This window comes from Nerophis ophidion, linkage group LG01 (assembly GCF_033978795.1).
Source record: "Nerophis ophidion isolate RoL-2023_Sa linkage group LG01, RoL_Noph_v1.0, whole genome shotgun sequence".
Taxonomy (NCBI): domain Eukaryota; kingdom Metazoa; phylum Chordata; class Actinopteri; order Syngnathiformes; family Syngnathidae; genus Nerophis; species Nerophis ophidion.
In genome coordinates this window covers 87,504,498-87,637,542 of record NC_084611.1, presented here as the reverse complement: position 1 = coordinate 87,637,542, position 133,045 = coordinate 87,504,498, and the positions used below count along the sequence as shown (strand labels likewise).

The 133,045-nt window shown below is 41.1% G+C and overlaps 4 protein-coding genes across 8 annotated transcripts; 1 reads left to right on the top strand and 3 right to left on the bottom strand.

Annotated features, from left to right (window-relative positions):
* Positions 1–11,987: 11,987 nt before the first annotated feature.
* On the bottom strand, positions 11,988–21,003 carry LOC133561276 (rho-related GTP-binding protein RhoH-like). Of its 3 annotated transcripts, XM_061914647.1 has the most exons (3): positions 20,541–21,003; positions 14,044–14,164; positions 11,988–13,761 (listed from the first exon to the last, which is right to left on the bottom strand). In XM_061914647.1, exon 3 carries the CDS (start codon positions 13,648–13,650, stop codon positions 13,060–13,062), a length of 591 nt encoding a protein of 196 aa, XP_061770631.1. In that variant the 5' UTR covers positions 13,651–13,761; positions 14,044–14,164; positions 20,541–21,003; the 3' UTR covers positions 11,988–13,059. The 3 variants fall into 3 exon arrangements, with proteins under 3 accessions (XP_061770631.1, XP_061770638.1, XP_061770625.1); XM_061914654.1 differs by lacking the exon at positions 14,044–14,164 and having other exon boundaries at positions 20,659–20,800; XM_061914641.1 differs by lacking the exon at positions 14,044–14,164 and having other exon boundaries at positions 11,989–13,761; positions 20,541–21,000.
* A 3,553-nt stretch (positions 21,004–24,556) lies between these two features.
* Positions 24,557–57,242, bottom strand: LOC133561249 (NEDD4-binding protein 2-like). Its single transcript, XM_061914602.1, has 16 exons — positions 56,759–57,242; positions 46,456–47,287; positions 46,260–46,384; positions 44,220–44,308; positions 44,064–44,140; positions 43,852–43,992; positions 38,166–40,441; positions 38,007–38,092; positions 37,891–37,936; positions 29,133–29,305; positions 28,948–29,072; positions 28,750–28,876; positions 26,839–27,018; positions 25,376–25,544; positions 25,156–25,279; positions 24,557–25,084 (listed from the first exon to the last, which is right to left on the bottom strand). Exons 1-16 carry the CDS (start codon positions 56,979–56,981, stop codon positions 25,039–25,041), a joined length of 4,839 nt encoding a protein of 1,612 aa, XP_061770586.1. The 5' UTR covers positions 56,982–57,242; the 3' UTR covers positions 24,557–25,038.
* On the top strand, positions 56,816–116,079 carry LOC133561254 (sister chromatid cohesion protein PDS5 homolog A-like). 3 transcript variants are annotated; one of them, XM_061914629.1, is made up of 33 exons: positions 56,816–56,996; positions 64,108–64,260; positions 74,944–75,141; positions 75,220–75,312; positions 75,384–75,481; positions 77,452–77,578; positions 79,748–79,828; positions 79,947–80,087; positions 80,554–80,669; positions 81,991–82,085; positions 84,995–85,140; positions 85,258–85,409; positions 85,480–85,593; positions 89,023–89,104; positions 89,175–89,223; positions 89,284–89,423; positions 91,183–91,298; positions 93,821–93,926; positions 93,990–94,150; positions 96,367–96,490; positions 96,567–96,725; positions 96,830–96,898; positions 101,170–101,306; positions 102,871–102,994; positions 105,009–105,213; positions 105,281–105,395; positions 107,743–107,875; positions 107,941–108,060; positions 110,441–110,503; positions 114,002–114,144; positions 114,233–114,323; positions 114,387–114,634; positions 115,387–116,079. In XM_061914629.1, the coding sequence occupies exons 2-33, from the start codon at positions 64,147–64,149 to the stop codon at positions 115,388–115,390; spliced, it is 3,864 nt and encodes a 1,287-aa protein (XP_061770613.1). In that variant the 5' UTR covers positions 56,816–56,996; positions 64,108–64,146; the 3' UTR covers positions 115,391–116,079. The 3 variants fall into 3 exon arrangements, with proteins under 3 accessions (XP_061770613.1, XP_061770608.1, XP_061770599.1); XM_061914624.1 differs by lacking the exon at positions 56,816–56,996 and adding an exon at positions 61,754–61,900; XM_061914615.1 differs by lacking the exon at positions 56,816–56,996 and adding an exon at positions 61,908–62,030.
* A 4,575-nt stretch (positions 116,080–120,654) lies between these two features.
* On the bottom strand, positions 120,655–132,956 carry LOC133561245 (ubiquitin-conjugating enzyme E2 K-like). The gene is made up of 7 exons (XM_061914588.1): positions 132,794–132,956; positions 130,862–130,955; positions 128,136–128,194; positions 127,989–128,071; positions 127,823–127,922; positions 124,885–125,013; positions 120,655–121,096 (listed from the first exon to the last, which is right to left on the bottom strand). Exons 1-7 carry the CDS (start codon positions 132,854–132,856, stop codon positions 121,022–121,024), a joined length of 603 nt encoding a protein of 200 aa, XP_061770572.1. The 5' UTR covers positions 132,857–132,956; the 3' UTR covers positions 120,655–121,021.
* Positions 132,957–133,045: the final 89 nt, after the last annotated feature.

Sequence of the window (133,045 nt, the reverse complement as noted above, 5' to 3'; positions counted from 1 at the left end):
TGTATCTGACATCTATCTGACATGTATCTGACATGTGTCTGACGCGTATCTGACGCGTATCTGACATGTATCTGACATGTATCTGACATGTATCTGACATGTATCTGACATGTATCTGACATGTATCTGACATGTATCTGACGTGTATCTGACATGTATCTGACATGTATCTGACATGTATCTGACGTGTATCTGACGTGTATCTGACATGTATCTGACATGTATCTGACATGTATCTGACATGTATCTGACATGTATCTGACATGTATCTGACGCGTATCTGACGCGTATCTGACGCGTATCTGACGCGTATCTGACATGTATCTGACATGTATCTGACATGTATCTGACATGTATCTGACATCTATCTGACATGTATCTGACATGTATCTGACGCGTATCTGACATGTATCTGACATGTATCTGACGCGTATCTGACATGTATCTGACATGTATCTGACATGTATCTGACATGTATCTGACATGTATCTGACATGTATCTGACGCGTATCTGACGCGTATCTGACATGTATCTGACATGTATCTGACATGTATCTGACGCGTATCTGACATGTATCTGACATGTATCTGACGTGTATCTGACATGTATCTGACATGTATCTGACGTGTATCTGACATGTATCTGACATGTATCTGACATATATCTGACATATATCTGACATGTATCTGACATGTATCTGACATGTATCTGACGTGTATCTGACGTGTATCTGACGGGTATCTGACATGTATCTGACATGTATCTGACATGTATCTGTCGCGTATCTGACGCGTATCTGACGCGTATCTGACATGTATCTGACATGTATCTGACATGTATCTGACATGTATCTGACATCTATCTGACATGTATCTGACATGTGTCTGACGCGTATCTGACGCGTATCTGACATGTATCTGACATGTATCTGACATGTATCTGACATGTATCTGACATGTATCTGACATGTATCTGACGTGTATCTGACATGTATCTGACATGTATCTGACATGTATCTGACATGTATCTGACGTGTATCTGACATGTATCTGACATGTATCTGACATGTATCTGACATGTATCTGACATGTATCTGACATGTATCTGACGCGTATCTGACGCGTATCTGACGCGTATCTGACGCGTATCTGACATGTATCTGACATGTATCTGACATGTATCTGACATGTATCTGACATCTATCTGACATGTATCTGACATGTATCTGACATCTATCTGACATGTATCTGACATGTATCTGACGCGTATCTGACATGTATCTGACATGTATCTGACGCGTATCTGACATGTATCTGACATGTATCTGACATGTATCTGACATGTATCTGACATGTATCTGACATGTATCTGACGCGTATCTGACGCGTATCTGACATGTATCTGACATGTATCTGACATGTATCTGACGCGTATCTGACATGTATCTGACATGTATCTGACGTGTATCTGACATGTATCTGACATGTATCTGACGTGTATCTGACATGTATCTGACATGTATCTGACATGTATCTGACATATATCTGACATGTATCTGACATGTATCTGACATGTATCTGACATCTATCTGACATGTATCTGACGTGTATCTGACATGTATCTGACATGTATCCAACATGTATCTGACATCTATCTGACGCGTATCTGACATGTATCGGATTGTTTCCTGTCAGATATCAACTATTATTTTTAAATCCCACCCAGGCCTCTTCCACATGTGACTAAAACAGGAATATGTGATGACAACAACCGCGGTCATGTTCAGACGACCAATTCTTCATCGAAAAGCAACAAACGTCATAATAATTATTTGTCGAAATAAAAAAAATTAATAAAAAAAAAAAATTAATTTGAAAAATAGATGGTTGCAAGATAAATAAGCGGAAGATAATTGAAAATAATGCTTTAGGAACTCAAGTTAATGTTCCATCTTGGTATCGTGTTCTGTTATTTGACTACCTTAGTTCCTGGTGGCACTTCCTGTTTTGTTCCGTTGCCATAGTTACACATTAGTGTCACCTGCTTTTTGTTTTTCACGCGCACCTGCTCTGTGATGATCTCCTTTATTCAAGCCGGCCCTTTTTGTTCATTCGGTCTCGCAGTCTAGTTTGTATTCGATGCAACAGGTGACGCCGCTGACTCACGCTTTTTGTACGTGTTAGCTTACACGCTATTCCGTTGCTTGTCCCTAGCTCACATGCTAGCACTTTTTGTTCTTTCTAGCTCTCATGCTAGTCCTGTTCGTTTTGTCTCTACTGCCTTGTGCAAGTGTTTTTGTTCTTCGTTTGTTCTTTAGTATAAATAAATCCTCATTTCTTCACGCTGTGTCTCATCAGACTGCATCAACGAGAGAACGCTTGTCCCTTTTGCGGTCGCGGCAGAAAGCGGCGTACACCCTGGACAAGTCACCACCTCATCACAGATATATATATATATATATATATACACCGTATTGCTTTTGTACTATCTTGTTTAGCTCATTCATTGTTTATGTTCTTTGTTTGTTTTTTCTCTATGATTTTCAACCTGTAAAACACTTTGGTCCAATTTAAGAATCGTTGTAAACCTGCTATATAAATAAAGTTGCCTTGCCTTCCCTATTTATTTAATTATTTTACTGTTTATTTATTTATTTATACAATTATTTAATTCATTTATGTATTTGTATTCATTCAAAATGTATGTATTATCAATATTTATTTTTATTATATTATTGTTATTTTATATTGTTATTATTACTTTTATACTATCATACACACAAATGTACCAAAAATTGGCATCATTGAGCCGTTTGGGTTGAAAAGTGAAATGTGGCCGAATGAAGTACGTAATGAAGTTGTTAGTGAAGAAAAGAAGGTAAAAAAGAGACAAGTGAAGTACATAATTGAGTTATTAATGAAGAAAAGAAGGTAAAAAAAGAGACAAATGAAGTACATCATTGAGTTATTAGCGAAGAAAAGAAGGAAAAAAAGAGACAAATGAAGTACATAATTGAGCTATTAGCGAAGAAAAGAAGGTAAAAAAGAGACAAATTAAGTACATAATTGAGTTATTAGCGAAGAAAAGAAGGTAAAAAAGAGACAAATGAAGTACATAATTGAGTTATTAGTGAAGAAAAGAAGGTAAAAAAGAGACAAGTGAAGTACATAATTGAGTTGTTAGTGAAGAAAAGAAGGTAAAAAAGAGACAAATGAAGTACATCATTGAGTTATTAGCGAAGAAAAGAAGGAAAAAAAGAGACAAATGAAGTACATAATTGAGTTATTAGCGAAGAAAAGAAGGTAAAAAAGAGACAAATGAAGTACATAATTGAGTTATTAGTGAAGAAAAGAAGGTAAAAAAGAGACAAGTGAAGTACATAATTGAGTTGTTAGTGAAGAAAAGAAGGTAAAAAAGAGACAAATGAAGTACATCATTGAGTTATTAGCGAAGAAAAGAGAGTTTTACAGGCAGGTGTGCGGTGGGAAGTGGTTACCTGTTCACTTTTTGACAGGCGGGTCCTTGAAAAAAAGCGTCTGGTCGTCAACTTCTCGGTGGTTCTTCCACCCGGCAGACACTAGAAGTTTCTATCCTCCGCCTCCTGCGTCGGTGGTAGAAGTGATTAACCCGTCGCCATGGCAACAGAGGTCCCATCAACTTTAACACTGACCTTGTTTACGCAGGACAAAAATGTCCAACTACCTGTGTCCCGTTAGGAAGAGCTGGTTGTGGTTTCCATGGCGACGCCAGACAACGTTTCATAACAAGAACTGAAAGTCAATTTAAACCCAAATTAAAAAAAATAAATAAAGGTAAGATATCTCCACAAAAATGTTCAGTTTGTTTAGCAAACAGACCAAATGTGCACACAAATATGGAAATACATATTTGCTCAATTTGAGTCAGATTTAATGTGTTTTATGTTTAGAAGACTGAATAAGAACTTTTAGGAGAAAGGTTGTGAATTTGTTTTTTTTTTTATTATTATCATTTTAATATTATTATTATTATTGTAATACAGTATAAGGTATGTGCAAAAAACAATTGTGGGGAAAAACATTTTTTTTAGCATTATTTATAATTTTAATAATATTATTTTATAACAGTTTGTATTCCGTTTTATTTTATTGTGCTTTTTTATTCCAATTTCATCAAAACAAATTGTGATTAATTATTGAAATAATCATTTGAAAAAAGGTATTGATTTTTTTCTAATATGAAATAGTTTTAAAATCATATTTTGATATTTTCTGGTGTTGTTTCCTTAGCAGAAATCGACAAATACATCATTGTAGTTTCATAACAATAATTGAAAAAGACAAGATATCTCCACAAAAATGTTCACAGTTTGTTTAGCAAACAGACAAAATGTGCACACAAATATGGAAATACATATTTGCTCAATTTGAGTCAGATTTTATGTGTTTTATGTTTAGAAGACTGAATAAGAACTTTTAGGAGAAAGGTTGTGAATAATTTGGGCTTTTTTTTTTTTTTAGCAAAATGTGCAAAAAACAAGCATTTGATTTATTTTAATAATATTTAATATTTATTTTAACATACATATATATATATATATATATATATATATATATATATATATGTATATATATATATATATATATATATATATATATATATATATATATATATTCTTTGTGTTTCTTTTTGTTCACATATTTATGATCGTAATATAATATTTGTGAATATAATATAGTTTTTTTATATGCTGTTATGTGTTTTATGTTTAGAAGACTGAATAACAACTTTTTGGAGAAAGGTGGTGAATAATTTGGGCTTTTTTTTAGCAAAATGTGCGAAAAACAAACATTTTATTTTAGCATTATTATTTCTTATTTTCATAATAGTATTTAATATTTAATTAAATATCTATATTCCTTGTGTTTCTTTTTGTTCCAATTTCATTTAGAAAAAGTCTGAGTAATTATGGAAATAATAAATACATTAAAAAATCATTCTTGTGATCGTAATATAACATTTGTGAATATAATATAGTTTTGTTATATGTTTTATGTTTGGAAGACTGAATAACAACTTTTTTGGAGAAAGGTTGTGAATAATTTGGAATTTTTTAGCAAAATGTGTGAAAAACAATAGTGGAAAAAAACATTTTATTTTTTTATTATTATTATTATTATTTTTATATTATTATTATTGTTGTAATACAGTATATGTGCGAAAAACAATTGTTGGGAAAAGCATTTTATTTTAGTTGTATTATTTATATATTTTATTATTATTATTGTAATACAGTATATGTGCGAAAAGAATTGTGGGGAAAAAGTCATTTGTATTTTATCATTTTAATAATATTTTATAACAGTATATATACATATATATATATATATATGTATATATGTATATATATATATATATATATATATATATATATGTATATATATACATATATATATATATATATATATATATGTATGTATATATATATATATATACATATATATATATATATATATATGTATATATATACATATATACATATATATATATATATATATATATATACATATATATATATATATATATATATATATATGTATATATATATATCTCCTGATGATTGAGGGAACCCCTCATGAAACAGATCTGTAGAGATGAAGTAGTCTTGTGATTTTCCCACACCTACATATTGCGCTCTACCACGGTATCGAGCACTATTCTCTGGATAATCCAATCAAGACATATATATATATATATATATATATGTATATATATACACACACACACACACATTATATGTATTCCGTTGTATTGTATTGTGCTTTTTGTTCCAATTTCATCCAAACAAGTGTGATTCTTGAAATAATCATTTGAAAAAAATGACACGTTTTATATATATATATATATATATATATATATATTTATAAATATATATATATATATATATATATATATATATATATATTCTGTTTTATTGTACTATGCTTTTTTTTCCAATTTCATCAAATAAAAACAAATTGTGATTAATTATTGAAATCAGTGTTTTATGTTAAGAAGACTTAATAAGAACTTTTTGGAGAAAGGCTATGAATAATTTGGGCTTTTTTAGCAAAATGTGCGAAAAACAATAGTGGAAAAAAAGATCAACTCTCATTTTGATAATATTTTATCACAGCATATGTATACATTATATATACATATACAGTATATATATAAATATATATATATATATATTTGTGCATTTTTGTTCCAATTTCATCTAAACAAATTGTGATTAATTATTGAAATATTTTTTTTTTTTAAGTGCATTGATTTTTTAAATATAGTTTTAAAATTATATTTTCTTGTGTCATTTCCTTTTCAGAAATGGACAAATAGACTATTGAGGTCTCATAACAATAATTGAAAGTCAGTTTGCAGAGATGTGTTTAGCAAAAAGACAAAATATGTCATTATGGAAATACATAATTGTTGTGTTGTTGGCTTTCTTAAGTCTTTTTTTGTGGAAAAATGAAGATATAAAATGATTCTTTACACACTGAAAAAAATATGGGGACAATTTTGAGAAGAAATAGTTCATTCTGAAAGATTCTGGTCAATTTTAGTCGGACTTAAGAGAATTCTAAAGTGCTTGTGGATGGCGACCAAAAGCTCCTTATTGCAGTGAAACTTGCCAATATGAACATTGCTGTACGTATACTTTTGATTGGTCACGTTTTCAGTAGAGCCATAATAAATTCATAAAAGAAGAGAAACTTCATGTTTTCTGTGAGCAACAAGTATGTGCTGCAATCACTACATCACAACAAAAGCAGTTGTAGAAATGATTGGAAACTCAAGACAGCCATGACATCATCTTCTTTACGAGTGTACGCAAACTTTTGACCACCACTGTATATGTAGATGTAGATGTACATGTATATGTAGATGTAGATGTACATGTACATGTACATGTAGATGTAGATGTACATGTAGATCATAGGTGTCCAACTCTGGCCCGCCGTGTAATTGAATTTGGCCCTTGAGGCGATATCAATGTAGCATTAGAGCTAACCCGCCGGTGTTCTAACACCGCATTCACCGCTAATACTCATACTTGCCAACCCTCCTAATTTTCCCGGTAGACTCCCGAAGTTCAGGGCCCCTCCCGAAAATCTCCCGGGGCAACCATTCTCCCGAATTTCCACCTGGACAACAATATTGGGGGCGTGCCTTAAAGGTACTGCCTTTAGCGTTCTCTACAACCTGTCGTCACGTCCGCTTTTCCTCCATACTAACAGCGTGTCACATAATATTTGTGGCTTTTACACACACACACACACACACACACACAAAGTGAATGCAAGGCATACTTGGTCAACAGCCATACAGGTCACACCAAGGGTGGCCGTAAAAACAACTTTAGCACTGTTACAAATATGCGCCACACTGTGAACCCACACCAAACGAGGATGACAAACACATTTCGGGTGAACATCCGCACCGTAATACAACAGAACAAATACCCAGAACCCCTTGCAGCACTAACTCTCCCGGGAAACTGACCAATAATTAACGTTTTATTCATGCATTTTCTCTGGCTACTTCAAGGCCTGAATGTTTGGTTCATTCATTATTGTTATTTTATTTTCAAATGTATTATTAGCCTGTGGAAAAAAGTTGATATTTACCTCAGAAGATTGCAAATAGAAAAAAAAAGGCATAACATTTTTATTTACATTTTATTTGATAGGCCATTGATATTTTTTTAAATTATTATTATTTAAAACTGGATTTTGCATGTCACTAAAGTTACATAAGCCTTGCTTGTTCAATATTTAATGCAAAACTTGTTTGGTTCCCTAATAAAAGGTTCATTAGTTCAACCTTGGCCCGCGGCTTTGTTCTGTTTCAAATTTTGGCCCACTCTTTATTTGAGTTTGAGACCCCTGCTGTAGATGTTGGATCACAGGGGTGCCCATTACGTCGATCGCGAGCTACCAGTCAACCGCGGGGGGTGTGTCAGTCGATCTTTTAAAAAAAATAGACCTAAAAATGAGTGATCATCAATCTTCACCAAGACGTCACTTAAATGACATTCACGGTACCGGAGGGTCTTGTGAGATGACGCTGGCTGCTGCAAGATCATTATTATGAAAATATGACCGAGAGGAAGGCGAGAAACACTTTTTATTTCAACAGACTCTCGCGCCGTACCTTCCGTCAAAACTCTAAAGGCCGACTGCACATTTCCTATCTTCACAATAAAAGCCCTGCTTCATGCTGCCTGCGCTAACTAAATACAGAGTCTCGGAAAACTGGCGTGCACAAGCGATCCCTCAGAAAGCTGGCGTGCACATCACTTGTGCACGCCAGCTTTCTGAGACTTTTATTTTGTTAGCGCAGGCAGCATGAAGCAGGGCTTTTATTGTGAAGATAGGAAATGTGCAGTCGGCCTTTAGAGTTTTGACGGAAGGGACGGCGCGAAAGTCTGTTGAAATAAAAAGTGTTTCTCGCCTTCCTCTCTGTCATTTTTTCATAATAATGAACTGGCAGCAGCCAGCGTCATCTCACAAGACCCTCGGGTGCCGTGAATGTCAATCAAGCAAGCTACGGGATTTGCCGCCAATGTTTTTCTTGTAAAGTGTATGGAAGCTGGATGAATTAGATGCCAAAAAGCAACCACTTTCATGTGGTATTGTACAGAAAGGACAACTTTTTTTCTCCTCCATTTGAAAATGTGGGCGTTATCATCATTACTGTCTGATTCCAATCAATGCAAGTCATCAGAATCAGGTAATACACCAACTTATATTCTTGTCTTCGTGAAAGAAAGACATCTATATGTGTTACACATGCTTGTATTATCATTAAACACATTTAACTTGTTTACAAAAATGTCTCTTTCATAAATAAATAAATATAAATGATATATATAAATGAGGTAGATCCCCTCGAGTTGGTCAATTGAAAAGTAGCTCGCCTGCAGAAAAAGTGTGGGCACTCCTGTTGTATCAGGACAGATCCATTCAGAGTCTGAGCAGAAATATGTCGTATAAAACATGGACAAAATGGGTCACATGAATGTTTTTTTTTTTATGAAAAAAAAGTAATAAAAAAATATGGCGTTTACTTTTTGATATCAAAATAAAACACAAAGCAGTTTGGCTAATGAAGATGAGGTTTAACAAACAAGCTTTGTTCTTCTCCAACAACGACTCTTGTAGTGCAGTGCAACAGTTTGTCCAACAAAAATAAAAGAGTGACACCTCTCACATCGAATACACAATCTTCACCGCCTGCGTTCATGTTGGAGATGACAAAACATTTGAGCTGCTATTGATGTTATTTCAACACTGATACAATTAAATAAAGGAGTGAACATCCCAGCCAACAAAGTTAAGACTGCTGCATGTTTCCTCACATCGTGAACTCTCAGTCACAGCAGGACGCTGTTTTGAGAAATAAAAGCAACTTTAAAAAGTTTTCTGTATGCTTTTAGTGTGGGGACAATATTGTCCACACTTGTGTCCATCCAAACACAGCAAGATGCTCTTAAAACGCACGGCAGGAAACGAGAGAAAATGACAGTAGATCGTGGCTCCGTTTACTCCGAGAGGAAATCTACTGAGCAAAGTCCGTGTAGTTAGTCCGCCATTATTATTTTTTGTAATCAAAAAGTTAGACGGTGTTACAAACCGTCGGGAATGTTATCGCAAATTATCCTTAAAAGCTTTTATTGTTACATCCCTCGTCCGTTCCCAAGTAAAAAGTGAAGGGCGGTCACAGCATCTTCAATCAATCAATGTTTACTTATATAGCCCTAAATCACTCGTGTCTCAAAGGGCTGCACAAACCACTACCACATCCTCGGTAGGCCCACATAAGGGCAAGGAAAAACTCCCACCCAGTGGGACGTGGGTGACAACTACAGTAGTTTAAAACAAGTGAAGTGCACTTTTGTGCATGATGTCACACAAGATATTTCAATAACTGTCAAATAAAAATGAGGCAAAATAGGACATCAAATAGTGTGTGTCCTTCGCTATGTGGTAGTTTCCTGCGGAAGTTATCTCCTTCTGTTGTTGACTTTTTTTTTTCATGATCTGGAAATGGTTGCTTCGGCATTTTGTTGGCGTGGCACCGAACAGAGATGTTGACATGTAGAGTTTCAAGCACTCTTCTTCTTGCCATAGATGTTGGTACATTTTTTTAGGGCACGACGGAAAATGACGAGGGGGGTCTCGGCTTTTGCCGCAGTTAAATTCTAACCCTGCATTTAAACCCAAGAAACAAGGGATAATCATTCTTTCATTTAACATTTTTTGTGTTTATTTTTTTTAAATGATGCTTAAAATGATGTTTTTTGTTTTATATGCACTCTTAAAAATGTCAGAGTATTGTTTCACAGTAAAATACTGTCATCAAAATGTACTTTAACCCAACAACAAGCGACTGTACTCGATTTGAAATATTACTGGGGAAATAATGCACTTATTCATTTGTCTCTTTAGTGATTTACTTACACGTGTGTTTATATTTATTACAAATTGCTATGAAAGGAAAAGGGGTTGGGTGAAATAAGCTAAGACTTAAACAAACTGTTAAATTGTTCATAATATATGTATGTATACTGTATGTAACTTATGTATACTGTATGTAACTTATGAGAATCAAATATTGGACGTTCATAAGAAGCATGCAAGTGTAAGGAGTAAAATTACTGCCAAAACTCCACAAACACACAAAAATGTTTTTCGTCACACCCAACGATTCGCAAGTAAAATAAAAAACTATTTTTGTGTTAATTTAAAAAAACTTTTTCTGCAAATGAAAAAACGATTTATTTGTATAAAACATCAACTTTCTTCTGTTAAAAATATATTTGCAAGTAAAAAAAAACTAACATTTTGTGCGAGTAAAAATGTTATTTTCAAATAAACAATTTGTAAGTAAAAGAAGATTGTTTCATTAAAAAAACGATTTGCGTGTAAAACAAACCCAAAACCAACCACTTTCTTTTATTAAACGATTTGCAAGTAAAAAAAATGGTTTGAAAGTTAAAAAAAACTATTTTTCAAGTAAAAAAATGTATTTCTGCAATTAAATAACGATTTGCATGTAAAAAAAAACTATCACAAATTTCTTCTATTTAAAAAACGATTTGCAAGTTTTAAAAAAAAGACAAAAAATTCCGCAAGTAAAAAACTGATATGCAAGTATAAAAAAAAACAATTTTTTTCAATTAAAAAAACTATTTGAGAGTATAAAAACATGTTTCTTCATTTAACAAAAAACTTTAGCTAGTAAAAAAACAACAATTCCAATTAAAAAAACATTTGCAAACAACAAAAGTAAAAATATGATTTGCAAGTTAAAAAAAAACAATTGAGGGTAAAAAAAGAGTCTACTTTCAAATAAAATAAACTATTTTATCTCTTCTGTCCGCCATTTTACTCCCCACCCTGCTTTTATGCTTCTACTTCTTTATTTTTGGTGGATGGCACCATGCGCAAACAACATGTGGACTGTTGAGGATGAAATATTACTGCAAAAAGTTTGAACTTGCAGAAAAAAACAATACCAACAACTTTCTTCTATCAAAAAATGATTTGCATGTTAGAAAGCAAAAATCTTGGCAAGTAAAAAAACTATTCTCAAGTAAAATAAACAATTTCTGCAATTAACGATGCGTATGAAAAAAACAAATTTATTTCATTAAACAATTCATGAGTAAAAAAAAAGTATGACAACTTTCTTCTATTGCAAAACGATTTGATTAAAAAAAAAAAAATTTTACAATTAAATAATTTGCGTATAAAAAAAACAAATTTATTCGATTAAAAAACGATTTGCGTGTAAAAAAGACAACTCTCTTCTGTTACAAGAAGATTTTCAAATAAAAAAAAAGTTTGCAAGTAAAAAAAAAAATTCTGCAATCAAATAATTTGCGTATAAAAAAACAATAACAAATTTCTTCTATTAAACTTTTTTTGCAAGTTAAAAAATAAACTATTTTCTGCAGGTAAAAAAAAAAAGATTTTCAGGTACAAAAAACTTTCCTTTATTAAAATTTAAAAAGTATGAAACATTTTTCTTCAATCAAAAACATTCATCCATCCACCCATTAATTTTCTTCTATCAAAAAAACAAAGTGCGAGTATGAAAATTTTTTTCTTCAAATAAAAAAAACATTTGCAAACAAACAATTTCCTGCAAGTAAAAATATGGCTTGCAAGTTTAAAAAAAAACTTTTCTGAGGGTAAAAAATCAATTTGAGTAAAAAAAAACCACAATTGCATCTCTTCTGTCTGCCATTTTACTGCCCAGCCTTCTTTTTCTTTTGTACTTTTGGCGGACGGCACCATACGCAAATAACATGTGGATCATTCAGGGTGGAATATTACTGCAACAAATTGGAACTTGCAGAAAATTGTTTTTATACTTGCGAATCCATCCATCTTCTTCCACTTATCCGAGGTTGCGGGGGCAGCAGCCTAAGCAGGGAAGCCTAGACTTCCCTCTCCCCAGCCACTTTGTCCAGCTCCTGCCGGGGGATCCCGAGACTTTCCCAGGCCAGCCGGAAGACATAGTCTTCCCAACGTGTCCTGGGTCTTCCCCGTGGCCTCCTGCCGGTCTGATGTTCCGTAAAAACCTCCCTAGGGAGGCGTTCGCGACTTGCGAATCCTTTCATTTTTATTTTTTATCGAACAAAAAATAGTTTTTATACTTGCGAATCATTGGGCGTGACTAAAAATGCGAGTGCTGCTGTTGTTGCCGGGTTGAGGTCTAAGGCCAGTCGTTCAGGTCAAAAACAAAAAAAAAGACAGAATGCAACAGTTGTTGGAGCGATGCTCCACTGCCCGCGTGCTCATGAGCAGGGCCCTCTTTGTGTGTGTATACACAGCAGGTTGGCTCATGGCATAAACACTTGTATAAGGTTAAATGTGTTGTATAAGGTGAAATGCCCATCCATTTCCTTCGCTTATCCGAGGTCGGGTAGCGGGGGCAGCAGCCTAAGCAGGGTAGCCCAGACTTTCCTCTCCCCAGCCACTTGGTCCATCTCCCCCCGGGGGATCCCGAGGCGTTCCCAGGCCAGGTTAAAAGACTTTGCACTGGTTAAAGCTAAACATTCGCCGCCTGGCCTGCTTCCTGCCGTGGCTGATGGCGGTCCGCACGGCGCACTGGAAGACTTCAAGCACGCCTCGGTTGCTCAGAGACGAACACTCCAGGTAGCCTTTGGCGCGCAGGGTGTGAGCCACACGCTTGCCCTCGGCCGCCGACACGCAGCCGCCCCGGTGCGCCCCCGACTCCCGCAGGTCCGTCTGGTTGGCCACCACCAGCACGGGCACGTCCGGCAGGTGTTGGCGCACCTCCGCCATCCACTTGGTGCACACGCCGGCCAGGGAGGCGGGCTTGGCCACGGAGAAACACACCAGCACCACGTCGGCCTGCTGGTAGGACCTGGGCCGCACGGTTCTGAAGTTGTCGTGTCCCCCCGTGTCCCACAGGCCCAGTTGGACCAGAGCGCCGTCCACGTGGACCTCCAGCCCCGTGTTGTCAAAAACCGTGGGCCGGTACGCGTCCGGGAAGGCGCCCGAGGCGAACCTGACCAGGAGGGCCGTCTTTCCTACCGCGCTGTCGCCCACCAGGACGCACTTGATGGACGCTGGCCGGGCTCGACTCATCATGTCACAACACTTTCTGGCCGTGCTCGGCTCAGGCTTCTGGACACTTCAACTTCTGCTCACGTCTTCAAGGCCACGCTGCCGACACTCACTTCCTGTCGCCTTTGTTCCATCCTGCCGAGGAAGGAGGAGAAGGTGTTACTTGCAAACCTTCTTTAGAAACCAGGCTTCATGTCCGCATGAACACATTTCTAGTTGGCTGCTTTAGTTGAGGGCAAACTTTGTACTGTGAAGTCTGACAACGTGGGGACCGACAGGCAGGAACACTCCAGGACCGGGGGCCAAATCTAGCCCGCCACGTCGTTTACTGAAGAGCGCCACTTCCTTTTTGACGTGGCCCTGCACGACATTTTAATGTGACCCACCAAATCATTCTAATGTGGATTGCCACCATACTTGCCAACCCTGCCGGGAGACTCCCGAAATTCAGCGCCTCTCCCGAAAACCTCCTGGGACAAATTTTCTCCCGAAATTCAGGCAGACCTGGAGGCCACGCCCCCTCCAGCTCCATGCGGACCTGAGTGAGGACAGCCTGGTTTCATGTCCGCTTTCCCACAATATAATCCGACCGACCGACGGACCGACGGACCGACCGACCGACGGACGGACCGACCGACCGACCGACGGACAGACGGACCGACGGACCGACGGACCGACGGACCGACCGACGGACAGACGGACCGACGGACCGACCGACGGACCGACGGACCGACGGACCGACCGACCGACCGACCGACCGACGGACGGACGGACCGACCGACGGACCGACGGACCGACGGACCGACGGACCGACGGACCGACGGACCGACGGACCGACAGACCGACAGACCGAAATGAAGCCGAATAAAATTTAAACGCTTGGCCGAAGGCCGAATACCGAATAATGAATGTAGTTTTTCACCATTTTTTTTATATTGCATAAATAGCCTAGAATAAATATTTAGACATGTTTTTCAAATAAAGTAATTTTTTATTGAATATTGACATTTTTTTAATATTCCAGTAGCCTTTGCTTTTCAAAAGCACAAAGTTTTCATTTATATTAGGCCTTTAAAATAAAACATGCATTCCAAAATAGAAATAAAGTGCATTAAAGTGGATAAACCCACAACAAATGAATTATTGTCCTTTTGGCAAAAGTCTGCTTAGCCACAGTAGATATGCTAATAATGTAAACAGAAGGCTCAAGTAAATCTCAATTAAGTGTGTGCTTGTAACCTCATACACTTATACAGGTAGCCTACACAACAGGCTAATAATGTAAACAGAGGCCCCACTAAATCTCAATAAGTGTGTGCTTGTAACCTCATACACTTATACAGGTACACAACATATCCCAACGTCACTGCACCTTGGTTGATTGCGTCACCGCGTCAAAAAATTGCGTCACACGCCACTATTCGGCCTTGTTTTTAACTCATTCCACCGAAGGCCGAATGTGGCTTTTTTTGCCATATTCGGCCGAATATATTTGGTTACCGATTAATCGGTGCATCCCTAATAGATAGATAGATAGATAGATAGATAGATAGTACTTTATTGATTCCTTCAGGAAAATTAAAATTCCAGCAGCAGTGTACAGAGTTGAGATCAATTTAAAAAAAAAAAGTAAGAAGTAAATAATGGGTGCTTGAATGGAAACAAAATAGAGAAATATTACAATGAGAATAAAAAACAAAAAGCAACAATGTAAATACAAATATAACAGTAAAATAAGAATATAAGAAGAGAAACTAGGCAGTAGTGATCATGTTGTGAACAAGTATTTGTTTTGCATCTCCTGCCATGCTAGTACCCCCTGGCCCCCGCCCCAGAGAGGAGTTGTACAGTCTAATAATGTCGTCAGACTTAGCCCTGTCTTGGTTTAACTCTTATCTTACTGATAGGATGCAGTGTGTCTCCCATAACAATGTGACCTCGGACTACGTTAAGGTAACGTGTGGAGTTCCCCAGGGTTCGGTCCTTGGCCCTGCACTCTTCAGCATCTACATGCTGCCGCTAGGTGACATCATACGCAAATACGGTATTAGCTTTCACTGTTATGCTGATGACACCCAACTCTACATGCCCCTAAAGCTGACCAACACGCCGGATTGTAGTCAGCTGGAGGCATGTCTTAATGAAATTAAACAATGGATGTCCGCTAACTTTTTGCAACTCAACGCCAAAAAAACGGAAATGCTGATTATCGGTCCTGCTAGACACCGAACTCTATTTAATAATACAACTCTAACATTTGACAACCAAACAATTAAACAAGGCGACACGGTAAAGAATCTGGGTGTTATCTTCGACCCAACTCTCTCCTTTGAGGCACACATTAAAAGCGTTACTAAAACGGCCTTCTTTCATCTCCGTAATATCGCTAAAATTCGCTCCATTCTGTCCACTAAAGACGCTGAGATCATTATCCATGCGTTTGTTACGTCTCGCCTCGACTACTGTAACGTATTATTTTCGGGTCTCCCCATGTCTAGCATTAAAAGATTACAGTTGGTACAAAATGCGGCTGCTAGACTTTTGACAAGAACAAGAAAGTTTGATCACATTACGCCTGTACTGGCTCACCTGCACTGGCTTCCTGTGCACTTAAGATGTGACTTTAAGGTTTTACTACTTACGTATAAAATACTACACGGTCTAGCTCCATCCTATCTTGCCGATTGTATTGTACCATATGTCCTGGCAAGAAATCTGCGTTCAAAGGTCTCCGGCTTATTAGTGATTCCCAAAGCCCAAAAAAAGTCTGCGGGCTATAGAGCATTTTCCGTTCGGGCTCCAGTACTCTGGAATGCCCTCCCGGTAACAGTTCGCGATGCCACCTCAGTAGAAGCATTTAAGTCTCACCTTAAAACTCATTTGTATACTCTAGCCTTTAAATAGACTCCCTTTTTAGACCAGTTGATCTGCCGTTTCTTTTCTTTTTCTTCTATGTCCCACTCTCCCGTGTGGAGGGGGTCCGGTCCGATCCGGTGGCCATGTACTGCTCGCCTATGTATCGGCTGGGGACATCTCTGCGCTGCTGATCCGCCTACGCTTGGAATGGTTTCCTGCTGGCTCCGCTGTGAACGGGACTCTCGCTGCTGTGTCTTGGATCCTCTTTGGACTGGACTCTCGCGACTGTGTTGTATCCATTGTGGATTGAACTTTCAGTATCATGTTAGATCCGCTCGACATCCATTGCTTTCCTCCTCTCTAAGGTTCTCATAGTCATCATTGTCACCGACGTCCCACTGGGTGTGAGTTTTCCTACCGAGGATGTCGTGGTGGTTTGTGCAGCCCTTTGAGACACTAGTGATTTAGGGCTATATAAGTAAACATTGATTGATTGATTGATAATAATGGCGTGTGGGACAAAGGAGTTTTTTAGTCTATTAGTCCTGCACTTGGGATGAAGCAGTCTAGAACTGAACAGGCTCCTCTGGCTACTGATAACAAGAATGTTATACAACTGTAGAATGATCGAGGGAGAGTTCTTGGTTTCTTATGTGGGTTTATTTTTAGGCAGTTTCATTAACGTCCTCCCAACGCAGTGACAACATATATATATATATATATATATGTATATATATATATATATATATAGTGAAATACTTGAATTGGTGAATTCTAGCTGTGAATATACTCCTCCCCTCTTAACCACGCCCCAACCACCACCTCCCAAAATCGCAGGTCTCAAGGTTGGCAAGTATGCCCCCCACATAGTTGTAAAGTGGCCCGTCACATCATTTTATTATGTCCCACCAAATCATTTTATTATGTACTGCCACATCATTTAATTTTAAATATGTCACGCAACATAATGTAACACCTTTTTTTTTTGTGGTCCCGCATGTCATCTATGTGCCAAGCATTTCATTTCACTGTGGACTGACACTTCATTTGGATGTACCCCACCATATAAAGTATTATCATTTTAAGTGGCCTGCCATGTCCTTTTACTCTGGACCGCCACATAATGTGAGGTCATTTTTGTGGTCCCCCATTCCATTTATGTGGCCAGCCACTACATTTTATTGTGGCCCACCACATCATTTTATTGTGGACTTCATAAACTTATGCAAGCAAGTAATAATTGCGATTAATTCCAATTGAAAAGTGTGATAAATGTGATTAAAAAATGTACTTATATACATTTAAAGACAAAGCTTTTTGTTATAGGTAACATTTTAGTTTGTGTTTTTTAATGTTTGTTGTCTTTGTGCGATATATACATATATTATATATACATATACATATTACTGTATATATGTATATATATGTGTGTGTATGTATATATATATATATATATATATATATATATATATATATATATATATATATATATATATATATATATATATATATATATATACATATATATATATATATACATATTTGCTTTTTACTGTACTGTTCCAATGTGCAGCAAAGGTCCGAGGTCCGCAGTTTGGACAGGCCTGGTCCGGTCTATAGTAAGTGGTATTACAGCCTCATTATACTACAAGACTCAAGTTAAAATAAAGGAAACCAAAAAGAATAAAAACAGAATTTTGTAAGAAACCAAGTCAAATGGTTTTGTTCAATAGGACTTCTTTTCATTTATCTTCCCGATAATGTGACTTTAAAAAATGTTTTTAATTACTTCATCCTTCGAATAATGTAACTTTTATCATTTTATCCTCTAAATAATGTAACTTCTCATTTTTAAATTACTTTATTCTCTAAATAATGTGACTTTTTTAGTTTATAAATTACTTGATCCTACGAAAAGTGTAGTTATTTTTCTATTTAAAATGTATTTAATTGTATGAATAATGTGACTTTTAAAATTTTTTAAATTACTTTATTCTCCAAATAATGGGACTGTTTGTTTTTAAATTATTTTCTCCACCAAACAATGTGACTTTTTATCATTTTTAAATTACTTAATCCTGTAAATATTGTAACTTTTTTCATTTTTGAATTACTTTATTCCCCGAATGTGGCTTTTAAGAAATGTTTTACTTTATCCTCTGAATAATGTGACTTTTTCAGTTTATAAATTACTTGATCCTCCAAATAATGTGACTTTATTTATTTTTATTTTATTATTTTATCCACCGAATAATGTGACTTTTTAAAGTGTTTTAATTATTTTATCCACCAGATGTGACTTGTTTCATTTGAAATTACTTTATTCTCCGAATGTGACTTTTCAAAATTTTTAAATTACTTTATCTTCCGAATAATGTGACTTTTTTAGTTTATAAACTACGTGATCCTCCGAATAATGTGGCTTTTTGTCAATTTTTAAATCATTTTATCCACCGAATAATATGACTTTTTTTATCATTTATATATTACTTTATCCTCTAAATAACTTTTATATTTTTAAATTTCTTTATTCTCCGAATGTAATGTTTAAAATGTTTATATTACTTTATTCTATGAATAATGTGATTTTTTTTTTTTATATAATTTTATCCAACGAATTATGTGACTTTTTTCAATTTGAAATTACTTTATTCTCCGAATGTGACTTTCTAAAATGTTTAAATTACTTTATCTTCCAAATAATGTGACTTTTTAAATTTATACATTTTTTGATCCTCCGAATAATGTGGCTTTTTTTCTATTTTAAATTTTATCCACTGAACAATGTGACTTTTTTAATCATTTTTAAATGACTTTATCCTGTAAATAATGTAACTTTTATATTTTTAAATTACTTTATTCTCCAAATGTGACTTTTTTAAATGTGTTAAATTACTTGATCCTCCGAATAATGCGGCTTTTTGTCAATTTTAAATGATTTTATCCACCGAATAATATGACTTTTTTAATCATTTATAAATTACTTTATCCTCTTAATAAAGTAACTTTTATATTTTTAATTTCGTTATTTTATGAATGTAATGTTTAAAATGTTTATATTACTTTATTCTATGAATAATGTGATTTTTTTTAAAGTTTTTTTAATTATTTTATCCACCGAATAAAGTGACTTTTTTCATTTTGAAATTACTTTATTCTCCGAATGTGACTTTTTAAAATGTTTAAATTACTTTATCTTCCGAATAATGTGACTTTTTAAATTTATAAATTATTTGATCCTCCGAATAATGTGGCTTTTTTTCTATTTTAAATTTTATCCACTGAACAATGTGACTTTTTAAATAATTTTTTAATTACTTTATCCTGTAAATAATGCAACTTTTATATTTTTAAATTACTTCATTCTCCGAATGTGACTTTTTAAAATGTTTGTATTACTTTATTCTATGAATATGTGATAAATTTTTTAAAATAATTTTATCCACCGAATAATGTGACTTTTTCATCATTTTTTAATTACTTTATCCTGTAAATAATGTAATTTTTATATTTTTAAATTACCTTATTCTCCAAATGTGATTTTGTAAAATGTTTGTATTACTTTATTCTACAAATAATGTGATTTAAAAATAACGTAATTACCTTATCCTCCTAGTAATGTGACTTTTTCCTATTACTACTTTATTCATTGAATACAATGATTTGATCCTACAAATAAATAAATAAATGTTCTAATGTGCAAACACTCAATCCTCCAAATATTGTGTCATTTTCTTTTCATAATTCCACTTTTTCCAGTTTGGCCTCAATACGTCCTTGTCATTATTGTTGTGTTCATCCAGTTTTAGCTTTATATATATTTATTTTTCATACGAACATACACAATACATCACATGAAGATATTTTTTAAGAATAATCAAACCGTATTGTATCATCTGGCAAAGAAAGAAATGACTTATGTTTAAAGCCTGATATCAGTAGCAACTTTTATGTACTTTTCCACACACAAAAATACTTTTGAAAACGAAACTTACCAAAAACTACTCACTTGAATGATCTTACATATCACATATTTATAACAACATTGTAATAATCACCTCAGTTGTGTCGATGCCTTCTTTGCAGATAACCAGATGTCCTCAACTGCTCTTAACTGGTTTGTCTTCTACATATTTGAGTGATCTTCTGCATAGAATATTAAATTTCAGCACTCACCGAGTCCCAGACGGACACGCAGCTTCAGAAACAGAAGGCAAGGAGTGAAGTTGAGCACATCCGCTTGTTGAAAGAGGGTCACAGGTTCCTCCCCCAGAAGCCACAGCTCTGTACAGAACCTCCATTTGCGTCTGAAAACACAAAAACTGCAAACACCTTTTTTTGTACCGCAGGCTTACTGTAATGTTCTTAAAATGACGAATACTGTTTGCTAATTATGGGCCTGCTGCAATGCAAGCGGCCCATAACATTATTGCTCATACTTCAAACTTCATTGTTATAGTTCCGCACGTTTCTCTGACTCTTAATACGAGACGAACTGGCCAACGGAGCCCCACATATGTCATACCCTGGGAAAGGTCTCGTTGGCGCCGATGGGAGTACTTTGAGTTGGGAACATTTTGTGTTGCAGGCATGTGATTTGACCGCAATGAAAAAGACAGAAAAAAATTCAGTATTGTTTCAATAGACTACATAAGAAGTTAATATTACAAAATAGTATTATATGCAAAATTATTTCAAATAAATTAACTGGAATTAATAATGCGACTCTTGCTATTTCTGGAATTTCACAATATATTTTCACGTGGCTTTTTATTTTTAGAAAAAAACATTTATATTTCGCAAAGCAATAATTGGTTAATATTTAAAACAAACACGCGTATTTCGCAAGCAAATATTTTTTACTAAGGATGCACCGAAACGAAAATTTGTGGCCGAAGCCAAAGCCGAATAAAATTTAAACGCTTGGCCGAAGGCCGAATACCGAATAATGAATGCAGTTTTTCACAATTTTTTTTATATTGCATAAATAGCCTAGAATAAATATTTAGACATGATTTTCAAATAAAGTAATTTTTTATTGAATATTGACATTTTTTTAATATTCCAGTAGCCTTTGCTTTTCAAAAAAAGCACAAAGTTTTTCATTTATATTAGGCCTTTAAACAAAACATGAATTCCAAAAAAAGAAATAAAGTGCATTAAAGTGGATAAACCCACAACAAATGAATTATTGTCCTTTTGGCAAAAGTCTGCTTAGCCACAGTAGATATGCTAATAATGTAAACAGAAGGCTCAAGTAAATCTCAATAAGTGTGTGCTTGTAACCTCATACACTTATACAGGTAGCCTACACAACAGGCTAATAATGTAAACAGAGGCCCCACTAAATCTCAATAAGTGTGTGCTTGTAACCTCATACACTTATACAGGTACACAACATATCCCAACGTCACTGCACCTTGGTTGATTGCGTCACCGCGTCAAAAAATTGCGTCACACGCCACTATTCGGCCTTGTTCTTAACTCATTCCACTGAAGGCCGCTTTTTTTGCCATATTCGGCCGAATATATTCGGTTACCGATTAATCGGTGCATCCCTAGTTTTTATCTTACCTCATTATTAACTACCCTGTCTGCAACTGAAGTGGGTTGTTTGGGTGGATCTTTCCTCTCGATTTCTTCGGGAGTTGTCGATGTAAACAAAAGGATGAAGTCCGTAAGTTTTGCTCACTTTCGGTTGACATCCAAAAGTACCAGCTAGTGAAAAGTTTGTTTTCCTTGCTTCAAGTTGTTTCATATGTTTTTGCCGTTTGGCATGTACTTCCAAAGCCTTGAAACCTGGTGATCCATAGTCAATATTATCATGAAGTGAAGTGAATTATATTTATATAGCGCTTTTCTCGAGTGACTCAAAGCGCTTTTTACATAATGAAACCCAATATCTAAGTTACATTTAAAGCAGTGTGGGTGGCACTGGGAGCAGGTGGGTAAAGTGTCTTGCCCAAGGACACAACGGCAGTGACTAGGATGGCGGAAGCGGGAATTGAACCTGCAACCCTCGAGTTGCTGACACTGGGCCACTCTACCAACCGAGCTATGCCGCCCTATGACACCACCTGCACAAATCTTTTCCGGGACGATCGATTTTCCGAATAAAATCGCCGAACAAAGTCGTAACTTCCTTCTTCCCAACAGTATCAGTGATTTCCCTTTCCATCGAAACTTATTTTTGACATGATTATCAATTTCTTTTACTCGTGAAGCCTCCTTTCTCTCGAGAACCGACATCGTTTACATTTGGAAAATGGCCGTAATAACATCATCATTCATAACAGATGTCCTGATTGGTCAGAAGGAACATATCGACCAATCAACTACGGCGTAACATAAGCTACGTCTCGATTACAAAAGACGAATCGGCAAGTAAACGAATCTTGACTTAGGGTCGGAAAAAAAAAAACGGAAAAACGGAAGATAACCCCCCCCTCCCGAGATTAAAAGACGGAATTCCGACTTTAGACGGAAAAATCACATGCCTGGTGTTACCATGGCGACGCTACGCAACCGTTATAATGGCGAATATGACGTCACACATTGTAGAGGACATTTTGGTCCAGCCCCCATCCCAGCTGTAAGTCATCTGCTTTAATCGCTTAATTACACAGATTTTTGGACACCGGTGTTGCTGAATCTTTTGCAATTTGGTCAATTAATAATGGAGACGTCAAAGAAGAAAGACGTAGGTGGGAAGCGGTGTATTGCGGCCGCCTTTAGCAACACAAACACAGCCGGTGTTTCCTTGTTTACATTCCCGAAAGATGACGGTGAAGCTTTACTATGGAACAGAGATGTCAAGTGAACATGGTTCCCTACCACATGTCAACCGGCAGGTTTCGGTGGGAAAACTGTGGTAATAAGTCGGCTCTTACCGTAGACATGAGCGGAGGGCTTGCGTCGTTCTTCGTGCACCTGTCAGAGAGGCAGCTGCGACTCTCTTGGCTTCTCCGACCGGCCGCCCCTGAACGTGGGATGCTTCCAACGTGGAGGAAGCATCGGCTGCCTTCGCCTCGTCGAGAAACGTGGCTTCCCTCGGAGACACTGGCGGTCACCACACCCGTGGCCACACCCCTCCGACCTTCAGGTTGTACAGGTACGACCATATAATCTCACTAAAACACTAGTAACACAATAAGCAGATAAGGGATTTTCCAGAATTATCCTAGTAAATTTGGCTAATAATAATGATAATAATAATAATAATAATAATAATAATAATAATAATAATAATGGATTAGATTTGTATCGCGCTTTTCTATTGTTATATACTCAAAGCGCTCACAGAGAAGTGGGAACCCATCATTCATTCACACCTGGTGGTGGTGGTAAGCTACATCAGTAGCCACAGCTGCCCTGGGGTAGACTGACAGAAGCGTGGCAGCCAGTTTGCACCTACGGCCCCTCCGACCACCACCTATCATTCATTCATCATTCATTCACCGGTGTGAGCGGCACCGGGGGCAAAGGGTGAAGTGTCCTGCCCTAGGACACAACGGCAGCGACTTTGATGTCCATAGGTGGGAAGCGAACCTGCAACCATCAGGTTTCTGGTACGGCCGCTCTACCCACTAGTCTAGTCTTTTTCTCACTCTCACTTTCCTCATCCACGAATCTTTCATCCTCGCTCAAATTAATGGGGAAATCGTCGCTTTTTTGGTCCGAATCGCTCTCGCTGCTGGTGGCCATTATTGTAAACAATGTTGAGATGTGAGGAGCTCCACAACCCTTGACGTCACGCGCACATCGTCTGCTACTTCCGGTACAGGCAAGGCTTTTTTATTAGCGACCAAAAGTTGCAAACTTTATCGATGTTCTCTGCTAAATCCTTTCAGCTAAAATATGGCAATATGGCGAAATGATCAAGTATGACACAAAAAATGGACCTGCTATCCCCGTTTAAATTAGAAAATCTCTTTCAGTAGGCCTTCAAAAAAGTCAGCTCAATCTCTCAATGACTCCTATGTTAGATGTCGGCGCCAAAAAACACAAAAAATTCTTATTTTCCTGGTCCGGCGACCCCCGGCCAGAGGACCTGGGCACAGATAGCAGACCCATCAAAATTTCCGCAGGGATTTTCCCAATTTTTTTATTTGCCAGGGAAACATATTCAAAAATATTTTACTTATACAACCATCCAATTTCAACATTACAAAACATGAAGTACACATTGTATAAAAAAAATACAACTCTCAATTTATACAAAGTATTGCAAAGCATAACCTGTTGTACAAAATGAGTATTTCGATCATGACTTGGTCTTTAAAATGAGAGTACGTTAAGATTAGCTGGATGTCCCACCGAGATTAAATGTTAAAATTCAAATTAGACATGAAAAAGTAAAGAATCTTCTAAAACTCTGATTAACAGAAGCAACTTCCAGACTTGTGATTTTTAAATACCTTAAAAGCCAGCACACTGTAAAAACAAACATCTATTTACATGATAAAATATGTATCCATTCTGATCACCTGACTTAAGAAAAATACTCTTTTTTTAAGAAGAAAGGAACCTGAGTGTAGTGTACTGAAGAGTTCTTCGTCACTTCAAAGAAACCAACACCAGTCCCGGCTTGGGCTCAGTGAACCTGCAAGATCAGGACTTTAGATCGACTCGTGGAGCCGTCATGTGTGTGTGTGTGCGTGTGCACGTGCGTACCTGTAGTGTGTGTTGGCGAGGTAGTTTAAAACGGCTGGGCGGATGCGGGCCACGCCCCCCTGGCTGTGGTTGCCTCTTCCTGTGATGACGGAGAGCTGCGGTCGACACAGACCTTGTTCGCACTCTGTGTTCCAAAAGCGTCAAAAGAGAACGTCTGAGGAACAAACTTCAGACGCCTGCCGGCGTGTTGTGATCAGAGGGTAGGTGTCGTCACGAGTACCTGCTGTTTTGTCACGCAGGACGCGGCCCAGGTGCCTCAAGGCCTCGTCCACGTGCAGCCCGTGGAGGTCCAGGATGTTGTTGGGGAGGAGCGAGGAGTTGACTCTCTCGAAGATCTGGACTTCTGCGCGCTCGTTGGCCTCGCGCATCCGCTGCCCGTGTAATTGTCCCTGAAGACACCCATGAACCAATCACTTGTTGTCAGAGCCTGCCAAAAAAGTAGCCTATTTTCCCGACTGTAGAGCGCACAGGTGTATAAGCCACACCCACTAGATTTTAGAAGAAAAAATTTTTTTTTCCCGTATATAAGTCGCAGTGAAATGAGGTATTTACACAGAATCTTTATTTACAAGCCTTAATTTTTTCCAAACAATGTCTGTAACACGGCAGTAAAACGGCTGATCAAACAAAACAGAAGTCACGGTCATGGACTCTGGACTCTCCAATCAGCTAAACAGACTCAATAACCACACGCTGACATTTTGGTGAATTTACAAAACTGAAACCAAACAAAAAAGAACGCTATCGTAAGTTATTAATACTAACAGACGCTCGTAAACGTATTAGCATATTAGCTAAGGCCAACAACGGTATCTTCACACATGGGACGGTTTAGTAAGTAAGAATTGTTTGCTGTTTTAGTTAATTGGAAGTTTTTCACTTGTAAATGTTTTTTTTTAATATAAGAAAAAAAAAATTATATTTGGAAATTGTTTTTTTAATTAAAGAATTTTTTTTTACTTGCAAATCTTTTTTAATTGAAGAAAATTAATGGATGGATGAATGTTATTATTTAAAGAACATTTTTTTTATTATTAAGAACTTTTTTTTTTTTAATAGGAGAAATTTGTTGGGGGTTTTTTATACGCAAATCTTTAATTGCAGAATTTTTTTACTTGCAAATGTATTTTTTTTAACTTGCAAATTTTTAACCGAAGTTGTTGGCTTTGTTTTGTTTTTGACACGCGAATCGTTTTTTAATTCCACAATTTTCTTTTAATTGCAAACAGTTTTTTTAATAAAAAAAATTGTTTATTTGAAACTAAAAATTTGACTCGCAAAAAATGTTCCTATTTACTTGCAAATCGTTATTTAAAAGAAAAAAGTTGTTTTATACACAAATATTTTTTTCGCTAGCAGAAAAATATTTTTTTCACTTGCAGAATAATTGTTAATTTTTTTACTTTAATTTTTTTTTTTTAATTGAAAAAAATATTTATTTTTTTTACTTGCGAATTGTTGGGTTTGGCGACAAGACGGCACGGCACTTCTACTTCCGGTTTGAAGGACTACACAAAAGATGTTTAACCACAGCACCTGTAGTGAGCAAACTTGTCCAAAAGATGGCGCCAAAGCACAAATAACATTTAAGGGTATTTGCTAGTTTTTTATGAAAACTTAAGAGAAATCCATTGATTAGCCGCACCTTTTTTCAAAGCGAAAGGAAAAAGTAGCGGCCCTCACCTGCTGGGCATAAAAGGAAGCCACCTCTCTGCGTCCTTGCTTGTAAGCTTCAGCAGCCTTGGCAAAACTCTCAAGTTGTCGACTTCTTTGCAGACTGGCCTCAGCCCTGAAGTCCTCATACTGGGGGTCCTCTGTGTCCTGGTAGTTCTGGTAGAAGGGCAACGCAGAGTCCACGAGCTTCTGGCAAATTGAGAGTGAAATCAGCTGTTAGTGGAAATTGCCGACAAGTAGGACCAAGAAGACTCACTATGAGTCATACTGGAGAGAAAGTTGTACGTGCTGACGTTGTTTGAGACCAGACTACATAGAACTTCTCCCTAACGTTGGGATAAACCAGCGTTTCTTAACCATAGGGCCCATTCCTCAGCTGTGGTCCGTATGTTCTACTCAGCAGGAATACACTTTTCCACCCCTTGTGGGAGTAATGACACTGTCAAACACACAGAAGAAGTCTGGAGCTAAAGTCATAGTGAAGTTTAAGCGCAAAAATTATGACTTGGGTGGTGAGGCTGTATTTTCATTTGCACTTTCATTTTACTCACAGCTTATATATATATATATATATATATATATATATATATATATATATATATATATATATATATATATATATATATATATATATATATATATATATATATATATATATATATATATATATATATATATATATATATATATATATATATATAGAAATATATATATATATACAAATATATAACAGGCTTGTAGGGATGATATAGCCCAGGGGTGGCCAACCAGTCAGAGACTAAGAGCCACTTTTTTTTACTGTGTTACTTCAAAGAGCCACATCCTACACATGAACATCACCCAGACAGACAGAGAGAAGGACAGACAGACGGACAGACCTCTGCTCAGCCAGATTTACAGCATCACCCAGACAGACAGACAGACCTCTGCTCAGCCAGATTTACAGCATCACCCAGACAGACAGACAGACAGACAGACAGAGAGAAGGACAGACAGACAGACAGACAGACCTCTGCTCAGCCAGATTTACAGCATCACCCAGACAGACAGACAGACAGACAGACAGACAGAGAGAAGGACAGACAGACAGACAGACAGACAGACCTCTGCTCAGCCAGATTTACAGCATCACCCAGACAGACAGACAGACAGACAGAGAGAAGGACAGACAGACAGACAGACAGACCTCTGCTCAGCCAGATTTACAGCATCACCCAGACAGACAGACAGACAGACAGACAGACAGACAGAGAGAAGGACAGACAGACAGACAGACAGACAGACCTCTGCTCAGCCAGATTTACAGCATCACCCAGACAGACAGACAGACAGACCTAAGGACAGACAGACAGACAGACAGACAGACCTCTGCTCAGCCAGATTTACAGCATCACCCAGACAGACAGACAGACAGACCTCTGCTCAGCCAGATTTATTGTAAATGTCACACACCAACATGACTGCTACAGTACTAAGACCACAGGCCAGTTATTTTCAAGGGTGATGAGTCAAATGCAGAGAATAATATCGCCATACCTAGTGTGTGTGTGTGTGTGTGTGTGTGTGTGTGTGTGTGTGTGTGTGTGTGTGTGTGTGTGTGTGTGTGTGTGTGTGTTTGTGTGTGTGTGGCAATCATGGATACTTTAACTTTATTTACAATTGCAGCGACAAACTTTATCAAAGAGTTTAAAATATCATTTTGGTGGTTCCGAAGGATTTTGTAAAATGTTTATTTAAAGTACCAGAAAAAAAACCTGCCCTCACCAAGTTTTACTTTGATATGGTCACACATCACCTTGTAAGTGGATAGTAACAGTCAGCCAGACCCTCTTAGTGACCTCTGATCTCTGGTCCTGGCCATGCAGTTCTGATGGCCAGGTGTCCCAATACTTCTGTCCCTTTGTCGGCCTGGGTTTTTACCTTTTCTCTCTCTTTGCTGGCGGTCCTAAGGTGGTCGGATTTAGGCGGTTCTGGTGCCACGACCGTCCTGGTGGGCTCCTGGTCCATTATGGAGTTGATAAAAAGCTCCGTCTGGCTGAGGCAGTGACTGAAGAAAAAAAAACAGGCAGACTTATTAGTCACACTTCTTCACTTGTTCTTGGCAACTCTGCATCTTACTTATGGTCCCGGAATATTTCCTGGAGGAAGTGTCGGTCGATGGTAGGGAAACGGGAGTAAAGCTGCTCCTCTTTCAACACAGACGCTCCGTCACGCCTGCTGAGGTCCGCCCTGCTTCGTCTCGACTGTGACAAATGTGGCGCTCAGAGGCAAGTCGGGCGTGAAGCTCAATGCCAGCAGCTCACCTTCTCCATGTTCTTCTGCAAGGCCAGTTCCTCCTTTATGATGTTGCGGAGAGAGACTCGAGGCTGGGAGAAGTTCCAGTGGTCCGTGTAGGGCTGCTCGGCTCGGCCGTCCGCGTCGGTGCCAGTAAGAAAAGGTGAAGTCGTCTTGCCCAGGTGAGGTTCGCCCCATGGCGCTGTACCGAGGTACAAAGGTTGTGGGGATGAAGACACATTATTGAATGAAACCACTGTTGCAGTCTGAACCACATCTACTTTCTTACACTGAGGTGAAGGAGTATAATAAAAATAAAATGTCACAAAAAGTTCAGTCAGAATTCTAAAACAGTGCATCTTCAATCAATCAATGTTTATTTACACAGCCCTAAGTCACAAGTGTCTCAAAGGGCTGCACAAGCCACAACGACATCCTTGGTACAGAGCCCACATAAGGGCAAGGAAAAACTCACCCCAGTGGGATGTCAATGTGAATGACTATGAGAAACCTTGGAGAGGACCCCAGATGTGGGTGACCCCCCTCCCCACCCCTTTTAGGAGAGATCTGAATGCAATGGACGTCGAGTGGGTCGGACATAATAGTGTGAGAGTCCAGTCCATAGTGGATCTAACAAAGTGTGAGAGTCCAGTCCATAGTGGATCTAACATAATAGTGTGAGAGTCCAGTCCATAGTGGATCTAACATAATAGTGTGAGAGTCCAGTCCATAGTGGATCTAACAAAGTGTGAGAGTCCAGTCCATAGTGGATCTAACAAAGTGTGAGAGTCCAGTCCATAGTGGATCTAACAAAGTGTGAGAGTCCAGTCCATAGTGGATCTAACATAATAGTGTGAGAGTCCAGTACATAGTGGATCTAACAAAGTGTGAGAGTCCAGTCCATAGTGGATCTAACAAAGTGTGAGAGTCCAGTCCATAGTGGATCTAACAAAGTGTGAGTCCAGTCCATAGTGGATCTAACATAATGTGAGAGTCCAGTCCATAGTGGATCTAACATAATAGTGAGAGTCCAGTCCATAGTGGATCTAACAAAGTGTGAGAGTCCAGTCCATAGTGGATCTAACATAATAGGGTGACAGTCCAGTCCATAGTGGATCTAACATAATAGTGAGAGTCCAGTCCATAGTGGATCTAACATAATAGTGTGAGAGTCCAGTCCATAGTGGATCTAACATAATAGTGTGAGTCCAGTCCATAGTGGATCTAACATAATAGTGAGAGTCCAGTCCATAGTGGATCTAACATAATAGTGTGAAAGTCCAGTCCATAGTGGATCTAACATAATAGTGAGAGTCCAGTCCATAGTGGATCTAACATAATAGTGTGAAAGTCCAGTCCATAGTGGATCTAACATAATAGTGTGAGAGTCCAGTCCATAGTGGATCAAACATAATAGTGTGAAAGTCCAGTCTATAGTGGATCTAACAAAGTGTGAGAGTCCAGTCCATAGTGGATCTAACAAAGTGTGAGAGTCCAGTCCATAGTGGATCTAACAAAGTGTGAGAGTCCGGTCCATAGTGGATCTAACATAATAGTGTGAGAGTCCAGTCCATAGTGGATCTAACATAATAGTGAGAGTCCAGTCCGTAGTGGATCTAACATAATAGTGTGAGAGTCCAGTCCATAGTGGATCTAACATAATAGTGTGAGAGTCCAGTCCATAGTGGATCTAACATAACAGTATGAGAGTCCTGTCCATAGTGGATCTAACATAATAGTGAGAGTCCAGTCCATATTGGATCTAACATAATAGTGTGAGAGTCCAGTCCATAGTGGATCTAACATAACAGTGTGAGAGTCCAGTCCATAGTGGATCTAACATAACAGTGTGAGAGTCCAGTCCATAGTGGATCTAACATAATAGTGTGAGAGTCCAGTCCATAGTGGATCTAACATAATAGTGAGAGTCCAGTCCATTGTGGATGTAACATAATAGTGAGAGTCCAGTCCATTGTGGATCTAACATAATAGTGAGAGTCCAGTCCATAGTGGATCTAACATAATAGTGAGAGTCCAGTCCATAGTGGATCTAACATAATAGTGAGAGTCCAGTCCATAGTGGATCTAACATAATAGTGAGAGTCCAGTCCATAGTGGATCTAACATAATAGTGAGAGTCCAGTCCATAGTGGATCTAACATAATAGTGTGAGAGTCCAGTCCATAGTGGATCTAACATAATAGTGTGAGAGTCCAGTCCATAGTGGATCTAACATAACAGTGTGAGAGTCCTGTCCATAGTGGATCTAACATAATAGTGTGAGAGTCCAGTCCATAGTGGATCTAACATAATAGTGTGAGAGTCCAGTCCATAGTGGATCTAACATAATAGTGTGAGAGTCCAGTCCACAGTGGATCTAACATAACAGTGTGAGAGTCCAGTCCATAGTGGATCTAACATAATAGTGTGAGAGTCCAGTCCATAGTGGATCTAACATAATAGTGAGAGTCCAGTCCATTGTGGATATAACATAATAGTGTGTGAGTCCAGTCCATAGTGGATCTAACATAACAGTGTGAGAGTCCAGTCCATAGTGGATCTAACATAACAGTGTGAGAGTCCAGTCCATAGTGGATCTAACATAATAGTGTGAGAGTCCAGTCCATAGTGGATCTAACATAATAGTGTGAGAGTCCAGTCCATAGTGGATCTAACATAACAGTGTGAGAGTCCAGTCCATAGTGGATCTAACATAATAGTGAGAGTCCAGTCTATAGTGGATCTAACATAATAGTGAGAGTACAGTCCATAGTGGATCTAACATAACAGTGTGAGAGTCCAGTCCATAGTGGATCTAACATAATAGTGTGTGAGTCCAGTCCATAGTGGATCTAACATAATAGTGAGAGTCCAGTCCATAGTGGATCTAACATAATAGTGAGAGTCCAGTCCATAGTGGATCTAACATACTAGTGTGAGAGTCCAGTCCATAGTGGATCTAACATAATAGTGTGAGAGTCCAGTCCATAGTGGATCTAACATAATAGTGAGAGTCCAGTCCATAGTGGATCTAACATAATAGTGAGAGTCCAGTCCATGGTAGGGCCAGTGCAGTAGTGAGCTTACAAACTATTTCACCAATCAAACAAGCACAGAGTACAGCTGTAGGAAGCTGAAATAGGTCTGTATTTTTAAAGTATATGATAATATAGAAACCCACTTGTTTATTAATACGTTTAAGATGATCCTCACAACCACAAGTGTCATTTAAACACAGTAAAACATTATCAACAATACCAAAACACAGCGGAAAGTTGTACTTATCTGCTAGATCCGGAGCTTGAAAGTTACTAGCACTCACTTATTAGAATGTATAATTTCCCTCTTCTACTGTATTTACATTTCCACGTAGTTAAAACAAGTTGAAATGACCACAGTCGCCCCCTGGTGTACGAGAGGCACACTGCATGTGGCCAACAGTCACATTAGAGATAAGAACATGGAAACTAGAAATTCACATGTTGGTGTGAAAATAGAAGAAACTTATTTATTTGACAAATCAGACTTATTTAGTACATAGAAATGTACCGACTGTAAAAAGTGAGATGATTGATTGGCATCACTAAATGGTCCCTAGTGTCTGAATGTTGTCTGTCTATCTGTGTTGGCCCTGTGATGAGGAGGGGACTTGTCCAGGGTGTACACCGCATTCTACCCAAATGCAGCCGAGATAGGCTCCCAAAAGGGACAAGCGGTAGAAAATGGATGGATGGATGGATGGACAACAGACAAGGCAGCACAAATCTTTAATGATTACCATACTTGCCAACCCTCCCGATTTTCCCAGGAGACTTTCGTATTTCAGAGCCCCTCCCGAAAATCTCCCGCGGCAACCATTCTCCCAATTTCCACCCTGACAACAACTTTGGGGGCGTGCCTTAAAGGAACTTCCTTTACAACCTGTCGTCACGTCCGCTTTTCCTCCATTCAAACAGCGTGCCGGCTCGGTCACATTATATATGCGGCTTTTACACACACAAGTGAATGCAAGGCATACTTGGTCAACAGCCATACGGGTCGTGGCCGCATAAACAACTAACACTGTTACAAATATGCGCCACACTGTGAACCCACACCACACAAAAATGAAAAACTCATTTCGGGAAAACATCCGCACCGTAACACAACAGAACAAATAGCCAGATTCTCCTTGCAGCACTAACTCTTCCGGGACGCTACGCCCACCTCAACCACGCCCGCCCCATCAAGGTTGGCAAGTATGATGATTACTTTCAAACTAGTAAAACTTTATATAATGTGCTGTCATGTGTGTCAGTAGGAATGTTCACATTTCAGCTACAAGAGCTACACTTTCAACGAGAGAAAACATGTTGCAGTAAACTATAAATTAATTTTAAATTTTACACGTGCACACATGCATGAACTTCAAATGTAGCCCAAGAACCATTGAAAAATACCAACTAAATAAATCAGTGGCTACTCACAAGTTAGTTTTTTCGAGTAATACTTACTTCCCGTTACTCTAGTAATTATTTTGTTGACTACTTTTTTACTTTTACTTGAGTCACATCATTGTAAAGTAACGGTAGTTTTACACGAGTACCATTTTTGGGTACTCTCTTTAACAATTTGACTTGCTTGGGTGGCTGGACACGACAGATTTTGAAAAAGTGATAAAAGAAAAAAAACATTCAGAAGGTCATACACAGATCTTTAATGCTCCAATTATAATAAAATATATTTCATTAATAATCAATCATTTCAACTTAATGGAAATTCACTCAGCACAGTCAAGCCCAGAATTAACAGCGATAAACGAGGGTTGCTGCATATTAAATAAAACATTCACAATCTGCTCTGTCACCTATAACACAAAAGCAAATAGTTTAGCATACTGGATACTGATTGAAGTGGTTTTAGCACTTTTAATGAACAAAATGTACTAACTCCAAAAGCAGTGAAGTTGACACCTTGTGTAAAATTGTAACTAAGAAACAAAATAGAGTGATTTGCAAATCCTTTTCAACCTATATTCAATTGAATAGACTGCAAAGACAAGATATTTAACGTTCGAACTGGAAACCTCAGTTAGTTTTTGCAAATATTAGCTCATTTAGAATTTGATACATGCCTCCAAAAAGCTGGCACGTGTGGCAAAAAAGACTGAGAAAGTTGAGGAATGCTCATCAAACTCTTATTTGGAACATCCCACAGGTGAACGGGCTAATTGGGAACAGGTGGGTGCCATGATTGGGTATAAAAGCAGCTTCCATAAAATGCTCAGTCGTTCACAAACAAGAACGGGGCGAGCGTCACCACTTTGTCAACAAATGCAGTTTAAGAATAACATTTCTCAACCAGCAATAGCAAGGAATTTAGGGATTTCACCATCTACGAATCTGGAGAAATCACTCCACGGAAGCCATGATATAACGCATGCAGTACCGCATCAAAAAGCGACATCAGTGTGTAAAGGATATCGCCACATGGGCTCAGGAACACTTCAGAAAACCACTGTCTGTAACTACAGTTCGTCACAACATCGTTAAGTGCAAGTTAAAACGATACTATGCAAAGCAAAAGCCATTTACCAACAACACCCAGAACCACTGCCGGCTTCGCTGGGCCCGAGCTCATCTAAGATGGACTGATGGAAGGTGGAAAAGTGTTCTGTGGTGTGACGAGTCCACATTTTCAAATTGTTTTTGGAAAATGTGGACGTCGTGTCCTCCGGAACAGAGAGGAAAAGAACCATCCGGACTGTTATGCGTAATGTTAAAAAGTCAGCATGTGTGATGGTATGGGGGTGTATTAGTGATTGTTGTAGGGTGAAAGTGTTGTAGTCAGCATGTGTGATGGTATGGGGGTGTATTAGTGATTGTTGTAGGGTGAAAGTGTTGTAGTCAGCATGTGTGATGGTATGGGGGTGTATTAGTGATTGTTGTAGGGTGAAAGTGTTGTAGTCAGCATGTGTGATGGTATGGGGGTGTATTAGTGATTGTTGTAGGGTGAAAGTGTTGTAGTCAGCATGTGTGATGGTATGGGGGTGTATTAGTGATTGTTGTAGGGTGAAAGTGTGGTAGTCAGCATGTGTGATGGTATGGGGGTGTATTAGTGATTGTTGTAGGGTGAAAGTGTGGTAGTCAGCATGTGTGATGGTATGGGGGTGTATTAGTGATTGTTGTAGGGTGAAAGTGTTGTAGTCAGCATGTGTGATGGTATGGGGGTGTATTAGTGATTGTTGTAGGGTGAAAGTGTTGTAGTCAGCATGTGTGATGGTATGGGGGTGTATTAGTGATTGTTGTAGGGTGAAAGTGTGGTAGTCAGCATGTGTGATGGTATGGGGGTGTATTAGTGATTGTTGTAGGGTGAAAGTGTGGTAGTCAGCATGTGTGATGGTATGGGGGTGTATTAGTGATTGTTGTAGGGTGAAAGTGTTGTAGTCAGCATGTGTGATGGTATGGGGGTGTATTAGTGATTGTTGTAGGGTGAAAGTGTTGTAGTCAGCATGTGTGATGGTATGGGGGTGTATTAGTGATTGTTGTAGGGTGAAAGTGTGGTAGTCAGCATGTGTGATGGTATGGGGGTGTATTAGTGATTGTTGTAGGGTGAAAGTGTTGTAGTCAGCATGTGTGATGGTATGGGGGTGTATTAGTGATTGTTGTAGGGTGAAAGTGTGGTAGTCAGCATGTGTGATGGTATGGGGGTGTATTAGTGATTGTTGTAGGGTGAAAGTGTTGTAGTCAGCATGTGTGATGGTATGGGGGTGTATTAGTGATTGTTGTAGGGTGAAAGTGTTGTAGTCAGCATGTGTGATGGTATGGGGGTGTATTAGTGATTTTTGTAGGGTGAAAGTGTTGTAGTCAGCATGTGTGATGGTATGGGGGTGTATTAGTGCCCAAGGCATGGGTAACTTACACATCTGTGAAGGCACCATTAATGCTGAAAAGGTACATAGAGGTTTTGGAGCAACGTATGTTGTTATCATGGACGCCCCTGCTTATTTCAGCAAGACAATGGCAAGCCACGTGTTACAACAGCACGGCTTCATAGTAAAAGAGTGCGGGTACTAGACTGGCCTGCCTGTAGTCCAGACCTGTCTCCCATTGAAAATGTGCGCTGCATTATGAAGCCTTAAAAATCACAATGGAGACTCTGGACTGTTGAACAACTTAAGCTGTACATCAAGCAAGAATGGGAAAGAATTCCATTTCAAAAATGTGTCTCCTCAGTTCCCAAACCTTCACTGAGTGTTGTTAAAAGGAAAGGTCATGTAACACACTGGTAAAAATGCCTTTTTTGCAATGTGTTGCTGCCATTAAATTCTAAGTTCATGATTATTCGAAACGACAAAATAACATTAACTATCTTGTCTTTGCAGTCTATTCAGTTGAATATAACGTATTTCCTTGAATAACCGCCAGGCAAGTAATATGTGCCTGCCTTGAATTACTGCCGGGCAAAACTCGCTCACCAAATTAATAAGCGCATGCCAACTTTTACCGCCGGGTCAAATTTGTGACGTCACAAGTGACGCTTCCCCTGCCGTTATTTTCAAAATGGCGGAGGAGGGTTTTTTTTACCTTTACTGTGTGTAAACCAGGGGGAATGTTTCACAGCCGTAGAGATCACACTAATGGTTGTGATATAAAACAATTTGAACACTCTTACTAATATGCGCCACACTCTGTGAACCCACACCAAATGAGAATAACAAACACATTTCTGGAGAGTATTGGCTCTGTGGCACATTATAAACGCAGCATAGGGATTACCCATAATGCCGTGCATCCTGGATATATTATACACGCCCCCCCCCTTTACGTGCATTCCTTGAGGTGAGCGGGGTTGGGGGCGCGTGTATATTATATCCAAGAGTCACGGATACACGGCTTTATGGGTAATCCCTATGCTGCGTTTATAATGTGCCACAGAGCCAATGCTCTCCAGAAATGTGCTTGGTGTGGGTTCACAGAGTGTGGCGCATATTAAGAGTTTTAAAGTTGTTTATATCACGACCATCAGTGTAAAAGGTATGGCTGTTGACCAAGTATGCATTGCAATCTCGTATGAGAAGCAGCGAAACGCATGCGTCCGGCCGGCACGCAGACATCATGATGTAAAAGTGGGCGTGATGACATGCTGTAGAGCAGTGGTCCCCAACCACCGGGCAGCGGACGCAGAATTATTTTTTTCTTTTTTTTAATCACACTCAATTTTTTCCTGCATGCCATTGGTAAGTACAGGTGTGAGAAGAGGTTTTAAAATTATTAGCGCCTGCTAACTTTTATCGCATGCTTTGAATAAGCGCAGGAGTAAGAAGAGGTTTTAGATTAATTAGCGCCCCGGCGGCTATTCAAGGAAATACGCTAAGTTGAAAATGATTTGCAAATCATTGTATTCTTTTTATTTACAAATTACACAACGTGCCAACTTCACTGGTTTTGGGTTTTGTATAAAAGTGGCCCAGAGCATTCTTGAATTCTTCAGTATGTGGCCTTCGGTGGAAGAGTTTAGACACCCCTGATTCAGACTAGTCAGTGTACCGATTGTATCCCAGTACAGATTTAGTACACACTGAAAAGGACTGAACACGGCCATTATTGTCTGAATAGCTGGCAACACAAACAAGTAGCAAGATAAGGAAGGGTCTTGTCCACAGAAAAAGACAATGGCGGTACAGTCATAGTCCTGGGCTGCACAAGTCCTACATGCACTGGAGAGCTGCGGTTCATTGAGGGGAAGCATTTTGTACTGGGTCAATGTCTTCTAGATGGGGTCGTCCGTAAGGGTGCGTTAACTTACTGTTTCGAAGCAAGTGGCGGGAAAGAGTTGCTTGTCTTTGCCTTTCCTGCAAAACACCGGGTTCAACGTGAACAGATTCATCAAGCACTGCTCATTTGAAGAATACTGAAGCTCACCTGAATGGTTTCTTTCCACTTCTGGTGAAGCAGTTTGGCAAAGTTCATGTCCATCTGCACGGCATAATCGTCAGACGAGGAGGTGCCTGAACATTGTGTGGGCATCGGTTAACCATGCAAGTCATGGACAGGCTTTAAAGCTACAGCTTGCGTAGTTACCTGGTTCTACACCCACAGGGCCAAACAGCTCAGTTAGCTGCAGGGCCAGTTCAGTGGGTATTTTCAGCTCCAGACTCTGGATGTTCAGAACACTGCTGCCTCGCTCTGCCACGCCACCTCTTTCCTCTTTCTTCTGTCTTTCTTCTCTCTCGAGCTCTTCCAGCTCAGCTTGCAACAGCCGGTGGACCTCGTCCATACTAGCAATGTCATCTGCAGTCTCAACACTTGACTCTTCCATTGCTTCTTTGTCTTCATCTTTGTCCAAAGCTGGTAGGCTTGGATTGTGTGAAAGCATATCAAGCTGACTTGGAGAAACTGCACCTCCTAAACTTAAATCCGTGTCTGAGGTCCCACCCAGTGTCTCACATGCAGATGGTTGAAGAATGTGTCCAGGCGGCTCTACAGAACACTCATCCCCTTCTTGAGTTTCTAATGTTTTTTCTAAAGGTGTGGTAGGCTCTTCCAGTTTGACGTGAGCAACGTCCTCTTCCAAAACATCCTCATCTCTGAAGAGCTTTTCTCCAGAGTCCAACAACAAGTTGGTTGTCCACTCCAAGTCCTGCTGACATTTGTCATACAAGTCCTCTAATGTTTCAAAAGGGAGTAGTTTAAAATGACGACTGAGAATGCCGAGGCCTTCAAGGCGGCTTTGGTATGCCCCGAATTCTCCATCCTCAACCTGCGTGCTTTTCTCGTGCACCACACGGTCCGGTACGATGTTGCGAGTGGACGGGTGAACTGCAACTGCGGCGGAAACTGCAGATGCAAGCTCCGGCACAAAACGCGAAGAGTTGGCGCATAGGACTGTGAATTCACCGACAGCAGTGTCTGGTGGGTGGTCCGGACGGTTAAGACGCCAAAGAAGAGCAAAGTCCTGAGGTTCAGTCTGGGTGGGGCACCCTCCGTCTGGAGAGAGAGGCGTTGTGGGTCGCGGGTGAACGTCTTCTTTGGGCTTGGCGGACAAGTCTGGTTTAGGGTTGAAGCCGGTGACGCAATCAGGAAGGGTTATGCTACTGGGATTTTCAGGTGTGTTCAGTGAAGGAGCTGGGCAATTATGAGTGAAGGTGAGGGCAAGTTTGCACAGTTTCCCTGATCTGCGACCCTGACGGGGCCTTTCCCCTTGGGTGTCTCCAATGAGAACACAGCTGCCTTCAGAAGCTCGGCATGAGTCCCTAGGATGGCTGGTGTCCAGCGGAAGTGTCGCCTCAACGCCTCCCTGGTCTCTGCAGTTATTACCGTTGTCCTCATGCTCAGTGTCTTTACTTTCTTTCTTCTCTGTATCCATAGCCCACAGGCTATTTTCAGTTCTTTCACACCCTGTTGTCTCATTTTTAAGAATCTCCTCACCGTTCTTGTTACAGTCAGCAGTTGTGCGTTCCAATAAACAAGCTGGTGAATCACCTTTATTGCTCTTATCTGTGTTCAGGTTCAACAGGCTCTCCTTACTCTCAGGCTTGCAGCCAATGGCTTCTTTAATCTTGTCAGCTGCATCCAACTCCAATCCGTTGCATAAAGAAAGAGGCGATGAACACGAAGAACCTGATTGGCAAGTAACTACACCAGTCTGAATGAGGTTGAGAAGCTTCTGGAACTCTGTGAGATCAGGTCCAGCCTTACCTTTGTCCATGTCTTTATTTACTTGTTTCGACAAGTCTTTATCATCACTGGCTCCGTCTCTTTCCTTACGCCTTACCTGCCGCTGCTCTAAGGACCCTTCAGACGGCCAGTCCCCGCCAAAATAAAACACCTTAGAATCATCCCCATCGTCTCTTCCTACTGCTGATTCATCTTCTCCCTTCTTCCGTTCTGTTCCCGTTGCCAAGACATCTGACTGGTTAATATCTTTTACCAGATCTGCAGAGTGTCTCTCAAACAAATCCCACTCCTCGCCTGGTCTTTGTACCCTTTTTTTAACGGACTCAGAGAAACCCACTGAAATGTCATCCCTGGCGTGGTTCGTCACGGATTCCACAATACAGTTAGAGATAGTCTGATCTCCACCTGGAAGATTAAGGGCATCCAGCTCAGAATCCAACGCCGCCAAATCCAGATCATCGTCCTTGTCCGAATGTTCAGAGTTTACCACTGAGGTTGCAATTGGCTGAAAGTTGAGCAAATCCGTTGACGTGCGGTTGTCTGCCAACTTGCCCACCTCACACACATGACTTATAGATGACACATCAGGAAGGGATGAATAGTGATGAGGGCGGCAATTCTTCATGGTCATTCCAGGTTCACTGACAAGGTCAGGACATTTTGCATCAGGAGTCACACACCTGAGGGAAGGACAGTCATGATAAATTGTCCAGTTGGACCCCATTAGCTTAACTTCAAACTGCTTGGAATCGATTGCATAACAAGAAGGAAACATTTGCCAGCAATACCAAATTAAGCCAACCCCCGGAGTGTCAAGGTAATGTTATTGTCTTTACAGCGACAGACTAACTTTGATATTCCTTACATAGAGGAAAAAGGTCTATCTATACCTTGTGTGGTGTGGTATGGCATGCTCTTTATTGTCAATGCACATTCCATTTTTACCACAAACCCGTTTATAATTAGACAAACATTGTACAGGGAACAGAACAGGAACGGTGATGGGTTGTCACTTAAGGCTTCCCGTGAAAGGTTAAAAAATAAAAAATATTTTATTTTAGACTGTGCTCCTATTTATGGGGGCCCAGTCCAGAGTGAGAAAAAAATTCCATAGCAAAGGACATACATATTACGACACAGGAGTCAAACTCAAGGCCCGGGGGCTAGGTCTGGCCCGTGACATCCTTTTATCTGGCAATGATATGTCAATATAGTACTTCATATTTTCTCACTAAATGTCATTGATTTTTTAAATTTTGACAGAAAAAAATACATGTACTGCTTGAAATTGCATACCTTTTAAACTTTAATAGTATCCAACAAATATTACAGTATATTATCATACTTTCCAAACATGTTTTTGTCTAAATAAAATTAAATGAAAATACTTAACTTTACAGCAAACTACCCATCAAATTGATAGAAATTACAATACATTTTACGTTGTTCTTTACAGCATATTACTGTAAATTGAAAACAACTACTACTGTTTTTTTGCATTAAAATTCTGTTGACTGTGTTACCAGTTTTTGACTGTAAAATTCAGACTTGTTTTTAACAGTGTATTACCGTAAATGGAAAGACGTTACATTTGTTTTTACGGTAGAAAAACTGGCAGCGAAGTTGCCAGAATAGGAAAATAACCTGTACTGTTTTTTCCATTAACAATATAATGTTGTAAAAACCAATGTCAATTTAACACTAAAAACTGCCAGTTTTTTCCGTAAACACCCCCCAAAAAATCAGTGGTACTGTTTTTCCATTTACCATAGTGGTTAGAGTGTCCGCCCTGAGATGGGTAGGTTGTCAGTTCAAACCCCGGCCGAGTCATACCATAGACTATAAAAAAATGGGAGGCATTACCTCCCTGCTTGGTACTCAGAATCAAGGGTTAGAAGGTGGTGTTAAATCACCAAAAATGATTCCCGGGCGCGACCACTGCTGCTGCCCACTGCTCCCCTCAACAAGGTTGATGAGTCAAAAGCAGGGAATAATTTCGCCGCATTTAGTGTGTGTGTGACAATCATTGGTACTTTAACTTTAATATATAAAAAACACACAATTTTACAGTAACATTTTCTAAATGTAAAGTTTTTACTGTAAAATCGACCGTCTACTTAAAACAATTAATATAATTAATAATGAAAACCAGAAGCAAATTCATACATTATTCACGGTTACAAGCAAAATTGTACCCAAGTAAGAGTACTGTTACTTTAGAGATGTATTCCTCAAGTAAAAGTAAGGAGTAGTCACCCAAATATTTACTTGAGTAAAAGTAAAAAGTATGTTGTGAAAAAAGTACTCAAGTACTGAGTAACTGATGAGTAACCTGTTGGTTTAATGATAACGGCAAAAAGTAATGCACAAAAACATAAAAATAGCAATGAACAAATTCAGAGCCAAGAATATCTCTTAAGCAACTAAAACAATAATATATATCAAATAATATATATTTGGTTTTACACTGCATTGGAAAAAAAAATTGACAATGAATTTTACCTCTGCAACCTCATTATACTATTGGCTAAGTTTTATATTCATAAATGTAAGTTTCTCAAAACCCGACCTGTTTTTTGAGCCTTTAAATTTTTTTTAGAACTCTACATTAAAACACAACCAAAAAGCTGTGAAAACGATGGTGCTGTGTTCCAAATTTAAGTTATTTACTGAGATTGAGTGAGCCTATGGCTTTGCACTTTGTTTGTTTTATATATATATATTTTTTTATTTTTATTTGCATTCTATTTTAGTTACTTTGAATTTACAACCCCCTGGTACTGTTTTGTACGGTTTTTGTACTGTTTTTGTATTTACTTTGATTATTATTTTTAACTGTTTGTAAATGTTAAATTTATAAATAAAGGTTTATTAAAAAAATGTTAAAAAAAGTGCAGTTAATCATGTGACCGCCTGGTTTGATTGGTAAAACGGAATCAAACGTCACCAGTGACTGCATTTGATTGGTGAAACGGAATCAAACGTCACCAGTGACTGCATTTGGTTGGTGAAACGGAGTCAAACGTCACCGGTGACTGTATTTGGTTGGTGAAACGGAGTCAAACGTCACCAGTGACTGCATTTGATTGTTGAAACGGAGTCAAACGTCACCAGTGACTGCATTTGATTGGTGAAACGGAGTCAAACGTCACCGGTGACTGCATTTGATTGGTGAAACGGAATCAAACGTCACCAGTGACTGCATTTGATTGGTGAAACGGAGTCAAACGTCACCAGTGACTGTATTTGGTTGGTGAAACGGAGTGAAACGTCACCAGTGACTGCATTTGATTGGTGAAACGGAGTCAAACGTCACCAGTGACTGTATGTGATTTGTGAAACGGAATCAAACGTCACCAGTGACTGCATTTGATTGGTGAAACAGAGTCAAACGTCACCATTGACTGCATTTGATTGGTGAAACGGAATCAAACGTCACCAGTGACTGCATTTGATTGGTGAAACGGAGTCAAACGTCACCAGTGACTGCATTTGATTGGTGAAACAGAATCAAACGTCACCAGTGACTGCATTTGATTGGTGAAACGCAGGCATGCGATAGATCCTACTTTGAAGGTCTGTCTGACAAACCAAAACAAACAAAGCGTGCATTAACAGATCAATAAAAATCAGTAGCGAGTAGCGAGCTGAATGTAGATAAATGGAGCGTTTCTTCTCTATAAATATACTCAAGTAAAAGTATGTTGCATTAAAACTACTCTTAGAAGTACATTTCATCCCAAAAGTTACTCGAGTAGATGTAACGGAGTAAATGTAGCGCGTTACTACCCACCTCTGACCCTCTGATGGCAGCTACAACCTCAATGAAACCCACTTTGACATCCCTGCTCTAAGGGAAATGATATAAAGTGCAAACAGGACGGGCCCAAGAATTGATCCTTTGGGGACTACACAGTCAAAGGATGAAATTTGAAAGACCTGAACCACTTCAGAGCAGTCCCCCTGACACCTACATAGTCTTCCAAACCAGATAAAAGAATCCTATGGTCAACTGATTCAAGTCTAACAGCAATTAAATGGCTGGTCAGTCAAAAAACTTTACAGAATATGTGTCATGATCAGCACTTACTGCACATTTCTGTTCGTCAACTGGAGGCGCTGTTTCCTCTCCGGGATCAATGAACACATGATGGACTGGACTGACACGAAGCGTTCATATCCATCCAGCATGCGTCGAATGGTTTCCACGGGCACGTTTTTTTTGCATCGTCTACATCACACGCAAAACAGACAGGACTCACTGAAATGTAGTGTTATTATAATCCCTCTGATTTGGCTCACCTCTGCAGCTCTCTGGGCTTGTGCCTCCACCAAGTGTCCGGCTCCCGGAACAGCACTTTAAAATGATGTTTCAGCGCCTGACGTAGGAAAGCAGGCCATAAAAGCGGACTTTAAAACAGATGCCATTTGATTTTGCCACAGGAGAGGCTGACTGACCTGGGCCACGTAGGGTTTCATCTCCCAGCCTTGCATGTTTGTGTTATCAATGATGATGGGATTGGCGCCCCTCTCGAAAGCTTCTTTGGCTATTGGGTGAAGTGGAAATAACAGAGGGAATAAATCAAGTGGGACCAAGGAAAAAAAGCGCTGTTTCAGAGCCAAGGTGGTTTAACGGGGCAAAGACGTGCAGTGGAACCCTCCAGAGTTGAACACAATGCGTTCTACCTCTACCATTTTATTCAACATATACACACGTCGACGGCGTGTGTGTGTGTATATATATATATATATATATATATATATATATATATATATATATATATATATACAGTGAGGCAAAAAAGTATTTAGTCAGCAACCAATTGTGCAAGTTCTCCCACTTCAAAGGATGACAGAGGTCTGTAGTTTTCATCATAGGTACACCTCAGATGTGAGAGACAGAATGTGAAAAAAAAATCCAGGAATTCATATTGTAGGAACTTTAAAGAATTTATTTGTAAATTATGGTGGAAAATAAGTATTTGGTCAACCATTCAAAGCTCTCACTGATGGAAGGTTTTGGCTCAAAATCTCACGATACATGGCCCCATTCATTCTTTCCTTAACACGGATCAATCGTCCTGTCCCCTTAGCAGAAAAACATTCCCAAAGCATGATGTTTCCACCCCCATGCTTCACAGTAGGTATGGTGTTCTTGGGATGCGACTCAGTATTCTTCTTCCTCCAAACACGACCAGTTGAGTTTATACCAAAATGGATACATGGATGATACAGCAGAGGATTGGGAGAATGTCATGTGGTCAGATGAAACCAAAATAGAACTTTTTGGTATAAACTAGGGATGCACCGATTAATCGGTAACCGAATATATTCGGCCGAATATGGCAAAAAAAAGCCACATTCGGCCTTCGGTGGAATGAGTTAAAAACAAGGCCGAATAGTGGCGTGTGACGCAATTTTTTGACGCGGTGACGCAATCAACCAACGTGCAGTATAGGTACCTGTATAAGTGTATGAGGTTACAAGCACACACTTATTGAGATTTAGTGGGGCCTCTGTTTACATTATTAGCCTGTTGTGTAGGCTACCTGTATAAGTGTATGAGGTTACAAGCACACACTTAATTGAGATTTACTTGAGCCTTCTGTTTACATTATTAGCATATCTACTGTGGCTAAGCAGACTTTTGCCAAAAGGACAATAATTCATTTGTTGTGGGTTTATCCACTTTAATGCACTTTATTTTTTTGGGGAATGCATGTTTTGTTTGAAGGCCTAATATAAATGAAAAACTGTGCTTTTTTGAAAAGCAAAGACTACTGGAATATTAAAAAAATGTCAATATTCAATAGAAAATTACTTTATTTGAAAAACATGTCTAAATATTTATTCTAGGCTATTTATGCAATATTTTAAAAAATGGTGAAAAACTGCATTCATTATTCGGTATTCGGCCTTCGGCCAAGCGTTTAAGTTTTATTCGGCTTCGGCCACAAATTTTCATTTCGGTGCATCCCTAGTAAAAACTCAACTCGTCATGTTTGGAGGAAGAACCCCGAACGTACATTGAAAATACACGCAACCCTAACTTAAAATGCCAGACATTCGAGGCATTTAAGAAACTCCACCCGGACAGCCCCGCAAAAGAGGACATATCCCGTGAAAAGAGGAGGTATGGTCAGTCTATCATAGCCCAGTCGTTGCTAGCATGCCGTGTGTTGTAGTTTTTTTGATTGATTGTTACTTGTATTAGTATATTGCACAGTACAGTACATATTGCGTACAATCGACCACAAAATGGTAACACGCGGATAAGTTTTTCAACTTGTTTAAGTCGGGGTCCACGTAAATCAATTTATTGTGCCTCGGTGTGCACGGTTTACACATCGTGCGGTCCGTGTCGTTGAGTACACCTTCGAACCGAACGGCAACCCCCGTACCGAAATGGTTCAATACAAATACACGTACCGTTAAACCCCTAATTGTGACACATTCAGATTTTCCACGAATGAAAAACCAACTCTGGTCTGCTTTTACCTCGCTGGTGGTTCCACTCGTGAGCTTCCCCGAGAGCAGTAGGATCAAACTGATAACGTCCTTCACAGGTGAAGTAGTCGTCGGTGCTCAGTACGACGCCACCTCTGTTATGTTCCAGAAACGCCCTGGAGATATGGGTGACCAAGTCCTCAGTTTAGGATACAGTGGTCATTAGGTGATATTGTTCATTCCTTACCGAGCTAAAGTGGATTTGCCAGATCCCGGTGCTCCGCGTAGCAACACCAGCACCCTGCCTTCCAGACGTAGCCTGGCCAAGTGAGCGTAAGGCTGTGCGGGGACGGCGCCGGAAGCCATGGTCCGGGACGTGGGAATAGCAGCAGGAGGTCGAAGAGGTGCTTGATATCTCCAAGCGTAGGGATGTCCAACTTGCCGGGGCCAGTTGGGAGGTGCCGCAGGGGTGATGAAGCACGGCCGCTGGGTTCCATAAAGGCAGGGAGAGAAAAACGGCGGATGGAGGTTCCACGGTGGTGCAGGCATCGGAGCCCCTCTGACTGAATTGTCCGAATTGACATGTGATTCGTTTTTTTTATACATCTGGAACGCAGAGGGATGTCCTGCGGATGCCAGACGCAGAGAAGCTTGTGATCTGTCTGTAGGTTCTTTCGGTTTTAGAAGCGGAAAATCCACAGTGGAATTTTGGGCCTTGGTGCCGGGCAGTTCAATCGGAGAGGAGGCTCTAGACGGCACCAAGCCCCACCCACTCTGAGGCTCCTGGTCAAGGTGAGGCAGCTCAGGGAAGACCTGTTGGGATGGAGGTAAGGAACTCTGTTGTGCCGTCAGTTTCTGGAGCTCCTGCTCAACTTGAAAGTCCAACTCTTCTGTCAGGATGCTGGTAGACAACGGCGAGGTGACGTGGTCCGAGGAGGAGTCCAGCACGGGTTGAGAAACGGGGCTAGGACTCAGCAGGGCTGCAGCCGTGCGCTCGAATCCCGAAACGGGCGATATAACAGGAGCTGAGAGTTCGGCAGCGATAGACATTTCCAACAGGGCGTCCATCGCACTTTCAGCTGCAACACAAAAGTCAACATTAGATTGTTAAAAGAGGTCATAGTAGGATTATGTAACACACTTCCTTCTGAACTACATCAGTGTTTTCAACCTTGGAAGATGATCTAATTTCACCTACTTGGGTTGAAAAAATGTTTTGCAAACCAGTAATTATAGTCTGCAAATGATGTGTTATTGTTGAGTGTCGGTGCTGTCTCGAGCTCAGCAGAGTAACCGTGTAATACTCTTCCATATCAGTAGGTGGCAGCCAGTAGCTAATTGCTTTGTGGGTGTCGGAAACAGCGGGAGGCAGTGTGCAGGTAAAAATGTGTCTAATGCTTAAACCAAAAAATAAACAAAAGGTGAGTGCCCTTAAGAAAAAGCATTGAAGCTCAGGGAAGGCTAGGCAGAAAACTGATGGCTACAAAGTAAACAAAAACAGAATGCTGGACGACAGCAAAGCCTTACTCTGGAGCAAAGATGGCGTCCACAAAGTAGATCCGAACATGACATGACAATCAACAATGTCCTCACAAAGAAGGATAAAAAAAAACTGAATTATTCTTGAGTGCTGAAACAAAGTAGATGCGGGAAACATCGCCTTAAATGAAGACATGAAACTGCTACGGGAAAATACCAAAACAAGAGAAAAAGCCAACAAAATAAGAGCGCAAGACAAGAAGTAAAACACTACACACAGGAAACCAGCAAAAAATTCCAAATAGATAAATATACTTTGAGACAAGAGCTATAGTGATGCATGCTTGCTTGTGCTTTAAAGTCATATCCAACAACTGCGACGACGACTTTTTACTGTCAACTAAGTTTTGTTTTTTAATGATGTCTGCTGGTGGTGTGCCTCTGCATTTTTTCACCGCAAAAAATGTGCCTTCGCTCAAAAAAGGTGGAAAAACACTGCTCTACATAACATGTCATGGTGCTTCTTTGCTCAAAAAGTTGCATGGATGAGGTTGGAAAAGCGTGACGCATCAGTCCAGAGAAAGCATCTCCACTGCTCTAGAGTCCAGTGGCGACGTGCTTTAAGCCACGCTTTGCATTGGACTTGGTGATGTATGGCTTAGATGCAGCTGCCCGGCCATGGAAACCCATTCCGTGACGCTCTCTGCGTACTGTATGTGGGCTAATTGGAAGGTCACATGAAGTTTGCAGCTCTGTAGCAAATGAATGTGCAGAAAGTCTTTGCACTATGCGCTGACCCCTCTCTGTCAGTTTACATGGCCTACCACTTCGTGGCTGAGTTGCTGTTGTTCCCAAACTCTTCATTTTTCTCATAACAAAGTTGACTTTGGAATATTTAGGAAGGAGGAAATGTAATGACCGGACCACGCTGGAAATCACTGAGAGCGGCCCATTCTTTCACAAATGTTTTTAGAAACAGTCTCCATGCATAAGTGCTTGATTTGATACACCGGGCCAAGTGATTAAGGCACCTGATTCTAATCATTTGGTTGGGTGGCCAAATACTTCTGGCAATTTATATATATATTAGGGATGCACCGATTAATCGGTAACCGAATATATTCGGCCGAATATGGCAAAAAAAGCGGCCTTCAGTGGAATGAGTTAAGAACAAGGCCGAATAGTGGCGTGTGACGCAATTTTTTGACGCGGTGACGCAATCAACCAAGGTGCAGTGACATTGGGATATGTTGTGTACCTGTATAAGTGTATGAGGTTACAAGCACACACTTATTGAGATTTAGTGGGGCCTCTGTTTACATTATTAGCCTGTTGTGTAGGCTACCTGTATAAGTGTATGAGGTTACAAGCACACACTTATTGAGATTTAGTGGGGCCTCTGTTTACATTATTAGCCTGTTGTGTAGGCTACCTGTATAAGTGTATGAGGTTACAAGCACACACTTAATTGAGATTTACTTGAGCCTTCTGTTTACATTATTAGCATATCTACTGTGGCTAAGCAGACTTTTGCCAAAAGGACAATAATTCATTTGTTGTGGGTTTATCCACTTTAATGCACTTTATTTTTTTTTTAAATGCATGTTTTGTTTGAAGGCCTAATATAAATGAAAAATTGTGCTTTTTTTGAAAAGCAAAGGCTACTGGAATATTAAAAAAATGTCAATATTCAATAAAAAAAATACTTTATTTGAAAAACATGTCTAAATATTTATTCTAGGCTATTTATGCAATATTTAAAAAATTGTGAAAAACTGCATTCGGTATTCGGTATTCGGCCTTCAACCAAGCGTTTAAGTTTTATTCAGCTTCGGCCACAAATTTTCATTTCGGTGCATCCCTAATATATATATATATATATATATATATATATATACACAGTGGGGCAAAAAAGTATTTAGTCAGCCAGCGATTGTGCAAGTTCTCCCACTTCAAAGGATGACAGAGGTCTGTAATTTTCATCATAGGTACACTTCAGCTGTGAGAGACAGAATGTGAAAAAAAAAATCCAGGAATTCACATTGTAGGAATTTCAAAGAATTTATTTGTAAATTATGGTGGAAAATAAGTATTTGGTCAACCATTCAAAGCTCTCACTGATGGAAGGAGGTTTTGGCTCAAAATCTCAGGATACATGGCCCCATTCATTCTTTCCTTAACACGGATCAATCGTCCTGTCCCCTTAGCAGAAAAACAGCCCCAAAGCATGATGTTTCCACCCCCATGCTTCACAGTAGGTATGGTGTTCTTGGGATGCAACTCAGTATTCTTCTTCCTCCAAACACGACCAGTTGAGTTTATACCAAAATGGATACATGGATGATACAGCAGAGGATTGGGAGAATGTCATGTGGTCAGATGAAACCAAAATATCACTTTTTGGACATTAACACATTCATGTTTTTTGAAGTAATACCTTGTTGTTCTCCAACGCCTCCTATAAGTACAACAGTTTGGCCAACAAAAATAAAGAGGAGTGACACCTCTCACATCCAATGAACATGTAACAACACAAACTACAGCAGATGACTAACTGTATGGAGCCATGTCAACAAAATTAAAAATGAAGTCAAAGGTCAAAGCAATCAAAGCTTCCAGGAATAAACAAAGAACATGTTACACAAGACCGGAAGCAAGCAGACCTCACCAAGGCTGCCTCAGCGTTAGATCATTAAATGGTTTGGTTTAAATCGCTTCTTTGTGGTCTACATCAGTGTTTTCAACCTTTTTTGAGGCAAGGCACATTTTTTTCATTAATAAAAATCCGGAGGCACACCGCCATGTACTACCAGTCTGTGGTTGCCAGTGTTCTGTTCTGCAAACCCCGTTTCCATATGAGTTGGGAAATTGTGTTAGATGTAAATATAAACAGAATACAATGATTTGCAAATCCTTTTCAAGCCATATTCAGTTGAATATGCTACAAAGACAACATATTTGATGTTCAAACTTATAAACATTTTTTTTGGTGCAAATAATCATTAACTTTAGAATTTGATGCCAGCAACACGTGACAAAGAAGTTGGGAAAGGTGGCGATAAATACTGATAAAGTTGAGGAATGCTCATCAAACACTTATTTGGAACATCCCACAGGTGTGCAGGCTAATTGGGTACAGGTGGGTGCCATGATTGGGTGTAAAAACAGCTTCCCAAAAAATGCTCAGTCTTTCACAAGAAAGGATGGGGCGAGGTACACCCCTTTGTCCACAACTGTGTGAGCAAATAGTCAAACAGTTTAAGAACAACCTTTCTCAAAGTGACATTGCAAGAAATTTAGGGATTTCAACATCTACACTCCATAATATCATCAAAAGGTTCTGAGAATCTGGAGAAATCACTCCACGTAAGCGGCATGGCCGGAAACCAACATTGAATGACCGTGACCTTCCATCCCTCAGATGGCACTGTATCAAAAACTGACATCAATCTCTAAAGGATATCACCACATGGGCTCAGGAACACTTCAGAAAACCACGGTCACTAAACACAGTTCATCGCTACATCTGTAAGTGCAAGTTAAAGCTCTAATATGCAAAGCAAAAGCCATTTATCAACAACATCCAGAAACGCCGCCGGCTTCTCTGGGCCCGAGATCATCTAAGATGGACTGATGCAAAGTGGAGAAGTGTTCTGTGGTCTGACGAGTCCACATTTCAAATTGTTTTTGGAAATATTCCACATCGGAAAAGCGAACCATCCAGACTGTTATCGATGCAAAGTGTAAAAGCCAGCATGTGTGATGGTATGGGGGTGCATTAGTGCCCAAAGCATGGGTAACTTACACATCTGTGAAGGCACCATTAATGCTGAAAGGTACATACAGCTTTTGGAACAACATATGCTGCTATTTAAGCACCGTCTTTTTCATGGACGCCTCTGCTTATTTCAGCAAGACAATGCCAAGCCACATTCAGCACGTGTTACAACAGCGTGGCTTTGTAAAAAAAGAGTGCGGGTACTTTCCTGGCCCGCCTGCAGTCTAGACCTGTCTCCCATGGAAAATGTGTGGCGCATTATGAAGCGTAAAATACGACAGCGGAGACCCCGGACTTTTGAACGACTGAAGCTCTACATAAAACAAGAATGGGAAAGAATTCCACTTTCAAAGCTTCAACAATTAAGTTTCCTCAGTTCCCAAACGTTTATTGAGTGTTGTTAAAAGAAAAGGTGATGTAACACAGTGGTGAACATGCCCTTTCCCAACTACTTTGGCACGTTTTGCAGCCATGAAATTCTAAGTTATTATAAAGTTTATGAGTTTGAACATCAAATATGTTGTCTTTGTAGCATATTCAACTGAATATGGCTTGAAAAGGATTTGCATGGTAGAGTGCTTGGCAGTACATCTAAGAAGGACAGCTCCAGACTGGAGAAACTGATCAGGCGGGCCGGTTCTACGATGGGAATAAAAGTGGACTAGAAGAGGACTCTGCGATGAGGTGGCGACGTGTCCAGGGTGTACCCCGCCTTCCGCCCGATTGTAGCTGAGATAGGCACCAGCGCCCCCAAAGGGAATAAGCGGTAAAAAATGGATGGATGGATATAAGAGGACTGTTGACAAACTAGTGAGCATCCTGGATGATACCAGTCACCCTCTGCATAGTGTTATCAGTATCCAGAGGAGCCTGTTCAGTTCTAGACTGCTTCATCCCAAGTGCAGGACTAATAGACTCAAAAACTCCTTTGTCCCACACGCCATTAGACTGTACAACTCCTCTCTGGGGCGGGGGCCAGGGGGTACTAGCATGACATTAGACTGTACAAGTCCTCTCTGGGGCGGGGGCCAGGGGGTACTAGCATGACATTAGACTGTACAAGTCCTCTCTGGGGCGGGGGCCAGGGGGTACTAGCATGACATTAGACTGTACAAGTCCTCTCTGGGGCGGGGGCCAGGGGGTACTAGCATGACATTAGACTGTACAACTCCTCTCTGGGGCGGGGGCCAGGGGGTACTAGCATGGCAGGAGATGCAAAACAATAACAGTGCAATACTTGTTCACAACATGCTCACTACTGCCTAGTTTCTCTTCTTATATTCTTATTTTACTGTTATATTTTTATTCTCATTGTTGCTTTTTTTTGTTGTTGTAATATTTGTATCTATTTTGTTTACATTTATACCCCATTATTTACTTTTTACATTTCAATCCTGTACACTGCTGCTGGAATTCAAATTTTCCTGAAGGAACTCTCCTTCATCGTTCGTTCGTTAGTTCCTTCGCTCGATCCATCTATCGACCAGCAGACAAGGTTAAAAAAATGTAACTCCACCAGGTCGTCGTGCCTTATTTGGAGTTTGTTGGTGTCTTCCAGTCTGTAGTACTTTAGTTCCTGTCTTGCGCCGTTATTTTGGTGGCCCTTCCTGTATTGTCGGTGTTTTCCTGTAGCAGCTTCATGTCTTCCTTTGAGCGCTACAAGTAAAGCTATGTACGTTGTTGCTATCCTTTGTGTGGACATTGTTGAATGTCAAGTCCCGTTTGGACGTACTTTGTGGACGCCGTAAGTTTTTGCTGTGGTCCAGCGTTCTGTCTCTGTTTACTTTGTAGCCGGTTCAGTTTGACTTTCGTTTTGCATAGCCTTTTCCTTTTGTTCATTTTGGGTTTAAGCACGACATGCCTTTCTACCTGCACGCCGCCTCCCGCTGTGCTCTGCGTGTTGGGATCACAACAAACCATCCTCGTCTCACCCGACACGTTCCGACGTTTACAAAGCAATACACTACCTACTGATATAGAGTTTTACGTGGTTATTTTACACAGCACAGACTCTAAGCAACGGCACATTATTGGCAGATTATAATTATTGATTTACAAAAAAAAATTTCAGCACACCAGACAAAATCTCACGGCACACTAGGGTGCCGCGGCACAGTGGTTGAAAAACACTGGTCTACATAACATGTAAAGTTGATCCTTTAAGTTAATTCTTTGGTATTCTGGCAACTTAGCTGGCAGTTTTTCCACCGTAAAAACAAATGTAGCATCTTTCCATTTAACAGTAATACAGCGTTAAAAACAACAACCCTGGATTTTACAGTCAAAAACTGACAGCTTGGTCAACAGAAATTTAACACAAAAAAACAGTAGCATTTTATTTTAGTTTACAGTCATATGTTGTAAAGAACAACGTAAAATTTGCCATTTTTATCAATTTGATGGGCAGTTTTCTGTAAAGTTAAGTATTTATTTTTGAGAGGTGCGTTCAAGTGTCTCAACCGTGATGGGTCAATTCTACATTCGTTAAAAAGGCACCAAGTTAATATGAACCTAAAAAATGTAAACAGCTGAGAGGTGCATTTATGTGTCTCAACCGTGATGGGTCAATTCTACATTCGTTAAAAAAGCATTTAGTTAATATGAAACTAAAACATGTAAACAGCTGAGAGGTGCGTTCAAGTGTCGCAACCGTGATGGGTCAATTCCACATTTGTTAAAAATGCATTTAGTTAATATGAACCTAAAACATATAAACAGCTGAGAGGTGCGTTCAAGTGTCTCAACCGTGATGGGTCAATTCTACATTGGTTAAAAATGCATTTAGTTAATATGAAACTAAAACATGTAAGCAGCTGATAATGTTGTTTGCTGTTGTGTTCCTTTTACTGCTATGCTTATCAGCTAAGGAGTGTAGTTTGGTGTGAAGAGCTGTCACGTGTACAGAACAAAAAGGCCACGTTTTGGTTGTATCTTTTGTATCTTTGAAGTGGCACTCCACCAGCACCAGGTGTACAACTTCAGGGCCCAGGTGACACAAATCATTTCCAGGTGTTTGCAGGCCAGGTAAAATGATATCGCGGGCCAGATCTGGCCCCCCTTGAGTTTGAGAACTGGGCCCTATATGGAAAATCTTGTAACGTTCTTTCCAGTAAACAGTAGATATTATTAGGACAGGAAAGTTGGATTTGACCCTTGAACACACCTTTTACTTGAGCTGCGTTCAAGAGTCTCAACCGTGATGGGTCAATTCTACATTCGTTAAAAAAGCATTTACTTAATATGATCCTAAAAGATGTAAGCAGCTGAGAGGTGCGTTGTAGTGTCTCAACCGTGATGGGTCAATTCTACATTTTTTTAAAAATGCATTTAGTTAATATGAACCTAAAAAATGTAAACAGCTGAGAGGTGCGTTCAAGTGTTTCAACCGTGATGGGTCAATTCTACATTCGTTAAAAATGCATTTACTTAATATGATCCTAAAACATGTAAACAAACAGCTGAGAGGTGCGTTCAAGTGTCTCAACTGGGATGGGTCAATTCTGCATTCGTTAAATATGCATTTACTTAATATGAACCTAAAACATGTAAACAAACAGCCGAGAGGTGCGTTCAAGTGTCTCAACCGTGATGGGTCAATTCTACATTCGATAAAAAAATTCATGTAATTAATATGATCCTAAAACATTTAAGCAGATGAGAGGTGCGTTCAAGTGTCTCAACCGTGATGGGTCAATTCTACATTCGTTAAAAATGCATTTAATTAATATGAACCTAAAACATGTAAACAAACAGCTGAGAGGTGCGTTCAAGTGTCTCAACCCTGATGGGTCAATTCTACATTCGATAAAAAAATTCATGTAATTAATATGATCCTAAAACATTTAAGCAGATGAGAGGTGCGTTCAAGTGTCTCAACCGGGATGGGTCAATCCTGCATTCGTTAAAAATGCACTTACTTAATAAGATCCTAAAACATTTAAGCAGCTGAGAGGTGCGTTCAAGTGTCTCAACTGTGATGGGTCAATTCTACATGTTTTTAAAAATGCATTTAGTTAATATGAACCTAAAAAATGTAAACAGCTGAGAGGTGCGTTCAAGTGTCTCAACCGTGATGGGTCAATTCTACATTCGTTAAAAATGCATTTAATTAATATGAACCTAAAACATGTAAACAAACAGCTGAGAGGTGCGTTCAAGTGTCTCAACCCTGATGGGTCAATTCTACATTCGATAAAAAAATTCATGTAATTAATATGATCCTAAAACATTTAAGCAGATGAGAGGTGCGTTCAAGTGTCTCAACCGGGATGGGTCAATTCTGCATTCGTTAAAAATGCACTTACTTAATAAGATCCTAAAACATTTAAGCAGCTGAGAGGTGCGTTCAAGTGTCTCAACTGTGATGGGTCAATTCTACATGTTTTTAAAAATGCATTTAGTTAATATGAACCTAAAAAATGTAAACAGCTGAGAGGTGCGTTCAAGTGTCTCAACCGTGATGGGTCAATTCTACATTCGTTAAAAATACATTTACTTAATATGAACCTAAAACATGTAAACAAACAGCTGAGAGGTGCGTTCAAGTGTCTCAACCGTGATGGGTCAATTCTACATTTGTTTTAAAATGCATTTAGTTAATATGAACCTAAAACATGTAAACAAACAGCTGAGAGGTGCGTTCGAGTGTCTCAACCGTGATGGGTCAATTCTACATTCGTTAAAAATTCATGTAATTAATATGATCCTAAAACATGTAAGCAGCTCAGAGGTGCGTTCAAGTGTCTCAATCAGGATGGGTTGATTCTGCATTCGTTAAAAATTAATATGATCCTAAAACATGTAAGCAGCTGAGAGGTGCGTTCAAGTGTCTCAACCGGGATGGGTCAATTTTGCATTTGTTAAAAATTAATATGATCCTAAAACATGTAAGCAGCTGAGAGGTGCGTTCAAGTGTCTCAACCGGGATGGGTCAATTCTACATTGGTTAAAAAGGCACTTAGTTAATATGAACCTAAATCATGTAAACAGCTGAGAGGTGCGTTCAAGTGTCTCAACCGTGTTGGGTCAATTCTACATTGGTTAAAAATGGACTTAGTTAATATGAACCTAAAACATGTAAACAGCTGAGAGGTGCGTTCAAGTGTCTCAACCGTGTTGGGTCAATTCTACATTGGTTAAAAATTGACTTAGTTAATATGAACCTAAAACATGTAAGCAGCTGATAATGTCGTTTGCTGTTGTGTTCCTTTTACTGCTATGCTTGTCGGCCACGGAGTGTAGTTTGGTGTCGTCAGGTGTCGCGTAAAGAGAAAAGTCCCCATGTTTTGTGTACCTTTGAAGCGGCACTCGGCCAGCACCATGTGTACAACTTCAGGGTCCAGGTGGCAGAACATCTCCCGCATGTTCCGGCTGATGTTCTGCCTGTCGTAGCCTTCTTTGCTGGGGGGGAAGTCGGACTCCATGTCGAGAGGGTAACCCTGACCGAGGCTTTCCTCCACTGGCTGCCCACCGGGGACTCTGGCCGGGCTTTGACTGCTTTTCTTCCTGCGAGGCATGACGCCTTCGACGAGGTCAACTCGTCACTTGCTAGCTCGCAGCTACGGCTAACTTGCGCCAGTCGCCGCTTCTCCTCGCATATTTACAGCGGCAAAAGGGAGACTCCGGGGGATAAAACATTACCCTCTCTCCATCTTAGAAAAAATAACAAAAAAAAAGGAATAATGGGTTATAATCTTAAGCCTGCAATAAGTGAAATGTACAACGTGACAACAAACTGTTAAATAATGGTCGACACCGGAAGTCGTAACACTGATTTCAAAGTAAAAGCTTTCAGTTGGCTACAATCATTGGCGCCGATCGACATTTCTGCCAGCGGGTGCTTGCTGTGTGTGTATTAGTGTTGTGCCGATACCAATATTTTGGGACCGGTAACTACTCGGTGGCCTAGTGGTTATAGCAGGGGTCGGGAACCTTTTTGGCTGAGAGAGCCAAAAAGCCAAATATTTTAAAATGTATTTCCGTAAGAGCCATATAATATCTTTTTTAACACTGAACACAACCAAATATGTGCATTCTTAAGTAAGACCAGCATTTCTAGAGTATAATAGGTCTCTTATTCTTTGTAATAACATTGATATTCTGAAGCTAACTGTGGAGGGGGCGTGGCCCGCGGGCCTGCAGCGAACTGGGGTGTGCCAGGACCGGCCTGGAAATCAGCGAGAGCTGCATAGATGGCCCACCTGAGCCTTGTTATCTAATCACCTGTCGCTCTGTTATAAGCAGCAGACCGGAGGAGAGACGGGGTTGGGGCTGGAGCCAGAGCGCGAGCAAGAACGAAAGAGAAAAAGACAATTGCTGGAAAGCAACTGAGAGACTTATTGAAAAATAAAACAATAGTGTAACCCTTAAACGGGCTCTCATGTCGGTGCTTGGTGGTCTGAAGAACGCCCAGGACGACAAGCCCCACACTAACCAATAATAAATAAATAACTTCTTAACGCAACTTCTTGAACAGGTGCGGTGGTAAACGGATGGATGGACTAAAAATGCATGGGAATGTTTTATGTTTTGAACATTATTTTTAACACTTATTACAAGTGGAATTATTCATTACTTATCATGTTAAGCAATGTCAGCTCAGATTTATCCGAGAGCCAGATGCAGTCATCAAAAGAACCACATCTGGCTCGCGAGCCATAGGTTCCCTACCCCTGGCTTAGAGTGTCTCCTCTGCAATAAGTAGATTGTGAGTTCAAACCCTGGCTGCGTCATACCCATCCATCCATTTCCTACCGCTTGTCCCTTTTTGGGGTCGCTGGAGCCTATCTCAGCTGCATCCGGGCGGAAGGCAGGATACACCCTGGACAAGTTGTTACCATATCGCAGCTTAGTCATACCATAGACCAGGGGTCACCAACCTTTTTGAAAGCAAGAGCTACTTCTTGGGTACTGATTAATGCCAAGGGCTACCAGTTTGATACACACTTCAATAAATTGCCAGAAATAGCCAATTTGATAAAGTTGGGTTGCAGCTTACTGCGGGGTCGTTCTCCCAGGAAGGCAGACGGACTACTCGGGACATGGCATTCAGGTAAAAACAGGATTTCATTTTAACTAAAAAAATATACAAACAAAAATCGCTCACAGCGGAGGCAGAACTCGGGCTAAGGAACAAAGCTAACGCATAAACAGACTAAGAACATAAATCAAACAAAACTTACTTGACATGGCATGAAGCAGGAAACTATGGCAAGGCATGAAACAAGTCAGCACAGGGCGACTGACTGGCAAAGACGAGCTTAAATACCGCCTCTGATTAGTGCTCGGGAAGCAGGTGAGCGGGCGTTTTGTCCACCAGAGACAGGTGGACAAAATGAGTAACCAAGGAAACCAGACAAGGGAGTGAAAAAAAACAGGAACTTAATAAAGTCCAAAGGACAAACAGCACATGGCCAAACAAAAACACGATCAACAGACATGACATTTGATTTATTATTGGTTAGCTTCAGAATAACAATGTTATTAAAAAGAATAAGAGACTTATTATACTCAAAAAATGTTGGTCTTACTTAAAAATGCACACATTTAGTTGTAGTCAGTGTTAAAAAATATGATATGGCTCTCACGGAAATACATTTGGAAATATTTGGCTTTCATGGCTCTCTCAGCCAAAAAGGTTCCCGACCCCTGGTCTAGTAAATACTAGGGCTGCGAATCTTTGGGTGGCCCACGATTCGATTCAATATCGATTCTTGGGGTCGCGGTTCGATTATTTATCGATTTTTTTTCGATTCAAGGCGATTCTCGATTCAAAAGGATTGTGTATTCATTCAATACATAGATTTCAGCAGGATCCACCTCAGTCTGCTGACATGCTAGCAGAGTAGTAGATTTAAAAAAAAAAAAAAAGCTTTTATAATTGTAAAGGACAATGTTTTATCAACTGATTGCAATAATGTAAATTTGTTGTAACTATTAAACGAACCAAAAATACGACTTATTTCATCTTTGTGAAAACATTGGACACAGTGTGTTGTCAAGCTTATGAGATGCCATGTAAGTGTAAGCCACTGTGACACTATTGTTCTTTTTTATTATTTTTATAAATGTCTAATGATAATGTCAATGAGGGATTTTTAATCACTGCTAAGCTGAAGTTATAACTAATATGATACTGTTGTTGATAATATCTTGCCGATTGTATTGTACCATATGTCCCGGCAAGAAATCTGCTTTCAAAAGACTCCGGCTTATTAGTGATTCCTAAAGCCCAAAATAAGTCTGCGGGCTATAGAGCGTTTTCCGTTCGGGCTCCAGTACTCTGGAATGCCCTCCCGGTAACAGTTCGAGATGCTACCTCAGTAGAAGCATTTAAGTCTCACCTTAAAACTCATCTGTATACTCTAGCCTTTAAATAGACCTCCTTTTTAGACCAGTTGATCTGCCGCTTCTTTTCTTTTTTCTCCTATGTCCCCTCCACAAGGAGGGGGTCCGGTCCGATGACCATGGATGAAGTACTGGCCGTCCAGAGTCGAGACCCAGGATGGACCGCTCGTCGGGACCCAGGATGGACCGCTCGCCTGTGTATCGGTTGGGGACATCTCTACGCTGCTGATCCGCCTCCGCTTGAGATGGTTTCCTGTGGACGGGACTCTCGCTGCTGTCTTGGATCCGCTTTGAACTGAACTCTCACGGCTGTGTTGGAGCCACTATGGATTGAACTTTCACAGTATTATGTTAGACCCGGAGGGCTTCACGGTGGCAGAGGGGTTAGTCCGTCTGCCTCACAATACGAAGGTCCTGCAGTCCTGGGTTCAAATCCAGGCTCGGGATCTTTCTGTGTGGAGTTTGCATGTTCTCCCCGTGAATGCGTTGGTTCCCTCCGGGTACTCCGGCTTCCTCCCACCTCCAAAGACATGCACCTGGGGATAGGTTGATTGGCAACACTAAATTGGCCCTAGTGTGTGAATGTTGTCTGTCTATCTGTGTTGGCCCTACGCTGAGGTGGAGACTTGTCCAGGGTGTACCCTGCCTTCCGCCCGATTGTAGCTGAGATACGCGACCCCAAAAGGGAACAAGCGGTAGGAAATGGATGGATGGATGGATGTTAGACCCGCTCGACATCCATTGCTTTCGGTCCCCTAGAGGGGGGGGGGGTTGCCCACATCTGAGGTCCTCTCCAAGGTTTCTCATAGTCAGCATTGTCACTGGCGTCCCACTGGATGTGAATTCTCCCTGCCCACTGGGTGTGAGTTTTCCTTGCCCTTTTGTGGGTTCTTCCGAGGATGTTGCAGTCGTAATGATTTGTGCAGTCCTTTGAGACATTTGTGATTTGGGGCTATATAAATAAACATTGATTGATTGATTGAATATTCATTTTCGTTTCACTACTTTTGGTTTGTTCTGTGTCATGTTTTTTATTGCAGTTCTGAGTGTTGCTGAGTCAGGTTTGGTTGTGGAATTGGATTGCATTGTTATGGTAGGAGTCTTGTTCACGAGTGAGGGAAGAGTGGATCGTGAGATCGACAGGCGGATCGGTGCGGCGTCTTCAGTAATGCGGACGTTGTACCGATCCTTTGTGGTGAAGAAGGAGCTGAGCCGGAAGGCAAAGCTCTCAATTTACCGGTCGATCTACGTTCCCATCCTCACCTATGGTCATGAGCTTTGGGTCATGACCGAAAGGATAAGATCATGGGTACAAGCGGCCCAAATGAGTTTCCTCCGCCGTGTGGCGGGGCTCTCCCTTAGAGATAGGGTGAGAAGCTCTGCCATCCGGGAGGAACTCAAAGTAAAGCCGCTGCTCCTCCACATCGAGAGGAGCCAGATGAGGTGGTTCGGTCATCTGGTCAGGATGCCACCCGAACGCCTCCCTAGGGAGGTGTTTAGGGCACGTCCAACCGGTAGGAAGCCACGGGGAAGACCAAGGACACGTTGGGAAGACTATGTCTCCCGGCTGGCCTGGGAACACCTCGGGATCCCCCGGGAAGAGCTAGACGAAGTGGCTGGGGAGAGGGAAGTCTGGGTTTTCCTGCTTAGGCTGTTGCCCCCGCGACCCGACCTCGGATAAGCGGAAGAAGATGGATGGATGGATGGATGGATGGATTCTGAATCGCACAACGTGAGGATTGCGATTCGTATTCAAATCGATTTTTTCCCACACCTCTAGTAAATACTATTTAATGGCATAAAAATAAACACAGTTTGTGAACCAAAAACTGTTGATATCATTTAAAAAATTTTTTTTACACATTTTAATTCACTTTTTTAAATTTTTTTCTTGATATTTTCTGTATCCCAGAGGGGTTACTTCTTGTTCCCGCCAGGTATTTTCCCGTGTAGTACCCCATCAAGACAAAGGGGGGCGCTCCACGCTTAGCCCTCACACGGATAGCAGGGACTGAACGGACCGAGCTTTGTGCCGAAAACTAAACCTAACCTGTGTCAGACTAATGAATTAAATCGGCCATCCTGAGAGGTAAATACTGGCAATGGGGGTTTAATTCGCAGTGTTGGAGAAGCATTCGCGCGGGGGAGGCGAGTTATCCGGCAGAAGAAGGCTGAGGCGGCAGCAGCTCGGCAGCAACTAGCGGCGGATGCGTCCAAGTGTAAAAAACACTGCCTTAAGTACACTCGCTTCATGTTTAAACTCCTCAAAGTTGTTGCGTTTGTCGGGGAGCCCGGCCCGGGACTGTCCGGGGCGGATATTCAGGCGTCAGGCGCACTTAAACGCAAGTGTGCTTGTGTATGGACGGAGATGTGATGGCTTGCGGCCTACACTTTGTAACTAGCCTGCTAGCATGCTAACACACGCTAGCAGCTGTTAGCTTAGCATCTCGCCGTGCTTCCCGCTAAATGCTAGCATCAAGCTCAGTCATGTTTGCACCTTGCTAACCTACTTCCTCACCTGACAGCACACCTGTTGTCTCTCACCGGACGTAAACACTACCGTTTGGCGCGTACGGTGTTCAGGTGCATCCGTAGCGATGGAGCTAATAATGTGTACAAACCCCGTTTCCATATGAGTTGGGAAATTGTGTTTGATGTAAATATAAACAGAATATAATGATTTGCAACGCATACTCAGTTGAATGCACTACAAAGACAAGATATTTGATGTTCATACTCATAAACCTTATTTTTTTTTTGCAAATAACAATTAGAATTTCATGGCTGCAACACATGCCAAAGTAGTTGGGAAAGGGCATGTTCACCACTGTGTAACATCACCTTTTCTTTTAACAACACTTAATAAACGTTTGGGAACTGAGGAAACTAATTTTTGAAGTTTGAAAGTGGAATTCTTTCTCATTCTTGTTTTAATGTAGAGCTACAGTCGTTCAACAATTCTGGGTCTCCGCTGTCGTACTTTACGCTTCATAATGCGCCACATTTTCCATGGGAGACAGGTCTAGACTGCAGGCGGGCCAGGAAAGTACCCGCACTCTTTTACTATGAAACCACGCTGTTGTAACACGTGGCTTGGAATTGTCTTGCTGAAATAAGCAGGGGTGTCCATGATAACGTTGCTTGGATGACAACATATGTTGCTCCAAAACCTGTATGGACCATTCAGCATTAATGGTGCCTTCACAGATGTGTAAGTTACCCATGCCTTGGCCACTAATACACCCCCATAACATCACAGATGCTGGCTTTTGAACTTTGCGCCTATAACAATCCGGATGGTTATTTTCCTCTTTGTCCGGGGGACACCACGTCCACAGTTTCCAAATATGATTTGAAATGTAGACTCGTCAGGCCACAGAACACTTTTCCACTTTGCATCAGTCCATCGTCGATGAACTCGGGCCCAGCAAAGCCGGCGGCGTTCCTTGTTGTTTTTGATGAATGGGTTTTGCTTTGCATAGTAGAGTTTTAACTTGCACTTACAGATGTAGCGACCAACTGTAGTTACTGACAGTGGTTTTCTGAAGTGTTCCTGAGCCCATGTGGTGATATCCTTTAGAGATTGATGTCGGTTTTTGATGCAGTACCGCCTGAGGGATCAAAGGTCCATAATATAATCGCTTACGTGCAGTGATTTCTCCAGATTTTCTGAACATTTTGATGATTTTACGGACCGTAGATGGTAAAATCCCTAAATTCCTTGCAATAGCTCGTTGAGAAATTTTGTTCTAAAACTGTTCGACAATTTGCTTACAAATTGGTGACCCTCGCCCCGTCCTTGTTTGTGGATTACTTAGCATTTCATGGAAGCTGTTTTTATAGCCAATCATGGCACCCACCTGTTCCCAATTAGCCTGCACACCTGTGGGATGTTCCAAATAAGTGTTTGATGAGCATTTCTCAACTTTATCAGTATTTTTTGCCACCTTTCCCAACTAATTTGTCACGTGTTGCTGGCATCTAATTCTAAAGTTAATGATTATTTGCAAAAAAAAAATGTTGATCAGTTTGAACATCAAATATGTTGTCTTTGTAGCATATTCAACTGAATATGGGTTGAAAAGGATTTGCAAATCATTGTATTCTGTTTATATTTACATCTAACACAATTTCCCAACTCATATGGAAACGGGGTTTGTACATTCTCGCCTAAATGTCCGCTTAAATGTCCATTCCGACAGTTTGTTTTGGGAACTGGAGGACAAAAAGAGTGACTAAAAGGCGGTTTCCTGCGGGAGTGTGATGTTGAACTTTTTTTTGTTTTCCGGCACGTAGAGGCCAGCAGAAGACGGTGTGGACCAGACGTCAACAAGCATGGAGTTCCCGCAACAACAGAAGCCGGCGGGGGACGGCAAGATCTTCTACCCGCCCGGAGTCAAGGAGATCACGGACAAGATCAGCAACGATGAGGTGGTCAAGCGGTTAAAGGTGTGTGCGTGTCTTTCTGCCGACACCGAATCTTCCTCTAACTTTGTAAACTAGCCCCGACATTATGTTGTCATGGGGCGGTATAACCCGGTTGGTAGAGTGGCAGTGCCATGGGTTCCAGGTTCGATCCACCGTCCTAGTCACTGCCGTTGTGTCCTTGGGCAAGGCACTTTACCCACCTGCTCCCAGTGGCTCGCACACTGGTTTACATGTTACTTAGATATCGGGTTTCACTATGTTAAAGCGCTTTGAGTCACTAGAGAAAAGCGCTATATAAATATAATTCACTTCATGTTTAGAACGCATGTTTTCAAACTGTTAAAGGTGACCGATGATGATTCTAATCTACATTTAACACACTTCTGTGTGGTTTAGATCCGTGTTATTCAACCACTGTGCCGCGGCACACACTACGTGAAATAGAGTCTGGTGTGCCGTGCGAGATGATCTTATTTCTCCTATTTGGCAGCACGGTGGTATAGGGGTTAGTACATGTGCCTCACAATATGAAGGTCCTGAGTAGTCCTGAGTTCAATCCCGGGCTCGGCATCTTTCTGTGTGGAGTTTGCTTGTTCTCCCCATGACTGCGTGGGTTCCCTCCGGGTGCTTCCTCCCACTTCGATTGGCAACACTAAATGCTCCCTAATGTGTGAATGTTAAAGTTAACGTACCAATGATTGTCACACACACACTAGGTGTGGCGGGATTATTCTCTGCCTATCAGCCTTGATCACCCCCTGGGAGGTGAGGAGAGCAGTGAGCAGCAGCGGTGGCTTTGCCCAGGAATAATTCTTGGTGTTTTAACCCCCAATTCCAACCCTTTATGTTGAGTTCCAAGCAGGGACGTAATGGGTCCCTTTTTCATAGTCTTTGGTATGACTTTGGATGGTATGTGAATGTTGTCTGTCTATCTGTGTTGGCCCTGCGGTGAGGTGGCGACTTATCCAGGGTGTACACCGCCTTCCACCCGAATACAGCTGAGATAGGCTCCAGCACCCCCCACGCCTCCAAAAGGGACAAGCGGTAGAAAATGAATAGATTAATGGGTTAAAAAAATTATTTGCAAACCAGTAATTATAGTCTGCAAATGATGTGTGTTGTTGTTGAGTGTCGGTGCTGTAGCTGGCCAGAGTAACCGTGTAATACTCTTCCATTGCTCTGTAGAAGTCGGAAACAGCGGGAGGCAGGGTGCAGGTAAAAAGGTGTCTAATGCTTAAACCAAAAATAAACAAAAGGTGAGTGCCTCTAAGAAAAGGCATTGAAGCTTAGCGAAGGCTATTTCAGAACAAAACTAAAACTGAACTGGCGACAAAGTAAACAAAAACAGAATGTTGGACAACAGCAAAGACTTACTGTGGAGTAAAGACGGCGTCCACATTGTACATCCGAACATGACATGACAATCAACAATGTCCCCACAAAGAAGGATAAAACAACTGAAATATTGTTGACTGCTAAAACAAAGTAGATGCGGTAAACATCGCTCAAAGGAAGACATGAAGCTGCTACAGGAAAATACCAAAAACGAGAAAAAGCCACCAAAATAGGAGGGCAAGACAAGAAGTAAAATACTACACAGAGGAAAACAGCGAAAAAGTCCAAGTAAGTCAGGGTGTGATGTGACAGGTGGTGACAGTACACCTACTTTGAGACAAGAGCTATAGTCATGCATGCTTGGTTGTGCTTTAAAGTCATATCCAACAATTGTGACAACGACTTTTTACTGTCAACTGAGTTTCGATTTTGAATGATTTCTGCTGGTGGTGTCCTCCACATTTTTTCAACCCCAAAAATGTGCTTTGGGTCAAAAAAGGTTGAAAAACACTGCTCTAGAACAGTATTTTTCACTCACTGTGCCGTGAGATACAGTCTGGTGTGCGGTGGGAGATAATGTAATTTCACCTAATATATTTTTTTGCAAACCAGTAATTATAATCAGTTGTTGACTGTCTGTGCTGTCTAGAGCTCGGCAGAGTAACCGCGTAATACTCTTCCATATCAGTAGGTGGCAGCAGGTAGCCAATTGCTCTGTAGATGTCGGGAACATGGTTTGTCGTGATCACAATATGCAGACGGCAGTGGGAGGCAGTGTGCATGTAAAAGGTTTCTAACGCTTAAACCAAAAATAAACAAAAGGCGAGTGCCGTTAAGAAAAGGCATTGAAGCTTTGGGATGGCTATGCAAAACAAAACTAAAACCGAACTGGCTGCAAAGTAAACGAAAACAGAATGGTGGACGACAGCAAAGACTTGAAGCGTGTGGAGCAGACGGCGTCCACAAAGTACATCTGTACATGACAATCAATATCCAACAGGAGAGAACGACTTTTTATTGTCAATATCGGCTGCTGAGTTTCATTTTTTTATGTTTTCTGCTGGTGGTGTGCCTCGGGATTTTTTCAATGAAAAAAATGTGCCTTGGCTCAGAAAAGGTTGAAAAACACTGATTCAAATGATAAGTATTGGATATGCGTTGGTGTAAATGTGGAAAAACAAGATCTGAAGTGTCGAAATTAAGTCTGCATTTGACCCATCCTCTCTTGAGGTTGAGGAGCAGTGGGCAGCCATCGTGTAGCGTACTGTATCGGCTTCTTGGTCAGTGAAGCATCCATGTGTGCGCAATGTGACCGTCTTGTTCCTGCCCAAAGACACAACGGCAGTGACAGGAACAGGTGTCAGCAACACAAAATGTTGAAAGAGCCATAACTTGGATTTTTGAGCCCGAACGTAAGGAGGATGATCCCAAAATTTTAGAAGTTGTGTGCTGAACAGATGCAGATCATTGATTTACTAAGCATCACGTAGCTTTATTGCTAAGTGCTTAACAAGATATACAAACTACAAACATAATAAAACAATAGCTCACTTTACAATTGCCAACTGATGGGATGTTTATATCTTCCCGTTTAGATGAAGAATTATTCATAATCCTCATTAAAGGTGGGAATCTATGGGAAATCACGATGCCTCGGTAATCGCCATGTGTATGTGTTGTTAGGGCTTACAAGAGCAATCCGTTTTTTGCTTTGGTTTCAGCAGCTGCAGGTGTTTGTACTACAAATAAATGGTAGTAATGGTGACAGCTGTAAAACCCCCCACAGTTAGTATTACCTTTTTGAATTATGATTACTAAATGTTATTGATAAGCAGACGTTGATGAAATTATGGAGACCAATCAGCGTTAGCCATCTTAAATGCTAACATGTAAACAAGAGACATTAAGGTCTTTCCCCATGAAGAAACGTCTTCCCCAATCTAAAACTTGTATACACAAATGACTGTCTAAACAACTGCACTACTGTATTCACATTCAACAGAAAAGCGGTGCTGTTTATGCACAAAGTTATTGATTGAAATCCCACAGTGTCAAGTTGAAACACACGGACTCCTTTCAACAGGAAGTGTGCAACCAGCGTTCCTGTTCGGTCCCCCTGTCACACCCATGTGTGTCTGCTCTTGAACGGGTTTGTGCTTGGGGACGGCGTGGCGAAGTTGGTAGAGTGGCCGTGCCAGTAATCTGAGGGTTACTGGTTCAATCCCCACCTTCTACCATCCTGGTCACGTACGTTGTGTCCTTGGGCAAGACACTTCACCCTTGCTCCTGATTGGGCCTGGTTAGCGCCTTGCATGGCAGCTCCCGCCATCAGTGTGTGAATGTGTGTGTAAGATGGGTGAATGTGGAAATACTGTCAAAGCGCTTTGGGCTTTTTAAAAAGGGGTAGAAAAGCGCTATACAAGTACAACAATTTACCATTTTTGCTGTAAATTAAATGTTGTATTGTGCGGTGACAATAAAGTGCCTTCCTTCTTCCTACTGTTGAGTGAGAGAGAACTCTCACAATTTCAACATTTGTTGACAGCTTACGTATGGAAAGTGCTAGAGTAACTGTCTGGTAAATGTCTTTGCTGATCATGGTGCTTTTGGTTTGGATGTAAAACAAGCTTTACTTGTGTATAGGGGTGTAACGTTACGTGTATTTGTATTGAACCGTTTCGGTACAGGGGTTTCGGTCCGGTTCGGTGGTGTACCGAACGAGTTTCCACACAAACATATTAAGTAGCCACCTATGCTTAAGTCTTAACAAGCTGTTCCATTCCATTCTGCCTCTGTTAGCACCCAGCATTGTCCCACCCACACAACCATCTGATTGGTTTCACGCAAAGCGGTAACAGCCAATCAGCAGTGCGTGTTCAGAGCGATAAGAGCCAATCAGCAGTGCGTATTAAGAGCGCACGTGTGTGCGTGTGTTACGACAGCAAAGCCCTGTCTGTTTTGATTGAGCTGTGTTGAAGCAGCAAAAAAGGACATGATGTTAAATGAAGAGTTTCTGTCTGTGAGAGTTGATATAATAATGTAAGTGCATCATTAAGCCTACATGAACTCAATGGTGTTCAGGGATGAATAGTCTCTCCTATTGCTATTGTACTATTTTTTCAGCTATAGTTACATGAATCCTTAGTAATGTGGCAGCTGAGTTTTGAATGGCAGGGTCCCTGCTGTCACATGTTGATACAAATATAACATTGATACAAATAATAAAAATCAACTGCAGGCTACCCAAATGCTGTAATAAATTAAGCATGATGAGTTGACTTGAAACTGTTTAATGTTGCACTTTTTATATGTAGAAGAAAGAAAAGTTTTGTCATTTTATTTTTTCTGAGCGACAACATGAGGTAGTTTAATGTTGATTAATGTGGGCAGAATTATTATAGTGTTCCCAGGATATAGCCATTGTTTACAAATTTGGTAAATAAATAACCCAAAAATGTATATTTTGCTGTTTCTTACTGTACTGAAAATGAACCGAACCGTGACCTGTAAACCGAGGTATGTACTTAACCCACATTTTTGTGTACCGTTACACCCCTACTTGTGTAGCTACTTGAGAGAAGCATGATTGCATATTTTATTAGTCATTTTTGGATTAACATTGGACCTTGTGTTGAAGATGTTTATACAAGTCTTTGGAGGGACTTTTGTGTTTTTATGACTCCATTGTATTCTGCCAATGTTTGTGGAGACAGTGGGACCATGGGAAACATGTTTAGAGTATATCTGAAGGTGGTGTACAATCCAAGTGTACGCGGATTCAATACCCACATGGTTTCTCAGTGTAGGCAGCTAATGTGTTAGCAGCGTGAGTGTGTCTTCTTCTGCTAAGTGAAGGTGTTTTGTCATGCGCTGCAGTCTGTTTGCACCCCCCCCCCCCCCCCTGCCTCCTGCGCTTTCTCATACGTTTGTCAAATATTAAACTATCTGCCCAGTACACTGACATATGTAGTGATGTGACAGTAATAGGGCTGCAACTAACGATTAATTTGATAATCGATTAATCTGTTGATTATTACTTCGATTAGTAATCGGATAATCATCGTCCCACTGGGTGTGAATTCTCCCTGCCCACTGGGTGTGAGTTTTCCTTGCCCTTATGTGGGTTTTTCCGAGGATGTTGTAGTCTTAATGGTTTGTACAGTCCTTTGAGACATTTGTGATTTAGGGCTATATAAATAAACATTGATTGATTGATTGATTGATTGAATAAAAGAGACAAACTATATTTCTATCCTTTTCGATACTTTATTTTAAAAAACAGCATACTTAGACTTAGATAAACTTTAATGATCCACAAGGGAAATTGTTCTGGCACCATGTCCTTTTGACTTACCAAATAAAACAAAGCAAGTGTTACAAAAATGTTTTTTTTTTTTAATAAAGTGCACCATTGTCCTGCACAATAGCAATAATTTTGCTTAGGGGAATTTCAAACCTGGCTACTACCTATTCCAACCATTCTGCAATGTTGGATGCTGAATGTCTTTCCTCTAGTGGCATGGTCGTAAGGCAGAAGGACTTTATGTTCCATTCCTCTCCAATGTAGTGGCATGTATTGCCAAGGTAGGCTACACTTGTCCACACATCAGTAGTGAGAGCAATTTTGCTCTGGGTGGCTTTTATGTCAGTTTACACTGCATGGAATGTCCGCTCGTACTTCCTCTCCATCAGTTTGGTAAAATGGTTCCTCGAAGGACGAGTGTAACCAGGGTTGAGGACGTGAATCATTTGTCTAAAACCTTCATCCTCCATCATTGATAGTCGCCTCATGTCAGTTACCAACATAATAAGGATAGCATCAGTCAATGCAGCCGCTTGCTGTGGTGTGCACACCTTCCTTTGTACCAAGTCTCTAATGCTGGCTTCTTTCTTTCTGAAATGAGAGAAACCATATTATGAATGTACATAGTGGCATCATTTACATGAAACTCAATACATACCCAGTTGATTCCATTAATAATTTCGGACGTAAAAGACAAATACGCCACCACATTAAAAAAAACAGCTAAATTAAATAAATGGACATTGGAGTTGCTAAATACAACAATAACAACACATAAATGTAACTCATCAGATCAAAACTGGATCAGATATAGTACACCTTTCTGTTCTGAAAGAATTCACTTCAGGCTACCTCTCAATAAAAGCATGAAATATTCCAGCACCTTCATAACATTTAGTTATACTAAAGCGTCACTCAAGTCTAAATAGATTTATATAGCTTCATTGGGCCTGGCTATGTTGATCCATTATCAAACCAACCTGAGATATTTGTCAGTTGCTGCTGCGCTGCCTTAAAAAAAATCTCCTCGTTAACAAAAGATTAAAAAAACACAAAGACGGACCCAACGGATCAATATACTCGGACTATGCCTATAAAAAAGTTACGTACTGTGAGTTCTCTTCATCCATGGCTCCTCGGGTGCTGCCGAAGCAATGTTGTCCTTCCTTGCCACGCGATGTCCATGCTGCATGTTTTGCAGGAAATTTCTTCTCTGAAGTCTTTAAAGTAAAGTGTTCCGACACTTTTGACGACTTGGATCGTACTCTTTTCTCCATTGAAGCAATAACCTCGAGATGTTTCTCCGCTGAACTATCCGTACTGTTTCCCTCCGCCATTTTTGAGACGGTGTGGTTACGTGAGCTAGACATGACACATCATTGGCTGGCTCACCGCCACCAAATGAGACGTATCCTGAGCGCCGCCCTGGCGCTGTTTTCTACTGATTTTGTACATATTTTGATTGTTTTTCAGCTGTTTCTAAATGTTGCAGTTTATAACAATCATTGGTACTTTAACTTTAATAAAGGTATGCGCATTGCATACATCCAATGAATCGATGACTAAATTAATCGCCAACTATTTTTATAATCGATTTTGATCGATTTAATCAATTAGTTGTTGCACCCCTAGACGGTATGAACATTTCTTATCTCGGTTATTGTGACCAAAATAATCACGGTTATAATTATTATTGCAGAATTTGTAAATCTCCTCAAAATTTTCAAAAATTACTTGGACTGAAATCTTTTATCCAAGTTTGATTTAAAAACAAAACAAATTAACACATTCAAAATGATGTCCTGGGCAGCACGGTGGAACACGGGTTAGTACGTGTGCCTCACAATATGAAGGTCCTGAGCTCGGCATCGTTCTGTGTGGAGTTTGCATGTTCTCACCATGACTGCGTGGGTTCCCTCCGGGTACGCCGGCTTCCTCCCACCTCCAAAGACATGCACCTGGGGATAGGTTGATTGGCAACACTAAATGGTCCCTAGTGTGTGAATGTGAGTGTTGTCTATCTGTCTGTGTTGGCCCTGTGATGAGCTGGCGACTTGTCCAGGGTGTACGATGCCTTCCACCCGAATGCAGCTGGGATAGGCTCCAGCACCCCCTGTGGTAGAAATTGGATGGATGGTAAATGATGTCTTTTTGTAGAATTTTACATAACTGTTTTATATACCTAAAGTAGAAATTGTGAATGAGAAAGCAATACAAGCATTATGAACAATACAAAGTTAAAGTTAAAGTACCAATGATTGTCACACACATACTATATGTGGCGAAATTATTCTCTGCATTTGGCCCATCATTTTTATAGTCTTTGGTATGACTCGGCCGGGATTTGAACTCACGACTTACCGATCTCAGGGCGGACACTCTAACCACTAGGCCACTGAGTAGTACTGAATAACGCCACACCTGTATATTTTGATGTGCCCTTGTTACGGCTGGTGCGCCGTTTTGTCATCATCGAATTGAACGCAGGCTGTGAAGATTGTGTATTCGATGTGAGAGGTGTCACTCCTCTTTATTTTTGTTGGCCAAACTGTTGTACTGATAGGAGACGTTGGAGAAGAACAAAACGTGTTTTATTTTGATACCAGAAATTAAACACCAAGTTTTGATTTTTACATGTGCTTTTTTTAATGTCACAAAGGTATTACTTTAAAAAACATTCATGTGACAGAGCTTTTTGTTAGTCTGTTTTTGTGTATTGTTAATTCCTATATGAAATATTTCTGTTCAAACTCTTAATGGATCTGTCCCGATATATGTACATATAAATGTACATAACTTAAAAAAATATTACAAAAAAATAACCTCCTCTATTAAAATGTAAAAATAGAGATAGAGGCATCATTTAATGATAAAATGCTGACAAGTTTATATTTTTAATGAATAAAACAAACTTATGTATTTGTCTTTAGATATATGGATAATGTTTATCTATGGGGGACAGTGTGGCGCGGTTGGGAAAGTCGCCGTACCCGCAATCTGAGGATTCCTGGTTCGATCCCCACCTGCTACCAACCTCATCACGTCCTTGAGCAAGACACTTCACCCTTGCTCCTGATGGGTGGTTGTTAGGGCCTTGCATGGCAGCTCCCGCCATCAGTGTGTGAATGTGTGTGTGAATGTGGAAAAAGTGTCAAAGCGCTTTGAGTACCTTGAAGGTAGAAAAGCGCTATACAAGTATAACCCATTTACCATTTACAGTCTTTTTATTAGACATTACACATGACATGATGGTAATACGTTTACACCCCAACAGTGCTTTACCTAACAATCTGTAATCATTATTTAAATATTGATAACAATAATCTTAATTATTACTTTGGCCATAATTGGCAGCCCTAGATCTCATACGTGAACACTATTTTGATCTTTTTGGACAAAAAGTGCAGTTACGTCTCATGGCCATCAGGTGCCATCTTTCAACATTCTTAATGTATGTGTGCATATGTACAGTCGTGGTAAAATGTTTACATACACTTGTAAGGAAAATAATGTCATGGCTGTCTTGTGTTTCCATTATTTTCTACAACTCTTATTTTTTTGTGATGTAGTGATTGGAGCACATACTTGTTGGTCACAAAAAACATTCATGAAGTTTGCCTCTTTTATGAATTTATTATGGCTCTATTGGCTGGTTTCATCTTTTCCAGGTGATGGTGGCTTATCAAGTACCTTACCTTTGGTTTGCAGCCGGACTAAAAGCGAACCGGTGTAACAGCCGCCCGCACCCACTCAATTTGAGGGGGAAAAAACTAAATTTTTCCATATATTAGCCGCACCAGACTGTAAGCATATGTACATTGCAATATTAGTTATTTACACATAAAACTTCTGTAAATGTTTATTTACTTACAGCATCTTAATTTTTTCCAAACGGTACCTGAAACACGGCAGTAAAACGGCTGATTAAACATAACAGAAGTCATTTTCATGAACCCACTATCTGCGGAAGCTAGTAAGTACCCATATTTTCCAGACCATAGGGCGCACTTGATTATAAGGCGCACTGCCGATGAATGATCCTATTTCATATGTAAGGCTCACCGGATTATAAGGTGCATTAAAGGAGTCATGTTATAATTTTTTTTTTCTAAACCTAAAAGACTTCCTTGTGGTCTACATAACATGTAATGGTGGTTCTTTGCTCAAAATGTTGCATGGATGATGTTTTACACATCATCTTCAAGTCACTTTCTGACAGTCGCTTCAGGATGCGCAGTTTTGTGGTCGGTCTTATTTGCGTGGCTCACCTTCGACAGCGTCTTCTCCCCGTCATCTTTGTTGTAGCGGTGTAGCGTGCAAGGACGGGAGTGGAAGAAGTGTCAAAAGATGGCGCTAACTGTTTTAATGACGTTCAGACTTTACTTCAATCAATAACGGAGCATTACTATTCATTACCATGAATTGATTAACGTGGACCCCGACTTAAACAAGTTGAAAAACTTATTCCGGTGTTACCATTTAGTGGTCAATTGTACGGAATATGTACTGAACTGTGCAATCTACTAATAAAAGTTTCAATCAATCAAGCAAGCAGCCTCTCCTCATCCGTGGCTCACTAATGCAACAACGCCCGAAATGTGTCCCGTGAAAAAACGTCCGAGCGCAACTCTGTAATAACTAAAGTTCCTTTGATGAATAATGTCAACTCACTACACCGGTATGTTTTAGGGCTTTCATGGCGAGTTTACTGACAGATATAAGTAATAACTTTACATTACTTTATATTAGAAATGGCAACAGCGGAGGATGAATGTCTCTTTTGCACTGTTATACAATTTAATAAATCAGAAATGACATAGTGCTGTATTTTACTTAATTATCTCTTTTTTTCCAACCAAAAATGCTATGTTCTGATTAGGGGGTACTTGAATTAATAAAATGCTCACCGGGGGTACATCACTGAAAAAAGGTTGAGAACCACTGCCTTATAAATTGGTGCACCCTATGGTCCGGAAAATGCGGTACAACAATGAGGGCTTCCACGACCATATTCTATATGCCATGCAACACTCACATTATTTTGTTTTTGTTCCTCTGCTGCACAGATGGTGGTGAAGACCTACATGGACATGGATCAAGATTCTGAAGAGGAGAAGCAGCAGTATCTCGGCCTCGCACTCCACCTTGCCTCAGAATTCTTCCTCAGGAACCCCAATAAAGACGTGCGGCTGTTAGTCGCCTGCTGTCTGGCTGACATCTTCAGGATCTATGCCCCTGAGGCCCCTTACACCTCCCATGACAAACTCAAGGCAGGATATTGAATATTATTACACAGGAAATAAACTTGACCAGAACATATCTAAAATATGTTCATCTCACACCTGCAGGACATCTTCCTCTTCATTACAAGACAGCTAAAGGGACTAGAAGATACCAAGAGCCCCCAGTTCAACAGATACTTTTACCTTCTGGAGGTGACACTTTGACACCGTTTGGCTGTGTGCAGAATGTATTCATTAGTGTTTTCTTCATGTTTGTCCTGTAGAACCTGGCCTGGGTGAAGTCCTACAACATATGTTTTGAACTGGAGGACTGCAACGAAATCTTCACCCAGCTTTTCAAAACCCTTTTCTCTGTGATTAAGTAAGGCATCTTTTTTTATTCCCAACACAAAGTGATTTAACGATGCTGCTCAGATTCAGCATAATGTAGCAAAAAGAAGAACCAATGACCCAAACAGACTCTGCTGCAATGATTAGTCCACGTCGACGTGTACTAGTATGAGCCACTACTTTAAAATATATGTACCGTATTTTTCGGACTATAAATCGCAGTTTTTTTCATAGTTTGGCCAGGGGTGCGACATATAATCTGGAGCACTCATGTGTGAAATTAACACATTACCGTAAAATGTCAAATAATATTATTTATCTCATTCGCGGAAGAAACAAAGAAAACGTCAGCAATCGTCACATACACGTCAACCAGTAAGAATTTGGCGGGAAAGGGTCATGGCAGAAGTGCATTGTGGGTCATGGAATGCTAACTGCTATATGCTACTGCCCTACCTATTAAAATGGATCATTTCATCGATGGCGGTAACTTATAAAAAGTGAGAAGGGCTGAACAAAAATTGGCACCGAAAAGGAAATCATGTACTGCAGATTACAAGCTGGACGTACTGAAATATGCAGTAGAAAACGACAAGAGCAATTGGCGCATACCTTTGGAGTTGGTAGAGTTGTTTAGAAGCAACATCGAGGAAGAATATTTCATGGGATTTATCGTTTAGGAGTGACAGATTGTTTGGTAAAGGTATAGCACGTTCTATATGTTATAGTTATTTGAATGACTCTTACCATAATATGTTAGGTTAACATACCAGGCACCATCTCAGTTGGTTATTTATGCCTTATATAACCTACACTTATTCAGCCTGTTGTTCACTATTCTTTATTTGTTTTAAATTGCCTTTCAAATGTCTATTCTTGGTGTTGGATTTTATCAAATAAATTTCCCCCCAAAAATGTGACTTATACTCCAGTGCGACTTATGTTTTTTTCCTTCTTTATTACAAACTTTTGGCTGGTACGATTTATACTCCAGAGCGATTTATAATCCAAAAAATACGGTACATCCATCCATCCATCCTTTTTCTACCGCTTATTCCCTTTTGGGGTCGCGGGGGGCGCTGGCGCCTATCTCAGCTACAATCGGGCGGAAGGCGGGGTACGGTACAAACGAGGCATAATGATGCAATAACCTAAGTGGCATGTAAGCATCGATTAGCTTGCAGTCATGCACTGACCAATTATTCCTGTTTAACACTCCATAACAAGTCAAAAACATCAACAAAACTCCCATTTTGTGCATTCACGCACAGTATAAAATGTTTGGTGGACAAAATGAGACAAAGGAGTGGCGGCAAAAAACACGTCTTTCTGTGGCAGCGTCGGAGAAAGTTATTAATGTAAACAAACTTTCCACACAACGGTGAGTTCAAGGGCCGCTGGAATTAGTAGGACCAAACGGTGCTCACCAAATACTCTCATCAGCAGTGAAGCACAAACATATTAATAATTGGGCTTTCTAACAATTAGGAAGCTGTGTGTTATGTTTGTCCTCCTACAGAAACCATATTAAAACAAAAAACATTTTTCACCCCGTTTTATTCCATTTCCATACATTTTGGAAAAAGCTCCATGGAGCTACAGGGGCGCCGTTAAGGAGCCGCATGTTGCTGTAGAGCCGCGGGTTGCTGACCTCCGCCCTGGACCCTCATTGCAGATACACAACGTTCACATTCACACACTAGGGACCTTTAAGTGTTGCCAATCAGCTTATCCCCGGGTGCATGACGGTTCCGCAGTACGTGTCCTGAACCCAATTGAACACCATCCTAGGGCGAAAGGTCATTTTTCTGACGACAGTGAATAGATACTGCATTCCAAGTTGTACACTGACTCCTCTTAAGTATTCCCGGTCCCGTAAGAAGAAATAATACCATAAGGGCTGTGCTCACCTTTGTGAGAAACTGCCCGATGTTTAAACCCTAACCTTTCGGGAAGTTTCCAAGTAACAACCGTGTCCGTCTCGCTCTCTCATCCCTGCAGTAACAGCCATAACCAGAAGGTGCAGATGCACATGATGGATCTGATGTGTTCCATCATCATGGAGGGAGATGGGGTCACACAAGAGCTTTTGGACAGCATCCTCATCAATCTCATCCCTGCACACAAGGTGAGTGAATGAATGTGTCTATCCTCTTTCTTGGGTTGGGCTTGGAATGGTTTTCAATCAATCAATCAATGTTTACTTATATAGCCCTGAATCACGGGTGTCTCAAAGGGCTGCACAAGCCACGACGACATCCTCGGCTCTGATCCCACATCAGGGCAAGAAAAAATTCAACCCAATGGGATGACAATGAGAAACCTTGGAGGGGAACACAGATGTGAGAGAGTCCAGTCCATAGTGGATCTAGCATACTAGTGAGAGTCCAGTGCATAGTGGATCTAGCATAATAGTGAGAGTCCAGTCCATAGTGGATCTAACATAATAGTGAGAGTCCAGTCCATAGTGGATCTAACATAATAGTGTGAGAGTCCAGTCCATAGTGGATCTAACATAATAGTGAGAGTCCAGTCCATAGTGGATCTAACATAATAGTTTGAGAGTCCAGTCCATAGTGGATCTAACATAATAGTGTGAGAGTCCAGTTCATAGTGGATCTAACATAATAGTGAGAGTCCAGTCCATAGTGGATCTAACATAATAGTGAGAGTCCAGTCCATAGTGGATCTAACATAATATTGTGAGAGTCCAGTCCATAGTGGATCAAACATAATAGTGAGAGTCCAGTCCATGGTGGATCTAACATAATAGTGTGAGAGTCCAGTCCATAGTGGATCTAACATAATAGTGAGAGTCCAGTCCATAGTGGATCTAACATAATAGTGAGAGTCCAGTCCATAGTGGATCTAACATAATAGTGAGAGTCCAGTCCATAGTGGATCTAACATAATAGTGTGAGAGTCCAGTCCATAGTGGATCTAACATAATAGTGTGAGAGTCCAGTCCATAGTGGATCTAACATAATATTGTGAGAGTCCAGTCCATAGTGGATCTAACATAATATTGTGAGAGTCCAGTCCATAGTGGATCTAACATAATAGTGAGAGTCCAGTCCATGGTGGATCTAACATAATAGTGTGAGAGTTCAGTCCATAGTGGATCTAACATAATAGTGAGAGTCCAGTCCATAGTGGATCTAACATAATAGTGAGAGTCCAGTCCATAGTGGATCTAACATAATAGTGTGAGAGTCCAGTCCATAGTGGATCTAACATAATAGTGAGAGTCCAGTCCATAGTGGATCTAACATAATAGTGTGAGAGTCCAGTCCATAGTGGATCTAACATAATAGTGAGAGTCCAGTCCATAGTGGATCCAACATAATGTGAGAGTCCAGTCCATAGTGGATCTAACATAATATTGTGAGAGTCCAGTCCATAGTGGATCTAACATAATAGTGAGAGTCCAGTCCATGGTGGATCTAACATAATAGTGTGAGAGTTCAGTCCATAGTGGATCTAACATAATAGTGAGAGTCCAGTCCATAGTGGATCTAACATAATAGTGTGAGAGTCCAGTCCATAGTGGATGTAACATAATGTGAGAGTCCAGTCCATAGTGGATCTAACATAATAGTGAGAGTCCAGTCCATAGGATGGAGCTAGACCGTGTAGTATTTTATACGTAAGTAGTAAAACCTTAAAGTCACGTCTTAAGTGCACAGGAAGCCAGTGTAGATGAGCCAGTATAGGCGTAATATGATCGAACCTTCTTGTTCTTGTCAAAAATCTACCGACTGTAATCTTTGAATTGAGAATTGATTCTGAATCAAATCGTTACCCCCAAGAATCGAATGGACTGGTGTGGTGCCGAAAGATTCACAGCCCTGTTGATTTGCACGGTGCCACAACCTTCACCATGCGGTGTAGGTTGTCTTAAGAGGCCCGAGTCATGCAAAGGTTTTCTCTTCATGAACTTTGCCCTGGCCCACGGTGACCCTTTATCCAAGCTTTTGAGGGTTTTTGGATGCTGATAGATGGCACGGTGATTTCCTTCCATTGTCGTCAGCCATTGTTGTTTGCACATGCAAATGACGCAAAAGGCGCCAGGGCAACAAAATGTAACATGAAGGCAAGTGTTTTGTCCTCTGGCTGCTTGTTGACGGACATTATTACCCACAACATTCATTTTATGGCGATTAACATTTTATTCCTAGTGGAAGAAAACACATGTAATCTTAAAGAGAATATGAACATGAATGGGAATATTGTGTGAATAAAAATGTAGTCTGTGTTGTGTGTGCTTCTCACCAGAATTGATCTTTGTTTTGTACAGAATCTGAACAAACAAGCGTACGATCTTGCAAAGACTATCCTGAAGAGGACTGTCCAAACCATGGAGATGTGCATTGCAAATGTACGTGCCTGCTATTATTAGAACAATAATAATAATTATACATCTTTGTCGTGTTAGTCCTATATTCATGAAATGTTTCGCAGATGTTTTGTTGCTCACTTTTTTCTCTCCCTTTTAGTTCTTTAATCAGGTTTTAGTGATGGGAAAGTCTTCTGTCAGCGACCTTTCGGAACATGTCTTTGACCTCATCCAGGAACTCTTTGCCATTGATCCTTTGCTACTTACCTCTGTTATGCCACAGCTGGAATTCAAACTCAAGGTAACCTTTCTTTCTCTCACACACACATTCTTGCATTGTTACCTTCTTGAGACCTTCGGAAAGTGCCTACTTCTTTAGGACCAGCCTTTCTAGTGATATACAGATTTGTATTTAAAACATTAATATTATATACATACTATGCAAATATAAAAAAGGTAATCATTTAATTTTTTGTTGAGTTTTTTGTTTGTAATTGCTTCTCAATTGTCATTATTTACTTCAAGTTATTAAAGTATGTCCCTGCAAAAAGGAGACAAAGAGTCTCCTAGCTGCATAAGTGCCACAGTCGAACACCGGAGAGGATTTCTCACAAGAACTCAAATATATACTCTGTCAGATGTCAAAACCTATTTTTGGAGGAAAAAAGGCTGATACGACATACGCCAAAATGGGAAAAAACAGTGCAGATAATCGGTCGTACCCTAATACAAATAAAATGTTTGCCTAAAAATGTTTTCCTTTGCAGAGCAATGATGGGGAAGAGCGTCTGGCTGTTGTGCGTTTGCTCGCCAAGTTGTTTGGAGCCAAAGACTCTGAGCTGGCCACACATAACAGGCCGCTCTGGCAGTGCTTCTTAGGACGGTGAGTTGCATGCAGACATACACAAAGTCATGCCACTGAACTGTTTCTCAGGGACGTTCTGAAGTGTCTCCCTGAATTATCGGTCCTGGAGTGGTATCATTTTTACTAAAATGTGTCCCTTTTGACCGCATGTGTTCTCTAAAAAGCTTTTTTTCCTAAACAAGCAACTAACTCTTGTTCCAACAATGCATTGTTCAGCATTACTACACATAGATTGTAAGGCTCGTACAGATGTTATTAGTTGGCATGTGCTGATCCATCGATTCTTGAAAAGTATGTGATTACCATTTCTGATTAATGCCTTTCACGAACACTATTCCCTTCTGGCTGACACTGTATTTATGTTTAGTCCCGTGGCTGACAAGCTAGCAGCTAATTGTGTGTCTCCAAATTCCGTGTGAAGCCGCTCCCTTACGTTATTAATAATCACCTCTATTACGGCAAATAAACTCAATTCCTAATATATTAGTATTGTTATCAAGCATTAGGATGAGGCGAAAACATGTTACACACTGAGAGCAAGCAGGAGCAGGCATGCTAACCGATAGGATATCCGCTAAGTTAGCTTGAAAGAACAGAAGAAGTTAGTGCTTTATAAATTTTTAGAAGTGTATGGAACTGTGTTACAAAAGAAAGTAAGCAGTTATTTACAAGTAGATCAATAAGAGTTAGAGAGGATAATATAAGACTAACTGCACAAACAGCCGGAACACGACATGTAAGACAAGGACGGCTCTATAAATTGGTGGTGTCGGATCCAAAAGTAATATCAGTTTATGACCGATACTTGTGTGATTGGATTGATATTTTAATTTACTCAAAATACTTTTTTTATTGTTTTGTTAATGTTTACAAATTCAGGGGATAATTCCCTGGACTCGTGGCGAGGATTTTGGTGGCAAAACAGATTAAAATGGATAGTAGTTTTGGATTTTGTTAAATTATTGTGTACTATTGACTTTGTTTTGATCAAACAATTGTATGTACTAAAAGAGAAAAAGGAACTAGTTACAATATTGTGCTGATATTATTAAACTGTCTAGCACTAAGAATATATAAATAGGAAAATGTACAGTTAATACATGGTATCAGCCGATCTCACTCATGAATTGGAGCAATCAGCAGCATAAATCTGAACATCCTTAGTTTGTATTACTCATCATAGTGTAAATGTTCTGCTTATTTGAATGACGTAATGTACTAATCTTAATATAGGAGAGCTGGGAAGACATTTGGACATTTTCCGAGACAAATATTTGTTCACCCTTTTCCTTTTTATTCTTCTGCATTTAGTTTATGAGTAATGTGTTTTTCTCGCCAGGTTCAATGACATCCATGTTCCGGTTAGGCTGGAGTGTGTAAAGTTTGCCAGCCACTGCCTCATGAACCACCCAGACCTGGCCATAGACCTTACAGGTGTGACACATCTTGTCTTCTTTGCATACACGGTGCATTTTTCCTGCTGAATGCATCTTGTCAATCACTCCTTAAAAGGGAACTGCATTTTTGACCATCATTCATTATCCTAATGTAATATAGGAGCACACATATTTTTCTTATTTTCATGCGTCCTAACTCATGAATAAATGCTAGCAAAATGGAGCTAATACGATTTACTCTATTCCATCTACAAACCCCAAAACTGTGAAGTTGTCACGTTGTGTAAATGGTAAATAACACAATACAATAATTTGTTAATCTTTTTCAACCTATATTCAATTGAATAGGCCTCAAAGACAAGGTACTTAACGTTCGAACTGGAAAATTTTATTTTTTGCAAATATTTGCTCGAGAGGAGCCAGATGAGGTGGTTCGGGCATCTGGTCAGGATGCCACCTGAACGTCTCCCTAGGGAGGTGTTTAGGGCACGTCCAACCGGTAGGAGGCCACGGGGAAGACCCAGGACACGTTGGGAAGACTATGTCTCCCGGCTGGCCTGGGAACGCCTCGGGATCCCCCGGGAAGAGCTAGACGAAGTGGCTGGGGAGAGGGAAGTCTGGGTTTCCCTGCTTAGGCTGTTGCCCCCGCGACCCGACCTCGGATAAGCGGAAGATGATGGATGGATGGATGGATGGAATTTGATGCCTGCAACGTGTTTTAAAAAAGCTGGCACAAGTGGCAAAAAAGACTGAGAAAGTTGAGGAATGCCCATCAAACACTTATTTGGAACATGCAACAGGTGAACAGGATAATTGGGAGCAGGTGGGTGCCATGATTGGGTATAAAAGCAGCTTCCATGAAATGCTCAGTCATTCACAATCAAGGATGGGGCGAGGGTCACCACTTTGTGAACAAATGCGTGAGCAAATTGTCGAACGGTTTGACATTTGTCCACGAGCTATTACAAGGAATTTAGGGATTTTCCGGTTCAGAGAATCTGGAGAAATCACTGAATGTAACATTGAATCCCTGCGGCCTTGGATCCCTCAGGCGGTACTGCATCAAAAACCGACGTCAGTGTGTAAAGGATATCACCACATGGGCTCAGGACCACTTTAGAAAACCACTGTCAGTAACTACAGTTTGTCACTACATCTGTAAATGCGAGTTAAAACTCTACCATGCAAAGCCAAAGCTATTTATCAACAACACCCAGAAACTCCGCCGGCTTCACTGGGCCCGAGCTCATCCAAGATGGACTGATGCAAAGTGCATAAGTGCTCTGTGGTCTGAGGAGTCCAAATTTCAAATTGTTATATCTGGATTGTTCTAGGCACAAAGTGTAAAAGGCAGCATGTGTGATGGTATGGGGGTATATTAGTGGCCAAGGCATGAGTAACTTACACATCTGTGAAGGTACATACAGCTTTTGGATCAACATATGTTGCCATCCAAGCAACGTTATCATGGACGCCCCTGCTTATTTCAGCAAGACAATGCCAAGCCATGTGTTAGAACGGCGTGGCTTCAGTGTAAAAGATTGCGGGTACTAGACTGGCCTGTCTGCAGTCCAGACCTGTCTCCCATTGAAAATGTGTGGCGCATTATAAAGAGTAAAATACGACAACGGACACCCCGGACTGTTGAACAACCTAAGCTGGAGATCAAGCAAGAATGGGAAAGAATTCCACCTGAAAAGCTTCAAAAATTGGTCTTCTCAGTTCCCAAACCTTTACAGAGTGTTGTTAAAAGGAAAGGCCATGTATGCCATGTAACACACTGGTAGAAATGCCACTGTGCCAACTTTTTTGCAATGTGTTGGTACCATTAAATTCTAAGTTAATGATTATTTGCAAATAAAAATGAAAATTCTCAGTGTGAACATGAAATATCTTGTCTTTGCAGACTATTCAATTGAATACAAGTTGAAAAGGATTTTCAAATCATTGTATTCTCTTTTTATTTATCATTTGCACAACATGACAACTTAACTGGTTTTGGGTTTTGTATAAAGCACTCTAAAAACAACTAAAAGCCTCCATCATTGTTTTATTTATATGCTGTAAGTATATATGTAATGGAGTAACATTCATAATAACATGTAATGTTTCAGTGTTTTGCGCAAAAAGGTTCATTATATTCTTATTCATATACTTTTTCAAATTTTCTTGTAATCAGACCATATTTTCCGCATATTTAGGTAAAGATTTCATATACCGAAATATGGTCTGATCACAGGAAAATTTGAAAAAGTGTTAAGTATTTTGCTCATGTTAAGCACGCAACTTCAGTGAAACACTAAGCATCATGTAGCAATATAGCTAAATGCTGAACAAGAAATACAAACAGTGAACATAATTAAACAATTACTTACTGTACAATGTCTGCTTCACTGGGATGCCGACTGATGGGACGTTCTCGGTTCACAACCTTCTACTATCCAGGTGAGAGGCATGATTTATAATCTAGAATAACTTTCACCAACTCCGAGGTGAGGCAGCAGCTCAGTATGTCAATATAGCAGTGTAGTTAGTTCGCTCTCTGTGATCACGGCGCCACTATAAGTTGTTAGCGCTTATAATATTGCTAATACTTGGTTAATGTTTAGGTCACGACATGTAAATAGAGGATTGTTGGAATCTGAGCCGAGGATGTCGTTGTGGCTTGTGCAGCCCTTTGAGACACTCGTGATTTGGGCTATATAAGAGAACTTTGATTGATTAATGTTGTTGGTAGTTGTTAGAGTGCTTTATGAGCGGAATAGTGTACTCCCAACAGCCGCATTGTTAGCCACTTTGTAATTGTTGTATTTTACAACGTGGAATATAAAAAAAAAACATATTTGTTCTTATCTTACAAAGGGATTATAAATGATAGGCAAAATTGCCATTTAACGCCTCCTATAAACTAATCACTTCCTCACTTCCGTTCTCCAATCTCTTTAGAGTTTTTGAAGGTGCGTTCCCACGACCCCGAGGAAGCTATTCGTCACGATGTCATTGTCACTATCATCAATGCTGGGAAAAAGGACCTTAACTTGGTCAACGATCAACTGTTGGCTTTCGTAAGAGAGAGAACTCTGGACAAGAGGGTGAGATGATTAAAAGAAAAAAAGAGGGAAAAGAATGACTCATTTTAATTTTAGCATCCTTCCACACCAAACAAGAATGTGTATTTTCCTGATGTGTGTTTGCCTTGCTCCTGCCAGTGGCGAGTGCGCAAGGAGGCCATGATGGGCCTGGCTCAGCTCTATAAGAAATACTGTTTGCACCACGAGGCTGGGAAGGAGTCTGCCCTGATGATCAGCTGGATCAAAGACAAGTTGCTGCACATCTACTACCAGAACAGCATTGACGACAAGTGAGGAGACTCTATGGAAGTTCACCAATGAAAAAGAACACAAGTGAAGCTCTTCGCCTCTCTCCTGCAGGTTACTAGTGGAGAAGATCTTTGCCCAGTTCATGGTCCCTCACAGCCTGGAAACAGAAGAAAAGATGAAGTGTCTCTATTACCTTTATGCCTGCTTGGACACCAATGCTGTCAAGTCAGTAACTAATCTGGATTACATTTCTATTTTCTATCGGAACTTAAAAAATCAAGTAACAGTTATTTCAAATGGTACACTCGTCAGCAATTCAAATGATTGTTTCTTATGATCTGCTGTACACGTTTGAGTTGAACGTTGAGTCCACATCAAGTTACAAAGGCTTTGAGTTTAGCTGCTGACGTATGCGGTAATATAGTGCATCAATTCCAATTGCATTATTTTCTCGGTACTATGTTACCGTATTTTTCGGACTATAAGACGCACTTTAAAATCCTTTCATTTTCTCAAAACTCGACAATGCGCCTTATAGCCCAGGGCGCCTAATGTATGGAATAATTCTGTTTGTGCTTACCGACTTCAAAGCAGTTTTATTTGGTACATGGTGGAATAATAAGTGTGACCAGTAGATAACAGTTACACATAACAGATACGTGTAGACGGCAATATGATGGGAGTCACACATAAGAGATACGTGTAGACTGCAATACGATGGCAGTCACACATAAGAGATATGTGTAGACTACAATATGGTGGCAGTCACACATAAGAGATACGCGTAAACTACAATATGATGGCAGTCACACATAAGAGATATGTGTAGACTGCAATATGATGGCAGTCACATAAGAAATACGTGTAGACTACAATATGAAGGCAGTCACACATAAGAGATTTGTGTAGACTACAATATGATGGCAGTCACACAAGAGATACGTGTAGACTACAATATGATGGCAGTCACACATAAGAGATACGTGTAGACTACAATATGATGGCAGTCACACAAGAGATATGTGTAGACTACAATATGATGGAAGTCACATAAGAAATACGTGTAGACTACAATATGATGGCAGTCACACATAAGAGATTTGTGTAGACTACAATATGATGGCAGTCACACAAGAGATACGTGTAGACTACAATATGATGGCAGTCACACATAAGAGATACGTGTAGACTACAATATGATGGCAGTCACACAAGAGATATGTGTAGACTACAATATGATGGAAGTCACACAATAGATACGTCTAGACTACAAGAGGATGGCAGTCACACATAAGAGATACGTGTATACTACAATAAGATGGCAGTCACACATAAGAGATACGTGTAGACTGCAATACGATGGCAGTCACACATAAGAGATATGTGTAGACTACAATATGGTGGCAGTCACACATAAGAGATACGCGTAAACTACAATATGATGGCAGTCACACATAAGAGATATGTGTAGACTGCAATATGATGGCAGTCACACATAAGAGATACGTGTAGACTGCAATACGATGGCAGTCACACATAAGAGATATGTGTAGACTACAATATGGTGGCAGTCACACATAAGAGATACGCGTAAACTACAATATGATGGCAGTCACACATAAGAGATATGTGTAGACTGCAATATGATGGCAGTCACATAAGAAATACGTGTAGACTACAATATGAAGGCAGTCACACATAAGAGATTTGTGTAGACTACAATATGATGGCAGTCACACAAGAGATACGTGTAGACTACAATATGATGGCAGTCACACATAAGAGATACGTGTAGACTACAATATGATGGCAGTCACACAAGAGATATGTGTAGACTACAATATGATGGAAGTCACATAAGAAATACGTGTAGACTACAATATGATGGCAGTCACACATAAGAGATTTGTGTAGACTACAATATGATGGCAGTCACACATAAGAGATACGTGTAGACTACAATATGATGGCAGTCACACATAAGAGATACGTGTAGACTACAATATGATGGCAGTCACACAAGAGATATGTGTAGACTACAATATGATGGAAGTCACACAATAGATACGTCTAGACTACAAGAGGATGGCAGTCACACATAAGAGATACGTGTAGACTACAATATGATGGCAGTCACACATAAGAGATACGTGTAGACTACAATATGATGGCAGTCACACATAAGAGATACGTGTAGACTACAATATGATGGCAGTCACACTTAAGAGATACGTGTAGACTACAATATGATGGCAGTCACACTTAAGGGATACGTGTAGACTGCAATATGATGGCAGTCACACATAAGAGATATGTGTAGACTGCAATATGACTCAAGTCAACGACACCAAAATTGAATATGTTCCATTGAAAATATAGAACATTACACACGGTGCTCAAAAATCTAGCAAAATGTTTTGGTAGGACTTTGGTAAGCTATGAAGCCACACCGCTTGATGGATTGTACTGTGCTTCAACATAGGAGTATTATTATGCTGTGTGTATAAGGTAAGACATCATCTGGCGTTTTGTTTTGCAATATTACGCAAAAAGTAACTTTTCATACCTGCTGAGCTGTATTTGGGAACTGCATAAGTCCTGAAAAATTGCGAGGGTCCGCCTTTGTAGTCCGTGTCAACCCGTAGTTGATAAGCTTCTTCTTTTTCTCTATCTTCCTGTTATGGGACATTCGTCCTCTACTGTTGCCATTTCTAATATAAAGTAAAGTACTTACTTATATCTCTCAGTAAACTTGCCATGAAAGCTCTAAAACATACCGGTGTAGTGATTTTACAGTATTCACCCAAAGAACTTTAGTTATTAGAGAGTTCCGGTCAGACGTTTTTTCACGGCACACGTTTCCAAATTCGGAGATGCTGCTCCGTTATTGATTGAAGTAAAGTCTGAATGTCATTAAAACAGTTAGCGCCATATTTTGACACTTCTTCCACTCCCGTGCTTGCACGCTACACCGCTGCAACAAAGATGACGGGGAGAAGACGCTGTCGAAGCTGAGGCACGTAAATAAGACCGCCCACAAAACGGTGCATCCTGAAGCCACTGTCAGAAAGTGACTTGAAGATGATGTGTAAAACATCATCTATGCAACACTTTGACCAAAGAACCACCATTACTTCTTATGTCGACCACAAGAAAGTATTTTACATTTATAAATAATAATAATAAGACTATAGTCCGGTATATATGAAAAAAGATCGAACATGGACCATTCATCGGCAGTGCACCTCATAATACGGTGCGCCCTTAAGTACGGTAAACATGAACATTTCTGGCAGTCTACCAATCGACTTTTTATCAAGGAACTCCTCGAAAAGAACAAATATTTGTTGATTAATTTTTATAAATTTACATTTGAGGCATAGTTTTTCGATAAACAATCGACAACATTTTTAAATGATCAGGGAATTGAAGGTGTGTCTTTTTCATATAAAGACTTGATACTGCTGCACTGAACATTGAACAACCGGGACAGAGACATGTGCCTCGTTCTCATGCTACATTTGACATAGTTAGCCATCACTTGGAAAAAGCAAAAATGTATTTCAGCTAATAACAATCTGGCTGACATCTTGTGACATACATAAAAGTATCAAGTTTGTGGTGTTGTCAGACTTGTCTGTGTATTCTTCCTAGGGCTTTGAATGAGATGTGGAAGTGTCAGAATATGCTGCGAGGCCTGGTCAAAGAGCTGCTTGACCTCCACAAGCTGCCGGCGGTACGTTGCTCAAATGCTCTACTTTTAGATACAAATGTCAGCCTGTTTGTGACCGTCTTCTTCTCCGTAGTCTGAGGCCAACACCACTGGCATGTTCGGGAAGCTGAACAACATAGCAAGTAAGTTTTATAATATAATCTTCTTCTGCATGGCACCAACTTTGTTTTGTGCATTTTCAGAAAACTTGCCAGATGCTGGGAAAGCTCAAGATTTCATTAAGAGGTTCAACCAGGTTCTTGGTGAGGATGAGAAGCTGAGAATCCAGCTGGAGGTCCTCATCAGTCCGACTTGCTCCTGTAAACAGGCCGAGATCTGTGTGGTGAGAACACCAAACACTGTTGCATCTTATTAGCCTATGTTCCAGACTATAGAGCGCACCGGTTTATAACCCGCACCCGCTACATTTTCAAAGAAATAAATATGTTCCATATAACAGCTGCACCTGACTAAGCCGCAGACATACCGTATTTTCGGATTATAAATCGCTCCGGAGTTTAATTCGCACCGGCCGAAAATGCATAATAAAGAAGGAAAAAAACATATATACGTCGCACTGGAGTATAAGTCGCATTTTTGGGGGAAATTTATTTGATAAAATCCAACACCAAGAATAAACATTTGAAAGGCAATTTAAAATAAATAAGGAATAGTGAACAGGCTGAATAAGTGTAGGTTATATGAGGCATAAATAACCAACTGCTATGTTAACCTAACATATTATGGTAATAACTATAACATATAGAACATGCTATACCTTTACCAAACTATCTGTCACTCCTAATCCATAAATCCCGTGAAATCTTCTTCCTCGGTGTCGCTTCTAAACAACTCTGCCAACTCCAAAGGTATGCGCCGCTTCCTCTTGTTGTTTTCTGCTGCATATTTCACTACGTCCAGCTTGTAATCTGCAGTACATGATTTCCTTTTCAACGCCATTTTTGTTCAGCCTTTCTCAGTTTATATAAGTTACCGCCAATGATGAAATGATCCACTTTAATAGCTACGGCAGTAGCATATAGCAGTTAGCATTCCATGACCCACAATGCACTTCTGCCATGACCCTCCCCCGCCAAATTCCTATTGGTTGACGTGTATGTGATGATTGCTGACATTTTCTTCGTCTCTTCCGCGAATGAGATAAATAATATTTGATATTTTACGGTAATGTGTTAATAATTTCACACGAGTGCTCCAGATTATATGTCGCACCCCTGGCCAAACTATGAAAAAAACTGCGACTTAGAGTCCGAAAAATACGGTATACATTGTGAAATTCATTATTTACACAAAAATGTTTATTTATATACTTGAGTTGTTTCCAATTGGTGTAACAGCAGTAAAAAGGCTGATCTAACAAAACAGAAGTCAACGTCATGGACCAGCTAGCTGCGGAAGCTAGCTCTCCAATCTGCTAAACAGACTTGGTAAATTTACTGAGGAATTTGTGAAAATAATACCATTGTAAGTTATTAATACTAACACACACACTCGTGAACGTGTTAGCATGTTAGTTTATGACGCTAGCTTAATTACATTCCAATAGCACGGACAAATATGCAGGAGAACACTCCCACAGACATCCCACATGGGACGGTTTGTTAAGTTAGAATTGTTTTAGTTATATTGTAAAACTTACAAACGTTGCTTGGAGTGATGTATGGAGAATCCTTTCAAGCAGAAACACTGGAACATTTTTCTTTTGGTTTGAGGCAAAACAAGAAGTACTTTTTCAACTCTCAGCGCCTGCAGTGAGTGGACTCGTCCAAAAGATGGCGCCATTGAACAAAATAGTTCAGTCCTCTGCTGAGGTTTAATGAAAACTGTTGAACACAAAACATTATGGCAATTAGCAGGAAAAAAAATGCATGAATTAGCCGTAAACCTTTTATTAGCCGCAGGGTTCAAAAGTGTAGGAGAAATAAATAGCAGCTTTTAGTCCAGAATTCATGGTAAGTCTAATTAAAATACAGACTTGCAGAAAGTCACAGTGACGCCTAATCAAGATGTTATCTTACAATCTTACAGGCCAACGTACGAGATGCCCAATGAACCTCAATCACTTTGTATTTCATCCACAGAGGGAGATCACTCGCAAGTTAACCTTCCCCAAGCAGCCGACCAATCCCTTCTTGGAGATGGTGAAGTTCCTGCTTGAACGCATCGCCCCTGTGCACATAGACTCCGAGGCAATTAGGTCTGTAAAGTTCACTTTGAACGGTTTGTATTACGTGGTATGAAAGCAGCACTGCATGGTAAATATGAGTGTGGCACTCATGGACCATTGTGTAACACCACTGGTTTTTCCTCATTCATTGAGACACCTTGTGGTTGTATTAAGTGGTATGAAAGCAGCACTGCATGGTGAATACATGTAAATATGAGTGTGGCACTCATGGACCATTGTGTAACACCACTGTTTTTTCCTCATTCATTGAGACACCTTGTGGTTGCAAAGTGCAACTGCAGCATCAATTAGGTTTCACGTTTAACCCTTTGTGCATAATGGAAAAACACCATACGGCAGGGTTTGGCAACCCGAAATGTTGAAATAGCCATATTGGACAAAAAATACAAAAAACAAATCTGTCTGGAGCCGCAAAAAAATAAAAGCCGTATTTAAGTCTTATTAGGCTCCAGCACCCCCCACGACTCCAAACAGGAGCGGTAGAAAAATGGATGGATGGAATGAAAGCAACACATGATGTGTCTAGATTAGCTATATTAGCCTACTATCAAAATGACTTTAAAAGTTTTATATAATTGTTATAAGGAAGGCAACACATGATGTAAGTTTCTATATTAGCCTACTATCAAAATGACTTTTAAAATCTTATAAGCGTTATAATGAAGGCAACACATGATGTGTCTATGTTAGCCTACTATCAAAATGACTTTAAAAGTCTTATGTAAGTGTTATAATAAAGACAACACATGATGTAAGTGTCTATATTAGTTATTTTATCCTACTATCAAAATTACTTTAAACGTCTTATATAAGTCTTATAATGAAGGCAACACATGATGTGTCTATAGTAACTATAATAGCCTACTATTAAGAATGGTAAATGGGTTGTACTTGTGTAGCGCTTTTCTACCTTCAATGTACTCAAAGCGCTTTGACACTGCTTCCACATTCACACACTGATGGAGGGAGCTGCCATGCAGCATTTATCAGTTTGAACATCAAATATGTTGTCTTTGTTGCATATTCAACAGAATATGGGTTGAAAATGATTTGCAAATCATTGTATTCCGTTTATATTTACCATCCATCCATCATCTTCCGCTTATCCAAGGTCGGGTCGCGGGGGCAACAGCCTAAGCAGGGAAACCCAGACTTCCCTCTCCCCAGCCACTTCGTCTAGCTCTTCCCGGGGGATCCCGAGGCGTTCCCAGGCCAGCCGGGAGACATAGTCTTCCCAACGTGTCCTGGGTCTTCCCCGTGGCCTCCTACCGGTTGGACGTGCCCTAAACACCTCCCTAGGGAGGCGTTCGGGTGGCATCCTGACCAGATGCCCGAACCACCTCATCTGGCTCCTCTCGGTGTGAAGGAGCAGCGGCTTTACTTTGAGTTCCTCCCGGATGGCAGAGCTTCTCACCTTATCTCTAAGGGAGAGCCCCGCCACACGGCGGAGGAAACTCATTTCGGCCGCTTGTACCCGTGATCCCGTTTATATTTACATCTAACACAATTCCCCAACTCATATGGAAACAGGGTTTGTAAGTGTCTATATTAGCTATAACAGCCTACTATCAAAATGACTGTGTCGCAGGCTGAAGCAAATTTTGTTGAGAGAAATGTTGAAATGTAATATTTATTCTACACGTTTTTACATTAGAAACCATTAGTAAATCAGAGGCTACTCAGAAGGTGAGATAACTCTTGGAAATTACTGTCTTAGAATGGCCAAAGGTATAGATGTGTGTCCAAGTTAAAGGAAACGACGGGCTGTCTTCTTGGAATGGATTTATTGCAATCTTTGGCAAGCTAGGTAATGTATGCTATGGTCTGGAACAACATGGCACACAACTGTCTATCTGACATGCAGCCAATATTACATGCAGATAATGTCACGAGACATGCAAAACTAAATTATTTACAAAAAGAATAAAAGTAAAGGAATTAAATGAGCTGAAATATACCTACAAATGAGGCATAATGTTGCAATATGTACATACAGCTAGCCTAAATAGCCTGATTAGCACTCCACACAGGTCAAACACATCAGCAAAGTGTACTTTTGTGCATTCACGCACAGCATAAACGTTTGGTGGACAAAATTAGACAAAGAAGGAGTGGAAGAACTTACATGTAAACAAACTGTTGCATCACAGTCCACACTATGGTGAGCTCAAGAACCACCAAAACGAGAAGGACAAAACAATATTCACCAAATACTCTCATTAGTTAAACACAAACATATTAAACAGTGGTAGTTATAACAATTGGTAAGGTTTGTGTCATGTTTGTCTTCAAACAAAAAACATACTGAAACAAAAAATTATTCCCCCCCATCTTTTTCTATTCTCAATCCTTTTCAAACAATGCTCCAGGTAGCCACTAGGGTGGCGCTAAAAAGTCGCATGCGTTTCGCTGACCCCCGCCCTAAGGGAAGGCAACCCTGTGGGTTAATAAATGTTATTGTCGGACAGCGATCACAAATGAAAATATGTATTTTATCTTTTCATAGCCAACATTGTTTTGTGCTTTTTTAGTGCTCTTGTCAAACTGCTCAACAAGTCCATTGAGGGCACGGCGGATGACGACGAGGAGGGTGTTACACCTGATACAGCCATCCGCTCAGGCCTGGAACTACTCAAAGTACGGAATATCTGTCTAATGCTTGTGAGTGTTCAATAACGCTTCCTGTGTGCTCTGATTTAGGTCCTGTCCTTCACCCATCCCACAGCGTTCCACTCGTCAGAGACCTACGAGTCTCTTCTCCAGTGTCTGAAGATGGAGGACGACAAAGTGGCTGAGGCAGCGATCCAGATATTCAGAAACACGGGGCAAAAAATCGAAACAGAACTTCCCCAAATAAGATCGTGAGTGCTGTTTGATGTCTTCCCGTACTGACCTAAAGGGACCTATTTTGCAAAACCAACTTTTCCTACCGATTGGTACCTGGATCTGGGCTCTGCATAAGTCTCAAAAGTGTGAAATGGCGGGAATATTCATCAAACAATCTTGCCTTCCTTCATACTTCCTCCAAACCAGCCCAATTTGTGGTGTTTTTCCTAATTGGGACACCAGTGGCTATCTCCAAATGTGACATATCTCGGTTGGTAGAGTGGGCCTGCCAGCAACTTGAGGGTTACTGGTTTGTTTCCCTCTTCCGCCATCCTAGTCACTGCCATTGTGTCCTTGGGCAAGACACTTTACCCACCTGCTCCCAGTGCCAACCACACTGGTTTAATTGAATTGAACTTAGATATTGGGTTTCACTATGTTTCACTTTGAGTCACTAGAGAAAAGTGCTATATAAATATAATTCACTTCACAAATATGGTATAAATTTATCTCAAGTGCTTTGTGCGAAACAGCTATTGTAGTCCGCGTTGTAGTTCTTTTTTCTCTATTGTCTTGTTGTGGGGCAGACCGGCTTGTACATGCTTCTTCCACTGTTTGCATTTCTAATACAAAGTAGCGTTTGGTTCCAACTAGGGCTGGGCGATATGGCCTTTTTTCAATATCTCGATATTTTAGGCCATATCGCGATACACGATATATATCTCGATATTTTGCCTTAGCCTTGAATGAACACTTGATACATATAATCACAGCAGTATGATGATTCTATGTGTCTACATTAAAACATTCTTCTTCATACTGCATTAATAATATATGCTACTTTTAAACTTTCATGCAGAGAAGGAAATCACAGCTAAGTCAATTGACCAAAACTGTATTCATTAAACAGTTATTAGCAGGTGACTTTTCAAATGATGCTACATATTAGCAGTAATGCTACTTTTGGTAGCAACGCTTGTGCCCCACACTTGACAAATTAAAGTTGTCTATTTGAAGCCGAACCACCGCCAGACGATGGACCCCCTGCTGTTTTTCTTGGGAATGAATCCTTCCTTCATTAGTATCTTCTTTCTCTCGTATTATCACTCGCACGGCTTCGCTAGCATCACAGCTAACGTTACCCAGTCTGCTACCTCTCCGCTCCGCTAGGGCGTATACATATGTGACGTATGACGTGACAGTATGTGACATGAGTAAGAACCTGCGCTTGCTGTCTGTGAGAAGGAGACACAAGAAGGAGTGAGAAGAGCCTGTAGTGTAATGCCCGCAGCTAAAAGCAACTGCCTGAGAATGTATACTCCAATATCTAAATATAGTCATTTTCTATATCGCACAGAGACAAACCCGCGATATAGCGCCCAGCCCTAGTTCCAACTTATATCTGTTAGTAGACTCGCTAAAAACTACGACAAAGATGGCTAGGAGAAGATGCTGTCAAAGTGGAGGCACATAATTAAGACCTTTGTGAGGTGGCTCGCTGCAGTCAGACACATTTTAAAACTGTCTACATTACTTTATTTACAATAAATACACGGTGGGAGAGGGGTTAGTGCGTCTGCCTTGCAATACGAAGTTCCTGCAGCCCTGGGTTCAAATCCAGGCTCGGGATCTTTCTGTGTGGAGTTTTCATGTTCTCCCCGTGAATGCGTTGGTTCCCTCCGGGTACTCCGGCTTCCTCCCACTTCCAAAGACATGCACCTGGGGATAGGTTGATTGGCAACACTAAATTGGCCCTAGTGTGTGAATGTTGTCTGTCTATCTGTGTTGGCCCTGCGATGAGGTGGCGACTTGTCCAGGGTGTACCCCGCCTTCCGCCCGATTGTAGCTGAGATAGGCGCCAGCGCCCCCCGCGACCCCAAAAGGGAATAAGCGGTAGAAAATGGATGGATGGATGGACATTGATTATCAATGATTGATGTTTTACTAATCGTCTGTCCGAATTGCGATGCATCTAAAAATTTATTATTTCCTCTACCCCTAAAAATTATACATATCTGGTCTTTAAAAAATGTTCGTTAAGGGTAAGAATAAGTGTCATCGCAAATTACTAGTTTTTGATCAAACAAAAGTGAAACTTGTTTCGTATTTATTGGTTTCTTTAAAAAGTAGGGAAAAAAATTGTAGTTTCAAATTTTTTGCTAAGAAAAAAAAAGATGGAGGTTTTATTTTAAGGACAAATTGCCCTGGAGAAGTTGAGTGTTTTTCCTAACAAGTTCATTGCGTCCAACAGGACGCTGATTCCCATCCTGCATCAGAAGGCAAAGAGGGGGACGCCTCACCAGGCCAAGCAGGCCGTGCACTGTATCCACGCCATCTTTAACAACAAGGAAGTGCAACTGGCTCAGATATTTGAGGTAAAGGACTGTTAACTGACACTTGTTTTTCTTCAGAAAGTCAGTCTAAATGAGCTCTTTGTCCTTGGTACCGCAGCCTCTGTCACGGAGTCTAAACGCAGACGTCCCCGAGCAGCTCATCACGCCCCTCGTGTCCCTAGGTCACATCTCCATGCTGGCCCCAGATCAGTTTGCCTCGCCCATGAAATCCATAGTAGCGAACTTTATCGTCAAAGACCTGCTAATGAACGACAGGGTGAGTGCCAGTCCAAACATGAAGTCCAGTTGCAGGATGTATTTCATGGCTGATTGTTGGAAAGAATACAATGTCACTTTTATGTGTGTTATTCCATATTTTAGTCGGTGGGAAACATGAATGGAAAGCTGTGGACCCCTGATGATGAAGTTTCACCTGAAGTTCTGGCTAAAGTGAGACCACACACACACCTAAAAGTTTACAACATTGTCCATCCATCCATCCATCATCTTCCGCTTATCCGAGGTCGGGTCGCGGGGGCAACAGCCTAAGCAGGGAAACCCAGACTTCCCTCTCCCCAGCCACTTCGTCCAGCTCTTCCCGGGGGATCCCGAGGCGTTCCCAGGCCAGCCGGGAGACATAGTCTTCCCAACGTGTCCTGGGTCTTCCCCGTGGCCTCCTACCGGTTGGACGTGCCCTAAACACCTCCCTAGGGAGGCGTTCGGGTGGCATCCTGACCAGATGCCCGAACCACCTCATCTGGCTCCTCTCGATGTGGAGGAGCAGCGGCTTTACTTTGAGTTCCTCCCGGATGGCAGAGCCTCTCACCCTATCTCTAAGGGAGAGACCCGCCACACGGCGGAGGAAACTCATTTCGGCCGCTTGTACCCGTGATCTTATCCTTTCGGTCATGACCCAAAGCTCATGACCATAGGTGAGGATGGGAACGTAGATCGACCGGTAAATTGAGAGCTTTGCCTTCTGGCTCAGCTCCTTCTTCACCACAACGGATCGGTACAACGTCCGCATTACTGAAGACGCCGCACCGATCCGCCTGTCGATCTCACGATCCACTCTTCCCTCACTCGTGAACAAGACTCCTAGGTACTTGAACTCCTCCACTTGGGGCAGGGTCTCCTCCCCAACCCGGAGATGGCACTCCACCCTTTTCCGGGCGAGAACCATGGACTCGGATTTGGAGGTGCTGATTCTCATTCCGGTCGCTTCACACTCGGCTGCGAACCGATCCAGCGAGAGCTGAAGATCCCGGTCAGATGAAGCCATCAGGACCACATCATCTGCAAAAAGCAGAGACCTAATCCTGCGGTTACCAAACCGGAACCCCTCAACGCCTTGACTGCGCCTAGAAATTCTGTCCATAAAAGTTATGAACAGAATCGGTGACAAAGGACAGCCTTGGCGGAGTCCAACCCTCACTGGGAATGTGCGAACCAAGCTCTGGCACTGATCGTACAGGGAACGGACCGCCACAATAAGACAGTCCGATACCCCATACTCTCTGAGCACTCCCCACAGGACTTCCCGAGGGACACGGTCGAATGCCTTCTCCAAGTCCACAAAGCACATGTAGACTGGTTGGGCAAACTCCCATGCACCCTCAAGAACCCTGCCGAGAGTATAGAGCTGGTCCACAGTTCCACGACCAGGACGAAAACCACACTGTTCCTCCTGAATCCGAGGTTCGACTATCCGACGTAGCCTCCTCTCCAGTACACCTGAATAAACCTTACCGGGAAGGCTGAGGAGTGTGATCCCACGATAGTTGGAACACACCCTCCGGTCCCCCTTCTTAAAGAGAGGAACCACCACCCCGGTCTGCCAATCCAGAGGTACCGCCCCCGATGTCCACGCGATGCTGCAAAGTCTTGTCAACCAAGACAGCCCCACAGCATCCAGAGCCTTAAGGAACTCCGGGCGGATCTCGTCCACCCCAGGGGCCTTGCCACCGAGGAGCTTTTTAACTACCTCAGCGACCTCAGCCCCAGAAATAGGAGAGTCCACCACAGATTCCCCAGGCACTGCTTCCTCATAGGAAGACGTGTTGGTGGGATTGAGGAGGTCTTCGAAGTATTCCTTCCACCTATCCACAACATCCGCAGTCGAGGTCAGCAGAACACCATCCGCACCATACACGGTGTTGATAGTGCACTGCTTCCCCTTCCTGAGGCGGCGGACGGTGGTCCAGAATCGCTTCGAAGCCGTCCGGAAGTCGTTTTCCATGGCTTCCCCGAACTCTTCCCATGTCCGAGTTTTTGCCTCCGCGACCGCTGAAGCTGCACACCGCTTGGCCTGTCGGTACCTGTCCACTGCCTCCGGAGTCCTATGAGCCAAAAGGACCCGATAGGACTCCTTCTTCAGCTTGACGGCATCCCTCACCGCTGGTGTCCACCAAGGGGTTTTAGGATTGCCGCCCCGACAGGCACCAACTACCTTGCGGCCACAGCTCCGATCTGCCGCCTCGACAATAGAGGTGCGGAACATGGTCCACTCGGACTCAATGTCCAGCACCTCCCTCGTGACATGTTCAAAGTTCTTCCGGAGGTGGGAATTGAAACTTTGTCTGACAGGGGACTCTGCCAGACGTTCCCAGCAGACCCTCACAATGCGTTTGGGCCTCCCAGGTCTGTCCGGCATCCTCCCCCACCATCGCAGCCAACTCACCACCAGGTGGTGATCGGTAGAAAGCTCCGCCCCTCTCTTCACCCGAGTGTCCAAAACATAAGGTCGCAAATCCGATGACACAACTACAAAGTCGATCATGGAACTGCGGCCTAGGATGTCCTGGTGCCAAGTGCACATATGGACACCCTTATGTTTGAACATGGTGTTTGTTATCGACAAACTGTGACGAGCACAAAAGTCCAATAACAAAACACCACTCGGGTTCAGATCCGGGCGGCCATTCTTCCCAATCACGCCTCTCCAGGTTTCACTGTCGTTGCCAACGTGAGCGTTGAAGTCTCCCAGTAGGACAAGGGAATCACCCGGGGGAGCACTTTCCAGTACTCCCTCGAGTGTTCCCAAAAAGGGTGGGTACTCTGAACTGCCGCTTGGTGCATAAGCACAAACAACAGTCAGGACCCGTCCCCCCACCCGAAGGCGGAGGGAAGCTACCCTTTCGTCCACCGGGTTGAACTCCAACGTACAGGCTTTGAGCCGGGGGGAAACAAGAATTGCCACCCCAGCCCGTCGCCTCTCACTGCCGGCAACGCCAGAGTGGAAGAGGGTCCAATCCCTCTCGAGAGAAGTGGTTCCAGAGCCCTTGCTGTGCGTCGAAGTGAGTCCAACTATGTCCAGCCGGAATTTCTCGACTTCGCGCACTAGCTCAGGCTCCTTCCCCCCCAGTGACGTGACGTTCCACGTCCCAAGAGCTAGCTTCTGTAGCCGAGGATCGGACCGCCAAGTGCCCTGCCTTCGGCTGCCGCCCAGCTCACAATGCACCCGACCTCTATGGCCCCTGCTATGGGTGGTGAGCCCATTGGAGGGGTGACCCACGTTGCCTCTTCGGGCTGTGCCCGGCCGGGCCCCATGGGAACAGGCCCGGCCACCAGGCGCTCGCCATCGTGCCCCACCTCCGGGCCTGGCTCCAGAGGGGGGCCCCGGTGACCCGCGTCCGGGCGAGGGAAATCTGGGTCCATGGTTTTTCATCTTCATAAAGGTCTTCGAGCTGCTCTTTGTCTGATCCCTCACCTAGAACCTGTTTGCCTTGGGAGACCCTACCAGGGGGCTTTATGCCCCCGGACAACATAGCTCCTAGGATCATTGGGACACGCAAACTCCTCTACCACGATAAGGTTGCAGCTCAGAGAGGAGTTGCAGCTCAGAGAGGAGTTGCAGCTCAGAGAGGAGTATTTTGCACAATCCCATATGATCTGGTTCATGAGATGCATTACAACAGGGGTGTCAACGTATGGCCGGCAGCACATTCTAAAAACATTAATACCAAAAGAAAAAAGAGTGGAATAAAAGAGCTAGCAGGTAAAATAGAACAAGAAAAAGTTTCATTGGCGACTCTAATAACACAAAGCTGCCACGCTGGCTGTTTTTTTCTTTCTTTAAAACGGTAATAATGAATTAAAATCAATGTTATGAATTAATTACTAATTACCTCATGTCATATATTCCACTTTTAAATATTTTTTGGGGAGAATATTGCATATTTGTGTTGGTGTCAGGTTCAAACACTGATGACATCTATTAAACAGACAAGAAGCAAGGAATTATGCAGAGACAGAGTTAAATTCTACTCATGAGGAGAGACGTATTGGGCTGTACACTTAGTTACAGTTCCAATCTACGCTCCAAGGCACAGCCTACGTGCGCCACTATTTATTCGGGAGGTCCCCGGTTACATCACTGAGGCTGCTTCTGAAGGAAGGGGGGTAATTTCAGCGTCCCAGTTAGACATAATATATGACTATTCAGAAATGGAAATGTTCTGACACTCGTGATATCGCCCTGTCTCTGCTTTGTCTGTGTCACGATACCCGATGTTTGCGATTAGCAGTCGGCAGGCCGGGTCTGGACACGAACACTGACACGAGACAACTTGCAATACAAGATTGCAAGTTGTCGCTTTGCACAGATAGAAAAGTACAGCTTCAGCACAATTGATGATAACTACAGCAACAGCCTTTAAGCATAAGAGTTGTGTGATAACATACATAATTACACTCACTTTGCTTGTTGGACTCATCCTCAGGTGCAAGCCATCAAGCTGCTGGTGCGCTGGTTACTGGGAATGAAGAACAACCAATCCAAGTCGGCAAACTCCACCCTGCGCTTGCTGTCCGCCATGCTGGTCAGCGAGGGAGACCTCACCGAGCAAAAGAAAATCAGGTGACTTTTTTTAGGTGGACGTTACTTTCACTTTCTGTGACTTGGATGTACAAAAATGTACATTATACTTTACGTCGTATGTGTCAAAGTCAAGGCCCCCGGGATGATATTTTATTAGAATTAGAACCAGGTCAGACGCACCAATACGCCATCAGTGTTGTTGCTAGCAATTTTAAAAATAGGGTCCCAGGGACCCCATCATGTCATAAAAACTGGCCCCAGAGTACATTTTTGGGGTCCTACTTTTTTGTAACTGTTTTGAAAATAAATAATAAATGTATGCATTATCCCAGGGATGTCATGTATTGAGGGCCACATGTCAGTTGTGGCTCCCATCAGAGGGCCGCTTGTAACAGTGAATAATGTAGGAATTTGATTTCCCTATTGATTATATTCATTGTTTTATGTAGGCTGTCCATTTTACAGTAAAAAAAAACAACTACTTTTACATTTTACTGTGAAAGTGTTGTTTTGTTTTTTTACAACATTTTACGGTAATAGAAAAACTGTACCACTGTTTTTGGGGGTGGGTGTTTACAGAAAAATCTGGCAGCTTAGTTGCCAGAATGTTTGGGTTAAATTGCAATTGGTTTTTACAACACAACAAGTTATTTTCCCTTTTTGGCAACTTAGCTGCCAGTTTTTCTACTGTAAAAACAAATGTAGCGTCTTTCCATTTACAGAATACACCGTTTAAAAACAACAAGACTAGATTTTACAGTCAAAAGGCAGCTCAGTCAACAGAATTTTTAACGCAAAAAACAGTAGTCGTTTTTTACAATTGACAGTAATATGCTGTAAAGAACAACCTAAAATGTATTGTCATTTTTATGAATTTGATGGGTATTTTGCTGTAAAGTTAAGTCTTTTCATTCAGACAAAGATATGTTTGGAAAGTATGGTAATATACTTTAACATTTGTTGCAATATTGAATACTACTAAAGTTTTAAAGGTATGCCATTTCAAGCAGTACCTATATTTTTTCTGTCGAAATGAAAAAAATCAATGACATTAAGTGAGAAATGATGAAGTACTTTATTGACACATCATTGCCAGGTGTTTGTGGGCCAGATAAAATGATGTTGTGGGCCAGATCTGGGCCCTGGGCCTTGAGTTTGACACCTGTGCATTATCCTGTTAAATCGCACATTCTATATTGTGTTTTGGAAAAAGGTTGTCATAAACGTTACTTAATTCATTTAAAAAATACAAAAGAAAACACATTTTTATGCAAACTTTTTATTCACTTTCTTCTTTCCTTCATGGATCTAAACTTTACCGCTGATGGTATTTTTTTTCTATAATTTTATTGTAATATTTTCAGAATGTGTTTGTTCTATTTTTGGCCAAAGTAAGACGCACAAAACAATCTGAAGTTGTCTTTATTTTTCAGTTGTAATGCCATGATTTGAATAGTGTGACACCCCTGCTATATGTTGTAAGAATATTAGCTAATTAGAAGTCTGGGCCGCCTCGCTCTTGACGTCATAACAATGTAACTCATGGAGAATATTTCCTAACAGGTTGTTTTTTATCTTTCTGTTTTTTGTTTCCTCCTGGCAGCAAATCGGACATGTCTCGCCTAAGACTGGCGGCAGGTGGCGCTATTATGAAGTTGGCCCAGGAGCCCTGTTACCACGACATCATCACGCCTGAGCAGTTCCAGCTGTGCGGTCTTGTGATCAACGTCAGTCTCCACTTGCACCTTCTCGCATGCTATTTAGTGGGATGCACTTGCAAAATCTTAAAGGCACTGCTCACCCTGGGCTGTGAATGGTCAGCTTCTGCTATGCAAGGTTCCTGAGCACAGGCGAGCAGACATTGTGCTGGAAATACACAAATTATTGTAGGAGATAAAGCAGGATTGTACGGTTTTAGTACATGTGATAAATAACATGTCTTCTTTTGGAAAAACACTACCGCTTTGGTCCACCGGGCCGCCGAAATCAACCAAAACTGAAAGTTCTCAAGTGGGGCTTTTATAGGCAAGGCACAGCGATTGTATTTATCCAGCACAATTCATACACAAGGTCATTGCAAGTTCCTTAAAGAAAATTAAAAGAAGGCAAAAATAAACATATGAAATCCTAATTAAAATTAAAATCTGAAAATACTAAAATCATAATTAAAATCAATCAAAGAGTGAAGATAAAATAATTTCGGTTGTCTAATGCACAATTAAATAAAGTGGTGTTCAGGCTGCATTTGAACATTGCCAACGTTGAGGCCTGTCTCACATCTTCAAAAGAGTATTCCAGATTTTAGGAGCATAAAACTGAAACGCAGTTGCACCATGTTTGGTCCTGACTCTGGGCACCAGCAGCAGACCACTCCCTGAGGTTCTTACAGCTGGAGATGGTTCACATGGTTCCAACATGTCAGAGATGCACTTTGGCACAAGACCATGACAAGACTTGTACACAAGGAGAGCGGTTTTAAAGTCCATCTTCTGAGCTACAAGGACACAGTACAATGACCTTAGCACTGGACTAATATGGTCGTATTTCCTGGTTCTAGTCGGGACTCGAGCAGCAGCATTCTGGATGTGCCGCAGCTGCTTTACAGCTCGTTTAGAGAGGCCAGTATGTATAATAACACGATTATTCATTAATTTGAAAAGATGAATATTTATTGTACCACCAAAACTCAACTTAAAATATACATTTTTTTATGCAGATATACATTAATAGTAAATAAACCACATCAAGTAAGATAATAGTAATGACAATAAATTTAAAGAGCAATATAAAAAAAACTATTAAATTATATTTTTCCAGTTTTAAGTATTTTTTATTGTTTACACGTATTTTACCACAGAGTGTTTGCTTTTTGTGTTAAATAAAAAATGTAATAAAATCTTTAATTCCAGTAAATGCAAAAATGCTCACATATTTTGGTGCAAAACATTTTTGGACAATTTTTAACAGTATTTTAAGTCAAGTCAATTAAATTTTATTTATATAGAGCGTTTACAACAGCTTTTAAATATAACCAAAGTGCTTTAAAGGTTAAAAAAAAGCATAGAGCAACGGAAACAGAAAACAAACAAAGAACATAAACACTGAATGAGCTGAACAAAAGAGTGCAAAAAGCAATACAGTAAAAGGGGTCGAATAAAAAGTAAAAAAATTGCTTAATAAAAATCATAGTAATAAAAAGTGCGACAAATAGAAAAATAAACTAAAGCGAAGGGGTGGGGGTGTAGGACTAAAAAATGGTGGCTTAGTGGGCGGACTCAGGTCAAAGGCCAGCGAAAAGAGGTAGGTCCTAAGAAAGGTTTTGAAAAACCCCAGGCTCTGGGCTGACCTAATGTGGAGGGGAAAGCTGTTCCAGATCTTAGGGGCGGCAACGGAAAAGGCTCTGTTCCCTCTGGTCTTTAGCCTGGATCTAGGGACCGCCAACAGCAGTTGGTCAGCTGACTTTAGGTATCTAGACGAGGTATGATGATGCAGAAGTTCGGTCAGGTATTGTGGGGCCAGACCAAGTCAAAGTGAAATATTTTTATGAATGCAGCCTGCTCAAACTACCACAAGGTAATTTATCACCTATTACCCCTTTGGTTTTATCAGGTCAGTAATGTGTTATTCACTCACGCTTAAAGTGAGGGATGAGGCAAGAAACTAAGCCAGACATGCTGTTTTGTCAGCTCACACCTGAGAGCCTGAAAAAATTGGAGTTAACTAGTTTTCTCCTCCGTGCAGGACGAGTGCTACCAGGTGCGTCAGATCTTTGCTCAGAAGTTGCACTTGGCTCTGGTCAAACTGACGTTGCCACTGGAGTACCTGGCCGTCTTCGCCCTGTGCGCCAAGGACCCGGTGAAGGAGCGCCGCGCCCACGCCCGACAGTGTCTGCTGAAGAACATCTCAGTGCGCAGAGAGTACATCAAGCAGAACTCACTCACTCAGGGTAAAGGTCACACGACGTGGCATGAAGGATGACTCGGGTCAGTAATGTGGCGCCCCTCTCCTCGCAGACAAACTGATGTCCTTCCTTCCTGAGTACGTTGTCCCTTTTATGGTCCACCTGCTGGCTCATGACCCAGACTTCACAAAACCGCAGGAATACGACATGCTCAAAGACATCAAAGAGTGAGTGCCGAGCCGTGTATTTTTTTCCAAGTGAAGTCAAGCAATTTAAAAAAAAAAGGGGGGGATTACTTAGGATCTTTAATTGAAACCTCTTAAGGCCCAAGCTGCTTGTTTAGATGTTTTTTTTTTATTTCTCTTTAGGCTTATTGGACCCTAATTGGGATAAAAACTAAGAATCATCTTTTGATATGATGTACTTAGTCCATAAGTACACAAACGTGTACTTAATGTTTAGTGACATGCTAATTCGTATTTTTACACTTTTTCTTCCAAATTCCATTTTATGTTATAATCTTCTGACACCTCCAGATGGCGTGTAAGTGTCCACATAAGTGGCTATAAGACCCCAATTCAGTAGTGTACAAAATTTTGGAAATAAGAGCTAAAAGGTGCTGTCCACGCGTGTGGCCACTAAGCCTTTAGAGGTTTTTAATCTCACCTACAAAAATGCTGTAAAAAGCTCTGAACTTTTCGTATTTTAATTTAAATGAATTACATTATTATTAACATAGATATACTTTATAACAAAAAAGGAACTTTTTAGAGTATGTTCTTGTTTTTAACATACTTGAACAGATGCTGTCTTTTTTTATTTACCGGATTTTCCGGATTTTAAAGCACATCTGGATATAAACTTTTAATTTAAATATTTAATTTAAATTTTATAAGGAAAAAAATAGTGTTCCACATATTAGCCGCACTGGACTATAAGCCGCAGATATATACCTTGTAAAAGGAAGACAATTTTAGAAATGTTTATTTACATACTTTGTTTCCTAGCGTTGTCTATAACACAGCAGTAAAACGGATGATCGAACAAAACAGAAGTCGTCGTCAAGCACTAACTGCGGAAGCTAACTCTCCAATCAGCTAAACAAACTCCACGGTGGCATTTTGGTGAATTTACGAAGCTGAAAAGATACAAAAAGAATGCTGTTGTAAGGTAATAGTACTAACACAGACACTCGTAAATGTGTTAGGATATTAACTAATGCTAAACACGCTAGCTTTATGACATTACGATAGCGCATATAGATATTCATGCAACATGTAGGTATTCATGCAAACACTTTTGTAGACATCCCACATGGGACAGTTCCGTAAGTAAGAATTGTTTTGGTTATATTGTAAAACTTACAAACATTGCTTGGAATGATGAATGAAGAATCCGTAAGAGTAGAAACGCTATGGATGACTTATAAGACGGTACAAGTGCCCTTTCGTCTTCTATGTTGTCCATAGCGGTTCAAAGCTCTAAACAGAAGAGCACTGCAGCACTGCAGTGAGCGAACTGGCCCAAAAGATGGCGTTGTAGCACAAACAATAACTCAGCTTTTCAGTGTATTTTATTTTTTATTTTTCAAATATTAGAGGTTGAACCTCGGCCGAGTCATACCAAAGACTATAAAAATGTGACCCATTACCTCCCTGCTTGGCACTCAGCATCAAGGGTTGGAAATTGGGGGTTAAATCACCAAATATGATTCCCGGGTGCGGCACCGCTGCTGCCCACCTGCTCCCCTCACCTCCCAGGGGGTGATCAAGGGTGATGGGTCAAATGCAGAGAATAATTTTGCCACACCTGGTGTGTGTGGGACAATCATTGGTACTTTAACTTAACTTAGTATGGCTGTCAGCGAAGAAAAATCCTTAAATTAGCCGCAGGGTTCATAGCGTAGGAAAAAAGTTGCAACTTATAGTCCGGACTTAAAGGTAATTGGAAATAACACGATTGACACTACTATTTTTCTTTTTAGTTAGTTTAGTTTTTAGTTTAATAATTCTTCGGTCAGTGGTCAACAAAATAAACAAACAGTTGTACATTCATAAATTGAAAATGTTGCAGAGCAAAAGGGTTTAGGCTGGAGTTTAACACTTATTGCGCCTAACACTATAAACAATGTCAAATACAAGATGAGCTTCCAAAAATTATGGAATTTTCTTTGCACAACATATTATAAATACACCTTGTACTCAACATAAACACTGTTCAAATATATACACAATAAAGACGTGAAATATCCCTGTACACGTGTTAGTTTAAACCTTTGTACCAGTTATATACTATATACATATATTGTATATAATTGGTAATAATATACATATATATTATATACTTCCATTATTATGTATATCCCACATTTAGTTTGTAATTAACATTGATCAGAGTATTAACTAGTGTGTTGATTCAAGAGTAATATATATTTCCAAGATATTGTTCTTAAAGTGTTTTTAAAAATGTGTGAATGTAACTGGAACGTGTTAAGGAATCATCCGAGCTGTTCCAAAGATTGTATCTTTTGTGATTGTTTATGAGCGACTGCAGCCATGTTATTTTTGTTCTCAGGTGTCTATGGTTCATGCTGGAGGTGTTGATGACCAAGAATGAGAATAATAGTCACGGTTTTCTGAGGAAAATGGTGGAGAAAATCAAACAGACCAAAGATGCACAGTGTCCTGATGACATCAAAGCCAACGAGGTACAAAGAAGAATGACCCAGTAAATCTGAAGAGACTATTGTGATATTGTGTGATGTGTTTGCAGAAGCTGTATATCCTCTGTGATGTTGCGCTCTTCGTCATCGTCAACAAGAGCACCGCGTGTCACCTGGACTGTCCAAACGACCCCGTACTACCCGACAAGTTCTACTTGGCGCCAGAGAAGGTAATAAAGCTTTACATTAAAGGGGAACTGCACTTTTTGTGGAATGTTGCCTCATTCACAATCATTATGTAGGACAAGAATGCATATGTTGTATTCTTTTAGATAGATAGATAGATAGTACTTTATTAATTCCTTCAGCAGAGTGCCCTCAGGAAAATTCAAACATGTATTTTCCTGAAAAATGTATGCATTGTAACTCATAATTCAATGCTAGCAAAAGTCTGGTTAGAATGGAGCCTTTGGAAGCCGCTCTATTCTGCCTTTAAAGCGCTTAAAAACATCCAAACCCCTCCATTAAGGTTTTATTTACATTCTGTAAGTATAAATATAGTAACATTCATAATAACATGTAGTATTTACAAGGGGTGTAACGGTACACAAAAATTTCGGTTCGGTACGTACCTCGGTTTAAAGGTCACAGTTCAGTTCATTTTCCGTACTGTAAAAAAAAATATATATATAATTTTTTTGGTTATTTATTTACCAAATTTGCAAAATCTTCCACCAAAAATATTTTTAGCAGTGGAATATTTGATGTGAAGTAATGGGAACCTTAGATAGGTCAATAATTCATAATAACATTGATTTTGATCCAATATTATGTTTTGAGCAATGAGAGTTTGAAAGAAAAAATAAACAGCTTTGTTTTATTAGTCAACATTGCAACTTTTTCTAAATTACATTTAACCTTCAAGCTTTTTTGTTTGACTTCTGTTATGTTTTTGTTTATTTTAATAGTCTTTTTAGAATGTGCCGTGGGCCTTTAAAACATTAGCTGCGGGCCGCAAATTGCCTCCTGCTATAGATAATAAAAAATTAAATCTGATAACTCAATGGATAAAAAGCAGAGCCTGGCGACGCATGCACGTTTATCATAACTCTCTCGCTCTCTGCCCCTCCCTCACGAATGCTGCTGTTGCGCGAACAATGTGTTTTGTTTTTCACCACTTCTTAACCCTGAACGTACATTGTTAATACACGCAACCGTGACTCAACATGCCGGACATTTGAGGCATTTAAGAAACTCTGCCCTGATAGCTCCGCAAAAGAAGACATGTCCGGTGAAAAGAGGACGTATGGTCAGTCTATCCTAGCCCGGTCGCTGCTAGCATGCTAGCAAAAGAGATCACGGGCTAGGATAGACTGACCATACGTCCTCTTTGCACCGGACATGTCTTCTTTTGCAGGGCTGTCAGGGCAGAGTTTTTTAAATGCCTCAAATGTCCGGCATGTTGAGTATTGTTTACGCTACTTACTATGTCCGTCTGTTCGGTTCACCTCCGCACTGAACCAAAACCCCCGTACCTAAACAGTTCAATACAAATACACGTACCGTTAAACCCTTAGTATTTACCTATTTTGCTCATTTTAAGCATAATTAAAAAAACACATCAAGTTTGCTTTTTCCTTCAACATTACTTATTGCTACTGCACAATGTCTGCTGTCATTAGGATGCAGACTGGGATGTTCATATATGACTCATGATCCTCACAAACAAAATAGGGGGGTGGAACCAAGCGTCTTTTCGTGTCTTTTTCACCACATCCAGGTCTAAATTGGATGCCAAAGTTGACCAAGTATGTCCTCATCCTTCTACTATCCAGTTGAGAGGCATTATTTATGATCTAGGATCAACTTTCCCAAGCACCGAGGCAAGAGAGCAGCTCACAGCTGACACAAGCTAGTTAGCGCCGCTAAAAATAGTTTGTCTGCATCAGTGTTTCTAGTTACAATATCATAAATACTTGGTTAATAATTGTTGCAGACAAGAGTGACTTCATTGTAAGCAGACTTTGATTCACGAGTTAGAATACATCCATCCATCCGTCTTCTACCGCTTGTCCCATTCGGGGTCACGGGGGTCGCTGGAGCCTATCTCAGCTGTATTCGGGCGGAAGGCGGTGTACACCCTGGATAAGTTGCCACCTCATCGCAGGGCCAACACAGACAACATTCACACTCACAATCACACACTAGGGACCATTTAGTGTTGCCAATCCACCTATCCCCAGGTGCATGTCTTTGGCAATGTGAGGAACCCGTAGTACCCAGAGGGAACACACACAGTCACAGGGAGAACATGCAAACTCCACACAGAAAGTTCCCGAGCCCGGGATTGAACCCAGGACAACTCAGGACCTTTGTATTGTGAGACACATGCACTAACCCCTGTTCCACCGTGCTAGAGTTGGAATGCATAAACAAAAAATGCATGTGTTTTGCAAACGATTGGCTAAACACCTCAGAAAAGTCCAGTTCCCCTTTAAGATGCAATTGTGTCACAGCTAACATTAGCACATAGCATATTTTACCAATGTTGCTGTCATATCACACTTATCATTTCTTACTTTGTCCCCGCTCTTCTTCTTTTATCATCAGGACTTCCAGAATGACAAAGACTATCTGGCAGCAGAGATGCGACAAATGTTACTCACAGGAAAGGTAAAACACATTTTGGAAGATACCGAATATCAGGACCATTGTGTGCCCACCGGATTATAGGGTGCATTAAAGGGGTCGTATAATATATATATTTTTTAAGTGTAAAATACTTTTTTGTGGTCTACATAACATGTAATGGTGTTTCTTTGCTCAAAAAGTTGCAGAGATGATTTACACATCATCTTCAAGTCGCTTTCTGACAGTTGCTAGAGGATGCGCCGTTTTGTGGGCGGTCTTATTTACGTGGCTCACCTTCGACAGCGTCTTCTCCCCCTCATCTTTGTTGTAGCGGTGTAGCGTGCAAGGACGGGAGTGGAAGAAGTGTCGAAAGATTGGCGCTAACTGTTTAAATGACATTCAGACTTTACTTCAATCAATAACGGAGCAGCATCTCCTCATCCGTAGCTCAGTAGTGCAACTAGTGCAAGTTCTTTGGGTGGTTAATGTAAACTCACTACACCGGTATGTTTTATCGCTTTCATGGCGAGTTTACTGACGGATCTAAATAAGAACTTTAAACTACTTTATATTAGAAATGGCAACAGCTGAGGATGAATGTCCCATAACAAGAAAATAAGAGCAATAGAGTAAGAGTGGCCTAGTGGTTAGAGTGTCCGCCCTGAGATCGGTAGGTTGGGAGTTCAAACCTCGGCCAAGTCATACCAAAGACTATAGAAAAATGGGACCCATTGCCTCCCTGCTTGGCACTCAGCATCAAGGTTTGGAATCGGGGGTTAAATGACCATAAAATGATTCCCGGGCGCGGCACCGTTGCTGCCCACTGCTCCCCTCACTTCCCAGGGGGTGATCAAGGGGATGGGTCAAATATAGAGGACAAATTTCACCACACCTAGTGTGTGTGAAAATCATTGGTACTTTAACTTCATCAACCACGGACTACAAAGGCGGACGCGCGCAAATTTTCTGGACTTAGGCAGATCCCAAATACAGATCAGTGTTTGGGATCTTTCATTTTGGCCACAACAACTGTGATATAAAATTACATCCCTAAGTCAAGGTATAATTTTTTTAACATAACCATATTTTCCGGACTATGGAGCGCACCGGTATATGAACCACGGCCACTAAATTTGAGAAAAAAAATGTTTTCCCTGTATATTAGCCGCATATGTTGTGAAATTAATTACTCACTCATAAATATTTTGTAAATGTTCATTTACATAACTTAATTGTTTCCAAATGGTGTCTGTAGCACGGCAGTAAAACGGATGATCAAACAAAACAGAAGTCATCATCATGGACCCACTAGCTGCGGAAGCTGGCTCTCCAATCAGCTAAATAGACTCAATAACTCCCGGGTGACGTTTTGGTGAATTTACTGAGGAATTTGTGAAACTGAAACAATACATAAAGAATTCCATTGTAAGTTGATAATAGTAACACAGACACTCGTAAACGTGTTAGCATATTAGCCAATGCTAACGACGCTAGCTTCATTACATTAGCACGTACGAATATGCACAAAAACACTCTTATAGACATCACGGTTTATTGAGAATAAATTATATTAGTTATATTGTAAACGTTGCTTAGAGGGACGAATGAAGTAAAAACGCTATGGACGGTTTTAGTTCCGGTTCAAGGCGTTAAAATGGATTAACTCGCTGGAATTAAAAAGACAATATAACATACATCCATAAACGTGGACGCATGTGGAAAAAGTGCAATATATTTATCTGTACAGTAATCTATTTGTTTAAATATATTATATTTATTTATTTTATATATATATTTAAATATTAATTATATATATTTATTTAATTATATATGCACCTTATAGCTTTTTTTATCCTGCACTACCATGAGCTTATGTAACGAAATTTTGTTCTTATCTGTGCTGTAAAGTTCAAATTTGAATGACAATAAAAAGTAAGTCTATGTCTAAAAGAAGTACCTTTACAACCCGCACCATCTGCAGTCAGCGATTTTGTCCAACAGATGGCGCTATAGCACAATCAATAACACACCATTTCAGTGTCTCTGCCTGGGGCTAATGATGACTATTGTAGATAAAACCTTGTGGCCGTGAGCAAGAAAAATCCAGAAATTAGCCGCACCGTTTTATAAGCCTGAGGATTCAAAGCGTAGGAAAAAAGTTCTTAGAAATTACGGTAAAAGGATGTTTACCACCAATGTCATGTAACTAACAAGTGTCACGAAAATATACATTTACTGTACAAACATTCATATACACATTGTGTTCATGTACAAGTACATATACATACATACACTCATGCACATAATCATGTTTCATCAAACATATATCAACGTTGTTGCCCTAGAGCAGGGGTAGGGAACCTATGGCTCTAGAGCCAGATATGGCTCTAGAGCCAGATGTGGCTCTTTTGATGTCTGCATCTGGCTCTCAGATAAATATTAGCTGACATTGCTTAACACGATAAGTAATGAATAATTCCGCTGGTAATCACAGTGTTAAAAATAACGTTCAGAATATAAAACATTCTCATGCATCTTAATCCATCAATCCGTTTTCTTCCGCACCTGTTCATTAATGGTAAGAATTACTTTAGGTATTATTAGTTACCTTCAGAATAACAATGTTATTAATAAGAATAAGAGACTTATTATACTCTAAAAATGTTGGTCCTACTTAAAATTGCACACATATAGTTGTATTCAGTGTTAGAAAAAATTGTACGGCTCTCATGAAAATACATTTTGAAATATTTGGCTTTCATGGCTCCCTCAGCCAAAAAGGTTCCCGACCCCTGCCCTAGAGTAAACTTGGTAACACATGGCGTACTGACAAAGCTTAACCTATTGTTACTATAACAATCTACAAGATTAATATAGGTTGCCTCTCTCTCTTCCCCTCCATCTTTCGGTATTCCTTTTTTTTTTTTAATCTTTCTAGTTATTTTGTATACGTATTGTTGCATTTGAACAACTGTATTGTTGATAATAGAGGTAAACTATTCGTATTGTTTATAATAAATAGTGATTTTTCTATTGGTATTCTTATTGCTCCAGTTGTAGTGTAAAAATGCTCATTTTCATTTCTATATTATTATTTATTTCACTAACTGCTTCTTTGCTATCACTTTTACGATCATATTTGTACATATCCTATGTGCTGGTGTTGTTCTTTTTGTTGTTATTGTTGTTTGCTGTTGTGGTTTTTGTCTCTCTGTCTAATCTCCCTCTTATCCCCACAATTTCCCCCTCTGTCTTCCTTTTTTTTTCTCTTTCTATCCCCTCCTCTATTTGGCTGCACCAAATAATATAAATACATTTAATAAAGTCAAATTCAAATAAGGCAACAAGAGAAGTATCCTACACTTCTCTTTTGTAAAGTAAATCTGAACACCGATATATGGACATCTACATCAACTATATGATTTGCCTGAGAAGCTGGACAGGACAAACAAAAAACAAGTGTCACGAAAAGACCCAAGAAAAAGTGAATCCAATGAGGTGGAGTGATGTACGCTGAAGTGGCGACTTTGTGTTCTGCAGCCTAAACCTCCAGTGTTGGCGACTGTCAACAAAGCCCTGACCGTACCAGGCAGAAAGATCTTCAAGACCCCAGTAGTTACCAGCAGTAATACCAGCACCACCAACTCCTCACCACTAAGCTCATCCCCCGTCAACAAGAACACGTACGCTCTCAAACCACCTCCAACACAAAAAAAGCACACTGGCAGTAAAAATGATTGTCTTTGCGTTTGTTTGTTTTGTAACTCCCAGCAAGAGCATCATAGCCACAGAACCGGTCGAGAGCCGAACGCAAGAAAACAACGAGAACCCAGTCATCAAGAATGAAGAAGGCAAGGTGGAGGTAAGCTGAACTGGAGCTTCTTAAGAAGAACAACAGGTATCATAGATCTGTTCCCCCTGCCAGAAGGAGCCCAGTAAGAACGTCACCCCCAACGCCGGGAAGGAAACGCCGCCCGTTAAACGGCGTGGTCGGCCACCCAAAACGACGGCTGCTGCTCCTCCTGCGGCGGCGAGCAAAGACACGGCGAGCACAGGCGCCGGACGAGGTCGGAAGAGAGCGGCGGACGCCAACTCCACCCCATCCACAGAGTCGGCCAAGGTGTCAAAGCAGCAGAATGATGAGGGGACAGATCAACAGATTGACGTGCAGAGGTAAGTCTGCAAATGCGAAGGCAATGTCCACATCAACACGGATATTTTCTTTTTCCACTTGCGAACAATGCTTTTGCTCCTTAAAGGGGAACTGCGCTTTTTGGGGAATTTTACCTGTCAGTCAAAATCATTATGAAAGACATGATGATGGATGTTTTTTTGTTTTTTTATGGAATCTAAATATTAAATAAATGCAAACAGATTCAATAACTCCACTGTGGTGTTTTTGGTAATTTACGAAACTGAAACAAAACAAAAAGAATGCCATTGTAAGTTGATAATACTAACACAAACACTTGAGAATGTGTTAGCATATTAGCTAAAGCTAAAAACGCTAGCTTGATTACATCACAATAGCAGGTACAAATATGCATGAACACTCCTGCAGATGTCACACAGGAGACGGTTTAGTAAGTATAAATTGTTTTAGTTATATTGTAAATCTTACAAAGTGATGAATGAAGAGTCAATATGAGTAGAAACGCTTTAGACGGCTTCCGGTTGAAAGCTCAGTCACTACCGCATTAACAGTCCACTTTTGGTAACACTAGTTACACAAAAACATTTTGCCAGATGGCTGCTTTTTCAGCGTTCTGATGTGCCAAAATATACAAGACAGCTGGTAAAAGTGTTGAAGTGGATAAAGGTCATAGCAGGACAAAATGTGCCTTTTTGAAAATATCCGCGTTTGTGTGGACAAGTTTTTGGAAATGAAACCAACTGACTTTGATGTGGTCCCTGTTACGTTCAAGGTAAAGGGTGGAGCCACACTTGTAGTCAAAGGGCCAGAATTCAACCATGTTCTTCTCCTGGACACTTACGGACCTTTCTTAAATCATACCTGCATACCTTTTACTTTCACACCACATCCTAGAAGGTTTGTAAACACTCTGTAGTTATGATTTTAAGCTCATTGTATGTAGGTCTTATCCCCCCGGACCGTTTATTTTTGTTTGTTTTTGGCACACTGCTGCTTTTGTGGAGACATTTTTAAGAAAAGAAAAAAAGTCATGGACGTTTTACAAAAATTTTAATCTGGTATGATTATTGTTTATTAAATTCCCTGATAAAACTCCTCCTGTACGACTCCTTCCTCAATAATCTCCATATAATTTCCCCACTGCTCGGTCACTCACTTTGTAAATACTACTCCACAGCTTTCAACCATCCAAAACAACAATGGCTGCATGAACCCGTTACAACATTGTCTTCTTAGTTGCTTTAGGCTTGAACTTTCTTTTTTTCTAAAGGACCAAATGACAAGTTTGCATTCTGACCTGCTCCTCCGCCGAGCCTGGAGGGAAAACACCTTTTTCATATGAATTCTTTTTGTTTTTACTGTCAAAAGTATGTGATTTTACTTCACCCTGGAGTGCATAAATGGTATACTACCATGAAAGTATTTTTCAGTCTTTGTCCTGTTTTATAATTAAATGTAGTTTGTACCTTTTTGTCCGTTATTTTTCATGCTCAAAGGTTTGATACGGCCACAGTCCTCACCTCGAAAGTTTGACTGACTTGAAATTTCTCACACCTGTACATCACAATGTTGTTTGTCACTCAGCACAACAATTTGGCAAATGACACACGCAAGGTGGGTGAGAAAAGTATTGACCACAAGGTCTTTGAAGGGGTTGGGGTTAAACAGCTAATTGTCAATACACTAACCCTTGTGCACCCCTAGGGTCTAAAACTTGCATTGTGTCTAACTTCTGTGGTATCATTGTTTGGTTTGAAGGTTATTCATCCATTTATCTTCTTCCACTTATCCGAGGTGAGGTCGCGGGGGCAGCAGCCTCAGCAGAGAAGCCCACACTTCTCTCTCCCTATCCTCTTCGTTCAGCTCCTCCCGGCGCTCCCAGACAAGTTGGAAGATGTGATCTCCCCAAAATGTCCGGTTAAATGTGCCCTAAGCACTTCCCCTGAAGGCATCTGGCGGATTTATTTACTCTGAGGTCCTCCCGGATGACAGAGCTTCTCACCCTATCTCTAAGGGAGAACCTGGCCACCCGACGGAGGAAACTCATTTTGGCTGCTTGTTTCAGTCATAACCCAAAGCTCACAGGAACGTAGATCGACCGCTAAGTCGAGAGCTTTGTCTTTGGGCTTAGCTCGTTCTTCACCACGACTGATCGATACCAGGTCTGTATCACTGCAGATGCCGCCCCCAATCCGCCTGTCGATCTAAGGATCCACTCTTCCCACTTGGGGCAACATCTCCCCAACCCGGACGTGGCACTAGACCCGTTTCCGGGCGAGAACCATGGACTCAAGTCTTGAAGGCGCTGATTTTCGTTCCAATCGCTTCACCCTTGGCTGCGAACCGATCCAGTGAGAGCTGAAGATCCTGGCCAGATGAAGCCATCCGGACCACAATTGCAAAAAGCAGAGACCTAATCCTGCAGCCACCATACCGGATCCCCTCCAGACCCTGACTGCGCCAAGACATTCGGTCCATAAAAGTTTTTAACAGAATTGGTGAAAAAGGGCAGCAGAGAAGCCCACACTTCTCTCTCCCTATCCTCTTCGTTCAGCTCCTCCCGGCGCTCCCAGACAAGTTGGAAGATGTGATCTCCCCAAAATGTCCGGTTAGATGTGCCCTAAGCACTTCCCCTGAAGGCATCTGGCGGATTTATTTACTCTGAGGTCCTCCCGGATGACAGAGCTTCTCACCCTATCTCTAAGGGAGAACCTGGCCACCCGACGGAGGAAACTCATTTTGGCTGCTTGTTTCAGTCATAACCCAAAGCTCACAGGAACGTAGATCGACCGCTAAGTCGAGAGCTTTGTCTTTGGGCTTAGCTCGTTCTTCACCACGACGGATCGATACCAGGTCTGTATCACTGCAGATGCCGCTCCCAATCCGCCTGTCGATCTAAGGATCCACTCTTCCCACTTGGGGCAACATCTCCCCAACCCGGACGTGGCACTAGACCCGTTTCCGGGCGAGAACCATGGACTCAGTCTTGAAGGCGCTGATTCTCGTTCCAATCGCTTCACCCTTGGCTGCGAACCGATCCAGTGAGAGCTGAAGATCCTGGCCAATTGCAAAAAGCAGAGACCTAATCCTGCAGCCACCACACCGGATCCCCTCCAGACCCTGACTGCGCCAAGACATTCGGTCCATAAAAGTTTTGAACAGAATTGGTGAAAAAGGGCAGCTCTGACAGAGTCCAACCCTCACTGGAAACAGCTCCGCCTTACAATGCGGACCACCACTATCAGTGGATCCGATACCCCATACTCTCCGAGCACTCCCCACAGGACCTGGGGACACGGTCGAATGCCTTCTCCATGTAGACTGGTTAGGCAAACTCCCAACACCTTCAAGGACCCTGCCGAGAGTCTAGAGCTGGTCCACAGTTCCACCACCAGTCAATCAACCAATCAAAGTTTATTTATATTGCCCTAAATCACAAGTGTCTCAAAGGGCTGCACAAGCCACGACATCCTTGGCTCAGATCCCAGGACCAAAACCACGCTGCTCCTCATGAATCCGGGGTTTGACAATCCAGCGTAGCTTAATCTCCAGTACGCCTGAATAGAAGGTTAGCAATCTACATTTTGCTTGTTTAAAAACAGTTTTTAAGATTGCAACGTTGTTAGAATAGGGTACAAAAATATGCATTCTCAAGACCCCTTCTGACTCCCACTTTAACTGCTATTTTTTAACAAACCGTAATCCAGATATATCACCATGTTCTTTCCATGAAACCCATATTTAATTCTTGTTGATGGAAAAACTAACATTTGGTGTAATTGTGTCCCTTAACCACTAAGTGGCGCCGGAAAACCATGACGAACTACATGAAGCAATTCCTGAATGACGCTCCAATGCTGAGGTTGAACTTCAAGATGACCAGTTGTTGACTTGGAACACACAATTCCTCAACAGGCGGAATATTTTGGAGTTGGAACGGTTTGAATCGGATAAAAAAATGTGGGAGTTGTGGAAGTTTGAAAAATGTCCCATTCTTTTTAAAGGGAAAAGCGGATATTTTGAGGGGAAACTGCAAAATATTTTTGAATCTTGTGAATGAATTAACATGGCTGGTGTTGAAATTTTTCAAATCGGTCGAAAAATGTTGAAGTAGTAACTTTTTCAATTAAGAAATAATATTACGGAACTTCGGGTAAACAGGGATTTTTTTTTTCCAGTTTTTTGTCCTGATTAAGGAGATGTTTTGACGGTGGAACGGTTGAAGTGGGGTGAAAAATGTGGAAGGAGTAGTCAACTGAAAAAAGGTGAAAATTCTGGTAATTCCTGGATTTTTTTTTTTTACTTGGAAAAAAAACGATAGGTTTGAATGTCCAGGATGTGTTGAAGGTGGAATGGTTTGTGTTGAAGGTGGAATGGTTTTGATGGTGGAACAATTGAAGTGGGTTGAAAAATGTTGTAGTCAACAGAAAAAAATGGGAATTCTGGGAATTTCTGGAATTTTTTTTTATCTTGAAAAAAATGAGTGTGAATGTCCAGGATGGTGGAATGTGTTGAACTTGGAACAGTTTGAATCAGATAAAAAATATGTAAGTTTGAAAAATGTCCCATTCTTTGTAAAGGAAAAAGCGGGAATGTTTTAGTAAATGCTAAATATTTTTGAATGAATTGACATGACTGGTGTTGGAATTTTTCAAATTGGTCGACAAATGTTGAAGTAGTAACTTTCTCATTTGAGAAATAGTATTACGGAATTTCGAGAAAACTGGGATTTTCCCCCCCCGTTTTTTGTCCTGATTAAGGGAATGTGACGGTGGAACAATTGAAGTGGGTTGAAAAATGTGGAAGGAGTAGTCAACTGAAAAAAGGGTGGGTAAAAAATGGGAATTCTGGGAATTTCTGGAATTTTGAACTTGAAAAAATTTATGAGTTTGAATGTCCAGGATAGTGGAACGGTTTGAATCAGATAAAAAGTGTGTAAGTTTGAAAAATTCCCCATTCTTTATAAAGGGAAAAGCGGGAATGTTTTAGAAAATGCAAAAATTTTGGGAATGAGTTGACATGGCTGGCGTTGGAATTTTTTCAAATCGGTCGAGAAATGTTGAAGTATTACCTTTTTTATTTGAAAAATATTATTATGGAACTTTGGGAAAACCGGGATTTTTTCCAGTTAAAAAAAAAGTTTTTTTTGTCCTGATTAAGAGGAATGTTTTGACAGTGGAACGGTTGAAGTGGGTTGAAACATGTGGAAGAAGTAGTCAACAGAAAAAATGGGAATTCTGGGAATTCCTGGAAAAAAAATTATCGTTTGAATGTCCAGGATCGTGGAATGTGTTGAAGGTGGAATGGTGTAAGTTAGGAAAATGGCCAATTCATTTTGAAAACCTGGAAATCTGGGAGTTTTTGGAGTTTGTCCAGGGAAAGCCCGCCATTCCCAAATAGGCTGAACAGTTTAAAGTTGGTACAGGTTGAATCGGATGAAAAACGTGGAAGGTAGAGCGCGCCAAAATTTGGAGAGGAATAATAAATACATAGATTTTGGTTTAGAAAACGTCTGTGAATGTTTTGGAGCATTTACATAATTATTCTGAGCTTTGATAAGCGTAAATGAGTTCAACTGCCCCTGATAATGATCTTGGGCAGTTACTATAACATGGCAGACATTATATATATATTATATATATATATATATAAACATACACATATGTATATGTATGTTGATATGTATGTATATGTATATATATATATATATATATATATATCAGCAATTCCACTACAAATTTCAATGTATCATTTGCTTGATCATTGTTTACCCTATTTCAAAACCTATTTTCTGAAATTTTCATCAATTGTCTGCCATAATCCAAACCACATATTGAAATATCTTAAATTGCACGTCGTGTTACTTTCACTCTGTAATTGAACACACCAGCGTGTGATATTCTCATGTTTGTGTGAAGGCAAAATCTATTGTTATTATGGAATAAGTGAGGAAAGTTCTAGTTTTGGTGATCAATTCCACAATGAATTTTGAAAGAAACGCAATGATTCCCGCCAGGCAGGATGTTTGTTCTCCACAGAATTTAAGAGGATTTTTTGTTTTTATTCACCACGACAGTCCAAATAGCAATCAAGGAGACTGCAAAATATAAACCTCAGCCATTATTTACAAGCCTCTTCTTTCAACCTGACGCAACATTCCACGTCTTCAAAATGTCTTTGCCTTGTTCAAAAAGTCTTTGTTGTTCCAGAAACTCCTGTGCAGCAAACAAGCATGCGTGCAGGCCAGTTCCCACAGCACACATGCCAGACAGGGAGCAGAGTGTTGCTGCGGCTGGTCGTCTCGGCCTGCTCGGCGCTTGCAGTAGAAAATCAAAACCCCGGGAGGAGCCCATGCTGGCTGCTGGTGAGTTTTGGGGTCCTTGTTTTTCTTTCTGCTGCTTGGCCTTTTAGTTGCTAAGGAGCAGTTCTGTTGCCATGGCGATGACCCAGGATTTAGAAGATAAGGCCACTATCGCAGCATTCTGTGTGGAATGTTGGGGAAGTACATGTTAGCTTGCAGTACTCTACTTTATCAAACTCAAGTCATTTGTGGCCCGACACATCATTTTATCTGATTCACCACACAAAATGAGGTGGCCTAAGTCATTTGTGGCCCGCCACAACATTTTATGTGATTCACCACATAAAATGAAGTGGCCTGCTAAGTCATTTGTGGCCAGCCATAACATTTTATGTGATTCACCACATAAAATGAAGTGGCCCGCTAAGTCATTTGTGGCCAGCCATAACATTTTATGTGATTCACCACATAAAATGAAGTGGCCTGCTAAGTCATTTGTGGCCAGCCATAACATTTTATGTGATTCACCACATAAAATGAAGTGGCCCGCTAAGTCATTTGTGGCCAGCCATAACATTTTATGTGATTCACCACATAAAATGAAGTGGCCCGCTAAGTCATTTGTGGCCAGCCATAACATTTTATGTGATTCACCACATAAAATGGAGTGGCCTGCTAAGTTATTTGTGGCCAGCCACATCATTTTATGTGATTCACCACATAAAATGAAGTGGCCTGCTAAGTCATTTGTGGCCAGCCATAACATTTGATGTGATTCACCACATAAAATGAAGTGGCCAGCCATAACATTTTATGTGATTCACCACATAAAATAACGTGGCCTGCAAAGTCATTTGTGGCCCGACACATCATTTTATGTGATTCACCACATAAAATAATGTGGCCTGCTAAGTCATTTGTGGCCCGACACATCATTTTATGTGATTCACCACACAAAATAAGGTGGCCTGCTAAGTCATTTGTGGCCAGCCATAACATTTTATGTGATTCACCACATAAAATGACGTGGCCTGCTAAGTATTTTGTGGCCCGACACATCATTTTATGTGATTCACCACATAAAATGAAGTGGCCTGCTGAGTCATTTGTGGCCAGCCATAACATTTTATGTGATTCACCACATAAAATAATGTGGCCTGCAAAGTCATTTGTGGCCCGACACATCATTTTATGTGATTCACCACATAAAATAACGTGGCCTGCTAAGTCATTTGTGGCCCGACACATCATTTTATGTGATTCACCACATAAAATAACGTGGCCTGCTAAGTCATTTGTGGCCCGACACATCATTTTATGTGATTCACCACACAAAATGAGGTGGCCTGCTAAGTCATTTGTGGCCAGCCATAACATTTTATGTGATTCACCACATAAAATGAAGTGGCCTGCTGAGTCATTTGTGGCCAGCCATAACATTTTATGTGATTCACCACATAAAATGAAGTGGCCTGCTAAGTCATTTGTGGCCAGTCATAACATTTTATGTGATTCACCACATAAAATGAAGTGGCCCGCTAAGTCATTTGTGGCCAGCCATAACATTTTATGTGATTCACCACATAAAATGATGTGGCCTGCTGAGTCATTTGTGGCCAGCCATAACATTTTATGTGATTCACCACATAAAATGAAGTGGCCCGCTAAGTCATTTGTGGCCAGCCATAACATTTCATGTGATTCACCACATAAAATGAAGTGGCCCGCTAAGTCATTTGTGGCCAGCCATAACATTTTATGTGATTCACCACATAAACGTGGCCTCCTGAGTCATTTGTGGCCAGCCATAACATTTTATGTGATTCACCACATAAAATGAAGTGGCCCGCTAAGTCATTTGTGGCCAGCCATAACATTTTATGTGATTCACCACATAAAATGAAGTGGCCCGCTAAGTCATTTGTGGCCAGCCATAACATTTTATGTGATTCACCACATAAAATGATGTGGCCTGCTGAGTCATTTGTGGCCAGCCACGTTTTATGTGATTCACCCCATAAAATGAAGTGGCCAGCCATATCATTTTACGTGGCCCGCTACGTCATTTGTGGCCAGTCATTTCATTTTATGTGATTCACCACATAAAAGTGGCCTGCTGAGTCATTTGTGGCCAGCCATATCATTTTACGTAGCCCGCTAAGTCATTTGTGGCCAGCCAATTCATTTTATGTGATTCACCACATAAATGTGGCCTGCTGAGTCATTAGTGGCCAGCCACATCATTTTATGTGATTCACCACATAAAATAATGTAGCCTGCTAAGTCATTTGTGGCGAGTCACATCATTTTATAGTGGCTCACCATGCCATTTTAAGTAGCCCGGTATGTCATTTGTGGCCGGCCACATCATTCTAACGTGGTTCGCCATGTCATATAACGTAGTCCACCACATCATTTTTTGTGTTTCACCACATGAAACGTGGCCTGCTGAGTCATTTGTGGTCAACCATATTACTGAAAATGGTCCACCATGTCATTTAAGTGGCCCACCACATAAGATGATGTGGCCTGCTAAGTCATTTGTGGCGAGTCACATCGTTTTAATTTCCCCTCTCTGATTTATTGTGGCTCACTATAAATTTATAGTGGCTCACTATAAATCATTTTACGTGGCCCGCTAAGTCATTTGTGGCCCGCTACATCGTTTTATGTGATTCACCACATAAAATAATGTGGCCCGCTAAGTCATTTGTGCCCACATCATCATTTTATGTGATTCACCACAAAATAATGTGGCCTGCTAAGTCATTTGTGGCCCGCCAGATCATTTTATGCGTTTCACCACATAAAATGATGTGGCCTGCTAAGTCATTTGTGGCGAGTCACATCGTTTTAATTTCCCCTCTCTGATTTATAGTGGCTCACCATGCCATTTTCAGTAGCCCGCTACGTCATTTGTGGCCGGCCACATCATTCTAATGTGGTTCACCATGTCATATAACATAGTCCACCACATCATTTTATGTAGCCTGCCACGACGTGGCTCACCACGCCATTTTAAGGAGCCCGCTAAGTTATTTGTGGCCCGCCACATAATTTTAATGTGTTTCACCACATTAAATGTGGCCTGCTGAGTCATTAGTAAAAATGGTCCGCCACATCATTTTACGTGGCCCGCTAAGTCATTCATTTTATGTGATTCACCACATAAAATAATGTGGCCTGCTAAGCCATTTGTGGCCCGCCACATCATTTTGTGTTTCACCACATAAAATTATGTGGCCTGCTAAGTCATTTGTGGCCAGCCATATCATTAAAAGTGGTCCGCCACATCATTTTATGTAGCCCGCCACATCATTTATGTGGCCCGCTAAGGCATTTGTGGTCAACCATTATTTTAAAAATAGTCCGCCACGTCATTTTATGGTGGGCTGCTAAGCCATTTGTAGCCCACCACGTCATTGTATGTGTTTCACCACATAAAATAAGTGGCCCGCTAAGTCATTTGTGGCCCGCCACATCATTTAATGTGATTCACCACATAAAATGATGTGGCCTGCTGAGTCATGTGTGGCCAGCCATATCATTAAAAATGGTCTGCCACATCATTTTATGTGGCCCCCAAGTCATTTGTGGCCCACCACATCATTTTATGTGATTCACCACATAAAATTAAGTGGCCTGTTGAGTCATTTGTGGTCAACCATATGTCATTTTACGTGGCCCGCTATGTCATTTGTGGCCTGCCACATCATTTTATGCGTTTCCCCACATAAAATGATGTGGCCTGCTGAGTCATGTGTAGCCAGCCACATCATTAAAATTGGTCCGCCACGTCACTTTATGCCTAAAGTTGTCTTTTCTTTAAGTTATGATGCCATGATTGTACCAGTCCGGCCCACTTGGGAATAGTTTTTTCTCTGCTATAAAAAGAGTTTGACAGCCCAGCTGCACACTGACTACTCTAAAGCACAGTGCACCTAACACGTGACACAAGTAGAAGCTGACCTTGTCGAAGCCCATGGCGCACAGTTTGTCTATTTTGCCCGTGTGGTCAGGACAGGGCGGGGGGGCGCCGGCGTAGATGTGAGACCACATCCTGGCCGTCTGTCTGAACATGTCCGGGTTCTGCTTGTACTGCGGGGACACGGAGACACCACATCAACACACACGGGACAGCACATCAACACACACGGGACACCACATCAACACACACGGGACACCACATCAACACACACGGGACAGCACATCAACACACACGGAGACAGCACATCAACACACACGGAGACACCACATCAACACACACGGGACAGCACATCAACACACACGGAGACACCACATCAACACACACGGGACAGCACATCAACACACACGGGACACCACATCAACACACACGGGACACCACATCAACACACACGGGACAGCACATCAACACACACGGAGACAGCACATCAACACACACGGAGACAGCACATCAACACACACGGAGACAGCACATCAACACACACGGGACAGCACATCAACACACACGGAGACACCACATCAACACACACGGGACAGCACATCAACACACACGGGACAGCACATCAACACACACGGAGACACCACATCAACACACACGGAGACACCACATCAACACACACGGGACAGCACATCAACACACACGGAGACACCACATCAACACACACGGGACACCACATCAACACACACGGAGACAGCACATCAACACACACGGAGACAGCACATCAACACACACGGGACAGCACATCAACACACACGGAGACAGCACATCAACACACACGGGACAGCACATCAACACACACGGAGACACCACAACACACACGGGACAGCACATCAACACACACGGAGACACCACATCAACACACACGGGACACCACATCAACACACACGGGACAGCACATCAACACACACGGGACAGCACATCAACACACACGGAGACACCACATCAACACACACGGGACACCACATCAACACACGGAGACACCACATCAACACACACGGGACAGCACATCAACACACACGGGACACCACATCAACACACACGGGACAGCACATCAACACACGGAGACAGCACATCAACACACACGGGACAGCACATCAACACACACGGGACAGCACATCAACACACACGGAGACACCACATCAACACACACGGAGACACCACATCAACACACACGGAGACACCACATCAACACACACGGGACAGCACATCAACACACACGGGACAGCACATCAACACACACGGGACACCACATCAACACACACGGGACAGCACATCAACACACAGGGGACAGCACATCAACACACACGGGACAGCACATCAACACACACGGAGACACCACATCAACACACACGGGACAGCACATCAACACACACGGGACAGCACATCAACACACACGGAGACACCACATCAACACACACGGGACACCACATCAACACACACGGGACACCACATCAACACACACGGGACACCACATCAACACACACGGGACAGCACATCAACACACACGGGACAGCACATCAACACACACGGGACAGCACATCAACACACACGGAGACACCACATCAACACACACGGGACACCACATCAACACACACGGAGACACCACATCAACACACACGGAGACACCACATCAACACACACGGGACAGCACATCAACACACACGGGACAGCACATCAACACACACGGGACACCACATCAACACACACGGGACAGCACATCAACACACACGGGACAGCACATCAACACACACGGGACAGCACATCAACACACACGGAGACACCACATCAACACACACGGGACAGCACATCAACACACACGGGACAGCACATCAACACACACGGAGACACCACATCAACACACACGGGACACCACATCAACACACACGGGACACCACATCAACACACACGGGACACCACATCAACACACACGGGACAGCACATCAACACACACGGGACAGCACATCAACACACACGGGACAGCACATCAACACACACGGAGACACCACATCAACACACACGGGACACCACATCAACACACACGGAGACAGCACATCAACACACACGGGACAGCACATCAACACACACGGAGACAGCACATCAACACACACGGGACAGCACATCAACACACGGGACAGCACATCAACACACACGGGACAGCACATCAACACACACGGGACAGCACATCAACACACACGGGACACCACATCAACACACACGGGACACCACATCAACACACACGGAGACACCACATCAACACACACGGAGACACCACATCAACACACACGGAGACACCACATCAACACACACGGGACAGCACATCAACACACACGGGACAGCACATCAACACACACGGGACACCACATCAACACACACGGGACAGCACATCAACACACACGGGACAGCACATCAACACACACGGGACAGCACATCAACACACACGGAGACACCACATCAACACACACGGGACAGCACATCAACACACACGGGACAGCACATCAACACACACGGAGACACCACATCAACACACACGGGACACCACATCAACACACACGGGACACCACATCAACACACACGGGACACCACATCAACACACACGGGACAGCACATCAACACACACGGGACAGCACATCAACACACACGGGACAGCACATCAACACACACGGAGACACCACATCAACACACACGGGACACCACATCAACACACACGGAGACAGCACATCAACACACACGGGACAGCACATCAACACACGGGACAGCACATCAACACACACGGGACAGCACATCAACACACACGGGACAGCACATCAACACACACGGGACACCACATCAACACACACGGGACACCACATCAACACACACGGAGACACCACATCAACACACACGGAGACACCACATCAACACACACACCGCCACACACGCTACCTGGTTGGCCACCACGGCGTCCTGCGGGTCGTCGGGTTCGGCAGCGGCCAGGAGCGCTTGAAGGGACAACAAGACGGTGCGCAGGGTCATGGCGGCCGCCCTGACACACACAGCAGATGTCGTCACCTCAGTCCGACGTTGGCGTCTCTTAGCGTGTGTCACTCACCACTGGTCCTTCAGGATGTCCAGACAGATGGCGCCGGTCACTGAGCTGATGTTTGGGTGCCAGATCTTGGTGATGAAGCGAATCTTCAAGGAGCCAAGGTGTGTCAGTGCTGTGGAATGTCAAGGGGGGTCTTTTCTGTGGCCATACCTTGGGTGCGTTGAAGGGGTACGTCTCCGGTATTTTGATCTCCAGCTGGAACCTTCCTCCTGCCGGGAAAACACCTTCTTTTATTAGTCTTGCATAAATGTGGAAAGACAACATTGCACTTAAGTCTGTTTGTAAAAGTCAATAACTGTGCAGTGTGGGGTTACACCGGTAATAGTATGCTATCATGGTACTGGTATGCTGTCATGGTACTGGTATGCTATCATGCTACTGGTATGCTGTCATGGTACTGGTATGCTGTCATGCTACTGGTATGCTATCATGGTACTGGTATGCTATCATGCTACTAGTATGCTACCATGGTACTGGTATGCTATCATGGTACTGGTATGCTATCATGGTACTGGTATGCTATCATGCTACTGGTATGCTGTCATGGTACTGGTATGCTATCATGCTACTGGTATGCTATCATGGTACTGGTATGCTATCATGCTACTGGTATGCTATCATGGTACTGGTATGCTGTCATGGTACTGGTATGCTATCATGCTACTGGTATGCTATCATGGTACTGGTATGCTATCATGCTACTGGTATGCTATCATAATACTGGTATGCTATCATGCTACTGGTATGCTATCATGGTACTGGTATGCTATCATGCTACTGGTATGCTATCATGGTACTGGTATGCTATCATGGTACTGGTATGCTATCATGGTGTTGGTATGCTATCATGGTACTGGTATGCTATCATGCTACTGGTATGCTATCATAATACTGGTATGCTATCATGCTACTGGTATGCTATCATGGTACTGGTATGCTATCATGCTACTGGTATGCTATCATGGTACTGGTATGCTATCATGGTACTGGTATGCTATCATGGTGTTGGTATGCTATCATGGTACTGGTATGCTATCATGCTACTGGCATGCTATCATGCTACTGGTATGCTATCATGGTACTGGTATGCTGTCATGGTACTGGTATGCTGTCATGGTACTGGTATGCTATCATGGTACTGGTCTGCTGTCATGGTACTGGTATGCTATCATGGTACTGGTATGCTGTCATGGTACTGGTATGCTGTCATGGTACTGGTATGCTATCATGGTACTGGTATGCTGTCATGGTACTGGTATGCTATCATGGTACTGGTATGCTGTCATGGTACTGGTATGCTATCATGGTACTGGTATGCTGTCATGGTACTGGTATGCTATCATGGTACTGGTATGCTATCATGCTTCTGGTATGCTATCATGCTACTGGTATGCTATCATGCTACTGGTATGCTATCATGCTACTGGTATGCTATCATGGTACTGGTATGCTATCATGGTACTCATCAATCAAAAACTACTATCAGTCAATCAATGTTTGTTTGTATAGCCCTAAATCACAAGTGTCTCAAAGGGCTGCACAAGCCACGACCACATCCTCTGTTCAGATCCCACATAAGGGCAAGGAAAAACTCACAACCCAGTGGGATGTCAATGTGAATGACTTTTGATTGATTGATTGATACTTTTATTAGTAGATTGCACAGTTCAGTACATATTCCGTACAATTGACCACTAAATGGTAACACCCCAATAAGTTTTTCAACTTGTTTAAGTCGGGGTTCACGTTAATCAATTCATAGTAACTATGAGAAACCTTGGAGAGGACCACAGATGTGGGTAATTATAATATTGTTATTATTATTATTAAGAGCCTGGCTAAATTGGGGCCAAAAGCAGAAGATTGGTTTGGAGGCCATTACGTTTTTCACACTTTAATTTTTTAAATATTTCACTGAAACTTGAATTCAATTTGATGCATTTTGGGACAAAAAAAATTACATTTTTAAAATATAGAAAGTTCTCATATTTATAATTGACATGTTTTGTGTTTTATTTTACTTAGAATAAAATATTTGTGATATTATTATTTAGTGCAAGGGTAATTTAAAACCCTAATCAGCATTTTGCTTGAAGGCCATTACACATATGTATATATATATATATATATATATATATATATATATATATATATATACATACACACACACACACACATATATACATTAAGGGAAGAAGATTAAGAGCTATTCAGTAGGATTTAAGGTCCAAGCTATTGAATATGCTAAAAAGAACAGTAAGCAGCTATGTTTTATTAATATACCGTAGCTGCGTGTGTCAAATATGAGTCATTAAATGACTCCCGCCTCCTGGTGGTAGAGGGCGCTAGTGATCTTTCTTGCGACTACTCGGCTGCGGAAGAAGTGACAACAAGCAGCAAGAGTGAGCAGCGATGGTTTATTTTTTCCTCTCGCTTGCACTTTTAACATGGAGGATTACATATCTAAAATAAAACCGTTTTCTAAACTGGACTTTCAATCGAAGCAGGAGGTAATAAAGGAAGATCTCCATGGAGACAGAGACACTTTTGAAACTGAAGAAAGATAAGGAAGACTTCTATAAACAAGTTATCGATGCTTTTGATCAGAAGGAGCTGCGCATGGACTTCATTTATAAGTAAAGGTAAGACCATAATAACGTTTTTTTTTATTAAATGTGCTTTTCATGATGGTATCCTTACATCACACTCAAATTTATAAGCGCAGGCCTAAATTTACCGCATGCCTTTGGTAAGCGCCGGAGTGAGAAGAGGATTTAAATTAATTAGCGCCTCGGCGGCAATTCCAAGAAATACGGTATATTTGTATAAAAAATGTTAAACAACACCAACAACAAGATGGAAGCAAACATACTTGCCTTCATAAGGTGTGTCTGGAGGACCTGCTATCTCACCATTGAGTTCTGTGAAGTTGTCATCCACCATGTCCACACTGATCTGGTTCTTACTGGTCTACAAAGTACACACATGGACAACATCAACATTGTATTGTCTACAAAGTGGACAAGTAGATAATAAAACACACAACATTAAAGTCCTACTGAAAGCCACAACTAGCGCCCATGCAGTCTATGATAGTTTATATATCAATGATGAAATATTAACATTGCAACACATGCCAATATGGCCGCTTTAGTTTACTAAATTGCAATTTTAAATTTCCCGCCGAGTTTACTGTTGAAAACGTCGTGGAATGTTTGTGACATTATTGGTTGGAGGCGACATATTAGCCCAGCACCACTTGTGACTAAAAGTCGTCTCTTTTTATCGCATAATTACACAGTATTCTGGACTTCTGTGTTGCTGAATCTTTTGCAATTTGTTCAATTAATGGAGAAGTCAAAGTAGAAAGATGGAGGTGGGAAGCTTTTAGCCTTTAGCCACACAAACACACGGTGTTTCCTTGTTTAAAATTCCCGGAGGTGAAGCTTTACTATGGATCAGAGCGGTCAAGCGAACATGGATCCCGACCACATGTCAACCGGCAGGTTTCGGTGAGAAAATTGTGGTAATAAGTCGCCTCTTACCGGAGATCAGCAGAGCTTCTGTCCTGCTGCAGCTTCGTGACTTCCCTCAACACACCCGTAGACACACCCCTCCGACTATCAGGTACTATTTAATCTCACTAAAACACTAGCAACACAATAGGCGAATAAGAGATTTCCCAGAATTCCATCCATCCATTTTCTACCGCTTATTCCCTTTCGGGGTCGCGGGGGGCGCTGGCGCCTATCTCAGCTACAATCGGGCGGAAGGCGGCGTACACCCTGGACAAGACGCCACTTCATCACAAGGCCAACACAGATAGACAGACAACATTCACACACTAGGGACCATTTAGTGTTGCCAATCAACCTATCCCCAGGTGCATGTCTTTGGAAGTGGGAGGAAGCCGGCGTACCCGGAGGGAACCCACGCATTCACGGGGAGAACATGCAAACTCCACACAGAAAGATCCTCAGTCTGGAATTGAACCCAGGACTGCAGGACCTTCGTATTGTGAGGCAGACGCACTAACCCCTCTGCCACCGTGAAGCCCGATTTCCCAGAGTTACCCAAGTAAATGTGTCTAAAAACGTCTGAATCGCTCTCACTACAATCACCTTTTTTTTTTTCTCTAGTCCTTCACTCTAAATTTCCTCATCCACAAATCTTTCATCCTCACTCAAATTAATGGGGAAATTGTCGCTTTCTTGGTCTGAATGGCTCACATAAACAGTGTGAGGATGTGAGGAGCCCTACAACCCGTGACGTCACGCGCGTATCGTCTGTTACTTCCGGTACAGGCAAGGTTTTTTTTTATTAGCGACCAAAACTTGCGAACTTTATCGTCGATGTTCTCTACTAAATCCTTTCAGCAAAAATATGGCAATATCGCGAAATGATCAAGTATGACACATAGAATGGACCTGCTATCCACGTTTAAATAAGAACATCTCATTTCAGTAGGCCTTTTAAAAAGCATCTGAAATAGGAGGTGTTGCGTTCACGGGTCAGAGGAGACGCCAGCAATCTGTCATTAGCACGGCACACACCTGGCAACAACAAACATGTCACGACACGTTTTTTTATTCCTATCAAACACACAACCACCGCTCTTGTAAGCACCATCACGAGTGTTTGTAAAGACGGCACACAAATGTCGCACATTCCGACAAACGCAACACTCGTAGGGAAGTCCCCGACGTGCCGTGAACGCACCATCATGGGCGCCGCTGCTAGCTAAAGTTAGCCGCGAGCTAACTTGTTTGGACGACAAAATGGCGAACAAACATCCGCCTTGGCGCTACCTCTTCGCTCCGGAGCACTTCTTTGAACTCCCGCTTGATTCTCTGCACCGCGATGTTGGTCATGGCGTCGCCGAGGTGATGAACGCTGCTCGCCGCAAAGCAGCCGCACCCGCCGCTCCCCTCCCCTCGTCTCTGTGACGTCACCACACTATTTGATGACGTCGTTCCCCTTTTGACGTCGGCGCGTCCGCTGGAAGCTTCGCGGGCGGTGGAAACACAAACGGCCGGCCTGCGTTCTTTTCATTTAAGACG

Excerpts from the sequence above, each read along its gene's own strand:
- LOC133561276 (XM_061914647.1), bottom strand. The coding sequence starts at position 13,650 with ATGATGAGTCGAGCCCGGCCAGCGTCCATCAAGTGCGTCCTGGTGGGC.
- LOC133561249 (XM_061914602.1), bottom strand. The coding sequence starts at position 56,981 with ATGCCTCGCAGGAAGAAAAGCAGTCAAAGCCCGGCCAGAGTCCCCGGT. Across the intron at positions 37,937-38,006 it reads AGTGGAAAGAAACCATTCAG|GAAAGGCAAAGACAAGCAAC; the intron begins GTGAGCTTCAGT and ends GGTGTTTTGCAG. Across the intron at positions 27,019-28,749 it reads CCAGCAAAGAGAGAGAAAAG|AAGCTCGTGGACTCTGCGTT; the intron begins GTAAAAACCCAG and ends TCAATTTGCCAG.
- LOC133561254 (XM_061914615.1), top strand. Across the intron at positions 75,482-77,451 it reads ACCCTTTTCTCTGTGATTAA|TAACAGCCATAACCAGAAGG; the intron begins GTAAGGCATCTT and ends TCATCCCTGCAG. Across the intron at positions 85,594-89,022 it reads TTGGACACCAATGCTGTCAA|GGCTTTGAATGAGATGTGGA; the intron begins GTCAGTAACTAA and ends TATTCTTCCTAG.
- LOC133561245 (XM_061914588.1), bottom strand. The coding sequence starts at position 132,856 with ATGACCAACATCGCGGTGCAGAGAATCAAGCGGGAGTTCAAAGAAGTG. Across the intron at positions 128,072-128,135 it reads ACCCCTTCAACGCACCCAAG|ATTCGCTTCATCACCAAGAT; the intron begins GTATGGCCACAG and ends GGCTCCTTGAAG. Across the intron at positions 127,923-127,988 it reads GACATCCTGAAGGACCAGTG|GGCGGCCGCCATGACCCTGC; the intron begins GTGAGTGACACA and ends TGTGTGTGTCAG.